Source organism: Physcomitrium patens, chromosome 5, assembly GCF_059467195.1.
Source record: "Physcomitrium patens ecotype Gransden chromosome 5, ASM5946719v1, whole genome shotgun sequence".
In the NCBI taxonomy this organism is placed as follows: Eukaryota; Viridiplantae; Streptophyta; class Bryopsida; order Funariales; family Funariaceae; genus Physcomitrium; species Physcomitrium patens.
This window is the reverse complement of record NC_143414.1, coordinates 7855019-7996340: the sequence shown is the minus strand read 5'-3', so window position 1 is coordinate 7996340 and position 141322 is coordinate 7855019. Positions and strand designations below refer to the sequence as shown.

The window sequence follows — 141322 nt, the reverse complement described above, 5'->3', positions numbered from 1 at the left end:
CTTTTGCCTATCACTCGTTGTGGCATCCCAATTCCTTTCTTCGGTCTCTTCCATAAGAATCCATTTCGAAGTAAAAATCCATATGCTTTTTTTCTTATTTGTTTGAATTTTTCTGTAGACCAATTCCCCTGCATAGACAAGGTATTCAAATAATGACCAATATCCAATAATTCTCCTTCATAAGATTCTTCAAGAAATAGCTTGTCTTCTCTGTTGAGATTTGATATTGAATAGAATTTCAATTCGACGTCATCAATGTCTTCAACCATTTCGTCCTCCCTCTCGTATCTTCCTCAAGATAGCATGTCTGCTACTAAATTGTCCTTCCCAGTAATATGCGTAAATTCTGGATTTAGTGACTTAATATAAGCAATCCATCTCAACATTGCAATATCTGGCGTTGAACAGTTAATAATCATTCCAAGCAATGGCAAGCAGTCTGTTTCAATTACTACTGCGGCCCCAATCAAATAATCCTTATCAGCTTTCATAGCCGAAACGACTCCCCAAAGTTCTCTTTTGACTTGCAAATATGCACGCTGATGAATACTTAAAACTTTAGCCCCAAACAGAACTGCAAATCTATCCCCACTGGAATCATCTTGATCCACAGCCCATCCAATGGCAATTGGACTAGCCTCCACAGTAAGAATCACTGGTCTATTGTACTTATAATCAACCTTCCTCAATATTGGAGGTGACATCAATAATTTCTTCAATCTTTGCATTGCCTGAATATGCCTTTCTTCCCATTTAAATCGGTAATTCTTGCGTAATAGTTCATATAATGGATCCGCTATGTGAGCAAAATGAGGGATCCAGATTCGATAAAATACACATGCATCCAAAAACTTGCGAACCTCTGTTAAAGAATCACAATCCTCTTTCATCCTTCCAATTGCATCAACTTTAGTCGGATCTGGTTTTCTTCCGTAAGATCCACATAAATGACCAACAATTACAACCTCTCGCACTCCAAATACGGACTTCATACCCGATAATGTAAGATGAACTTCTCCAAGCCGAGTTAAAATCTTTTCACAATCTTGTATATGATCAACAACATATCTGCGACACCCCCTCGTATCTAAAGTTTCATCTTTGTCTCCTTCTCTACACCCTTTAATAGGAACATCATCCAGAAAAGGCATAGTCTTTCCCGGAATAAAATCTCTCAATACCTTATTCATCCCATTCATCATATGCGCAACTGAGTTGGTCGCGCCTTAAGGAAGAGTGCACATTCTAACCAATCCAAGTGGTGTCTTCATTGTTGTCATATCTCTACTTTCTTCGGCAAGTTGAAATTGATCATAACCTGAATACAAGTCACCCATTGAATAGATCGCCCTTCCAGCAAACGCCTTAGCAAATTCATCCACAATAGGTCCAATTCCTGTATTCCTGACAGTTACAGCATTCACCGGCTGCATATCTTGAATAAACCGTAGTGACCCATTCTTCTTAGGTACCGTAAACCATCGACTAGAATACGGCGCAAATGAAGGTTCTAATATTTTCATCTTTATCTTTTCTTTTAATAGTTCAACCAATTTAGGTAAATGTACCCTCGATAATGGAATCGGTCTTAGATTCCAAGGTACATGCGGTACAGTGAAGATAACCATAGGTGTTACAATATTTGGATCCACACACCCAATTTCATGAGATTCGAAGGCAAACGATCTACCTTGTTTAGCCAACAACTTTTTGAAGCAAGTAATTTCCTCCGGTAATAAAGAACCATCAGAACCAATCTTCAATTCTTCAAAAGTTTCTTTAGTAAACTGATGTCCAATACTCATTGGATCTCTTAAACTTGCTTCTTTTAATGCTTCTCCCATTTATTCTTTAGAATCTTCTGGTAATGGTCCGGCAACAGGCTTTACCTTCTTATCTGCCGTTTTATATCTCGTCTCTACAGTGACTTCTGGTGCTTGAAAAGATTCAAGTATGGTATAAACCTCTCTTGAATGAATCTCAACAATCTGATCATTATTCCCTAACCCAATAGATGTAATCAATTCCAATGAATCTTCCAGTCCATTTTCTTCATAAACACCCAAAATCCTCTCATCATCTTGCAATGTATCTAACTTGCATAATTGTCCTTCAATATCATATAATATTTTTCTTTCTTTTCTTTTAAAATCATCAACTTTCTTATACATAATATTTCCATTCTCCAATATACCAATAAAACTCGCATCAAAGGCACCTTTATCTCGCGAGAGTACCTCCTCTTTTGTACCTCCATAATCTCGCTTTACAGTGGTACCTCTCCAAAATCCTTAAATCCTTCAACAATCTTTGGCAATGGTTTCTCCCTCAACCTATCTCGATTCCGTTCATGGTTAGGAAGTACTGTTAGAAATTGTACAGATTTCCTCTCATCCTCGCTACGTACCCTTGCATAAGCAGAACCATCGTCAAGTACTTTTGTTTCCATCCGTGTTGCTGTAATATAAGGTTGTCCTAAAATCAACGGATAAGACGTTGTATCCTGAACAAAGAAATGTTGCTCCGTCGCAACATCCCCAATCCGAATTTTGACATCTGGACAAGCTCCATATAATTCGCCCCGTGTGTTATTAGCTGCTCGAATTGCCCATCCATGTTCCATATCAATTGGCCATTTTTGCTTCTTATAAAGAACTTTAGACATAAGATTTATTTCAGAACCATGGTCGACTAAAGCAACAATTGGTTCTTCTATATCTCTTACTTTCACTAATACCTCAATAGTTGCCCTTCTCCAATGCTTTCGAGTATAATGGCTCAAAGTTCCCATTTCCTTGTCACTAGAATCTTCGAAACGTACTCATTAATTATACCCATTCTTTTCATTTGTTGGTTGCTTGTAACCAATATCAACCTTTTCTTCATCTTTATATATTCTTGCATCAATAGCATGACTCATTCCAGTTTCACCCATTAATTGCCTCTTTCGCTCAATGCTGTCAATGATGACATCATGAAACTCCTTTGCAATTTCCAAGACTTCTTTCAATGTGAATTCCACCTTAGCATTTAATATACGTTCTTCCAACACCCCTTTCAAATTTGTTGTCGCTTCAATGTCAGAACACATAAGTGGTGAACCCATCCTCCCTATCTTTCAATGCTATCTTCCCATCTTTCCAGCAAATAATTCCCTGCCGTATCTTATTATTAAATTCATTGCAATCTTTTCTAGTGTGTGAAGCATCATCACACCAAATGCATCTTTGTACGTATCCTTGTTTTGAAACATTCTTCGAATTGTTTATAGAAGTATTCTCTTCAAGTCTTGCCAATTTGATTTGAAGATCTTCCATTCCTCGTATAATTTCTTCTATCTCCATATCTGCTTTCTTTGATAAGGATGTCGAAGGTTGAACTGTAGGCATTGTTGGTGGTGTTGTACGTACTGGAGCTTTGGATGCTTGTACTGTTTTTGGAATATTGCTCCTATCCTTCTTCCTTTCTCTTTTTGTAAGCAACCCTACCGCATCTTCAACGTTCTTCCACTTTGTTGTCAATCCTTCATCTTCTTCTTTGTCTTCAAGAAGAAGTTCTAATTTCCTTTGCAATTCTCCATCAACAGCTTGAAGAAATAAATCAACTTTGTTCGGCTCCAATGTCAATTTTTCTACCTTTGATAATTGAGAGTACTGCCTCTCAAATTCTCTTAGTTGCTCTGTTGCTTGCAAATTCTTATTGGGCCGTTCAATCCATTCCAGAAACAGCTTCTTAGTAACGCGATCAGCATCTTCCAAGAAATATTTGTCTTTCAATGCATGTGAAAAAACCTCCCAAGAATTCCCATAACGATCGGTAATCGATGTAATGTGGTCTCTTATCTCCGATTTCGTAGCAAGTCCATATAGTGCAACCATTTTCTTCTCAGAAACCCGATTTAATTCCATTTCACGAACATAACATCTTAAATACCTTGAAATATTCCTCCCATCAAATTGATCAATTTTATTGACCACTGCTTGCAATGCTTTGGTTGCCAAATCTTCTTTTCAATCATTGCTTTGTTGTTGCTGCATTGATAATGAGAAGGCTTCAAACATATTAGCAAAAGACGGATCCATGTGCATACCTTGTCCTTTAGAAGAATCCCCACCAGAAACTCCTCCCAAAAATCCTTCAAATTTTTTATTTTCGTTTTCCATAAAATAAAGATAAAATCAACCGAAATCCAATACCTTCCACTTCAAACTTTCACGTCGGGTTCACCACTTTTGTCGTATTACGTGCTTTCCTGCTCAAGAACGCGCTGGTGTCGTATTACGTGCTTTCCTGCTCGAGAACGCGCCGGGCGTCTGGCTGTAGAAGGTAGTATGGAGATTTGCCGATAGTCAAGCAGTCTATCAGTTTTTGACTGCTGGAATATAAACGACTGCAACAATGTACCGTAAATCTATACGGATGCTCTTCGACTGCTTGTCGAAGTCTTTTTTTTTTTTTTTTTTTTTTTTCTAGCCGATAGGTCTCTAGACATTACAGAGAACCCCGAACAACCCAAACTGTTAATCTTCAATACCCCTTTGTACTTACGATCTTGTATCCACTGACTGTCTTGTTAGATTAACCCAATAAATTTCATTCACTCCGCATACTCAATCCTATAGACACCTTTTTAATCCTTCAATCATAGACGTAACTCGATTTTACAAAACAGTCAAGAGTATTCAAACCCACTTCATTTAAAAATCCCGATTCACCATTACAACACTGACTTCAGCAGCGATTGCCTCAGTCTTCCCATAACTCTACGAAGAAGAAAAATCCAAATTCTATGTCTTTCCTTCCCCGACTCAAAGCAAGAAGCTCCTCTCTCTAATTCCCTTGATCTTCCAAAAACCTCCAATGAAAAACCGAACTGGTAACCTTGCAAAAGCTTGAAAACTCGCTCCCCCCCTCGATTCTCCCGAAAAAAAAACCTCCCCCCTCAAAACTATATCCCCCCCTAACCTTATCCTCTGAATTTCTTCAATCTTCCGTCTTAGATCCGGAATTGGCTCCCACCTCAAGCTTGGATCCAAAATTGGCTCCCGCTGTCAAGCTTTCTCCTCCGTTTTTACCTTTAAGAAATCCATTTACCGAAAACAACGTTCCCTGAAACGGCACAGAGAACAAGACAGCCTGAAACAGAATCGAACCCCGTAATCGGGACCACATTGAGCCGCCCGACCAATTCAGGTCCTATATTGGGAAAGATGCCCGTAGTAACCTGGATGTTCCCGTAATTGGGTCAAATTGGTCCTCGCGTCAGATTGGCTAAGACCCGTAGTAAGACCTGGATTTCCCGTAATTAGACTGCATTGGGTTGACCAGCCAATTCAGGTCTCATATTGCATAAGAGGACCCGGATTGGATTATCGAAATTGGATCCAATTGGCTCCTCGAACCCATCGTGTGAATTGGTCCTTCTCTTCCTGCTGACTCCCGTTATTGGAATCGAATGGAGCATTTCAGTATGCCCCGGCTGACTGTAACGGAGTGACTGAACCTGACCACTCAGTATTTGTACTGGAATTGGTTGATGCTCCCAATATTCGAGGTAACTGAATATTAATAAAATTCTCCTTTTTTTTTATTTTCACTGTATACTCATGTTACAACACGACATCCACCCCCTCTGAACCTGTGCATCCTCTGGTATGCACCAATTTACCCAATTGCTGTTTGATTCAGAATATATCCCCTACGTCTTTGTCCAGTTCGTCTTCATCACCTTCATTATCCATATCACTTTCATCTTCTTGCTGCGGAATCTCTGTACCTTCATTAAGGTCTTTCATATTCATCTCTGCGTGTCTTCGTTTAAATATTTTTACTCGCTTCCCTGCAATTGGTATTTTCAATTTTGTACCATCTAACTCCCGTAATGAGTAAGTCGCATTATCATGAACAGTTGTTACAACATATGGTCCAAATCAACGTTTTGAAAATTTCTGCAAAGTACTATGTTGATTATCCAGACTATTGTCATAAACAAGTACCCAGTCACCTTCCTCGATTGCTTTTGGTCTCAATCGATGTTGCTTATCGAATCGCGCCTTGTTTTGTAACCTTGCTCTTTTTAACCTTTCCAATGCTATCTGGACATCTTCCGTTCTTTGCTCCAATTGTCAAATCCTAATAGCCAGAAGTTCTTCTCTTGTCAATCCATCTTCCCATGGTAGCATACTCTAAGTAAGTACCTTTTCTTCAATCGGCATAATTGGTTTTTGACCTGTCATAAGTTCTACTGGCATATATCTTGTCACCGAACTATGTGTTGTTCGATCAGCCCATAATGCAAATGAGAAAAGCCGTCGCCACTCTTTAACTTTTCCATTACAAGCTTTAACTAATGCTTTCACAATAGGTGGGTGACCGCATTCGCTTTTTGCATTCCCTTCTGGATTATAAGCAGTAGTTAGTGATAGTTTAACTCCACATCTTTCAAAGAACTTACGAGCTTCTTGTGCATTTAATTCTCCACGATCTGCAGTGATTTTTCCTACGCATCCGTAGTGGCAAATGACATCTTCAAGCAAAAACCTACAAATCCCCTCTGTAGATTTTGTCCTCAATGCTCTTCCTTCTACTAGATTTGATAAATCTTCACGAGCTAAAACCAAATATCTCATCTGCCATAACCCAACCGGCATAATAACCAAATCAACAACCCATTTAAAATGAATAGCCAGAGGATACGTAGGATGAAGACCATCTCGATGTCGGATATTAGAATACGATTGACAGATTTCACATGACTCTACAAATGAGAGTACATCTCGACACATATTTTTCCACCAATATCGTTCCTTGAATTTAGCAAAAGTAGCCCAGATTCTTCTATGCCCTGCCCATAAACTATCATGGAACTCCTTTAATAATTTTAGTTTTTCTTCCCTTTTGCCTATCACTCGTTGTGGCATCCCAATTCCTTTCTTCGGTCTCTTCCATAAGAATCCATTTCGAAGTAAAAATCCATATGCTTTTTTTCTTATTTGTTTGAATTTTTCTGTAGACCAATTCCCCTGCATAGACAAGGTATTCAAATAATGACCAATATCCAATAATTCTCCTTCATAAGATTCTTCAAGAAATATCTTGTCTTCTCTGTTGAGATTTGATATTGAATAGAATTTCAATCCGACATCATCAATGTCTTCAACCATTTCGTCCTCCCTCTCATATCTTGCTCAAGATAGCATGTCTCCTACTAAATTGTCCTTTCCAGTGAGATGCTTAAATTCTGGATTTAGTGACTTAATATAAGCAATCCATCTGAACATTACAATATCTGGTGTTGAACAGTTAATAATCATTCCAAGCAATGGCAAGCAGTCTGTTTCAATTACTACTGCTGCCCCAATCAAATAATCCTTTTCAGCTTTCATAGCCGAAATGACTCCCCAAAGTTCTCTTTTGACTTGCAAATATGCACGCTGACGAATACTTAAAACTTTAGCCCCAAACAGAACTGCAAATCTATCCCCACTGGAATCATCTTGACCCACAGCCCATCCAATGGCAATTGGACTAGCCTCCACAGTAAGAATCACTGGTCTATTGTACTTATAATCAACCTTCCTCAATATTGGAGGTGACATCAATAATTTCTTCAATCTTTGCATTGCCTGAATATGCCTTTCTTCCTATTTAAATCGGTAACTCTTGCGTAACAGTTCATATAATGGATCCGCTATGTGAGCAAAATGAGGGATCCAGATTCGATAAAATACACATGCACCCAAAAACCTGCGAACCTCTGTTAAAGAATCACAATCCTCTTTCATCCTTCCAATTGCATCAACTTTAGTCGGATCTGATTTTCTTCCGTAAGATCCGCATAAATGTCCAACAATTACAACCTCTCGCACTCCAAATACGGACTTCATACCCGATAATGTAAGATGAACTTCTCCAAGCCGAGTTAAAATCTTTTCACAATCTTGTATATGATCAACAACATATCTGCGACACCCCCTCGTATCTAAAGTTTCATCTTTGTCTCCTTCTCTGCACCCTTTTATAGGAACATCATCCAAAAAAGGCATAGTCTTTTCCGGAATAAAATCTCTCAATACCTTATTCATCCCATTCATCATATGTGCAACCGAGTTGGTCGCGCCTTGAGGAAGAATGCACATTCTAACAAATCTAAGTGGTGTCCTCATCGTTGTCATATCTCTACTTCCTTCGCCAAATTGAAATTGATCATAACCTGAATACAAGTCACCCATTGAATAGATCGCCCTTCCAGCAAACGCCTTAGCAAATTCATCCACAATAGGTCCAATTCCTGTATTCCTGACAGTTACAGCATTCACCGGCTGCATATCTTGAATAAACCGTAGTGACCCATTCTTCTTAGGTACCGTAAACCATCGACTAGAATACGGCGCAAATGAAGGTTCTAATATTTTCATCTTTATCTTTTCTTTCAATAGTTCGACCAATTTAGGTAAATGTACCCTCGGTACTGGAATCGGTCTTAGATTCCAAGGTACATGCGGTACAGCGAAGATAACCATAGGTGTTATAATATTTGGATCCACACACCCAATTTCATGAGATTCGAAGGCAAACGATCTACCTTGTTTAGCCAACATCTTTTTGAAGCAAGTAATTTCCTCCGGTAATAAAAAACCATCAGAACCAATCTTCAATTCTTCAAAAGTCTCTTCAGTAAACTGATGTCCAATACTCATTGGATCTCTTAAACTTGCTTCTTTTGATGCTTCTCCCATTTGTTCTTTAGAATCCTCTGGTAATGGTCCGGCAACAGGCTTTACCTTCTTATCTGCCGTTTTATATCTCGTCTCTACTGTGACTTCTGGTGCTTGAAAAGATTCAAGCATGGTATAAACCTCTCTCGAATGAATCTCAACAATCTTATCATTATTCCCTAACCCAATAGATGTAATCAATTCCAATGAATCTTCCAGCCCATTTTCTTCATAAACACCCAAAATCCTCTCATCATCTTGCAATGTACCTATCTTGCGTAACTGTCCTTCAATATCATATAATCTTTTTCTTTCTTTTCTTTTAAAATCATCAACTTTCTTATACATATTATTTCCATTCTCCAATATATCAATAAAACTCGCATCAAAAGCACCTTTATCTCGCGAGAGTACCTCCTCTTTTGTACCTCCATAATCTCGCTTTACAGTGGTACTTCTCCAAAATCCTTAAATCCTTCAACAATCTTTGGCAATGGTTTCTCCCTCAACCTATCTCGATTCCGTTCATGGTTAGGAGGTACTGTTAGAAATTGTACAGCTTTCCTCCCATCTTCGCTCCGTACCCTTGCATAAGCAGAACCATCGTCAAGTACTTTTGTTTCCATCCGTGTTGCCGTGATATAAGGTTGTCCTAAAATCAACGGATAAGACGTTGTATCTTGAACGAAGAAATGTTGCTCCGTCGCAACATCCCCAATCCGAATTTTGACATCTGGACAAGCTCCATATAATTCGCCTCGTGTGTTATTAGCTGCTCGTATTGCCCATCCATGTTCCATATCAATTGGCCATTTTTGCTTCTTATAAAGATCTTTAGACATGAGATTTATTTCAAAACCATGGTCCACCAAGGCAACTATTGGTTCTTCTATATCTCCTACCTTCACCAATACCTCAGTAGTTGCTCTTGCCCAATGCTTTCGAGTATAATGGCTCAAAGTTCCCATTTCCTTGTCACTAGAATCTTCAAAACGTACTCGCTGATTATACCCATTCTTTTCATTTATTGATTGCTTGTAACCAATATCAATCTCTTCTTCATCTCTACATATTCTTGCATCAATAGCTTGACTCATTCCAGTTTTGCTCATTAATTGCCTCTTTCGCTTAATGCTGTCAATGATAACATCATAAAACTCCTTCTTTGCAATTTCCAAGACTTCTTTCAATGTGAATTCCACCTTAGCGTTTAATATACGTTCTTCCAACATCCCTTTCAAATTTGTTGCCGCTTCAATGTCAGAAAGTAGCTTATAAGCAATTGATTTGCCCTTATCTTTTGTCTCCGTTGTTTTTTCTCCCAATGATGCTGAGGTATCCTTTACAGGCAATTCTTGTGAAGCTGCCTCCCGAGCCTTGTCTCCTCGAGTTTGCCTCTTAAAAGAATTTCCTTCTCTAGTATCATCAAAATTTCCTCGTCTCTTTTCTTCCATCAAAGCTTCATGTTGGCTCTTAGCAATATATGCATGAACTGAAAGAGACTCAACAGGATCCTCCCAACCTGTTCTTCCTCGTATTGTAGCTGCAGTTCTCAATAACGCTTCTCGAGGTAATTTCCCTTCTTGCATTGTAGAAATGGCAGAAGCCCAAAACTCACTAGTTTCTGTACTTCTACCAATTTCATCATCTACTCTAGCACCATAACTTGCACTTTCTCGTACTACTGTTTCATGCTCTTTTAAGTAATCTTGAACCAATGCTCTCATTTCTCCCTTGCCAAAATTGGTTTGAAGAAGATCCTCCCTATCTATCAATGCTATCTTCCCATCTTTCCAGCAAATAATTCCCTGCCGTATCTTATTATTAAATTCATTGCAATCTTTTCTAGTGTGTGAAGCATCATCACACCAAATGCATCTTTGTACATATCCTTATTTTGAAACATTCTTCAAATTTTTTATAGAAGTATTCTCTTCAAGTCTTGCCAATTTGATTTGAAGATCTCGTATTCCTCGTATAATTTCTTCCATACCCATATCTGCTTTCTTTGACAAGGATGTCGAAGGTTGAACTGTAGGCATTGTCGGTGGTGTTGTACGTACTGGAGCTTTGGGTGCTTGTACTGTTTTTGGAATATTGCTCCTATCCTTCCTCCTTTCTTTTTTTGTAAGCAACCCTACCGCATCTTCAACGTTCTTCCACTTCGTTGTCAATCCTTCATCTTCTTCTTTGTCTTCAAGAAGGGTTTCTAATTTTTCTTGCAATTCTCCATCAGCAGCTTGAAGAAATAGATCAACTTTGTTCGGCTCCAATGTCAATTTTTCTACCTTCGATAATTGAGAGTACTGCCTCTCAAATTCCTTTAGTAGCTCTGTTGCTTGCAAGTTCTTATTGGGCTGTTCAATCCATCCCAAAAACAGCTTCTTAGTAACGTGATCAGCATCTTCCAAGAAATATTCGTCTTTCAATGCATGTGAAAAATCCTCCCATGAATTCCCACAACGATCCGTAATCGATGTAATGTGGTTTCTTATCTCCGATTTCGTAGCAAGTCCAAATAGTGCAACCATTTTCTTCTCAGAAACCCGATTTAATTCCATTTCACGAACATAACATCTTAAATACCTTGAAATATTCCTCCAATCAAATTGATCAATTTTATTGACCACTGCTTGCAATGCTTTGGTTGCCAAAGCTTCCTTTCGATCATTGCTTTGCTGTTGTTGCATTAACAATGAGAAGGCTTGAAACAAACTAGCAATAGACGGATCCATGTGCATACCTTGTCCTTTAGAAGAATCCCCACCAGAAACTCCTCCCAAAAATCCTTCAAATTTTTTATTTTTGTTTTCCATAAAATAAAGATAAAATCAACCGAAATCCAATACCTTCCACTTCAAGCTTTCACGTCGGGTTCACCACTTATGTCGTATTACGTGCTTTCCTGCTCGAGAACGCGCCGGACGTCTGGCTGTAGAAGGTAGTATGGAGATTTGCCGATAGTCAAGCAGTCTATCAGTTTTTGACTGCTGGAATATAAACGACTGCAACAATGTACCGTAAATCTATACGGATGCTCTTCGACTGCTTGTCGAAGTCTTTTTTTTTTTTTTTTTTTTTTCTAGCCGATAGGTCTCTAGACATTACAGAGAACCCCGAACAACCCAAACTGTTAATCTTCAATACCCCTTTGTACTTACGATCTTGTATCCACTGACTGTCTTGTTAGATTAACCCAATAAATTTCATTCACTCCGCATACTCAATCCTATAGACACCTTTTTAATCCTTCAATCATAGACGTAACTCGATTTTACAAAACAGTTAAGAGTATTCAAACCCACTTCATTTAAAAATCCCGATTCACCATTACAACACTGACTTCAGCAGCGATTGCCTCAGTCTTCCCATAACTCTACGAAGAAGAAAAATCCAAATTCTATGTCTTTCCTTCCCCGACCCAAAGCAAGAAGCTCCTCTCTCTAATTCCCTTGATCTTCCAAAAACCTCCAATGAAAAACCGAACTGGTAACCTTGCAAAAGCTTGAAAACTCGCTCCCCCCCTCGATTCTCCCGAAAAAAAAACCTCCCCCCTCAAAACTATATCCCCCCCTAACCTTATCCTCTGAATTTCTTCAATCTTCCATCTTAGATCCGGAATTGGCTCCCACCTCAAGCTTGGATCCAAAATTGGCTCTCGCTGTCAAGCTTTCTCCTCCGTTTTTACCTTTAAGAAATCCATTTACCGAAAACAATGTTCCCTGAAACGGCACAGAAAACAGGACAGCCTGAAACAGAATCGAACCCCGTAATCGAGACCACACTGAGTCGCCCGACCAATTCAGGTCCTATATTGGGAAAGATGCCCGTAGTAACCTGGATGTTCCCATAATTGGGTCAAATTGGTCCTCGCGTCAGATTGGCTAAGACCCATAGTAAGACATGCATTTCCCGTAATTAGACTGCATTGGGTTGACCGGCCAATTCAGGTCTCATATTGGATAAGAGGACCCGGATTGGATTATCGAAATTAGATCCAATTGGCTCCTCGAACCCGTCGTTTGAATTGGTCCTTCTCTTCCTGCTGACTCCCGTTATTGGAATCGAACGGAGCATTTCAATATGCCCCGGCTGACTGTAACGGAGTGACAGAACCTGACCACTCAGTATTTGTACTGGAATTGGTTGATGCTCCCAATATTCGAGGTAACTGAATATTAATAAAATTCTCCTTTCTTTTTATTTTCACTGTATACTCGTGTTACAACACGACACCGGGCGTCTGGCTGTAGAAGGTAGTATGGAGATTCGCCAATAGTCAAGCAGTCTATCAGTTTTTGACCGTTGGAATATAAATGACTGCAAGAATACCCCGTAAATCTATATGGATGCCTTTTGACTGCTTGTCAAAGTCCTTTTTGTCCCAGCCGGTAGGTCTCTAGATATTACACAGAACCCCGAACAACCCAATCTGTTAACCTCTGATACCGCTTTGTACTTACGATCTTGTATCCACTGACTGTCTTGTTAGATTAAGCCAATAAATTTCATTCACTATGCATACTCAATCCTATAGATACTCTTTTAATTCTTCAATCACAGACGTATCTCGATTTCACAAAACAGTCAAGAGTAGTCAAATCCACTTCATTAAAAAAAATCCCGATTCACCATTACAACACTAACTTCAACAACGATTGCCTCAGTCTTCTCAAAACTCTATGAAGAAGAAAAATCCAATTCTCCGTCTTTTCTTCCCCGACCCGAAGCATGAAGCTCCTCTCCAATCCCCTCGATCTCCAAAAACCTCCAATGAAAAAAAAACTAGTAACCTTCCGAAGAGCTTGAAGCTAGCTCTTCCCTGATCCAAAAAAAAAAAAAAAAACCCCCCCCTGATCTCATTCTTCCCCTAACCTTATCCTCTAAATTTCTTCAATCTTTCGTCTTGGATCCGGAATTGGCTCCCATCGTCAGAGCTTAGATCCGAAATTGGCTCCTGCCGTCAGAGCTTTCGAAACGGTACAGAGAATAGGACAGCCTGAAACAGAATCGAAACCCCGTACTCGGATCCACATTGAGTCGTCCGACCAATTCAGGTCTCATATTGGGTAAGAGGACCCGTAGTAACCTGGATGTTCCTGTAATCAGACTGCATTGGGTTGCCCGACCAATGTAGGTCTCATATTGGGTAAGATGCCCGAAGTAAGACTTAGATTTTCCCGTAATTAGACTGCATTGGGTCGCCTGACCAATTCAGGTCTCATATTGGATAAGAGGACCCGGATTGGATTCTCGAAATTGGATCCAATTGGCTCTTCAAACTAGGCTCACCCGTCGCATGAATTGGTCCTTTCCCTTCCTGCTGACTCCCGTTATTGGAATCGAACGGAGCATTTCAGTATGCCCCTGCTTATTGTAACGGGGTGATTGAACCTGACCACTCAGTATTTGCACTGGAGTTGGTCGTTGCTCCCAATATTCGAGGTAACTGAATATTAATAAAAGTCCCTTTTCTTTATATTTTCACGGTATACTCGTGTTACAACACGACAACGGTCAAATTGAGAATTACAACTTACCAAAGCTCGTTGTCTAGGATTAGGATTTAAAAATTAAAAAAATAAATAAATTTAAATTTTTTTTAAAAAAGAATAATACTAATAAAAAAATAAAATAAAACTAAAAAATTAACAAAAGAATTTATGCTTATAATAGCTTGAAGTTATTAAAAATAGTATTTCTAAGTACTTTGTATTGAAATTAAGCTTTACATTGAAATCCGAAATAGTTTCTATTTAGATGGCTGAAACCCACTAGACTACTTGGATACTTGCAAAACATTGTTTTATCTTCCATAGCCAGATGCTCGATGCATTCTCAAGCAAGATAGCATATAATATGATAGCATATCAGATTATATGTCCCTTATGATCTATTTTTATATAGATCTTAGCTTGATTCAATTGATCATGAAGTTTAGATATAAAAAATAGCAGGTAATTTTTTTTTTAGTGATCTTATTTAGTCTTTGATAATTGACACATATTTGCAATGATTCTTTTTTTTTTCACAAATAAAATTAAAACTCTTGCCAGAGATTTGAAATGACATATGAAATTCTTGGCCAAATTTTCTTCAATATATTCTTTGAATTCAACCAACTCATTTTATAATGAACAATAGATTGGTCCAAATAGCCATTGAAATCTTTCTTAAAGATCAATTGAAAGGTCATAGAGATAATATTCTAGAAGAGTATTTGCATTCTTCTTTTTAAGTACATCTTGAAAAACTTGATATTAGCTAGGAATGCCATTTAAAGTTTTTTTTTTCCAATTGAAACATGTGTGGCATAAATGACAAAAGGTCATCTTTCTTTTATAGAATGCAAGAAAGTTCTTACACCTACAAATGCAAATTTGGTTATATTATACTTATAAATTTTTATTTAATTAATTATACTCTTAATTATATTTTTTAATAATCTAAGACTATAAAAAATACAATCTATTCAAGGATTGTATTTTTTTAACAACAAAAAATTTAAACTAATTAGATTAAAAGGAGATTTAATAATATTAAATACCACAAAATTATTATGACCATTAATTATTACTTCTAAAAGAAATTTTTCATGGATAATGGATGACCATCTATAACTTCTATATGAATAGATTTCTTTTTATTTACTAAAGGTATGTTATAGCTTTTAATAAACTCTTCATCTAAAAAACAAGTTGAAACTTTTGAATCTAATAAGGCAAAGACTTTGTAATATTTAGGTCATAAATTGATATCTATTGTAAAACAAGGAGAAGAATTTGAGGAGAGAATAAGATCTTCATTAGGTGTTGTATAAGGTTCTAGCTACACAATCTCTATTATAGCTAAACAAACTTTTTTTTGACATGTTATATTTTTTGACAACTGTACTTTTCATTTTATAATTGCATCATTTCTTTGGATAATATTAGATACTATACTTTGATTTTCCATAATATAAACATAATTCTAGTTGACAACAATGAATCTTTTTTTGTTTAGTAAGAAATTTGAAACATATTATATCAATTTATATATTCTTTACTTTCAAAGATATGTGTTAAAAAGCTGTTGATATTGTTATTAAATTATAATAACTTTAAAGCCTACTTATGCAATTTTTAGACCAAAATTTAAAAAGTAAATTTTCATACTTTATAGCAAAATCAATTGCTTGATTCAATATTTGAAGGTCAAATAAAGTAAATATTAATTTTTTTACATCATATTGTAATCTATAAAAAAATTGATTAATAAATGCAACATCATTCTACTTGATATCAATTATAAGTTGTTCAAATTGTGAAGCATATAATTTTATAAATTGATTTTTATCACAAAATATAAATCTTATTTATTACAACATGAACTTCATCATATTTTTTATACATAGATCAAAACTTTGCTAAAAAAAACTTTCAAATTATCTAATATTAAGTCATTTTATTTGAAAAAAGATAAAAATCATAATAATGCAAAATCAAAAAGTAGTGTTTTAATAAACTTGACTTGTAATCATAGAATTGAAAAGCTTTAGAGTTGAAATTCAATTGCCAACTATATTTCATTAATAAATTCTTCAAACTTTGATCTTATATCATCAAACTTCTCAAATAAGATAATTCTTGCTTCTCTAGCACTTGAATGGTATTCTACTATAAGAGAAAGGACATGATTTGATGTAGATATTGAAGCAACTCCAATCATCTCTATATCTTCACTTTCTATCATTCTTATTCCTTCTTGATGTGATAAATTGAGTTGATACATTAAAAACATTAATTTCTTCAATTTTTCTTACATTTGTATTATTGCACTTTTTATTTTAAGAAGCTCTATCATAATAATACTTAGAAGAAAAGAGATGTCTAATATTTCTTAAGATATGTAACAAAAAAGACTTGAGAACAAAGAATTCTTAATCAAAAAAAGATGAAGCTTTGATATTGTAAGTGTATTCTTGTCAATCTTTCAAAGATAAGAACTTGATGAAAGTAAATAAATAAGTGAGACTTTCTATCAAAGACAAGAACTTGAGGGAAATAATAAACTTGTGAATTTTTTTTAAAGAAGTATGAAAAATTAGAAATAAGAAAGTATGTACATTAAAAAGAAATTAAAATGGTTTTTTCTAAAAGATAAGAAAATTAGAAACTTCTTAAAACTAGACTAGAATCAAGAAAAGAATTGATAAGAGTGGAAAAAGCTTCATTCTTGCTTTTATATATACTATCCATCTAAGAGCTAAGTGGTAATATTCTATGGAACCTTCAAAACGTTTTGACTTTGTTCAACACATATCTTAACTTATAAGGCAAGTTTTTTGTATGAATACCATACAGTTAGCTTGTTTTTCAAATTATCAACATGTGTGGCATGTGATTAGCTTGTTTTCCATATTTCTAACTTATCAATCAACTAAAAATAAACATGAAGTTAAAGTAGTATCTATAAAGCTTTTAAAAAGATTTTTTAGAAGATATTATAAAATTAATCTATCTTAGTCTACTTCTACCTATTCATATTACTTAAATAATAATTACAATAAGTATATGTCTATGATATGTATTATTCTTAGCTTATTTTAGAAGTGAGTAGATGTCATAGACATACATATTTATTCCAATAATTACCTATATGATCAAGTAGAAGTAAGTAAAAGTAGATTAATTTCATAATATCTTTTAAAAAACCTTCTTAGAAGCTTTTTAGATGCTACTTTGAGTTTATACATATTTATAGTTAATTAATAGGCTAGAAACTTGGTCAACAACTTAGCCACATAATACATATATTAATAACTTGTGGAACAAGCTAGCTATGTGGCAAACATATAGATAACTTGCCTTGCAACTTAAGTCATGTATCTAATAAAGTCAATATATGTTGGAGGTCCTATAAAATATTACCACATAACTCTTAGTTAGATAGTATAAATAAAAACAAGAGTAAAGCCAACTTTACTCTTGTCAATACCTTTCTAGTCCTTAGTCTTATTTCAAGACTTTTTAGTCTTCTTATTTTTTGGAATAGCCATTCTAGTTCAATATATTACTATCTTTGAGTAATTTTTTAGTATTTTTGAATGATATAAGAATATACTTTTTTTTTTTTTTTTTAAGATTCATGTCTTTGATAATTTAATAAGAGTACTGACTCATTGGTCTTGTCATTTTTTAGAAGTAAGTGGATTATTCTATTTTTATTTTTATATTTTAAAAATTATAAATTATAAATCTTTAAACAAATATTTTAATTTTTTAATACTATTTTTTTTCAAAAAGAATGGATTGTCTTTTATTTGATATTACAGATTGAAGATTATTTTATTCTAATTTAATTTTTTAAAATTATTTGAATTGTCTATAAAACAAAAGATTATGGATGCTACTTTCAATAGAAGTGATGATAGATTTGCAACTATTACAAATCTTCATGAGCTTATCAACACTTTGAGACTAAAAATCTTGCATATTTCCAACATGAATCATGGAGGCACTATCTTTACACCTAAAGAAAAAATCAACAATAAAGTTCAAAATTTGTATCAAGAAATTATACAATTAAGAAAAGAAAGCAGATCAATTTCGTAATTGAATCTAAAGAGTGTTGCTACTACAAATATAAAGAAGACAAGGATTAGTATGACAAAAAAGTTTGATGGAATAAGATCAAAATTTCAAGGATTTCTACAATAAGTAAAGTTCTATTTAAAATTGCATTCTTTTTAATATCTTAATAGATTTATTCAAGTTGGATTTATCAAAGTACTATTCTTTTGAAGTGCTCTTTCTTGGTTTGAACCTTTAATGAAAAAAGATTCATGACTATTCTATAATTTGAATTCATTTTTGGAAGTAATTATAGCTGTATTTGGAGAAAGTGATCAATGAAAGGAAGTAAAGACCAAACTTCTATTGCTAAAATAAAGATCACATTCAACCACTACATGTATTACTGAATTCCAAAATCTTATTTGCAACATAAATTGGAATAATAAAGCCTTTATTAATTAGTTTCAATATATATTTAAAGATAATATAAAAGTTTTATTATTGACAATTCCAAGAGCAAATTCATTGGCCGTTGCATGCAACAATCGACTCTTTAAAAGATACCAAGAATAAAAATTTAAATGGAGAAGTATAAAACAAGCCATAGTTACACCTTCTAAATTTTTGGAAGATTAATCATCTAAGCCAAAGCCTAAATAAATTGACACAATATATTTTAAATTTCTTATTGAATAAAAAAAGATTCATTATCATCAAAAAGATTTGTACTTATATTGTAGAGAATTAAAGCACACTGTTCAATATTACCCAAAGAAACAATGCAATCACAAAATGAAGAGCATAGGTGCTAAAAAGAATGTCAGATTAGAAAACAAATTCTCTACCTATAATAGAGATCATGCAACTCAAATCTTATATAATACTTAGTTAAGGTTGTATTTTCTTTTCAAATCTTTTACTTTATTTTACAATAGAAGTTTGTTTAGGACCAAAAAATTACAAAGTCTTAGTCTTGTTAGATTCAAGAGCCTTAGCGTGTTTTATAAATAAAGACTTTATAAAAAATAAGATATATTCTTAGTTAAGAAAACCAAACATGTTCATGTAGAAGTAATAGATGGTCATTTGTTGTCTTTTGGAGATATTACGCATGAAATTGTTCCTTTAGATGTAGTAATTAGTGGTCATAATAGTTTAGTAATATTTAATATAATTAATTTTTTTAATAATCTAATTATTTTAGGATTATTATGGCTAAAAAAATATAATCTTCAAATAGATTGGATTTCTTATAATCTTGATTTTTCTCATAGTTTAGTTCAAGATTTTACTGGGCAAGTAAAAATCTATTAAATCAATACATCCAAATTATTATTGGAAGATAAAGAGCTTTTATACATGTTACCAAAGAAGGGTCAAATTTTTCCTTATACACCACATCTATTGTTAAAAAAAAAAAGATTTTATGTGGCATTCTAAGCCAATGCTAAGATTATCAAGACGTCTTTGAAAAAAAAATACAAATATTTTTATAGAGCATTGTCTATATGATTGTTCTATTAATCTTCAAGAAAGAGTTCAACCACCATTTTGACCAATCTATAGCCTATCACAAAACAAGTTGGCTCCACTCAAGGAATACATTAATGAAAATTTGAGTAAAAACTTCATATGTCATTCTAAATCTCTAATTAGGCTCTTATTTTATTTGTAAAGAAAAAAGATAGTTCTTTATAGATATGTATAGACTATCAAAGATTCAACAAGATTAATATCAGAAATAGATATCTTCTATATTTAATTTTATAATTTTTTGATTAATTTAATTAAGCAAAGATCTATATAAAAATAGATCTATAAAAAGTATTTAATCTGATATGCATTCAAAAAAAGACATAAATAGAAAATTATATTTTAAACTAGATATAGATATTTTAAATATAATTTCATACCTATTAGACTCACAAATGTATCAGTTGCTTTTGAAAAAGTTACCAATTTGGAGATATAGAGACTTGAATCAAGAGACATAATCTTATACTAACTTAGCTTGTATAAGATTGGCCAGCTTATTGCATATTATCTTTTTTAGATTGATGGATTGTGTGAGCTCAAAAGTTGGTTCACATTGTTGGTTAAACTAAAAAAATCTAAAAAAAAATGAGGATTTTGATTATATTTTGTTATAATAAGTTAGTTATAGACATTAATATTAGTGGCTTATTGATGATTAGTAGTGGAAAGAAAAATCAAGGGAGAAGGGAGTGGTGGGAAAGATAAGAAAAAGAGCCAAAAGGAAAAAAAAACAAAAAAACAAAAAAACAAAAAGGCCAAGAAGAAAGAAGGAAGAAGATGAAGAGGGACAAGGAGAAGAAGAAGAAAAAGGAGAAGAAAATAATTAGAAGTAAATTTATTGTGATAGATTTGTCAAATTGTTGGTTCTTAATGATCTAGAACTTAGATTTGGGTGTATGAATAGTCAAACTAGATGTTTAAATATGTTTTAAACACATTGGTGGAGTTAGTTTTGTCAAAAAACGCTTCGAATTGGGGATTTTGGGCATGTCCAGCACTAAAATCGGGTTTAGGACTTAGGGTTAATGTGGGCCCTTGATCTTGATTAGGGTTGGTGGATTCGGATGGTGGAGATGTGGCCGCCACCCTTTGGTCTCTTCCTACTTGGATAAGAGGATGAGGGTGGCCACACTCGCTCTCTCTCTCTCTTTTTTTTTTGGGGGGCGAAGCCATGCCAAATTGCATCCCCACGTACCCTTGTTTCTATAGAGCTGCAATTGCGTAGCTGTAGTGTATTAGTTATCTGGAAATAGAACGTCAAATTTTACCAATAGTTAGATCTTGTCGTTAGCTTCCTCGGGATAGTAGGCACGCTTTGTTTGGAGAGAAAACAAGAAAGTTGTGGTGGTTTTAGTGACAAGGAGGTCAGCTGCCGGCCAGATCTGGAGGTCCGACTTTGGAAGGCGAGTGTTGGCGGACAGTATTGAATTTGGAGCTGAAACTTTTGTGGGAGATGGTTCTTGTTGTCAGCTTTGCAAGGACTATTTGCACGCTTAGATTGAGTAAAGGCCAAGGAAGTTATGGTGGTTGGAGTGAAGAGGAGTCGGCCGTGGTGAAGATGTAGCACTCCGCCAACTCAAGCTACTTTGGAAGGTCATATCTTGGAATTCACTCAAGATTTTCAAGAAAAAATTGTTGGAGGTGATGCGGCTTCAATTCTAGTTTCTGGAATGCTAAAGCATATGCGTTGCACAACTGGAATGGAGCAAGGGCAAGGGTTTTTGTGGCCAGGGGTGCTCTGACTAGGCCGAGAAAGTCAGGCAACTTTGAGGCAAGATTTCTCTTAGCTTAATTGTTTTTTTGCATTGAATTTTGTTGGAAGACAAGCGCTTGTAAATCTACTTTCTAAACTAGCAAATCTTGTTATAAACAAGTTAGTGATGCAACCATTGTAGTGGAATTCGTGCAAGGGGGTCGCTACCATGACTTGGAAGGTGGCGACTTCCAATTTTCTTTAATTTTTAGGATGAATCTTGGATGAATTAGGTCAATTGTACGAATTGTCAGTTGGATGATAAGTTGACTTATGGTTGGATGAATGAATCTTTAGATGAAAATTGGATGAACAAACTTTGAATGAATGAATGTTATAGGATGAATGAGATTTAAGGGATGGATGATTGATGAAGGGAAATTTAGTATGAATGAACTTAGGGTTTCTGGATGAACTTAGGGTTTATGGATGAACTTAGGATTTATGGATGAACTTAGGGTTTATGGATGAACTTAGGATTTATGGATGAACTTAGGATTTATGGATGAACTTAGGATTTATGGATGAACTTAGGGTTTATGGATGAACTTAGGGTTTATGGATGAACTTAGGGTTTATGAATGAACTTAGGGTTTATAAAAATTACGTGTGAGTGAAGTTAATCCACTTGACTACTAAACGCAATTAAGGGTAGAGGAATTTAGCTCACATAAATGGTGCGTTTGCCTGGAGCCGATCTTAGAGACGTTGTCTAACAATTTTTTTTTTTTTTTTTTTTTTTTGAATTGAGATGATTGATTACATGGAGGAAGGAGATAATAGGAGCAAGATGATGGGGTCGTGATTGGAAGGAGCACAGCAGAAGGTATGTGGGTCCTGGGGATATCTATGGTAGTTTGTGTTAGAAACCTTAGCATGTGATCGAGAGGCCGGTGGTATACTAATTGTGCAGGAAGCTGGAATTGCATGAGGTAAGCCATCATACATTGAATGATCTATGTTAACTTAGGATTGTAATTCGTCGTTGTCGTTGCCTTGTTAGTGGGTAATACCTCGGCAGTGAGCTGAATTGAGAACGAGGGGGGTTTTGGCCGCGAAGGCAAAATCACAGTGTCTCGTTTACTGACCGGGTAAGCCCCACAACATAGGTTGTACCATATGCCAAGATTGGACTAGTGGGTTGGTTTGCCTTGGTGAATTCCATGTCATCGCCCGTAAATACTATCTTGGTGGTTTACGTTCCCTACCTACTTGAGGGTAGGCTAGATTATTAATTATTAATTTAAAAATTTCAAAAAAAAAAAAATGGGTTGGTAGGTAATGAGAGAAGGTCAGTGAAGACGTTTAGATGTTTCCGAAAACTAGATCTCAAAAACCTACTTTGAACCAAGGACTTGAACGTATTGGAAGACGTAGGGGCAAGGTCGTGGATAACAAGGAAGCAGCCCCTTCTCGGAATACACTCATTAATAGTAAAAGCAATGAAGAATTTCTTGGAAAAGACATTAGAAGGAATTTAGAAAAGGCTTTAGGAGATGTCGGGGACAGCGAGCTATTGGAGGAGTTGGAAGTGGAAGAGTTAGAGATAGAACACGTAGACCCTGAAGACGGAGTGTTTGGAGACGTGAACCTTAGGGAAATAGGAGAACGGGATAGGACCTTGGACTTTGTACCTGCGGTCGAAGGATTTGTTCACGAGATGGCGACGGAGTGGCTTCCAGCTTTGGATCCCTTAGTTAGGCCACGAGGTTTGCTCGTGGCTATGCCAGCAGGGCTATTAGCGGCCACAGTTCCAGGGAATCTCCCCAAGTTCTATGGCACCAAGGACGAGGATCCAACCCTACACATGGAGAGGTACATAGAGATTTTGACAACATCCCTCATTGGGAACGAGGGGTATTACCTGGTTTGGTTCTCCGAAACCTTACACGGTGAGGCTTACAATTGGTACCGGGACCATGATGAGGGACATTTTACCACGTGGTCCCAGTTGCAAGTAACCTTCTTAAACCACTTTAGGCCGGAGGTTGGACAAAGTACAGCCTTGAGAGCACTGGGAGCGGTACGACAGCAAAGAGACGAGGAAATGGCTAACTACATCAGGAGGTTTGACTTGGTCTGCATGCGTTATGTAGGAGGATTGTTGAATGGCGATACGTTAAAGCAATTCTTCATTGAAGGATTTGCTAATCAATCTACAATCAAGGGAGTATTAGAGAGAAACCCAGCCACTTTGGACGAAGCCAAAACAGCGGCACGCGTTGTAGATTTAATCGAGAGAAGTTATGAAAGGCATTGAAGGAAGGAAGTTGAGTCTATCCCGGGGTTTATTCCAATTAATCCCGTAAGCCAAAGCGGTAGGACCAAGCACATCAAGTACACCTCCGATAGTCGACAATGGTGCCCAATATTACAATGTCATGCCCACGGCCACTAGAGCTCCGGTACCCTTATTGGCGTTACCAGAGCCACAATTGGAGAGGAGAGTGGAGGACTTGGAGAAGAAAATACAGGCCGGACAAGAAGGTTTTGAAGACTCCATGATGAAGCAGATCCAAGTCTTGACTGAGCAGATGGCATTCATAATAAAGAATCAAAATTCAAACACCCCACCTCCTCGGATAGAGTCTGGTAACCATAACTCGAGGGTTTGGTGCACTACTTGTGGCCAAAATAAGCATTCATATCTTCAGTGCCGAGTAAGGCCTCAAGGTAATCCAAATCCTCAACCATACCAGCCAACACAGGGCTATGGAAGAGATAGAGGACCTCAGCAGCGGCAAGGAGGTTATCAAGGTGGTCCTCAAGGATATGGTAGAAGTGGCAAGCCTTAGAAGGAGTACCATGAGCTTTGCAGGAGATGGCATGAGCCAGGTCAGTGCTGGGATGATGGCCAACCATGGCCGTGTGGCAATTGTGGTGGCAATCATCCTACCTATGAATGTAGACAACCTGATAAGGTAATTCAACTACCACCACCAATAACAAATCCTTATGAGAACGCGCGGAATAACATGAGAGATCAGAGACGACCTCATGGTAATGATCAGAGGGGCCTAAAACCTCCTAATCTCTACTACAACTATGAGGATTTCAGACAAAATCATCAACCTCTGGAAGGGTTACAAACCCGCCAAGGTTATATCCCAGTTGCCCAAAATCAATAAGGCGGCTATCGAAACTATGCAAACCAGAAACAAGGTCCATCTTCTAACCAAGATATTAGAGTAGCAGAAGAGGTCTTATTGAAGGGTCCTATGCCATCTCTAGCAAAGACCACAGTGGTGATTGAAGAACATGAAGCACCTTCTAATTTAGTGACCCACGAATTGAAGAAAGACGGAGGCGGTGGCCATGAGAATGCTACTTTGGCTGTGATTACCCGAGGGCAAGCTCATAGGCAATCACCAATCGATGAAGAAGACTCAGATAGTAGTGAGTCTGAAGAGTTTTTGGATTTAGTAGCTCTTGAGGCAGCTGCAAAGGAGGCGGCAAGAATTACAAGGGAGATAGGCATCACGGTAGGTGATGAAAGGTCATCTGAAGGCTCTGATCCAGATAAAGGGTTAGAATCGGGTGAATGGGAGGGTCCAGATATTCCAGAGGAGGAGTTTGGAGGGTTGGGTCGTACGACGCCAACCTCTTACCAGAAGTATGATCTCTGGAGGGACTTGCGGAAGATAAAGGCTGACATCTCAATTGCTCAACTATTGGAGATAACTCCTTTGATGAGGAAGAGTTTCAAAGAAAGATTGCCTAGGGCGAAGAAGAAGAAGAAGACTGAGAAGAGGACAGTGGCTAGGGTACAAGCATCTATTAGGCCAGTGGATGTGAAGGCAGTGGAGATCGAGGTCACTATCATGGACAAGGTGGTTTCGAATGTGCTCATTGATGGAGGTAGTGGGCTTAACATCATGCCACTTCATACCATGGAGAAGTTGGGGTTGAATTTAACCGGACCTTCACCATTTGTATTAAACATGGCAGATCAGAGTCCTGTTAGGCCTTTAGGCCAAATCACGAACTGTAAAATCTCTACAGGAGGGGAAGATTACTTAGTGACCTTCCATGTTATCAGGATGCACACTTCCAAAGAATCTTTTTCACTTCTCTTAGGTCGTCCGTGGTTGAGGATGGCCAATGCCACCATCATGTGGGGTGGTGATAAGCCCTCCATAGTTTATGGTCCATATAAAAACCCCACTAAAGTTAGAATCAAGCCTTTGATAGGACTTGAGGTAGTTGACACCATATCTATTGGAGAAGGCACACCATTAAAATCCGTGGATGGGATGACGTTTGAAGCTAAGGTTCAAATTTGAAGTGTCTTGGTCCAAATCTCTACCATTGGTCAGACAATGGAGAGTATGCCAAGTGGCTCCAGGACAACCCTGATTCTTCATCAGAATTGACAGCAGGATTGAATCTCATTGGAATGGAGTTGGACGATAGTTTGATACCTTTAATTGAGGTAGATGTCCATTTGATTGGAATAGAGGATGTTGAAGGAGTAGAGGTTTTAGAGGAAAGTGAGCATTTGGGAAGATCATTAAAATTTAAGACTGGTTCTTCGGGAATTATGGTTGGAGAAGATGTTTTCAGTTATCCCAATGTGCCTTTGGATTGGTATCGAGATAACAATGAGCAATCTCACGTTGCTAAGGAAGACTGGAAGTTTGAGACAGTGGAGTTTGAAGGAGAAGAACCAAGACAAATGAAGATGGAAAGCCAACTAGAGGATGAAGAGATCAAGGCCTACTATGAGTTGGTAAGAGAGTATTGGGAGGTCTTTGCATGGTCTTACAAGGAGTTAAAGGGGATTCCTCCTGAGATTGTAGAACATCGAATTTCCTTGATCACCAATGCAGTGCCGATCAGGCAAAAGGAGAGGAGAATGAATCCTCAGCTTCAATTGATTGTGAAAGAGGAACTGGAGAAATTACTCCAAGCAGGTTTTATTAAACCTGTTGAGATCACAGATTGGGTCTCTCCCATGGTGCTTGTAAAGAAGAAGAATGGTAAACTTAGGGTGTGTGTGGATTATAGGAAGTTGAATTTTTGCACCCAAAAAGACCACTTTCCCTTGCCATTTATCACTAGCATCTTGGAAGAAGTGGCAGGTCACGATTTATACACATTTATGGATGGATATTCTGGATACAACCAAGTGTCTATTGCACCTGAAGATCGACACAAGACTGCATTTACAACACCTTGGGGGACGTTTATGTGGCATGTGATGCCATTTGGATTATATAACGCCCCTGCCACTTTCCAACGTCTGGTGATGTCTATCTTCTCAGACTTGTTATACAAATCAATGACCGTGTTCATTGATGATTTCAGCACCCAATCTGATGCAGATTCTCACATTCATTTGGTGAAAGAAATCTTAGAGAGGTGGAAGAAAGCTCGAATGGCCCTGAATCCAGAAAAAACCTATCTTGCCTTGACTAGAGGCATTTTGTTGGGATATATGGTTAGTAAGAGGGGTCGTGAGCCCGAGCCAGAAAAGGTGAAGGTAATTCAGAATTTATCACCTCCTACCAGTGTGAAGGAAGTGCAACGTGTATTGGGACACACCGGTTGGTATAAGGAGTTGATTGAAGATTACGCCACTATTACCCTTCCCATCACTAGCCTTGAGAAGAAAGGCACCAAATTTATATGGACTCAGGCTTGTAATGATGCTTTCGAGGTTCTAAAGAAGGAATTGTCTTCTTATCCAATATTGAGGCCCCCGAGGTGGGACTTGCCTTTCCACATCTATTGTGATGCAAGTGCGGTGGCGGTTGGCAGCATTCTGTGCCAACTTGTAGAAGGCCCAAGCAAGGGCAAGGATCATCCAATTGCCTATGCTAGTAGGCAATTAAATCTTGCAGAGAAAAATTATTCCACCACTGAGAGGGAATGTCTAGCCATGGTGTTCTCAGCTAAGAAGTTTAGACATTATTTGTTGAGCAACAAAGTGGTTTTTTATGTGGATCACATGGCCATCAAGTATTTGGTTAACAAACCTGAGTTGAGCAGTCGGCTAGCTAGGTGGGTCTTGTTGCTACAAGAGTTTGATTACACTGTGGAGTACAAACCTGGATCCGTGCACAAACAAGCAGATCACATGTCGAGATTACCTGGAGGAATGGAGACCCACCCGATTGATGATAGATTGATATACGAGAGTCTTTTCTTAGTGACAGCTAAACCAACATGGTATTCTAGGATTATTGAGTTCTTGACTACTCAACAATTGCCAGTGGATTTATCCAAGGACGAGAGGCGGAAGATTCGGATCAATAGTCGTCATTTTGTGGTGTTAGGGAACTGGTTGTATCGACGTGGATTGGATGGAGTGTTAAGACGTTGTGTGATGGAAGATGAGGTTCCTTCCATTTTGTCGGCTTGTCATGACAGTGCGTGTGGCGGACATTTTTCTGGCGAATTGACTAGTCAGAAAATTCTTAGGGCTGGTTATTACTGGCCAACACTCTTCAAGGATGCTCATACCTATGTGAGGTGTTGAGATGCATGTCAGAGATTTGCTAGGAATGACATTCACATGCAGTTGCCGCTTCACATTTCCCTACCATTGGTGCCATTCGAGAAGTGGGGCATCGATTACGTCGAAGAGATTCATCCTCATTCATCTCGAGGAATGGCATATATTGTAGTGGCCACTGAATATCTCACTAAGTGTGCTGAAGCCAAGGCTGTGAGGACAAATGATGCCAAGAATGCTGCAATCTTTCTCTTTGAGAATGTGATTACTAGATTTGGAGTCCCGAAGATCCTTGTGAGTGATCGAGGTACTCATTTCCTCAACAAGGTGATTGAATCCATGACTGAGCGATTTCAGATTGATCACCGGAAGACTACACCCTATCACCCTCAAACCAATGGTCAGACAGAGCGAGTCAACCAAACATTTGGTACTATATTGAAAAAAACTGTTAGAGACTCCAAGCGTGATTGAGATGTGAAACTGCCAACTGCCTTATGGGCATTTAGAACAACATTCAAGGTCACCACGCAGGCTACGCCATTCTCTCTAGTCTATGGACTGGAAGCAGTTTTACCAATTGAGTTTGAGGTTCCATCCCTTCGGATTGCAGTAGATTCCAGATTAACTGACAGGCAATCTTTAAAGACAAGGTTGTACGAGCTCGAGGCGTTGGATGAGAGCAGAAGACGAGGGGCTCAACACATTGATGCCATCCAGAGGTGGCGCAAGGTCGTGTTTGATAAACGGAACAAGACTCGGGTCTTGCAACCTGGTATGCTAGTATTGTTACAAGATGCTCGGAAGATCGACTTTCCAAGCAAGTTTGATGCCGTATGGTTGGGTCCTTATCTTGTCAAGGAGGTGTTTTTAAACAACTCCGTGCAATTGGAGACCTTGAATGGTCAATTGTTTCCCACACGAACATCAGGTAGCAAGTGTAAAGAATATAAGACATGAGGGAGCGCAATTTTGGGCAAGAGCTCCACCTTTCTATCTTATGACAAGGCGATAGTATGAACTGGCATGGTGAAAATACTTTAAAGGACAAAAATTGGCAAGTACAAGCTGGATTCGTCCCCTGATGGTGGCCAATTATGTGAGCCCAAAAGTTGCTTCACATTGTTGGTTACACTAAAAAAATCTAAAAAAAATGAGGATTTTGATTATGTTTTATTATAATAAGTTAGTTATAGATATTAATATTAGTGGCTTATTGATGATTAGTAGTGGAAAGAAAAATCAAGGGAGAAGGGAGTGGTGGGAAAGATAAGAAAAAGAGCCAAAAGGAAAAAAAAACAAAAAAACAAAAAAACAAAAAGGCCAAGAAGAAAGAAGGAAGAAGATGAAGAGGGACAAGGAGAAGAAGAAGAAAAAGGAGAAGAAAATAATTAGAAGTAAATTTATTGTGATAGATTTGTCAAATTGTTGGTTCTTAATGATCTAGAACTTAGATTTGGGTGTATGAATAGTCAAACTAGATGTTTAAATATGTTTTAAACACATTGGTGGAGTTAGTTTTGTCAAAAAACGCTTCGAATTGGGGATTTTGGGCATGTCCAGCACTAAAATCGGGTTTAGGACTTAGGGTTAATGTGGGCCCTTGATCTTGATTAGGGTTGGTGGATTCGGATGGTGGAGATGTGGCCGCCACCCTTTGGTCTCTTCCTACTTGGATAAGAGGATGAGGGTGGCCACACTCGCTCTCTCTCTCTCTTTTTTTTTTTGGGGGCGAAGCCATGCCAAATTGCATCCCCACGTACCCTTGTTTCTATAGAGCTGCAATTGCGTAGCTGTAGTGTATTAGTTATCTGGAAATAGAACGTCAAATTTTACCAATAGTTAGATCTTGTCGTTAGCTTCCTCGGGATAGTAGGCACGCTTTGTTTGGAGAGAAAACAAGAAAGTTGTGGTGGTTTTAGTGACAAGGAGGTCAGCTGCCGGCCAGATCTGGAGGTCCGACTTTGGAAGGCGAGTGTTGGCGGACAGTATTGAATTTGGAGCTGAAACTTTTGTGGGAGATGGTTCTTGTTGTCAGCTTTGCAAGGACTATTTGCACGCTTAGATTGAGTAAAGGCCAAGGAAGTTATGGTGGTTGGAGTGAAGAGGAGTCGGCCGTGGTGAAGATGTAGCACTCCGCCAACTCAAGCTACTTTGGAAGGTCATATCTTGGAATTCACTCAAGATTTTCAAGAAAAAATTGTTGGAGGTGATGCGGCTTCAATTCTAGTTTCTGGAATGCTAAAGCATATGCGTTGCACAACTGGAATGGAGCAAGGGCAAGGGTTTTTGTGGCCAGGGGTGCTCTGACTAGGCCGAGAAAGTCAGGCAACTTTGAGGCAAGATTTCTCTTAGCTTAATTGTTTTTTTGCATTGAATTTTGTTGGAAGACAAGCGCTTGTAAATCTACTTTCTAAACTAGCAAATCTTGTTATAAACAAGTTAGTGATGCAACCATTGTAGTGGAATTCGTGCAAGGGGGTCGCTACCATGACTTGGAAGGTGGCGACTTCCAATTTTCTTTAATTTTTAGGATGAATCTTGGATGAATTAGGTCAATTGTACGAATTGTCAGTTGGATGATAAGTTGACTTATGGTTGGATGAATGAATCTTTAGATGAAAATTGGATGAACAAACTTTGAATGAATGAATGTTATAGGATGAATGAGATTTAAGGGATGGATGATTGATGAAGGGAAATTTAGTATGAATGAACTTAGGGTTTCTGGATGAACTTAGGGTTTATGGATGAACTTAGGATTTATGGATGAACTTAGGATTTATGGATGAACTTAGGGTTTATGGATGAACTTAGGATTTATGGATGAACTTAGGGTTTATGAATGAACTTAGGGTTTATAAAAATTGCATGTGAGTGAAGTTAATCCACTTGACTACTAAACACAATTAAGGGTGGAGGAATTTAGCTCACAGATTGAAATTAATTTCTAAAATCAGTCTTAAATTCCTTCCAATCACAAAATCCACCTTGAGTTCCATAGCTTTGAACTCAATGTTGCCACCAAATCGTTGTTGCATCTCTCAAATAGCTAGCTGCATATATAATTCTTTTAGTGGTATTTGTTCCACATAATTGAAGGTATTGCCACATGTTGAAGAGCTATTGACATACATCTTCTTCTCTTGAAGTTCCAAAGTATGTACTAGGCTTACTCAATTTTAATCTAATATATCTTGAAGTACTTGTCCTTGATGCTTCTCTTTGTCCTTGTGAAGTAGCTATCTAACTTAAAAGGCATTGTATTTGAGCCTCCATCTAGGTTTACGCTGCCATATCTCCCATGTTATAATTTCTCCATTGGATTCCACTATTGTAAGGCCTTCTCACCTCCCAATTGACTTTTTAAGAATTGTTTATGGTAGCTTCAACATGATACCTAGTGTAACCATAACAATTGACTTTAGACTAAATGATAACTATTGATTCACTACCAAAGAATAATCTAACACCTGCTCTAAAATCAATGAAATAATTTTGGTCTATTTTAAGTATCAAAGATCCTTCTAATACATAAAAACAAAAAACATCATCACAAGATAGGATAAATGACATCAGAATAAAATTAAACAAAATTGAATACAATAAAACATAGAAGATAAAATTGAGTAATCAAAATTAAAACAAAACAAAACAAAACAAAAAGATACAAAATATAATTGTATTAAGAGAAAGACTCTGATGCCATACCTGACTAGATGCTCGAAAAGGCCTTGGCCAGTTTTATTTACACTTTGTTCTATTATCCTAGACTTTCTAGAATATTCTTAGATATTGGATCTCATTTAACTAACTGCCTTAAACTCCTTCTAGAAGATTCTATAATAGATTCCTTATAGATAACCATCCTAAATCTTTTCTAGAAGGTTCCATGGTGGATTCTACCTAGACAACCACTCTAAATTCCTTCTAAAATGTTCTATGGTGGATCCTATTTGGTTTTTTAATGTAATCCTAATTCTAAAAACTTCCATAATTTTTCAAACATGATTCTAACTATCTATTCTTATATGCCAATAATATAAATATTTCTTTTTACATCCTATTACAATTCTATTTGTCCATTAATTTGAGGATGAAAAGTCAAAGAGAGCTTTATATCCACCTTTAAAATCTTAAAAAGGATTCTCCAAAATTTTGATATAAATTGAGTCTTCCTATCTAAAATACTATCTTTAAATAATCCATAAAAATGATAGATATTATTAAGAAAAAACTTAGCTATTTTTTCAGTTGTGATAGATTTTTTTTATAGTATAAAATATGCCATCTTAGTAATATGGTTTATTATCACAAATATAGAATCATACAAACCTAAGATTGAAAGTTCTTTGATAAAAATCCATAGAAACAAAAGACTATGGTTGTTTTGAAATAGGTAATGGGTGAAAAAGTCCATAAGATTAATGGCAAGGAGTTTTTTATCTTAAACAAATATTATATAATTGTACAAAGTTTTTGATTGCCTTCTATATTTGAAGCTACAAAAAATCTCTTGATATTAGCTTTAAAGTCTTATTATATCCAAAATATTCTATTGTTAAAAAGTCATTATGAGCTTGAAGAATACGTAATTGTACCTTGTCTTTTGAAATGTATAATCGTCCTATAAAATAAAGTAGATTATTCTTAAATTCAAACTTGGAAGTATCATGAAACTTTGAAGAAATATTTTTGATATCATAAACAAAAAAATAAAAGGATATACTTAATTAAATTTGCTTGAAAAAGGTTGAATCAATAGTCAATGTTGATTTTATTGCTCCAAAGTAAAAATGCTTTAGTTTCAAGAAGATTATTCTTTATTAATCAAAAGTTGTGTCTCTTTATTTTAATACAAGATAAAAACATCTAGAAAGAATGTCTGATAAACTTTTTTATTTTTTAGGTTCATAAATAATCTTCAAATCAAATCTTGATAAAAATATACTCCAATGTCAACTTGAATAGTGTGAAATAGTCACTTTTTTTAACTTGATAAATAATCTTACATCTCTTAATTTTTGTAATACACAACAAATATAAAGTTCATATTTCTCTAAGTTCTCAGAGTGAATTAAGATGTCATCTCAAAAGAACTAGAAAGTCACTCAAAGCTAATATAGTATTAAACTAGAATAGCTATTGTTAAAGACTAGAAGACTAGAAAATCTTGAAACAAGCCTAAAGACTACAAAGGTATTAATAAGAATGAAGAAGACTTCACTCTTGCTTCCATATTTATTCTTAATTAGAAGCTATATGGCAATGTCTTATACGACCTTCAAAATATGTTCACTTTGCAAAACACGTATTTTAACTTGTAAGGCAAGTTTAATATATGTGTGCCACATAATTAGCTTTTTTTGCAAACTATCAATATATGGTAAACTTATTGACCAAGTTTTTAACCTATCAATCAATTATAAACACATATAAAGTCAAAACCACATCTATGAAGCTACTAAGAAGTTTTTTTAGAGATATTATAAAATTATTTTAAATTTATCTACTTCTATCTAATCATATAGATAATTATTAGAATATATATATATATATATATATATATCCATGACACTAGTAGATCTTTAGATATTATAGAAATCCTATCTAACTCTAAATTGTTAACTTTGGAAACCTTCTTATATCAAAAACCAAATATCTTTCAATTGCATTATTAAATTAGCACAAAGTTTTATGCTCACTTAGCACATCCAATCAACCAAGCACTATCAAGTTTTGAATTATAGATGTGACACAAATTATACAAATTAGTCAAGAGTATTAACCCTAATTGTATTGCATAAATTCAAAGTCACCAATACAAACTTTGACTTTGAACAACAATTATAAAGTCATCTCAAATCATATGAAAATAAGCCTTATGATTTTAAATGAACTTAAAGCTAGCTCTTTAATTTTAGTTGCTGATCTTTGAATTTCCTTATACTTTATCCTAGGTAGCCATTTTAATAGCTAGAGGTCTAATTTTGATCCTATTCTACAAATGGTTAATCCTTAGATATCAATCTAACCTATCATAGGAATTTTTTAGTCCAATCTTACTCTTAATTTAATCTTAGTATCAATCATACTAATTATTTATCTCTTTTATCTTATTTTTATAAATTTCTGGCCTTTCTAAGGAAATAAAAGAATTTCTATAACCTTGAAGGTAAATTTACTAACCAACCTTTAATCTATTAGTTATTATGATAAAAAATGAACTAAGAGATTTTTATAAAAGCCTTTTTTAAATATCTTGAATTTTTATTGAACCAAGATGATTAGATATTAATTAGAAATTTATTTTTAATTATTTTTTTATTATATAATTGTATTACAATACAACACCCATACTCTTTGAATACATGCATTCTCTAATATGTGCCAAATGAATCATATGTCATAATTGGTATTACACCATCTCTTTATTTTTTGCATCAAATCTTTTATTATCATTTTCACCATCCATTTCAATATAATTATTTTCTTCAAAAATATTGATATCTTTAGCATGATCCTTCATATTATTTTTCTATCTTATCTTTTAAAAATCTTTACTTACTTCTTAGTAATAGATATCATCTTATTATCTACTATCTTATATTTTGTTTCAACCATAATCTTTGATGCTTGAAAAGATTCAATCATATTATAAACTTCTCTCAAATGAATTTATATAACTTTATCATTATTACTTAATCCAATAGATGCAATCAATTCCAAAAAATCTTCCAATCTATTTTCTTCATAAATAACAATAAACTTTTCATTATCTTTTAATATTCTTAATCTACATAATTCTTTTTCAATAGCACACAATCTTTCTTTCTTTTTTTCAAATCTTCAATCTTCTTATACATAATACTTCCATTCTCAAAAATACTAATAAATCTTGCATCAAAGGCATCTACATCTTGTAAGAGTACCTCTCCTTCTACACCTTTATAATCTTACTTTATATTAGTACTTCCAAAAAATCCTTGAATTCTTCAAGAATCCTTCACAATAGATTTTCTTTCAATTTGTTTTGAATTTTCTCATGATTTGGGGGTACAATCAAAAATTATACTGTCCTTCTTCTATCTTCACCACAAATTTATACATAAGCTAAACCATCATCAACTATATTTTTTTCTATCCTAGTTTCAATAATATATGATTGCCTCAAAATAAAAAATAAGATGTTGCATCTTCAATAAGAAATTTTATTTCATTGCAATATCATCAATTCAAATTTTTATATCTGAACAAGCATTATACAACTCACTCTGTATATTATTAGATGCTTGTATTATCTATCCATGCTCTATATCAATTGACTATCTTTATTTCATATAAAGATCCTTGGATATAAGATTTATTTCTAAACTATGGTCAATTAAAGCAACAATCAGCTCATCTATATCTCCAACCTTCACCAATGTCTCTATAGTTGCTCTAGTCCAATGCTTTTGAATATAATGACTTGAAATCTCTTTATCCTTATTACTTTTATCATCAAAATATATTATTTGATTATGATTCCTCTCTTCACTTGCTGATTGTTTGCAATATTTATCAAATTTATCTTCTTCATCCTCACATATGCATGCATCAATAGCATGATTTAAACTAGCTTCACCTTTTAATTGCTTCTTTTGCTTAGTACTATCAATAATAATATCATGAAATTTCTTCTTAGTAATTTTTAAAATCTCCTTCAATATGAATGCAACTTAAGTATTGAGTACACGTCTTTTAAGTATTCTTTGTAAATCTATTAGTGTTTCAATATAAGAGAGTAGTTTATAAGTTAGAGATTTATATTTTTTACTTATATCTTTTATTTTTTTCTTTGATGTTGAAGCATCTTCCATTGATAGTTCTTATGAAGCCAATTTACAAGTCCTATTTTTTTGAGTTTGTCTTTTGGAAGTACTTTCTTATCTTGTGTCTTCAAAATCTTGCTTCTTCTTTTCTTCTATTTAAGCTTCATGTTGATTTTTAGCAATATAGATATGTATTAGTAAAGCTTTCATAATAAATTTTCAACCTATAGCTCCATAAATTATAGTAACAATCCTCAATAATGTTTTTCATGGCATCTTTATTTTTTATATTATAGAAATAGTAGAGGGCCAAAATCTATTTAATAGAATATTTCTAAAAAAATCTTGTTTGTCATTATCATCCACTATAGTACCATAACTTATAGCTTCCATTGATAAAAATCCATATGCACTCAAATAATCCTTAAGTAATGTTTTTATACCTCTTTCATCAAAGTTGGTTTAAAAAAGATTACTAATATCTTTCAATACAACTCTTCCATTTGTTCAAAAAATAATACCTTGTTGCACCATTTTATTGAATTTACTAAAATATTTTTGATAATAAAAATCATCATCATATCAAATATATCTATGCATATATCCTCGCTTAAAATTAGCCTTTTAAATTATTGTAGAAGTCTTTTCTTCAAGCCTTACAAGTTTGATTTAAAGATCTCACATTCCATATATAATCTCTTCAAATTCCATATCTTCTTTCATTCATGTAGTCATTGGAGGTTGGACAATAAGTATTGCTAATTGTGAAATGAGTATTTAAATTTTAGATACTTATCTAATTCTTTGAATTCTAACTATTTGAATTTCAATCCTATCCTTTTTCTTTTCCTTCTTTACAAGTAATTCTATAGTATTTTCAACTTCTTTCCATTTTTTTGTCAATTCTTCATTTTTTTTCTTATCTTCAAGAAGAATTTTTAACTTTTCTTGTAATTTTCTATTAGCTACTCAAAGAAACAATTCAAACTTATTTAGCTTCATATTTAATTTTTTTATCTTTGATAATGAAGAATATTGCCTCTTAAATTCTTTCAAAAGCTTCATAGCTTGTAAATTCTTATTAGGCCGCTCAATCTATTCTAAAAATAATTTCTTAGTAACTTGATTAGTATCCTCTAAAAAATATTCGTTCTTTAATATATATAATAATTTCTCTCATAAATCTCCAAAATACTCTATAATTGATTTAATATATTTTTTATTTCTAATATTGTAGCAAGTCCAAATATCTCAATCACCTTCTTTTTGGAAATCCAATTCAATTCCATTTTCCATGAATAACATCTCAAATATTTTGAAATATTTCTTCTATCAAATTGATCAATTTTATTAACTAATACTTACAATGTTTTAATTGCCAATGCCTCTTAGCAATTATTACTTTGTTGCAATTGCATAAATAATGTAAATACTTGAAACATATTTAAGATGTTTGGATCAAACTACATGCCTTGTCTACCAATAGAAAATCTACTTGAAGCTCTACTTAAAGATCCACTTGAAGTTCCATTCGAAATTCTATCAAAAATTCCAAATTCAACCTTCTTGCCTTCTTGTACTATCAATTTCAAATAGCCATAAATACAATCTAACATCTTCTACTTCAAACTACCACTTATGTTGTATTATATGTTGTCTTATTTGAAAATGTACTAGGCACCTTGTTGTAGAAGGTGAAGTATTTTATAAGTATTCAAGAAACCTTAATAGGTTTCATCTATATAACAAGAATGCAATTCGAATTTCAATTCAAAAGTACTTAAAGCTAATACAAAGTGTTCAAATATACTCTTCTTAATAACTTCAATCATACATAAACTCCAATTGTCTTATTATTTTTATAATTAGATAATTTTGATTTTTCTTTGCAAACTCTAATCCTAGTTAATGAGCTCCAACAAGTTGTGACTCCTAATTTGACTATCTACTTGGTATAAAAACATTTAAACAAATGCTACTATAAGTCTTTTATATGCATTAAAAAAATTCAGTCTAATCCAACTCACAAATTGTGAAAAAATGTCCAAAAAATTGCACTAGTATCACTTAGTTGCTAACTAAAAATTTTATGTAGATGTTTCAATAGTAATTTTTCCTTCTTTAATTATTAACTTGAGCTCAAAATTTGAATATAACTTGATCTTTAATTCTTCTAATACTATGCCAAATTTCACCTTATTTCAATTAGTAGATCTTTAGATATCATAGAAATCCTATCTAATTCCAAACTACCAACTTTTGATATCTACTTGTATCAAAAACTAAATATCTCTCAATTGCACTATTAAATTAATATAAAATTTTATGTACACTTAGTACACTTAATCAACTAAGTATTATAAAATTTTGAATTATAAATGTAATACCAATTGCACAAACTAGCTAAGAGTGTTAGCTACAATAATATTGTACAAATTCAAAGTCACCAATACAAACATTCACTTTGAACAAAAATTGCAAAGTCATCTCAAATTATATGAAAATAAGCCTTATCCTTTTGAAAGAAGCTTGAATCTAGCTCTCTAGTCTTATTTGTTAATCTCCAAATCTCTTTATATTTTATCTTAAGTAATCATTTTAGTAGCTAGATGTCTGATTTCGACCTTGTCTTACAAACAATTGACCTTTAGATATTAATTTAACCTATCCTAGGGATTTTTTAGCTTGATCCCATCTTCAACTTAATCTTAGTATCAACTAATATTAATAATTTGTCTTTTTTATCTTATTTTCATTAATTTATGGCCTTTCTAAGGTAATAAAAGAGTTTTCACAATCTAGAAGGTAAAACATCACTATGTAGCTTTTAATTAGATAGTATATATGAAGATAAAAGTGAAGCCATCTTCACTCTTGTCAATGCCTTTCTAGTTCTTTATCTTGTTTCAAGACTTTCTAATCTTCTTGTCTTTGATAATAGTTATTCTAATATAATATTATATCATCCTTAAGTGATTATTTGGTCTTTTCAAGTAGTAGAAGAGTATCTTGATCTTTGAATTCTTGAAGATTCATGTCCTTGATAAATATTTTGGTTGAAGAGCTAAAGTAGCAATAATGGATTTTGATGATGGATTGTTGCTAAAATGAGCTTGTTTACTCAAAAATATATTAGAAGTAGGGCCATTATTATATGAAGGCTATAATTATATCTTAGATAGGCTAAAATTGGTATTTTAAGATCTAATAGGTATATCACAACTAATATTAGCAAGGAGCATCCATGAAAATATTTGTGATACAATTTTGATTGCAGTATAGCTAAAAGGTTGGATTGGACTAAAACATTTCAATGGAATTTGCTTATTTTGTTCTTGTGGCCAAAAAAGAATTATTTTAGCTAATGAAGATAATAGCAATGAAATTATTGTATTAGCTATTATTTGATTAGTAAGGAATGTAGAGCCAAGCAAATAAAGATTGTCTCAAAAAAGGCTCTCAATAAAGATAATATCATTACAATGCAGTTTACAACACTTTTGATTTTTTATAAGAATTATTCTTCATGTTTGATTAAATTTATAAGCTAAAAAAGGATTTTTGTATAAAACTTAGATATATAAGAAGATTGTGAGAAAAATTATGTATCCATTTACTAATTAAATTTTGATTAATTTTTAACCATAGATTGGAAGCATTATATTGTCACCAAGATGTACTTTATGAACATAAGGTGAAAGTGATTGAAAATTGATAAATTATATTTTTGAATGACCTAAATAGTATATATTTCTTATATTGATAAACCATTGGTTGTCTTTTATATCTTTAGATTGTATAGATTTTACAAAATAGAATGCTTATATGAAGTATACATGATTTCTTCCACATCTTCTTCCTTCTATGTTGTTTTTGGTTTTTTGGAATTGTATGAAGCTGTGACATGATATGCAGCAACTTTGGATTTGTTTTTAAAACAATCTAATCTCCAATGACCTATCTTTTTAAAATAAAGACATGAAGTTGTAGGCTTGATTTTAGGTTTATTATATTTTTATTTTTTTTAATATTTTTTTGGTAGTGGCTTTGATTGCCATTTTCTTTTGCTTTTGTGATTGATAAAAAGAACTTGTAATTTGGAGGAAGAGCCTTTCATACTTATCTCCCCTTGAAGAAAAATAGAAATTTATTTACAAAGTATTACATTTCATGTTATTTTTAATGTTTGTATAATAATACCATATTGTAATGGCATTGGCCTATAAGGATTTGTATTTCTATTTGTGGTGGAATTGCAAGTCTTATGGAACGGCATTCTCGAAATAAAATTTTGAAATTATGTGGATATTTTATTATTGATTATCATGCCTTTATTATTTGTATAATGAATTTTTTTTATAGATATATTTAAGTGACTATATCACTTATTAAATATATATTTTTAAAAGCCAATCATGCTTTTCTTGCTATTTTTTATGCTCTTATATGAGAAAAAATTGAGTTGTTTACACAATCTTACAACTTCATGTCTTTATTTTAAAAAGATAGGACATTGGAGATTAGATTGTTTTAAAAACAAATCCAAAGTTGCTGCAAATCATGTCACAGCTTCATACAATTCCAAAAAACCAAAAACAACATAGAAGGAAGAAGATGTGGAAGAAATCATGTATACTTCATACAAGCATTCTATTTTGTAAAATCTATACAATCTAAAGATATAAAAGATACTCACATGATCTTTTTTCTTTCATGTGAGTATTTCAATTTGATTTGTTAGTGATGTTGTTGTTATTGAATTTGATTCTAAGATAAAAGATAGATTATTTTTAATTCTTAAAATTAGATTTTAAATCTCTTCTATTACAAAATTTATTTGAATTTTTTGTTTTTAGATTGTATACTGTAATCTATCAAACTTGGGCTATTATTTAGTAGAGATGCTATTTGCAACAATACTCTTAAAAATAAAGGTCTATTGGTACCTCAGTTTCTTTGAAGAATGTCTTCAATAAAGCCTCCTTCTTGTGCTTTTTTGAAACTTGATTTTGTAAGTTCTCAAAGATAAGCCTTAATATCATATTGAAACTTCTATATATTAAGATTAGGATAATATAAGTTTAATTTTAAAAAATAATAATAATTTTTATTATTATGCTTATTTATTTATTTTTAATTTATACTATCAAGGAAGACACAACTTAAAGAACTACCTCTCGTTTACAAAGTATAATTCTTTAACACCTCACATTGATTAGTTGTATTTTTTTTAATAGAAATAAAGTGCATATTTTTTCATCTAAACTATGCAATGGAGGCAAATAAATAGAATTGATATTTCAATTTTATATTTTTTGAGAATTGAAGGTAATCCACTTAAATGCTTGTTCAACAATAAATAATAAATTTGATGCAAATGTCTAGTATTTGAAGTGGTGAGTTTTTTTTCTTTCTTTCTTTCTTTTATTTTTAATTAAATTAAATATATATATATTAGTATTTTTTTCTTTAATATGATCCATATTGATCTATATTCATTTAAAATTTTTTATCATAATTATTTGTACAATTATTGCAGTTTTAACAAATAGTTATTTACAAATGATAAGCCGTGGTAGCATAAAGAGTTGAGAGGTTTGACAAGCACATATTAAGTAGTACTTTGGATAAGATATTCTATATACATAAACTTGGACATGCAATGACATATACACGAACTAATAAGCTCTATAAACTTTTCATTCAAAGCATCGTTACCTTAAATAAAGTAAAAGAATATTAAATTTTAAAAGATAAAACTTTGATATTACAATATGAAATTATTGGTATTTTGCTTAGGCAATAACTAGAAAAGAGTGATGGATCTACTCACTAAGATTGGAGGTATGGAATTGGTACAATCTATATTATAGATTTAAATGGAAAATTACGTGCTTATATAATCTTAATGCTGATCCTATGCATCATCACTATGATGTTATATAATAATATAAATTCTTGCTTGAGAATGCATCAGGTGCCTAATTATGGAAGATAAATAGAAAATTTAACAACAAGATCCTACCAAATCTAATAGGATCTTAAATAAAATTTAAGTAATCTTTAACAATCTTAATCAAATTTTAATTAATTTTTAAAAAAATGGAAAAAATTACAAAAGAAAGATAAAGAAGTTATAAATTAATTTTAAAGAAAAATAATTTTAAAATCCTAAAGAAATTTTAAAAATAAAAACCTTAAATAAATAATAATAATCTTAAAGAAATACTAAAAATATAAAAAATAAAAAATAAAAATTTCTAAAGAATATTAAAAATATAAATTTTAAATAAATCCTAAATAAATCTAAGATAAATCCTAATCAGATCTTAATGTAATCCTAACCAAATCCTAATAAAATTCTAATCAAATCCTAAATCCTAAAAAAATCCTAAACAAACTCTAAATAATTCCAAGAAAAACTTAAATAAATCTTAATTAATTACTATAGTTATTATAAAACCTCAATAAATATTAATTGAACCATTGATCTTAACTAAAAAAAATCATATGTCAATCGACAAGCAATTAATAAGCACATAAGTTTTGAAGAAAATCAATTCACTAATTCAAAAGAAAAATCTTCCAAAACCTCACAAATATTAGCTACCTTCCTTTTCTAACTTAAATATTGATCTTTCAATAGCAATTTTTCCTTGTTGAATTATTAAATTGCTTCAAAATTTTTCTTTCATTAGTTTTTGCTTCAATCAAATTTGCAAACATTAAAAAATCACAAAAACCCTTACTAACCTTAAATTTTAATTATTCAAGACCATAATCCACACAAACTCTTATAAACATCAATTTAATCATTTAATTAATATCAAATTTTTTAAACCCATTCAAGACAAAAAAATTATAAAATAAAAAAAAATTACAAATAAATATGCTATAACACTCACAAAATCATCAAATTTGTGAATTTCTTTTTATTTTTTAAAATCCAAATCCATTGAATACATCTCTCAATTTGAAAAGCCTTCAAAACCTCAATATGTCTTAAAATTACATAAAATTAACTCTCAAAAATCCTTGTATAAGTCTCCTTTCAAATTCCACTCTCCAATCAACCAAAGAACTCTAGAATTGTTATAGGTGAACAGTTTTGTGCCTTGAGATCTAATTTCAATCATGGTCTACAACCAATCTTTGTTAGGTATCAATTTTTGGTATTTTGAGGTAATTTTTGCTAAAATCTATTTTTAATTTCTTCCAAAAGATATTTATATTAATTATTTATCTTATTTACTTTATTTGATTTATTAATACTTCTATAAAGTAAGTAGAAGTTTCTTCTATAAGAAGGCATTATTAGCACTCATTAATTTTTATTACTTCTGTATTTATTATTTTTATTTTTTAAATAATTTTTTAAAATATTTTTATTTAAGCTCTTGTATGATAAAATATTTTCTTTCTTCTTTCATCTAATAGCCGTATTACTAGACAACAACACTCCAATTGTTGCAATGTTGAGACAAGTGAAAAAAATAGGTTGTGTTGCAATTTGGAATAATGCAAAAACAAAAAATATTAATATGAGATTACAAAAGAAGCTTAAGTATGCTAATTATTAGAGAAGATCATGCATATTGTTTACTATAAACATATATACACATATATATCTACATATATCTATAAAAAAAAAAAAAAAAAAAAAAAAAAAAAAAAGCTAGCTCACTAATTAGAATAGTTGAATATTTTCACAAAATCTGATTCTAAGATTAGTTCAAATGATACCTTCAACTTTGGTTATGAAGAATAGAAACTGAAATTGTGAAGAATTAGATGCAACAAAGTCAAGGTCTTTATTTATTTATTTATTTATTTATTTATTTATTTACTATATATATATATTATTAAAATTTACATATGCTTCTAGAATAATATTTTTGATAAAAATAATGTTTGTAAGAATATCCTCAATGAATTATTGTGTTAAATCAAATTAAAGGTTAATGTACTTGAATATAGTGCTTTTATGGCAATGATAATTACAACTTAAATTTACACAACTTTTATCTCTATGTATAATCTATGAGATTAATGTGCAAAATTAGTTGATTAGTATGCTTCTAGATTATTTTTTGTTTAATTGCAGGAGTGCCAGACTAATATGTGATAATTTTATTGTTCCGTCAAATTGAAACACTTGATGTAACCTGTAAGTAATTTTATCTTTCACATGCAAGTTTATCTGAAAATCAGTGCAAATAAATTATAAGTGGTCAAAAAGAAAGTGGAAGTATTGTCCCTAAAAAACATATTTATTTGAATTACGTTTTTATTAGTTGCATTTTCACAAGTCATTACAACATAAGTACAAGTATTTCATATATTTTTAATTTTTTTAATAAATATAATGTTTGTAAATCCATAAAAAGAAATGTATATATATATATATATATATATAATTTAACTTCTATAAGAATATCAATTATGACAAATAAATTATTCTTTGCATCAACTTCTGCAAAGAATATCATTAAATGATTACCAATCGATTATTTTAACAATGCTGTTAAAGAAAGAAAATGAGCTAGATAAATAAACCATGTACAACCATGTGGTTTTTTCAAAGTCCCATCTACTATTGGTACCTTCATTTCATAAGTTTAGATAATGACCTTTCGAAGACAGAATGAAAAGCTAACATGAAACATTAGTGCTAAAATAAATAAATAAAGGATGCTACACATGGAATAGTTGCAGAACCCCTACACTCCACAATGCAACGTAAGCATCGGCCACATCAAATTCCCAAATCCAACAACCTCCACTCAATCACATTCTCCACAGAAAAAAATAACACAAAATAAAATGTTCTTTTGATTGTTCAGAATGTCAAAAAGCACTCCTTTTCTCCTCCTATTCGTATAACATGCATGTAGATTCAACACACAATTCCGGAGGTTCTTTTAAGAATACAAACTGAATCCTAATGAAGCTATAAATAACAAAACCAGAAAGGCAATTGAACTGTGCAGGGTTTTCAACGCTGTCGTCGCAAAGTTTGCAGCACGTTTGTGTGTGGAATCTCGAGTGTATGTGTTTGAGAAGCGTAGCCGCGGCGTCGCATAGAAGAAAGCTAGGACAAGGAAGAAGACCCACCTGAAAGCATGAACATGGAGGGGCAGAGATGGATGACAGTGAAAAGCTCTCAGGTGCAGTATTTACAAGAGGGGGAGAGGGGACTCGGTTACCCCCACGGAGCCTCGTTCATCCCGCTATGTGCCCACCATGCCGCCACGGATTTGCGGAGAATTCTGATTGATCTTGTTATAAAATCTTGCGTCGAGCTTTCGAGGACAAGACGTACTTGTCGCATGACACTTTGTGGTACCCCCCCCCCCCCCCATTCATCGAGGACGGCTTCAAATATAGACGTGCAAGTGTGTGCGTATGCGTAATTGCGAAACTGTTATATTATTATATGACATTGACTTTACTGGCATTGTGATGACATCGGCGCCGTCTCCAGCAACTTAACTTAGCGTGCTACTGTTTTTGATTCAGCTACAACCCGTCTCTGCTGGAGATTTTTTTCCCTGAGGATGCAATATATCAATAGCATTCCAGTATCTGCCAATCATCAGATCAGCTGCTGTCTGTGCAGCGGGGTTGCTCACAAGCATGGCGATGGAGAGGACCCTGCTTCTGCAAGTGACGCTGCTTTGTTCGGTCCTGTTTGCCTCGTGTACGTGGCCGTTTCGAATTCTGAACCTGGGGTTAAGGTGCTGGTTAGGGGATTTGGTTTGTTCGTTTTCTTGCATTCGATCTAGCAGCTGTTGCAATAATCTGCAATTGCCTGAAGTTCAGAATCCAGATTTTTCGTGGCATTGAGTTTTCTGATTAGCTCACTGAAGGAAGGGCTTCTGTCCTGATAGCATTCAGAAATTGCTACCTGACACTAGTGCTGTGATAACATAAGATAATCGAAACTAGACATAGGTTGTGATCACTTCGTGGTATCAGGGCACTATGTATGGATAGACTCCTTTCTCTTAATACCACTAGATCTAAAGGAAATATTCGTTTTGGTAATCGACATTTTGGTTGGGCGATGCAAAGTCCTAGTCTTCGAGTAGGCGCAGTTTTTATCTGAACTTTGGTTTTTACAGAATTTCCAAAAAATTGAGCAGAATGTTGTTGCGATTTCGATTGCTGCAGATGTGGAAGCGCAATACCCAGGATGCGAGAAAGAAAGCACATTACCATCCAATGTTTGCTACTGGTCTCAAGGCACTCTGGTGGGAAAAATCCCCCCCGGACCATGTAAACCTGATTGCGAATTCGTGATTCGCCAGCCCGAATTTTTGAAAGTTATTGGTTCGTCACCGAAGGTGAGGGTGTTGGTTAGGACTCCAGCTCTCGAAGGTGGAGTGTACTATCCTGACAAAGACGAGTTCTACTTCTCCACTGTGAGATTTAACGAGAGCCAATTCAAGCAGCCATCGATAGATGTAAGACTATACTGATTTATTTTACTTTTCCTAACCTTTTCAAAATCTCTTCGTCAGTATTATTAGTTCTGTCATGTGAGATGTATTCGTAGATGAGAAAATTTGGAAGTGCATTTCCCTGAAATTGGGTTTATGCTCAATGGATGGTTTCCTTTCTGTTTCTCTACCAGGTGAAGAAGGTGAACCTAAGGACGCGCCAGATCACATCCATACTTAAAAATAATCCCCCGCTTGGCCCTTTACAAGCACTTCCTTGTGGAATGGCACTCGACAACAATGGCCACTTGATTGTAGCCTTCCAAGGATCAAACATCATCCCGGGCTCTATCAAGAAGTACAATCTGTCATCTACAGCCGAGGATAAGCTTATCAAAAATATGGCAGACAATTGGTTTTCAATGCCTTTCAATAGTCCTAACGATGTCGTTGTGAAGAGTGATGGCTCGATCTGGTTCACCGATCCCAGCTATGCCAGGTTGAGTTCACACCTCTCCCATTTTCCAGATCCTGACTTTGGATGCTGTTCTTATGTGTCTTCTCTCCGCGTTTAAAAGAGCGATCCACAATCTCATGCAATTGAGGTGGATGTGGCTGCAGAGCACAGGGATTGAAGACTACCTCGTCTGTGAAGAACATGGTTTACAAGATTGGATTGGATGGCTTTGTGGACGTGGTCGCCAATGGATTCTCCCAGCCTAATGGACTAGCATTCTCCCCTGATGAAAAGCGTCTCTACGTCACCGATACGGGATATGACACTGGACGACCGGGAGAGTTCGACATCATGCAGCCACACACGGTGATAGTGTTCGATGTCGGTAGAGATGGACTTCTGGGCAACCGGCGGTTATTCGCATCAGTTGGCACTTACATAAATTTCGGGGGCGAACTTGACATCCCTAACGGCATCAAAGTTGACACTAATGGGCGAGTTTACGTGGCCAGTAGAGATGGAGTGCAGATCTTCAGTCGCTCAGGACGACCCCTGGGTCTCATCAAGCTGCTAGGTGCGTCTAACATTGGATTCGGAGGGAAGAAGCTCGACACCCTGTACATGCTTGACGGCAAATCAATCTCCTACATCAAACTCCAGGTAGGGCCTTATTCACAACAATGAAGCTGTGCAACTTTAGACAAGTTGGAATCATGTGTAAGTTACTTCGGCATAGATTCTCTTGGTGAATCAGCTCTCGGTGACTGACTGCCACAACGCCCTACGTGAATCCAATCAGTGCATGTTTACTTTCTTACAACTCAGGCAGTGAATTTACTTGTGCATGTTTTGACGACGTTAACCTATGGATGCAGGCCAAAGGTGCTGGACTCAAGTACGCTACCAAGTCCAGTTTCTAAACCAAGAGATGGGTGTTGCTTCTAGCTTTAGACACAGAGATTCAGCCTACTAACCGAGAGCTTGAATCGTGGAGGAGCTATTACAGTGAAGGAGCTATTTCAGTGGTCGTGCTCCTTCACTAGCTAACACGTTTTAACCAGCTCTGTGAATGCATAAAGTTGGATTCTCATGGCCAATCCACTTTTGTAAGAGCTGAGGTACTATGGATGAAACCCAAATACCATAGATTGAGCTCAATCATCTTAGCTTAGTACACTACCTGCTATGTTTGGCATGGGCAACTCAGCAGCTTGAGAAGATTATGGTAGTGATCAGATGCCTTGAAGATAGTTTGTTCGCCTATGCACGACTCAATTTTTGATTCAGAAACTGCATCTAAAATCCTATCCACTTGCTAAACATTCCATTCAACTCAGTTTTCAAGGTCCCCTAAATTTTACTTGTTGAATAGTATCAAGGCCATTGTCTGGTAAGACTCGCAGTGTAATTGCAACTCCTGATTCCATACAGATCATGGTTCGTTTGACATGTATTCTTCACATCTGTAGCTTCTCTGTCATTGAAAGAGTGCAATAAATGCTCCCTAAGTTTAGTTTCTTGATGGAAATCTTGGGAGTGGAATTTGCACCAAATTTTATTTATGGCTTCAATCTACCTTTTATTGTTGTTATGCAAGTTGAATGTGAATGTAAAAATGATTTGTATAATAACTATGCAAGTTTTTTTTGTATATTACTTGGTTTTATTAGACTTAGTATTGTACCACAGATTGTAGAATCAAACATTTGTAAATTTTTTATATGAAGTATTTTTTATATTTCTATTCAAACTTAACTTGGTGGATATTTTAATATTAGAAGATGTTGTGAGTGTAAATTTCACTCTTCAATCCCAATTACAAAATGGCCTCAATTAAGAGTTGCTTGTAATTGGTGGTGTAAAGTGAAGTAAGCAATTGACAAAAGACCAAAGAGGAACAACCACAATACAAATGAAAGAAATGAAATCAAGTAATCACAACATCCAAAACTAAGTCATAATTTTTTCACTGGATTTTTACCAAGAAAAAAGTAAAAGTAAAAAAAAATTAAAAATTAAAAATTAAAAAGATAATTTTTTTATCTTTCCAATGACATAAAAATCATGTAATTATAAATTACTATGAATAAGTTATGATAGATTAAAAATAGAATATAAATAATAGAAAAATTAAGTGAATAATTTCTATCTCAAGAATAACTTGCTTATGAAATCAAGAGTTCGAGCCTCACTAAGGCTCACAAGTAGTGTATATTGGTTGTCTGAAGAGACTTAAGGCCTTAGTCTTATCTTCCTACATATATCCAAGGTGCTACAATCCATATGAGAATTATGCATCTCTCTTCCCACAAGGACTACACTAGCTACTAGTCCTCCTATTTTCTACTAGTAAAACTACTTTTTTATATTTTTGACTTCACTATGGTGTTCAAAAATATCCAATTAGCATAGAAACCTAGTATAGCCTTCAAATCTTGCTTCATTTCTTCATAATGGCTCTCAAGGTGATAAAACTCAATTTTACCAAAGTCTTAAAATTTTCTTTAAAAATTCATAAAAAATTATCAATAAATTCTAAATAAATCCTATAATATTTCTATAATACTAATATCCATATAATGCTATATTTTTCTATCTTTTTTATTTTTTATAATAATAAAATCAATTTAAATCCACTAAAAATCTTATTTTCTATATAATTAACTAAAAAGTCATGAAGTTCTTTTTCATGCTTCTTCTAACTACTAACTAATCATTGATAGGATTTTATAAGTGATACATATAGATAGGAAGCCAGTGAAGACATTGGTCTCAATAATTAACTCTTAATATTTAACAATAAAAAATAGTAATATTAATTTTTATATATATATATATATATATATATATATATATTACATTCTTCTAAAAAATCTTATATAAAATATCATCTAAATAAAATAAAACCCTAATTGCTAAATAAATCCTAAATCCTAAATCCTAAACTTAGTTTTTAAAATTATAAGTAAAATAGTTAAAGTATAATTAATAAGATATATTCTTTTATTTTTATCTATCTAATTTATCTTAGTGACATAAGAATGAATGATTTATATTGAATTATCTTCTTTTATTCTATTAATATTTATTTTATTATTAATTTATATATATATATATATATATATATATATATAATTCATTCTAAAATACATACTAGTTTATTCTTTTTTTTCTTTGATATTAATTATTAAGATTCAATCTTAATTCTAAATTTTTCGTATATTCTAATATAACTTTATATGTAAATTCTATTGCATATGTTTATATCAACTATTAGGATTTGTTTTTTATTTTTTTGGTTTGTAAATTTTTTTTAAAAAAAAACTTATATTTTTGTGCTTCTCTTCAAAGTAAAATCTAAAATATAAAATTTTGAATAATATTCTTTTTACTCAATTATTTTGATATAGTTTTAATAAGGAACATAGTAGTAAGACATCATCCTTCTATTTATAACATATATCTTTGTAGTATTGATATTCTTTATATATTAAAGTATAATTTATTTTTTATTTTTTTCTCTCAATTACAATTTTCACTCGATATATCTATTACTCCTACCTATAGTGCACTTACTCCTAATTGTTTTTGCTAATATCATCTTCTCATTTTAGATTTTTCACACCAATACCATTCATTGGAACTGAATATTGTATACAAGTATCATCCATTAGATGTTGCATAGTTGCTAAAGACTCTCTACAAAGAAGGCACATATAAGAATTATAGGTAGCAACTTTGTTATAACCTCCACACTTTCTATGCTTTGGATTAATATTTTATCTATTTATTCAAATTTAGAAGAATTTCTATACATTCACATTTTAAAGGATTGTAAATATGTAGAGATTTGTATCACATCAAAGATTTTGTCCAAAATGTCAAAATCTATAATAGCAATTGACCACTTTACATTAATTTGTTGGTGACTAAGCAAATTCTTACATGTTTTTTCAATATTGTTGAAAAAAAATTTATAGGTTTAAATTCATTGTTTCTAGTTGTTTTTGTTTGATGGAATTGGAGACAATAAGAATGGGTTTGCATAGTAACTAAGGTTGATAAAATTTTATCATTACAAGTTCTTGTTTCTCTATATTGATTTTTTTAAAGACATATATATAAGATATGTCAAGGATTTTTAACAATATATTTCTATAGCAATTCATGTTATCAAGAGATTGGAATTTATGATATTACTCAATTATTTTTAGGATATTTTAGTGGTTAAAATCGTGTAATCTAATTGAAAATATAAAATAAAGAAGGAACAATGACCATACTTGATTTAATACAAAACAACACACTTTCAACAATACATGTTCTAAAGTATTTTCTATTTAGTTAAGATATGTGATTTTTGTCTTAAAACTTCTTAAGTGATGGCACATTTCAATTAAGAGATTGTAAGTTATAGTTTCCTATTCACAACAAGAAGATCTCTTGTTAAGCCTTTCATCTGTGTTTTGATTATTGCATGCCTTCTTTCAATACAAGATATTGTAATGTGACCTAAATAAAAAATGTCATTGATTGAAGTTCCTACAAAAAAATCTTTTAAGTTAGTCATGTATTTTTGAAGTATTTCTACACATCTTGCACCAATAATGCTTTAATATTGGTCATATAGTCACATACTTGTTCTTTGTCATATTATAACACAATATTTGTCACATCTTTGTAAACTTGTTGTATTGGCCATTTGTTGTGAAAATGGATTTTACATTCAAGATGACATTTTTTTGCTTATGTCAAATATAATACATTACTTTGATATTTGGAAACACATATAGAATAGCAATCATTAAGATTAGTTTCCAATCCATGAAAATATTCAAGTATTCCTCAAGAAAGTAGTCTTTAAAATACTTTGTCACTTACTCCAAGGCCCACTTAGCTTAGCAATAATTGATTGTAATGTCTCAATATACCATGCAAACCAAGTCCACTCTTTTTAATTCTCTATTTAGATGATTTTCCTTCTTTAAGTGCCTCAAAGGTTGCATAAGTGGCAAGAAATGGAGCTTCTAATAACTTCATATTGCAAGAATGTAGAATCTCCATCTATTACCCTTCAAGCAAAAAATTTAATGACAAATATAACTTTCACTTGCTATATTTGTTATTCCTACCTACATCACACTTACTTCTAATTGTTGTTGCAAGTATCATTGGCTATATTAGGACTTTAGAATGCTTATGTATGAAAATATTGTAGTCATCTTATAATTTTTTTTTAATCAAATCAAGATTCTAATTTTTAAAAGATTGAAAGTTTTTGTTCTTATAAGATCATTTATTTAGTCATGTCATATTCTTTTGGAATTATTTTTATAGATATTATAGATAATGATATTTTTATATATTAAAAAAATAAATATTTTTTTATTACTTCTTATCTATATATATATATATATATATATACATATTTTAATTTATTTATTATTTATTATAATTACTTCTAACACTTAAGTATATGTCAACTTGAAATATTTTTATTATCTTTGTACCTAGTGTAAGGAATTTCTTGCAAAAACATTAATTTTGTTAACTTATAAGAAGTTTGAGAACAATTTATCCTTACTCATTACTATCAATTACATTAAGAGATTATTGTTATCATCTTTTTAAAGCTGTCGATGGTAACTTTGAAAAGAGCAATCTAAAACCTACAAAATCTACTTGTTTGTAGTATGCTTTTTTAATTCAAATTGTCCAAATTCCTTTGACATCTACATTAATTAGGTAATAAAATGTCCAATCATTGTTGAATTTCTAAATTATATATCACAAGAAATAGCCATTTGATGGATAATGATGTTCTAACCATTGGAACCCAACTCTATTGCCCAACAATGCAAACAACCAGCAAACCAACACAACCAGATTCCCACAATCGCTAACTGTCATCTAAACGAAAACAAATGAAATACTGCTCTTTCCTTTACTCCCTTGCTGTCCCATTTCACGAGGGAGGATTGTACACTTCTTCAATCACAATGTGTGAAGAAAAGCGTGCACCCATTTGGTGATGAAATGCCTTAAATAAATTTACAGCTCTCATGTACTCCATGGAATCGTAGCATTGCTCAGGAATGGATGTTTATGAAACTGCATTGCATGATCTCAGGAGAGAAGTAATAGTCTAGAACCACGTAGCTCTGGACTTTCTTCAGAAGCAGAAACCACTTTTACGTATGTCCAACTCCTTCGCGTCCAACCTTGATTTTGCCTCAAATCATGAGGTCTGCGTTCAGGCACTGTAGTCAAGCTATGTCACCCTTTCTAATCTATATCGTTTCCAAAACCGCTTCCTCAATGTCCACCTCCAGCGAAGTTGCACAAGGTCTGCCTTCGATTATCAGTATTGAAGACAAGGCGAAGGCAGCGTACGAGACTATAATGCTCCACATACATTCAACCTCCATGTTGAGAAGTTACAGCCCGGCTCAAATGGCGTGGTAGCTGTGTAAAAGACACTCCTAAGGGCACATGGACTGTCGAAGTATTTCCACCGATCACTCACGGGGAATTGTAACTAAGTACTATCTAGGGTGTCACTTAAAATGGTAAACTTAATTGCCGCCTGGGACGTCACTACAGTACACAGCCATCCGGACTTGATATCGAGTTTACATGCTGCAAAATGCACTTCATCCACGTTCAAGTTACACTCGCATACGGGAATGGCTTCAGGGAAGCACCTTTACCGCCTTAAATGATACGCACAGATGAGGTAACTTTCGTGTGGAGAGTCTGCTTTTTATGACGAGAAGTGCCCTGCATACTCTACAGAAAACGGAGCTGTTTCAACTCACCGAGGCATACAGTGCATGCTCAAGAAAAAAATTAAGTGTAAGGCGTACATTGACGTAAGAACTAACTGAAATACAATTCTTGATTCAATGCATTCTGAAGACACTAAAATATGGATATTATTTAGACACATGCTCAATGAATTTACTGTCAAGAGAGAAATTTTGAGGTTTACACGAGGAATGTTTCTACGGAGATCAGAGCCTAGAGAAGTAAACACAACTTTCATCGCAATTTCGGGACTCAAGTTAGTTAAACTAGTAGTCACATTCTCCCGCTCGCTGTCAACGATAAAAGTCAATATTTTGCTCAAGAAGGTAAAGAAGGTGGGAGATCACATGAATACTGTCAATGACCATCGGAGACGCTGAATGGAACCTTATGATAACATTTAATAGATGGACAGTGCGTCCCCTGCCAAACATCCTAACAAAAACCTCAAGAATCATACCTAAGAACTGGCATTACCTTCTACATCACACATGCTTTAATGTTCACAGAACTCAGAGGATTGTTGAAGCTGCCACACAGATTGGCACTCGGCTTCTGTAAGACAAAATGTGCAGTCCCACGATACCTCGGGATGCCTATTTCATTCATACAGACAAACAAACTTACAACCATGAAAACCTAATCCATCTCCATGGCAACCCCGCTCCTCAGCTCTGAGGGGACAAACTCTTCCCAAGCAATTCATCCTCTACAGAGTAAAGTCTCCAGAACCTTCTTGAGTGCTAAACGGTATCAGACGCAATAGTGCAGTCAGATCTTAACAATATCAGGATGCCAGAATATTTGATTGCTAGTTAATGGTTCACAAAAAGAAAGATGTACCTTGAGAATGCCCTGAAAAATTGTTCAACATAATATGCTATCATAGAAGGAGCTCAGCAATCTGGACGGCATTCAAAGCAGCTCCTTTGCGTATTTGATCTCCGCAGACGAAAATATCCAGGCCATGGTTTCCTTCTTGTGAAACGTCTTGTCTAATGCGCCCGACTGCAACGGCATCTTTCTTGGAAACCTCAAGGGGCGTGGGGAAGTTATTACCAGCGCGGTCGTCGATAACAATTAATCCCTCAGCCTGGGAAAGAATCTCACGAGCCTTCTCTTCGTCCAAAGGTGTCTCGAACTGAAGGTTAATGCTCTCAGCGTGAGCCCTCATCACAGGGACTCTAATGCACGTGGCGGTGACTTTCACGTCATTGTCGCTCCAGATCTTGCGAGTCTCCTTGACGAGCTTCATCTCCTCCTCGTTGTAGCCGTTGCCTGTGACAGGTGAGTTGTGAGAGAATAGGTTGAATGCATACTGTCTATTGAAGATGTTGCAGGTGGGTTCCTTTCCTTCAAGGACTTCCTTGGTCTGAAGTTCTAATTCCGCCATTGCAGCAGCGCCGGCGCCACTTGCGGCCTGGTAGGTGCTCACTACCATCCTTTTCACCTTCGCGTGCCGATGCAGGGGCGTCGCAGCCATGAGACAGATGATGGTCGAGCAATTTGGGTTGGCAATCAGAGCTCCCTTCTTGTTACTCAACTTGATGTGAGACATGGCATCGGCATTCACCTCGGGCACAACCAACGGCACGCCCTCGTCCATTCGAAACGCAGAGCTGTTGTCCACGACAATCGTTCCCTGCGCTGCAGCCAATGGGCCGTACTTCTTGCTAATCGACCCGCCAGCACTGAACAGGGCAATCTCCACGCCCTTAAAGCTCTCCTCCGTAAGCTCCTCAATAACATACTCTTTCCCCTCGAAGGACATCTTCTGACCTGCAGACCGCTTGCTGGCTAACATCTTGATATCCCTGTAAGGAAAATCCCGATCCGTCAACACGTCCAAAAACTCCTGACCTACGGCTCCTGTGACTCCCACAATCGCCACGGTCGGACCGCTCTCAGTATAACCCATCCTCACAGATCCTGACCTCTTCGTGTGAGAAGATGCGGAAACCGAACCAGCGATAAACCTCTTTCCATTCTGCACTGAATGTCGAACTCCAGCGTTGATGAAAGGAGAGAAACACACCTTTCTGCTACCGCTCCTGACAACTCCCACCTCTACACTCCTCACTGCAGCAGATCCCACCACCGCAGTCTGGCTACAATGCATACTCACAGCCATGGCTAACAGGAATGGGCTCACTCAGAGGACCACTCGTCGTCACTGTGTGGAAGCAACGCTGCGCATGAAGGGGGGAAACAAAGGGCCTTCAGAAAGCCTCGCTCGGGACCTTTAGCTCACCTCACACAACTTGGCTGCAGGTGGCATCTAAAACCCTAAACCCTGTCATTGGGACGGATGCATCCCACCTACGTGGATAGCTCGTTCGTTAGCGCTTTCGTCTCCTTGACCCGCCAGCCGTGGCTAAGCTTAGTGGCTCACTACAGAAATATGGACCAATGGTGTCTTGACACTATCTTCCAGTTGTTTGTGGCTAGAGTAGACCCGCACCGTTACAATTTTATCTTTTTTAAAGTTTTTATATTTTTGCATAATTTCCAACAGCTGGGAACTAGAAGATCTGGAGTGAAATCGATTGCCAGGTGTGACAAGCTGCGACGTGATGACGGGCAGAGAGGGAAATAATGAAGGAGCCTTGCAGTCCATTTCCACGTAGAATAGGGGGTTCATTTGATTTCCGGAAGCAGATTGCGCAAACATTGGCCATGGCTATGGCCGTGGAAGCTATCTACAGTGGCACTGCTGTGTGTTGCACAATAGCAGGAAGCTACAATCGAAAATCGTGTACAGTGTCTGCTCAGCAGTGTCCAAGCTCCTCTCTCAAGTATCGTCAGCGTTTCTCTACATCCCTGTTCTCGTGTCCTAAGCAGGTGAGTCGTGTCAAATTTGTAAGTAGGGTTGTGTGCAATTTAAGGCTTAGCGAGAGCGACGAGGGGGCCAGAACGCCGGAGCTGAAGAAGCAATTAGAGGAGGAATTGGTCGCTGCGCAGAGCGGGAAACTCAGCAAAAAGGAGTTGGTGAGATTGATCGATGAAGCTTTGCGAGATAATCGAGACAGAGATGCTGTTGCCTTGGCGTCCAATTTGGCTGCCTTTGGTAAGGCAACTAGTGTGCCCTATCGTCTCTACAGCTTGGAAGAATTAAGATTAAACAAGATTGATGCAACACAGCTATTATCTCCAACCGACCAAACCCTTGGTAATGTGAAGCGGAACCTGCAATATGCTGCCATAGCCGGCGCCGCGGTAACGTGGTGGCAGCTGGGGTTAGACCAATATCAGCTTCTTGCAGCTGCTGTTCTGTTTTTGTTTCTGGGCACTGTAGATCAGATTGCGAATGGCGGAGGAGTAGAAGCCCTTCTTTTGGATTCCATCGGACGGATTTTGAGCCCTAAATACCAGGACCGCGTTGCTCAACATGAATCAGGCCATTTCTTAATCTCGTACTTGGTTGGAATTCTGCCCAAGAGCTACACGCTTTCCAGTTTTGACGCCTTTCGTAAATATGGCGCTCTCAACGTTCAGGCTGGTACTACCTTTGTAGATTACGATTTCCAAGAAGAGGTAACCACCGGAAAACTTTCTTCTACAACACTCAACAAATTCTCATGCGTGGCTTTAGCTGGGGTTGCTACGGAGTACCTTCGTTACGAAATCGCAGAGGGAGGTCTCGCCGACATTCTACAACTAGACGCCGTTTTGAAGGGCTTGACCTTCACGCAGAAGAAGGCAGATTCCCAGGTGAGATGGGCTGTCCTCAACACAGTGTCGATATTGCGAAGACACTTTGACTTGCAGGCCAAGCTCGCGGCGGCTATGCTAGCCGGCAAATCTGTGGGAGAGTGTATCTTGTTGATTGAAAACGAGCTCAGTGGATCCACAGACATCTAGATCAAATTTTCAACTGTTCAGAATTGTAACATGTTTGTTTGTACAATACGATTGCATATTTGCAGCGCTTGGTGCAGAATCATGTAACCTATCTTTGCGAGAACCTTGTTAAATGTACAAAACGAGTGCAGTAATGTCAAATTCTACACCGCAAGCCCTGATGATCTTTCCATGCCCACCTCAAGATGTTTACTTGGAACTGGGATTTTTAGCATACTTTGTTAGTCTCATCCAGTTGTAAATCATGTCAGAAACTGTGACCTCTTTTTACTGGATGGGAGTGAGTTGCAAGTGGTGTTGCCGAGTTTCTTGTCAGTGACACTGGTTACGGAAATATATATATGTATGTGTGTGTTTGTGTGCATGGTTTATTTGAGCATATTTGCAATGCATCCTTGAGGAACTCTCCATCACACGGCGTACCTCCGTCAGTGAAATATCCATGCATCATGTCAAAAAAATTACGGGAGAGGTGACTCAGTCTTCCTTAATAAAGATTATAAAATACGTTAGTCCGTCCTCTTGGCGTGCAGCGGTGGCTCCTGCCTGGAATTGGCCATGTGGGGGAGTAGCTCAAATGGTAGAGCGCCTGATTCGCATTCAGGAGGTAACGGGATCGATGCCCGTCTTCTCCAAAGGGTTCTCCACGACATAGCATTTCTTTTGTAGACACCCAGGTTTTCCTGCCAGCCCAAGAGTAGTGTCTCTTATGTAAAACAGAGATCAGGGAGTCAAACTAATGGGATAAACAGGAGGAGACAAAAGCTATCTATAATTTGAGTTTACAAAACCAAGTTAATGTTGATTGTATCAAAAGATTATGCACAAATGCATGATATTCAAAATAATGTAAGCTCAAAGCACAATCATGTCCATTGAGGTTATAGTATGCATTGGTCCAATCAATTGATGGTTAAGTGAACACTTGGAACCAAGTGTTGTAGCAATGAGCATTGCTCTCACACAAGAGAAGAATAGTGATTGCACACCTAAATTGAATCAGGTCACAACCTTCTCCTTATGAGGTGCAAGGTGGGAGTTGTTAAGGGGAGGGGTGATAATTGTTGGATTTTGTGAGGTGCAAGGTTAATCTCATAAGAACACAAATGCAAATGAGAATACAAATAGAAATGAGGCACAATCCAATGAAGAGGTTGGTGGTGTGGCAAAAAGGATGCATATTTGTTTTATTTTTCACTTTTGAGCCATGTATCTTCATAATTGGATGATTGCAATGACTTAAGCATGGTTGTGGGAGGCAATGTGAAGAAAATTGAACTAAAGTGGCACCACTTATTCAAGACAACGATGATAATTAAGCCGATCATTTTTTTGTTGAGAACTTAAATTTTGCAACTACAAAGGTTTTTTTGAAGAAAAATTTTGAAGAAGCATTTTGAAGAAGAAAATCTTTTAAGGATTTATTTAAAGTATCATAGTGAGATTCTATTTAATACATTTCTTGGTTTAAATTCTTTTGTATCATTCTCATAGATAAATTTACATAGTCATATATTGCATCTTATTTTCCAATTTGTATTTCAAAAGCTATTTTAATGAATTTGAAAAAATAATATTTTCATTTAACATATTTTTATTAATTTACTTATTATTATATTTATTTAATTCAAGTATGTATATTTTATACAAAATTCCAATAATTTCTTTTTATGCAGCATCTCTAATATTTATATCAGACATCTAAGTTTATTTTAATAACATAAAAGATTCTTTTAATGGAGATATTACCAAAAAAGTAATTATGAAGTTTGAAAAAAAATTATATAGACAAATAGAAGGTCAAACTTGTATAATATTTTATTTTACTCTACCTACTATTTTAGCTAACAACAACCAATACAATGCCTAAGCAAGCCATTAAAAAGATATTTACAATAGAGCAAAATAATAAAGATATACAAAAATAAGCAACACATCTAACTATAGTCATATTTGATTTTGAAAAGTGTAATAAAGAACATATAAATCATTATTATTATAAAGATAATTATTAACTACAAAAACAACAAACAAATATATTTTATAAAAAACTACCTAATTTTATTTATAAAATCATATGTCTCATAATTCTAAAAGATTTTTTAGCAAAGTATAGATTAAAGACTATTTTCTAACTTTGATTGTTAGTAAAGTTTGGGTCTTATTATCTTTTGTTGTACACCTTGTTTTATTGTAGGATTACTTTCTAAAAGCATATTAGAATTAAATGCTCATGATATTATAGATAATATTAAAATAAAAAATATATTTAGTTTGTTAAAATTATATTTTCTAAGTTTAATATATTTAAGTTTTTTTTATGGTCTTGCATTTCACTTAAGATATTCTTATGCAAACAACAAAAATTTAAACTTGCTTTATAAGTAAGGGCCAAAAATATTGGATAAATTTGATAGAGCTCCAAAATGGATGTTATTTTATAAGAAAACATCAATATCATGTTGCAACTATCTAACTTTACTAAATTAGTATAAAATTAAGTACCATCTTTAAAAAAACATATAAAGATTAATAACTTTGTTAGGTTGAATACAACTAAAACTTGCTTCATTAGGTATATTAAAAAAAAACATCATATGCCTTAAAAAATATTATATACAAAAAAAGAATTTAAAATAGTTAAATAATAAAGATTTAAAAAAATATATATCGTTTTTAGACAAGTAGAAATGGTTATTAAATTTTTTATTATAATTAACTCAAAGATTAGAAGTAGTTGAATAAATATATGTAATATCTTAAAGTTATTTTATTTGGTTATTAAGAATTAAAAAGGTGTAGTACGACATATAACTTGCATGATTCATAAGAAGATATTGTAATTCTTAAATATGCTTACCCAAAATATTATAATTTATAAAATAATTTGTAATTTATAAAATAAATTACAAATTATAATTTTATAAAATTAATTGTAGATTCTTATTAAAAATTTAAAAATTTAAAAATCCTATTAATAAAATTAAGGGAATAGAAATTAAAACCAAAATGAGATAAATTAAATAATGGATAAATAGTATTTATAATGGTAATTGATAATTTATAAATGTTAAATCTCTATTAATCAAATCTTATTACAAAACAATTATGTAATAAATACATGAAAAATATAGAAATAGTTTTTGTTTAATTATATATATATATATATATATATATATATATATAGATATTTATAAAAAAATTAAATATTAGTAAAAATATTAGTAAATATACAAATTAGAAAATTTTAGTAGATTGTCTAATCATCTTATGTTTAAACAATATGCAAGTTCAAAAACAAATTATAATACATTGAAAGAAATTAATCTTTCTAAGATATTATATTGCAACAATCTATTACAAAAATATAGACCAAATATAATGTGTCTTTTGTGGCAAGCTATACTATTGTATCAAATTCTAGAAAGAATTTTTTTTCTTTTATTTTTTAACTTTTCGTGAAAAAAAGAATCCATTTAAAATAAATAAATAAATTATATAAAAATCTAAATAATATACAATTTAAACTTAAGTAGAAACTTATACTAATACACCTCAAGAAATTATATCGACCAAAGTAGAAAAAAAGTGAGTATATATTTTGTTTCAAAAAAAAAAAAAAAAAAAAAAAAAAAACTTAAATTTCTTTCTTATTAGCTTCTATTTTTAAGTCAAACATATAAAATATAAAAATAGTAACTAAATAAAATAAACTAAAAACTTTCTTATAATTAATTTATTTCTAAAAATATTATTTATCTTTACTTCTTAACATTCTACATGGTTAAAACTTCTTTGTGAATAAGAATAGTGATAAAACAACAAATAATAAGTTATTTTTCTAAATATATTAAAAAATTTATAGCTAATTAATAAATTATATTAGTAGAATAATTATAAAATGATAATCTAATAAAAGATAATTATGAAATATTAAAATTTTCAAAAATATTTTAAAAATTCTTTGAAATTAATTTCTATAATATAAAACTAAAATATAGGATTTTAAAGAAAGTTAAGATAGTATAAAATAGCTTAGACCAACTTGGCTTAGTTTCTTTTAACTTAATACTTTTCAACTTTGCACCAACTTAAGAAATAGCAATAAAGATAAATTATCTAAAATAGTTTTTTATAAATAACTTAATTATAAAATGGTTTAAAATATAGTTGAACATAAGAAAATAATCAATACATTACATGTGATGAGATTTTTAAATTTTACAAATTTATACAATGTATCTCTTATCTAAAATATTAGAATTTATAACAAAATTAATGGTATATCTTCTCATACAACTAATAATTGTGTGAAATTGTTTCTACTCTCTCCTCTCCTCTTTCCCTCTATTTTTTTCTTTTGTCTTAGTTGAAATACATTAGAGATCCTTTAGTATATAAAATTATACACAATGAGCCTAATATCAATAACCCTAGACATAATTCTACTGTATACAACAATTGCAAGAACCACTTGGGACCAATACAATGTTTTACGTTTATATAATTCACTTTATACATCTATATCTATATATACATTAAAAAGGGGAATGTTAGACAGATCTAAGTATTTACTAAATTGATCCACTCATTCTAACCATTATGAAGAAAGAAAAAAATAACTTGTAGATTCATTTTTCCACTATTGGATCTATAGCCAACAAAAACCAACCACATTCATCATGATTATCATATTCTTCATCAAGAGTGGATCTATTTTGTAAAAGCATGGGTCTATGTAACGTTCCCCTTTAAAAAAACATAATTGAAATTTCAAATTTACAAATTCTCACTTCAATATCTCAAAAAATTCAAGCCCAATAATCACACTATCACCAAGTCCATAACTACAAAAAACATAACATGTACATATATATAAATAAAAAGAAACCAAATGCATACACAAGTGAAACACCAATGTCTTGGAACTATTTGAATAGTGTAACTCAAACCAGCAAGAGCAAGGTGGGGGGTGGGGGGTGGGGGGAGGGGAGCGTGTGGCCACCACGGGGATGGGGATGGGGTCTTCGTCTTCTTCTTCGTCTTCTTCTTATCCGAAGCCAGCCAGCCACTCACCTTGACACTGCTCCATTTCTACTCTCCACTGCTCTCCCCACTCCATGCTCCCCCCACCTCGCCTTCTCCGCCACTAGTCTCATTAGCTCTCTCTCTCACTCTGCCTCCATAGCCACTCCTCTGCCTCCTTGCGTCTCTCTCTGTCTCTTTCTCTCTTTCTTACCACGATGGCGACTACGGCGAGTGCCTCCTCCATGGCTGGTGCCGTTGTGGTGCCATCGCTGGCCACCGCGTCCACCTCCTCGCGGCGAGTGTCGTCGAAAATGGGAGTGCGGAAACTGAAGAATTTCGGCGGGTTGAAGTCCGACAGCCAGGTGACCCGTATGGGCATGCCCGTGAGTACCGAGGAAGCTTTTGCCTCTGTGAAGGCGAAGTGCAGTGGCCGCGTGTCTCGGGGTGGAGCTCTGGCTGCTAACTGCGATGTTGCGTCCGAGATTTTCCGCATTGTGCCCATCATGAGCGGGCTTACCCTCGTCGGTATCGCTATTGGCTTCGTGCTGTTGCGTGTGGAGGCGGCCGTCGAGGAGTCGGAGTGAAGGTCTTGTCGGCACTCTCTCTCACGTTCTGAAAACTTATTTGTCGAATTTTCATATCGTTTCAACGGTAGGAATTAGTGGTTTTAGCTCGTTGTTTCTCTTGAACCTTTTCAAGTGTGATGCGGCTGGTAGTAACACTTTGAGCGTAGGTTGTGTAGCTCTGTACAATGCTGTTGCAATTTCCCCCGCAGTTACTACTACGGGTAGCATACGTGAAATTTAATTTGATCTTTCAGTCACGATTATGGTAACTCAATCTCGTGTCTAGCTGTGTGGGCATCCATCACGATTCCTGAACCTGAAGTTGACCATCTTTTCAGGTGCATTAGGGGTTTTCTCTATCTGAATGAAGTATTGCACAATCTAATGTATCGGGTAATGTGCAGACAGTGTTGCTCCTCACCCCTCTAATCTACCTGGTCCCTAGGGAATCCATTGGATTCTTTTCTCTTCATTCTCTCTCTATCCTCTACATGAAAGAATCTGGATTCACCATATGCACGTCTTGAATGAAGTATAATGATCTCGACCTGCGGGAGTGTACACTGATCTCTGGCCTGCAGCCAGCCCATCACTAATCCATGCACTGATTTTCTTACAACAAGTACGCCAGATACCGAAGCATGTCACATCGAAGTGTACTTATGTGTAGATGCTATGAAATGTCCCTCACCTGATCGAAACCTCAATTTTAATCCCCGGACTGAATTGTGTAAGTGAGGTCTCTATTCAATCGTGTGTCCACCTGCACGAGATCAGATCATCTGCATTGGCTGCTGGACCCACATATAATATTATTACCACCCTGCCAAAAACAGCGCTATTGTTCTCGTATCACAGTGTACATGAGCAGGACAGACATGCATGATCATGAAGATGACTGGCACAGTGGACTATAAACCCAGTACTATACCTTGCTTAGCTCACTCACCACCCTCAGTCCAAGCCTCCGCATGGCCGGCGCCGACTGTTAGATCTTAACTACGCACTCCTGTCTTGCAGTTTTCTTATCTTAATTTTATCACACAGACGTTGCACAATATACCACCTTATCCGCAAGTAATCACCATTAATGAAATATCGCTGGATACAAAACGTACATTCAACTGTAATGACACACAAACAACCCAATGTCGAAAACTGCAGGAATACTGTTGTAAAGCATGTGCACATGGGAGATATTCTGGAGTTTATCCATGACAATCGTCACATTTAGTATATTCATCAATACCTCGGCGTGCAATTTTTTCTGTAGGTTACAGCAACATTGTTGTCATGTAGACAACCAGTTGCACAGCGTTGAAAACTTCCATCAAGAAATATAGGTCCCACATTCAAGTAACATACACAAACACACATGGTGGGAATATACTATATATGTATTCAAGTGTTACAAAATAAACAAATTTCAACCAAATATCTTCATTTCAGTATTTCATTTCGCTGCAATAATGTAATGTGTTTTTTTAAGGATACATGGCATGTTTAGGATTGATGTGATGGAAAATTGCTTTGAGTCGGTCTTCATTACACATTAAAATTGCATGGATTTTAGTGGATAAAATTACTGGTAATTACTATCAAGGATTGTTTGATAAACTTTGAACATTTGCAAAGCTGATAATGCATGTGCAATTGGCAAGCCATTGCCTACATTACACAGATAATGCTGTGTGTGTTTTTTAGTTTTTTTTAGTTTTTAGTTTTTTAGTTTTTTTTTTTTTTTTTTCTACAATACATGGCAATAATGCAAAACTATCATTATTAATACACTTTATCTCATGGTAATAATACAAAACTATGAAATATATATATATATATATATATATATATATATATAATTTCTTATTTAAATTCAACTTTACCAATCTATCTAGATTTTTAAAATAAATTTCAATACCTGTATAGTTTTTTTATAATTACTTTTATTGTCATTTACATTTTTTTCTTTTTTATTTATTATTTATTAACTTGATGCAATTGTTAAAGGAGAATGTTAGTTTAATTTGTTATTTTAAGAGTGGATTTAGTAAAAATTTAATCATAATGGTATGGAACAATCTTTATTTTCTTTCAAATGTATAATTACATTTTATTTTTTATTTTTTATATCTTTGATCAATAATTAATTTACAAACTTCTCCAATTTCTATTTTCATGTCTCAATCAATTTTTTTACCACTAATGTGCATTATAATTTTAAATTTAATGTAGTGATTCAAATCTTGATGTGATTAACAAAACTGAAGCATGAATAAATTGTAAATCAGTTCATTTTAAAAGTTACTCCATGTTCTTAGTATTCTTAGTTGTGCTTCTTGGTATAAGAAGTTAAGTAGTTTGTTGTACCTTTATACTCCATTAATGCATTGGATACACAATATTTTGTATATATGTATATCTATATATATATATATATATATATATATAAAGTATGAGTCCTCTATTCATCCCAAAAATATCTAATTAAAAGAGATTTAAATCAACTACAAAAGATATTCTTTATTCAGGTTTTTTCTTAATTTGATTTAAAAGAAAGAAGGAAGAAGAGAGATAAAAGAGCAATAATATGGTCTACTCTACTAAACTTATGATAATCAAAGAATTAATAAAATAAATAGATAATTATTTATAAATATTAATAAATAGTTAATGCATGATACAATCCTTGGAGAAAGAGATATGTTTAATAAATATAGAAAATATTATTAAAATAGAATAAAACTTAGAAGAGTATTTAGAAATAGTTAAATTTAAATTAAAGTAATAGAGTATAAAATTTTAGTACAATATGTTTGTAAGGAACTTGGACACTTTAGTACATCCAAATCCTATTTCTTATTAAAGTTTAAATATTGGTGGACTAATATACATATGGAGTTCAGTCATTTTTATCTACTACAAGAAAAAAATGATAACCTTTGTATAATTTTAAATAATTATGCCTATGTTACAACACTTGTTTGTAAAAACCCCTAGATGTAAATAAAATCTAAATTATAGAGATTTAATATTCTATACAAAAACAAATTTAATAAACATGTGCTTAAAATAATTGCTTATTCTTTAGTTTTATAAAATATAGATTAGTAGTGATATCCAACAATCATGACAAAAAAAGGGCTTAATACATTGAAGTTAAAAAATTTAGAATATATTCTATATATTTGAGAATTAAGTTTACATCAAAAATAATATCAAAGATTAAAATAATTAGAAAAAAAACTAATAAAAATTATTAAGAATAATCTTAAAATATATAATATTTGGCAATGCACCATAGAAATCAAAACTTGAAGTTGTTATGTTCTGCAATGGAATACTATTAGAGCAAATAAACATCCATAATAAATTTATTTTATATTTTGTAATGTATAATCAAAAGCTTGTAATTTTAGCCATGAAAAAAAAAAAAAAAAAAATCCAAGAAAGAATAAAATAGATGATTCAAATATACAATAAGATATGTGCTAAAAATATTAAAAACAATTCTATTAAATTTTCCCTCTGCAATTAGACAATCTAGTTATTGCTTGATATTTCAAAGTGTGCACTTAGCCATCATTTAAAGAAAATAAATACCTGTACTAACTTCAAAGGTGATATAAGATGATTATGTGTGTTTTTAGTATATTTTATAATATCTTTCAAATAATTTTTCAATAGATTATTGTGAAGGTAATTGTTTTTTAAGGAAAGTTATTTTTAAAATTTAGAAAAACATGATATTTCTAATGCCACCTAATTCTTTTTATTGAAATATAATTTATTTTTATTATAATTTTATATATATATATATATATATATATATATATATATTAGAAATATAATAAAAAAACCAAAGAAATTTGTCAAGAAGGTAGCAAAACTTGTGCTAGAATCCATCAATTATCTATAATGTTTTAACAAGACATTGGCTTAATAGGATGGCACACACAACCTTTAACACTACTTTTAGATCACGTCCTAACAATTTATTTTTTGTTTGAGGTATAGAAGAGAAAAATGATGCTAACAACTCTGGTCATTGACATCAAAAGACTGTCATTAAAGCTTAGCATCATATGGTATGTTTTGCTAGTAATATGAGTATATATATATATATATATATATATATATATAATTCGTGTTAAGATTCATTCTTAATATCAATATGAAATTACATGACATTTCTTATTTTATGTGCAACTACAAGTATACATGCATGTAACATAAATATGAAAGAGGATAGTATTTCTTACAGTATGATATTTGATACTATTAACGTTTTATTTATGAATTTTAAACACATTTTAAGAACTGTATTAATTAATAATAGGGTAAAGTCCAAAATCAAAAATTGCATGATGTTTTCAATTCTATAAGTCCACAAAATTTTGACTTTATTTCAACAGATATATTAAGATTGCATTGAGTTAGCAGCATTGAAATTCAGGTTATATAACTTGCATACTCCCTGGAAATATATACATATATATATATATATATATATATATTTTTTTTTTATTGCTATAACTTTAAATTTGACTTTTCCCTATTTATTAATGAGTGAAAAAGAAATATTTATGTTTTCTATTTGTTGAAATGTACTGTTTACAACTGGTTCTGTTTTTACAAATATACAAAGATAGTAGTAGTAACAATGACGATAAACTTAGTAACTAAACTATTAACATCGAAATTAAACCAAAATAAAATTCTTTGACCAAACCAAATCAGTTTTAAATTCTAAATATTAAATTAAATGTACATATAAATTGATATTAATATAGAGGTGGAAACTCTGCAGAATAATGCTTTTACAATTTTAGAACAAAACATAAATCTTCTTACTAGACACCTAAATATTCCTAAATATTTTACTCAATATTAATATTTGAGAAGATTTGTGTGCAAAACCCGACATTTTAAATATAAAATAAGATTACACATACAAGAATGATATGCCTGTGAAAATAAGTTACACACATAAAAATTACAACCACAAAAAATATGTTCCATTAAGAGTTCAATTACAGAAATCTAAAGACGGTCATTTATTTATTTTCATTACCACGCAATTCCTAGACTGTTAGTAGATTGTACAATTTGTTTGGTCTTCCATTCAAATACTTCTATCTGCAAAAACATAGAAGTTGTACGAACTTCCTTACATTAATTAGATATTCGTCCGAAAAATACAAAAGTAACATACGCCAACTGTGCAGAACTGCTCGAAAAGTGTGGTCAAGATCTCAAGTAATACACAAAACTCACATTAGGGTCTACAATACGTGATGTTGAAGCACCAGTTTTGTTCAAGTGAAGGGTGCTATATTTGTTAGAGACTAAGCAGCATTCTTTGTGAATATACCTTCAAAAACACAATGGTGATTGCCATTGGACCTTGGGATAAGGAATGCCTAATAAACTCAGGTATAGGAAACGAAATAAGACAAGATATAATGAAGAAAAAAAGAGTAAGGGTTTACAAGTGAGAAACATGCTCTCTACCATGTTCATATACAGAAGGAAGACCTAGAAGGCAAGATCTTGTTCCGCAAGGATGTTATCAGGCTCGACGCAATAAATCTTCTAACCAATGGCATACTTTAAGGGCCGGACAAAAATTGTAAGGAGAAAAAAGACTTCCTGAAAGTAATCACAAGCCACATAAAATAAAGAGAGTCATCCTATTGATATTCATAAATAGCTGAGTTCTGCGAGAGACTAATACCGGTACATCACTGAAAGTTGTCAACATGATGATTACCTACACTCTGGACACAATGGGTGCTGGGGACTCATTGTCCATGGCAGAAGCATCGAAACGGAGACTATGCTGCAAATCTTCACGTCAAAGTGACATATAGACGCTTCTTTTTTCTTTTCCAACCTATTGCAGGTAACCTGAAGCTACCAAAACCGACATCGTGCGGAGGCTCTATTGAATGGTTGTGCTCCACAGAGCGTCATCACCTTCCCCGCACCTTTGATGTACATCCTTGAGTCTTTCTACAGACTTGCAGATCCCGCTGCATGTCCAATCGAAGGAGGCAACACAGACATTCCCTGCTTGAGCCTTCCACTCACAATCCGGGGGTGTTCCACAGCACATGCTTCGGTCATCGATGTGGTCTACATCCAAGCCAATTATCCAGGCACCGAGAGATACATCTTCGTTGGCATACTTGTGCAGAAGAGGCCGGTTGACGTCAATGTAGGTTGCTAAGTCCTTGGAAATAGCATAAATCTGGCCAGTGGCGTGCCGAAAGTACTTGTTTCCTTCCTCGCCAAATTTCCAGTATTCAGGTTCGTGATACTTCACACCTTTCTGCGCCAGAACAGGCCCTGATTTCATGCATCCAATGTATACCCGAGGCTTCGTGCGATGTCTGGCCAATGTGGTAGCAAGCATCCCAACGTTCACGTGCACATCATCATCGACCTTCACGTAAAAATCTGCGTCCCATTTCCTCACTGCTGTTGAGAAGTAAATCTTGGTCTTCATCGAAAGCTCGTGGTATCCCTCGACGTGGTCAAGCCGCAAAAAATCGTTGTGCTGACTATCTTCTGCCTCAATTGCTCGGTCAAGAATGCCGCCAGGGGTCGCACTGTGTCCAATCACAAACCGCATCACAATTCCCTTTTCTACCTCAAGCCTCCTAAGATCATCCCCCTGAGGCATCCACGTTTCTCGTACGGAGTCTCGCCTCTTCCTACTACTGAATGCAGTATTAATTCCAATTACCACGAAAGCTTTCTTCCGCCCTTCGATACGCTCCCCAGCTGATTGACGTATAGACTCAGACTGAGAATGTTTCACTATCGTCGCTGTAGCCTTCTGTTCTCGAGCAGATGCGAGCTCTGTTTCTAGAGAAGCGACAGTCTTGTCCAGTGTTTGAATCACTTGATGAGTTCGAGATACTTCGTCCATCAACTCTACTTGAGAGCCATCCCCGTTGCCTGACCTAGGTTTAGGGTCACAATCTGTTCTTATCACATCGCTAAATTCAGGGTTTGCCCACATCCTATTAGTAAATAACAAGCCGACACAGAAACTCGCAACGCAGAGGACCAAAACACCTCTCCATGTTATATTGCTACTACTGCCCCCACTTACATTCCCCCTCATCCGCATCGTTGCCTCCCGTATAGGCTACGGCACAAGAGTAAATAATAAATAATTATAATAAAGAAAATAAAAGACGAAAATCACTCTTGAATACCCCAGCTACCCTTCTGAACCTGTCTTCTTGATCATATCACTCTGATCTAACCCTAGCTTTCACAACCCTCCCAGCAGAACTTGGATCTGACCTCCACTTCTTCTAGTGGACTCCTGCATGACGAGTTCCAATGAGAGAACTAAGGTTAAACTTCGGAGCGTAGATAGAGGATTTGCAAAAGACAGAAAGAAAAAGACCAAATGAACTTACAAATGCCATGATCACCTCCCTAAGTAAGCTCAAGATCACAGAAACGAGGGCTTCAGATAAGCTTGTTACCAGATCTGGGCGTCAACAAGGCTGGACGGGGAAGCCAACCCACTTTCTGGAAGAAATAAATACGCACTCCGACAGCCCCAAGAAAAGAAACAACCCCCGAGCTCCAATAAACCATGCAATGTCAGATCTCCGCGCAGACGGAGCTCAGCACCGACGAAGGGAATCTTCGCCAATACATTCAGATGCAAAAGAAAGCTGCTCAACTTTGAGCCACGCCGCTTGCCATAAGCCCCCACACTTTTACAGCGAGGAGGGGAGAAGAGAAGGGGAGAAAGAAGGCAAAATTATAATTATTATTTTTTTAAAAAATAAAACATTAAAACATTAAAAGACTACTAAAAAAAATTCAGCTACTCCAATTAACGTCCAACTTCAGTGGCGACACACAACGCAGAGATCACATCAACTGAAACACAGCAGAGAATCCTTCGCAGTGTGCAAACAAGCACATGGCGCTCAGAGGCTCCAGAAATCAGTAGACCCAGCACCAATCCAGCAAGATTCTCCCCTAAAAAACAGAGACAAATGAAACTGCCTAACTCTTCTTCCTGTTCACAGTCCACTATCCGGACACCCCGCACGGGCAGGCAGCGAAACTGCTGCACTGAGGATTCACGACCCGCATGAGAGAAAGTCAAAACATCGTTGACAGAGTACTGGAGCTATAAGAACTAAAATCCCAGACCAACGCACTGCTTTCTCCTCTCTCTCTCTCTCTCTCTTTCGCTCCTCCCCTATCCAACCCTCAATCAATCACCTCCCCCTCACTTATCGCAGCCAATCAGTCCGGTCACTGAGCCATTACCACCTGACGACACCGGAAAAAAAAAAAAAAAAAAAAAAAAAAAACTACCGCAAGGGAGACATGGGGAGAAAACTGGGTGGGGGACGCGACACAAAACGCTTAAACGCACAGCATACTCAATGCTAGCAACACTTCTCCTCCTCCTCCTACAACCTCAAAGCTCTCTCTCTCGCTCGCTCTCTCTGATGGTGATGCAATAAACCCCAGTGCGATGCGATGAGATGCGATGCGAAGGCTCGACTTCCGATACGAACCCCCCCCCCCCCCCCACGCTCCCTATGCTTCCGGCTTTTCACGGCGCTTGCCACATGTTATTATGACTGTTGAGGAGGATTCTTTCCACGCGGCCCCTTTCTCCCTCCCCCCTTCGGCACCTTCTTCTTCCTAAAGCACTGACTTACTTACTTCCTCACTAAAGCCCCACTCCCTTTCTTCCCTGCCTTGTTTTCCTCCTCCTTCGCCGTCGTCTCCGCCTGGCTTCTGCCCCGTTGCCTGAACTCTTCCTCCCTCCCTCACTCCACCGAGTGCGTCCTTCACTAGGGCTGAATGGTCTGCAAGCAAGCATGCAAGCGCGGTGTGACGGCGTGAAGTGAGAATCTTGGAAACATGCGATTTCGATGGGTGCAAAGTCTGTTCTGTAAATGAACAACAACGTGAACAACAACGCCGCTTCTCTGTGGTGTGTGTGTGTGTGTGTGTGTGTGTGTGTTGTGTTGGGTTCCTTGCAAAATGGGCTTAAAAGAAATGGGCTTAAGTGATGAGAGTCCCATCCACCCCCCTCTTCATGTTGCTTATATACCCCCCACCACCACCTCCACCTCCTCCTTGATGTTGCCCTTTAGTACTTACTTACTGTATGTGTTGTGTTGTCTTCTGTACATGGAACCAAAAAGGAAGACTGGGTTTTAGCGAGAGAGAGAGAGAATGACCATGACAGTGACCATGACTATGACCACTACTGCTACATTACCAACGGGGGGGGGGGACAATTGGCTTTCACCTTTACACCCACACATACTCATGCATAGTAGTAGTAGTAGCAGTTGACCATGGATGTGTTGTGTTTTATTTTTATACTTTATTATTTTTTCCCACTCATGGTCAATGTGTCTTGAGTATGACATATGAAGTTTGTATATACTATCCACACACAAAAAAAAAAAAAAAAAAAAAAAAAAAAACACACGTGTTTCTAATGCATGCAATTAATTGGAGGAAGATAATGAGGGGGGGGTGGGTTGCACTCATTGATATTTCTGTTTTTTATTTTTTATTTTTAATAATGGTGATTCATGGGTCAACCACAATGCTATTTGTCCTACAAGAGCCCCAAGCATTACCCCAAAAAGTTGTTCACATTTATTTTAAACTTTTGACCTGTTTTGGACATTGATCCACTTTTCAAAGAATTCCAGATTAATTTTTTTGAAGGTAATTTTGCCTGTTACTTACAAAAAGAAAAAGTAATGATGTGTACAAAAGTGAATTACCTGAAATACTGCTGTACCATCCACATTTATTAGTTTTAGAACCACTTTTGGAGAGAAATTCACTAAGATTATTTCTATTTCCTGTTTATACTATCATTAATCCAGTCACATCAATGTGCATGTGAGTGTATGTGTATATATATATATATATATATAAAAACACGGAGAGTGCGAGAGAGAGAGATGTATAGGCCCATGTATTATATACCCAATTGAGAAAGCAACTCTGGGTCTAACACAAGCTAGACAAAGAGCAATGTGTATGAAAATTGTGTTACAGTCCACTAATCATCCTAATCTGGGTCTAGGCTACCTAATCCAGGAAATGGATATTTATGCACCGTGGTCATTGCAAATTTTCTTTTGTAGTAGCCACTGGCCACCGGGTTCATGCGCCAGTAACATCTGGATACTTCTACAATAGTTGAGTAAAATGTACAGCAACATCTTACTGTAAATGGCAGGCAGTTCACTGTGAGGAACAAGAGCTGCATCAAGCTGATAACGGCCATGTTTTGTCCAGATAATTCACCAGATGGTCAGCTGGAGCAGAAAGAAGGTCAACTTGAATCTGGGTAGTGCAGGCTTGATCACAAATTAACCAGGATTGCATAAGATATGCTGAAACATGAACTGTTTGTCGAGGTCTCCCCTAACGCAATAGTTTTCGAAAAATCCCCGAGTTGAAGTGGGCAACTTCATTTATTCTATGGGAGACTCCAACTGCTCGAAGTTCATGACTCTGAACATTATACGTCGAACGTCAGGTCGTCCATACACGGTGTAGGCGAGTCCATGAATGGCCTGAGATACACCAGTTGTAGAAAAGTTCCTAAGCTTCCTAGATTTGACATACAGTTCTCGTCGCTCGTCAGAGTAGACAATATGATGATGCAGTTTGAGATTGCGAAGATAGAGGCCACATAGACGATTCAGAAGCAATCTGCGATGTCTTTCTTCAATCCAAGCACCCGGCGCATCTAAATGTTTCATGAGAATTTTCTCCGCCATTATTACATCCTGTGGCATCAATGACAAAGATCAGCAAAGCAAACCTAGAAAACTCGATTAGTAGGTATGGATGTATAATGAAAAGGTATACCGCAAAAGTTTCAGCTTTCATATCCAAAACCATTTTAGGGGTGGTGGATTGAGCGAAACGTTTTCCAAGAAGCCACCGTAAAGGTGGTTTTTTCTTTTTTTTCTCTTTTTTCTTTTATTTCATTTCACAAAACAAACGACAGCAAGCATGGTAGTACAGTATACTTCAAATCTTCAGCTCAACTTCACCATGAAATTTGAGCAGAGTAGCAACTGATAGAACAGATGGCACGAAAAAGCTGTGGTACCTGCACTTTTGATCCCAAATACTCTAATCGCTCATTACAAAATCGAGGGTGCTCCGCCTTGTGAGCTGACGGATGCAGAAAACATAGCTGTTCAACCACCGGAAAATCACACATCCAAATTAGCATCTAATTCAAAGCATATGACTATTTTTTCATTCAAACAATGAACACCTGAATTAGAAGCACGTTCGACATGCGCCCCTTAAAACCCTGTGGTGACAAGCATACCTGAAGCCCAAGCTGTAATTCAATGTTGCGTGCAGATTCCAGTACAGGATTGTCATCCCTCACAGGCTGTGGATAACCCAGTGTTCGCTCCACAACTGGCAAACTTTCTAGCTCCCACAGATTTTGGCGAAATCGATGCATTCCTGGAGGAACGCATGATCGGAAAAGTCTTGGCTCTGCGAACAAGGCTTCTTCAGGAGGCTGCATGAAAACAGAAAGTCGCCTTAGAAAAAGAAAGATATCATAAAATCAACGCAAGGCTTTTGGCAGTTTATAAAGAGCATATGCGAGAGAAAGCTAATAGTAGGCGCTAGACCAAGAAAATGGATAAGAAAAATTTCCTGGAAAATATGTTTCCACCTAAAAGCATGGAGTGGACGACAAGTCACTCTTCACAAGAGAAGGCAGTTTTCTTGGTTGCAAGCGGTGACGGTCAATCTTAAACGACATGAAATGTACAAACCCTTCTATCCCTAAGCAGTTCCGTGACACGACAAACTTCCACACTTCCGGTCTTTTGTATGTCATGCTACTGGAATCCTTTAGTTACGACAAGGTTTCCAAACTTGTTCCTGATCTGACAGCCACTACCGCTCGAAAAAAATATACACAAATAAAATAAGTAACCGTTTGTTTCTACTTAAACAACACTAGATGAAATTGAAAAATTCTGCACCACTGATTTGTCATCCAAATTTTCTGTCTTGGTATTTTTTAGGAACGAATTACTTCACTTTCTCAAACTGAAATACCAAAAAATCGAGCCACCGTAGGGTACATAATTTTAATACAAAACGCAATTTATTCACTGCATGTGAAATTCTTCGCATTTCACGTGAAATATTATAGATAGAATACCTGATAATAAGCAATATCTTGCCAAGAAAGTCTCTCTCCATCAAGCTCAGGCGATAAGTGATCCACATCTTCACAGACCCTAGGCCGAGGTTGAAATTGTGGGGCGTCCACATCGAAACCAAAAGCCTCAAAGAGAACACGATAGACCTCGGGCATACCCAGCGTCAGGTAGATAGCTGCAACTATCGCATGAAATACTGATCTGAACCACGTCAAAGATTAGATGTTGGTGAAATATTACGCAAGACGTCCGTCACAACCACAACAGTATAGCACAAATATTGAAAAAGATAAACTATGGTTCGCTAACCGAGCTGTCCATAACAATTGCTGCAAACAAAATACAGGGGGCTAATGATTGACTTATGAAGTTTAGTGATGCTTACTAATCTCACAGCCAGAGAGTGCACTTCCAATTTGATATACTCAATCCGACTTTGCAAACTGTAAGCTATGGGCACTGAGAAAGTCACAGAACTTGCAAATTTCACTTTTGATTTTGAGTTCAAGCATAGAAACTACTGCAATAAATCATTATGTACGAAACAACTCACTTGCAAGGCTTCAATTTGTCGCTCCACTTAATTTCGCCCCAATCGCCATCTGGATAAATTAGGCGGTCCATTGATGCATTCTTCAGCCAATCCGGCAAAACTTTCTTGTTCGTGAGCCCGAAAACACGCTCTCTCAAACTTCCAACCAACTCTCTAGGAAACATCTGAAGCACTAGCTCTGCCATGGCAAGTTCCAGCACATATTCCCCAAGAAATGCCAGTCGCGAATGGGCTTTCCGGACATAAGGTGCCTTCCTTGCCCTCACGCTGTCAGGGTGCTGAAATGCAAGATAAAGCAGAGTATCCAACTGAGCTGCAGGAGAACCCTCTTCGGGCGTAAATGACGCCAGTCCTAATGCATCCTTCGCTTCCAATAAGAATTCCTCCATCCAAGCCTCATCATGCTGATTCAACGGCGCTGAAGGCAGGCACGCACTGAGTAGAGGAAAATTCGTCAACGTCAACTGCGGGCTACTCAACAGCTTCTCCGCCAGCCGCGTATCATCGAGAGGCGGTCTCAGCAAAACCCTCTCCTTCTTAGGTTTCGGGAACGGGATTTTCTTCCGCTTCTCTCCAGGTTGCCGCGGCCTACGGTTCGGAGTCCACTGCCACTCCTGAGGTGTGTTTGGGTCCCCTTTCCAATTCTTCGCTGGGACCCCAACAGCACAAGTAACCAGCCTCGCACCGCGCCCTTTCCTAATTTGCAGCTCTGCTTCATCCACCCCACTTCTTAACAAAAACCCTCGCAAACAATTCTGAGAGAAAGAGAGGGGCGTCCGAGGGCATTTGAAAACGGAATACAGAGGAATCATGCTGTGTTGCAACGCTCCAGCAGGCGCCATTGCAACAACAACAACAACAAAACAGATCCTCAAATCCCCAAATCGAATTTCTCAATGCTTTCACAACAACATCTATATCGCTCACTCTTCTTTCCAAATTCCCAAAAGTATCCTGTCCCACAACACCTGCGCGCGCATACAACCCAGTAGTTTAGTCTTATTGATGTGTTCTTCTACTGGAATGAGGAGACGGATGGATGGATAAGGTTTAGGATTTAGGGGTTAGGGTTTCTCGTATGTAAATACCGGCTACATTCTAGAGTCCAGTGCCATAGGCACCCATAGAATTATCAAGGATTCCGAACGGCAGCTTTTGGGGTTATTAGCGAAAAGCATCGTGAAAGGTCTCTTGATGTGTTGCCACTACCATTGTAAAGGTAGAAAGTGCAGTGTTTGAGAGAATGTGATAGCACACTGTGGAGTAAAATTTGCAAACAAATGGTACAAGTCCAAGGTTGCAATATTCGGCGTGAAATTGAGCTGAAATCAGTTTGTGCAAAGCAATTAATGCGAATTGAATGGTCGAGAGTCACGTAGTACCGCATGTTGATTAACAAGAGTACTAAAAGAACCAAGAATTTTCATAAGATTGTTTTCTGTTTCCCCTATGAGAGCCATCGTCCTTGAGCTCTCACTTCAATGGACGGGCTTCGATTAAATTTAACTGTAATTTTTGCTGCGCATCACTTGAGAGGGCTTCTATTCTGTGCACTCTACAGCTTTCCGGGTTCGGCTACTTGAGGCTCAAATCCCTGTTCTTGAAATTCTCGCAGAGCTTCTTGCTGCATCCGCGACCAAAGTTTTTGAGCTTCTCTTTCGAATTTCTCCTTCTGGAGTTCCGACACTCTATCATCGCCAGCTCTCTGCCTGTCGGATTTCGTTCCTATAGTTGTTCCAGAAGCCCCACCTTTCTCTATGAACTCCTTCACAGCTTCTTTATCATCAGGATAGGGGAACACCCTGCGTTCATACAAGTTGGCCATCTCTCTTTCTTCCTGTACATGACACGGATTGACAAATCACTACCGACACGCAGCATCGTGGCTCACGGAAAACAGCACACTAAATCACAAAACAATCAAAACTACAACAATGGCGAAGTCACATCTGATCAACTACTGAGCTTGCCATATGAGCTATTCAACGACAAGAGATATCGCCAAATTGAGGATTATAAGCATGCAATTTCACTGAAATGTGCGAAAAAGCCTGTCGTCAATCCAGGGAGAAAACGACAACCTAATTTGGAAGAAAATTGCTCAACCAAGTGAACTCATTCCAATAAGGCACACAAGCTTCCATGTGCTCAAGACACCCCACCCACTCTAGTCACTAGCACAAAACTCACCAACTCAATCACAGGCCAAGCAACCACAAAAACGCAGCCCGACGATTCCAAAATTCATCAAATTCCAAAATTCATCAAATTCCAAACCTCAATAAAAAAAAAACCAATGTGTAACGAAATGAGAGAAACAGCAATCCTACCTTGGTTCGGGGCTTCAAAGTCCACCAACCAAGCGGAGCCGTTTCATCCCACCACCAAGCAAACCCCATCAGCGCGTATGTCCCCAACATGGCCTTGCCCACCTGCTTCCAAGCATCGTAAGACATGCTTTCTTCTTTCCTCTTTCCTTGAAATTCTCACACTTTCGTCGCATCACATCGCATCACAACACAACACCATCTCTGCACAACCTGCCGAAACCCTCCGATGCATCACTGCTTTGTGTCCCTCCCTCCCTCACAATTCCATCCTTTCCTTGCGTCCTCAAATGAGAATTGCACCTCAAACTAACCCTACGAATCCGTGGAAGTGCTCCAAATGCTCGATCTGCACGAATGGTCGTTAAACCCTGAATTACCCATTTGTGGGGTTTATAATCATGGGACATCTATTATTTCTATTTTTTAATACTTTTGTTGGGATGTTCATAAGTTTTTCTTCCTTCAAAATTTTATCTGTGTTATGAAAAAAAAATTGGAAGTCAATTGTTCATTTTTTTTTTTTTTTTTTTTTTTTTTTTTTTTGCTGCTAATGCCATCACAATATTGTGGCAAATATGATGCAGTGGCAATTTAATGTATGTTGTGTAGAATTATATCCAATCAAGATTCATTCTTTATGAAACTTTGATATATTATGAGTTCTTAGCTTATGAACATTGCTATCTATCTTGCTGACAACTATGTATAATACTGCATTCCATGTCCAAGGTCTGTAAATGACATTATGAAACATTATGAAACAAATAAAAATAAGAAGTCAATCCTTCTAGTACTATTTTTTTTAGTTCTTATATGGTGAGCCTCTAAATTTAACAAAAATTCTAAAGTTTAAACAAATTTTCGTTTTGTTTTTTTTTTTATTGTTTTTATTGTTTTTATTGTTTTTTTATTATTATAAATATTAACCCCTATTATTATTCCAAAATCGTTTATAGTTTCCTAAAAGCTATATGTTCTTTAAAAGAGTATTTAAGTTATTTCATTCTTGTTGAATTGCTAAGAATATAATTATTATTTATTAAATTAAAGTTAATTATAAAATATTAAGATCCTTTGAAGATTTGAAAATTTTAAAGACATATCAATTTGTCATCTATAGTCACAGCAACCTTTTACAATTTGTAAATTTCTAACTACACTTTCCAACAAAATGTTATTTGACAATCTATACTAACGTGAACATAACCAAAACAATTCACATTATTCTTTACCAAGATGAAATAAATCTCAAGCATGAGTTTAAAGTCTACTTACTCTCTTAACATTGTAGCCATTTTTTGGATTTTTTTTTATACTATACTTGGCTGTTCAAATCATGTATTAAATATAAAAACCATAATAGCTTATTATATTTGATGTATTGAATACACCAATCATAATTCATCTATATATATATATATATATTTATAATTTTTATTGGTTATAATATTCAAATTGATATATTTGGTTTAGACATCTAGTACTATAGTACATAAACCTATTATAAATTCTAACTTCAAATTCAAAATGAAGTACTAAATAAAATTTTGATTACTTTAAAAAATACTTCAATAATCTATTTTTAATTTATTTTAGATTTACTATACAAATAGGAGATTGTTAAATTGACCCAAGCATTTACTAAATTGACACACTAATCTTAACCATCATAATCAAATTCTTCAATTTCGGATTTGCATTGGTAAAAAATCAATAAAAAAAAATGGTTGGATCCTCAACCAATAATGATGGGTGAGTCAATTTAGTATATGCATGGGTCAATTCAACAATTCTGTCTATATCTCTCAATATATATAACATAAAAATACATTTGCAAGTACGGATATTCATAAAACTAGTTAATCACTTGAATTAAAATTACTTATATATATATATATATATATATAATTAAAATAATGATTCTTTTGTTTGCATGTGTTTTGCATTCCTTGAAATCCAATCCAAGATATCATCCCTTCACTTATTTATTACATCATATGTAAATTTCCTTAATAGTTAATTTTCATCTTCCAATATTCCACATTTTGGCTGGAGTGAATTGATACTTGGTCACGTTGTTTGAACTTATCCAATGCAACCAAATAAACAGAATTGATGAAAGCCTGTTCTTAAGAAAAACAGATTCAACGAGGAGCAAATAAAATCATGGAAGGGTGGGAATGAAGTGAGATGTAGAATTAGGGCTTGGTGTTTTCAGGGCAGCGGGGAGGACTGACTTCGCAGAGGAGGAGACATGGGTCGCGGGGAAGGGGTTTAGGGTTTACGCCTAGAGGACGGCCCTTGAGCCAATTCAATTCCAAGCTTCTCTTGCGATGGCGATGGCGTTGGCGGCCTTGTTGGCCAGGCTGCGCAGCCAAGGCGCTGCTAAGGTGCCGCGCCATTCCCTGCTTCCCGATCTCGTTCGCCGTGCTCTGCTGCCGACGGGGATTTCTCAGGAACAAACTTATGCTACCAGAAGTATGCCTTCAAAGTCGCGAGGAGCATGGGAGGTCAGTTGCGGTCATTACTTGTTTGTCTGTTGAATACTACGGGGTTGGAGTGATAGTGAAGAGGATTGTTTGAGAGGGATTGGGAGGAATAGGGAAGGATCGTTCAGTGCGGATGGTGCTCTGGGGAGTGGATTTGTGTGATGTTGTTAATTTGAGAGGTGGGATTGAGATGTTGCGCAGAAGTGTGGAAAGAGAGGTGATATGGACAATGAGGACTACGGGTATGCATGGGATGATCATGAAATGGGGTTTGGCAGGGAAGCTGAAATTCCACATTACGGCAAGAAGCAACAGAAGGAAGAGAAGAAAAAAAAAACGGGCAAGAAATCTTTCAAGCTGCGGACGGAAAAATGCTTGAGGCCTTTCAGCTTAGATGTTTTTCTGTCTGGGAAGTACATCCACGCTAGCGTCATGCATCGTGTTACCAGCAAAGTGGTTGCGGTTTGCAGCACTAACGCTAAGGAGTTCCGAAACAATTTGAAATCATACAAGGACTTTACTGCTTGTAAAGTTGTTGGAGAGACTCTAGCTCAGAGGGCTAAAGAAGCAGATGTGTTCACGGTCGTGTATGAGCCCAGGAAAGGGGAAAAATTTGAGGGGCGATTGGCAGCCGTAGTGCACACCATAGAAGACAGTGGCATCAATGTGGACATGGATTAAGGTTTAGGCCGTGACAGGTACACATGATCCGTCGTACTTGGCTCTGAACGCTTTGCCATCTGTATCCTTACTGTGAGGTCTAATTGTCTTGTGCAGTCCATCCAGTTCAGTTATCCTCTCAAATCACCAGAAAGTTACAATCCAACACTCTAGCTCACCTATTCTTGTCGTGGCAATATGTAGATTGTTGTCAATTGCCCAGGACTCTGCTGCGTTCTCAATAGAAGACTGGGTTTTCATGCTTAAATTTAAGTTATTCGAAGAAATTCGCAGTCATTGAGCGGTAACCGGAAGAAAAACCGAGAGGTTAACGAGAGAGGTGGCTTGAACTTAGCGTTCTCTTCCACGACTCACAAGTCCTGCGCAGGGTGCTTTTCCCATTGAATCTGTACCAGTGAAACTTAACAGCGAAGTTGCAGCGCTTGTGATTTCATGCCCATCTTCTGATGAGATTGGTTGACAACGACATCACGATTGGGCTAGAGTAGAAGAGAGGATAGAGAGCGAGTTTGTGCATATTGAGGATAGGTGTAAGGATTGAATGAGGCAGTTCAGATGTGATATGCCTGGCACTTGAAGCAGCAGTTCATTCATTATTTTTGTTCCTAAAGCACTTTAATTTCTACTCCGTGCACAAAGCTTGATGAAAAGCTTGAAATTTTTGTGAAGCTGAATTGTTGCTTGGATTGGCTTTTACTGTCTGTTACTCTATGATACTTGTTCAAAGAAGTAACTTCATCGCACACGATGCTCCCGTAATCCACCCTGTACACTATCTCACACATCCTTGAGTGTGTCTCGTGATCGTAAGCACAGGAGCTGGTGCAGATAATATAGGTGAATGGCAACCATTGCAGTCTGACTTAGTCTCTGTCGTAGGATGGAATAAGGTCGCTGCTTCACACAGTTCTCCCCCGATCCAAAAATGTGCAGATTTTGAGGGCTGAAATGCAAATTTCTGCCTTAGATTCATGCTCTTTTTTGGTATGATAGTTCGTTGGTGACGCAATTGGTTTCTTTAAATGTATTCTTGGACCACCGTAAGAGCTGCTTCTTGATCTCTGTCAATGGCTGCAGGTATTTAATGAGCTTTAGTATTATGCTGAGCGTGGATGTACTGGTGGAAACCAGCCTTTTGTCCAAAGACTCAACCTCTTCGAGTTTCCAATTCATGCACATCAGAGCTGCATCTGCTAGGTTTGGACACGAGAACCCTTCCGCATAAACACCAGGAATGATTGCTCTACAGGTGGGATAGTCTTTATACAACATGAATCCTTGCGGCTCCGGCACTAAAAATCATTTGAATGTGCACCAGTACCATATTCACGATGGATCAAGCAGGTCAAGTGGAACTTGAGTCTATCTTTTCCTGCATCAAGGTACTTCGTTTGCAACATTGAAGAGAATTAACCACCTTCGTCTTTGGTGATAGGAAAAACAAGCTGCGAACATACACTTTCATTCAATATTTTTCTTGTCGCCATTCATTTCAAATATAACGGAGAGGACCTTTTCTAGAGTAGGACTGCTAGCGTGGTAACTCGTGGCTTCAGTATTAGCTTAGCATGTGTTCAACAACTTGAAAGAAAAACTTACCTTAATACTGACAGTGAAACAACAGAAGCTGTAACACGTAATGAGAATCTACTGAGCTGTTCCTGCTGTCTCCACACTCCTTCGTCGTCTCTCCCAAATCTGCAACTGCTTCACCTAGAGGCAGCCAGCTAATTTGCATAAATGTCCTCAGCTTAGAAGATGCTGAGGGTACTTCTGAAGGTGTTGCAAAGCGAGTGGAGTTGGGAAGAAGTGACGGAGTTCTGATGCGGAACAAGGTGGGTAATTTGTCATGGAACTTCCCGGACATGGCTATGGACGCCACGCCATGCTCTTAACGACGGACTCAATCCAAGCGTTTACAGAATGGTCAACTTCATGGGTGAGTATTTTAGCACTCCAGCTGGCTGCTTAGTAAAGTGCCGTGTCTTTTTTAGTTTTTACCTTCGCTGGGGTTCCCGAAGTCTTCGTGCAGTAAGAGATGAGCTGCCAAGATTCAGGAACAAGGAGTTTCCCTCGAGGATGCGTTGACAGGTGAGTCTGAATGGGCTGCTTGACAGATGCTGCCTGAAACCGGGAGAGACATGTTGGGTGTTGAAATTGTAGGTGACCAAACTGAGAGCACCCAAACATCAGATTCTTTCTACGGTAGATAACACCTTTCCAGCTTTTGAAACCCCTGCTTTCATTTCTGCATCTGATTTTTTGCGAACTTCTGGCAAAATTGTTACACATCGAGTGTGATTCCCTGGTGGTGCCTGCGTATCAAGTTAATTGATGTGGAGGTTCTGATTCTGTTCACGCCCCTGACCTGTGTCACATAACTGCCGCGTTATGTTGGCACACATTTGCGACACCCTGGATTGACGTATAAAGTAGGTTGGATCTTCAAAGAATTTTAGGAACAGATAAGAAATCATCTTCTCAATCTCCCTCCAAAGCGTGCCATATTCCAGTACGGGATATTCCTGTTTTTTTATGCCTTTATGATCAAAGTCGCTGGAGACAAGGTTTCCAATACATCCCACCCGCATCCATGAAAACTCCCACCTAACAAATCGCTCTCAATCTAATTTTGATACCTGCGAGGGCATTCAATGCTATTTTTCGCTCGAAGTGCTACAGAGCGTGATTGAACAGACTAGCAATGCATTGGAGAAGAATAACTTCGGTATCTCGAACTGAGAGCACCGACTTGTTTGGTATACTGCGGTGAACATGCGGATGCTAAAGATGATCTTAATAACCTTACGTGAAGGGACTGCAGGAATAATAAAAATATGGTACATTCAACATATCCCAGGTGAAATCCTAGTGAAGCTTTCAACAATTACTGCGCTGTTGCGCCCTCTGCTATCAATGCATAGAAGTAAGATAACAAATGTGGAAGTCAATAAAGATTTACAAGGCTACCGCAAGGAGTATTCGGGAGGTACACTGCTAAATTATCAATGAGTGTTTTAGTCAAACGGTACAATTGAAAGAAGGACAATTGGATGCATTGAGTAGACAGAGCCGCTAAAGCACAGCTTCCATTTACAATTGCATAATCGAAACAAATGCTAAGCCTCACATTTACAATACAGTCTAGAATGTAATCCCTGTCTAAAGCTAATTCTGCAGCAGGCAGACCACCGTGCTTGACGAATCGCCAAAATAGTACCTCAATCCAAATCTTAATCTCCTAGAAAATGAGGCAGCTGCTAAATCTCCTCGAGCTCAGCTTCTAGGGCTTCCAGGGAAACAGGGCCCTTCAGTGGCATGTACTCTCCCAAATAGCCGTCCAGGTGCTCCGAAAGTGCGTACCGATCAATGCTCTCGTGGTGATAGGACTTGCACACGAAGTAAACAACAGTTTGCACCAATATACCGATCAGAGTCACAGCCGTCCACAGCAGCAAGAGCACCAATCCGAAGAAGACTCTGCCAAAAAGGCTGTGCACATGGTGATGCGACCTCACCGTCACGTTGTACATGAATAGGACGACGAAGGTGCACACCGTATAAATGAGGAACACGCAGCATCCCACCCATCTCTTGCCTTTGATGAGCTCGGTGCTCTTCTTCAGCGCGTTAATGCCATAGCTGTCCTCTAAAACGGACACAACACTAGCCAGATGCCACACCACGTTGAAGTAGAACAGAAAAGTGTAGAAGACGATTAGCACTGGGATGCCGAGAAACAACACGTTCATGCCAGTAGCGCTTTGTAATGCTAGGAGGAGGAAGATGACGACGAACAATGCGACGTAGTACAAAAAAATTAGAATATGAGCCCAGACGAAGGTGAAAAACAGCCGCTTCCAAACCTTGGGAACCACGCTGATCACCTTCACATAGGATAAACCTTTGCCTGTGTAGATGCTGGCCACACTGTAAACAATCGCGGCAGTTGAGAGAAGAGAGAAAGCAAGGATGAATATTACGTAGATTACTGTAATCACGCCGAGGCCGAAAAGTTCAGAGTCTAGACTGCTTTGGGTTTGAGCCCTTGCGGCTGAACCCATCTGTTCCGTGCCGAGCTTTTCCGAGTCCCAGTGAATCTTTCTCCATAATGGATGGGTAATCAGGTCGTGACAGAAAATAACGGCCCCCAAAGGTAGCACCAGGGTCAGGGATAAGGAGAGGAAGAGACGTAAGTGCACTTGCAAAATGTTGTACGCTTCCTTGCAGATTCCTACCACCCCTAAACTTCGCATTTCATCTGGTTCGCTGTCCATCATGAGAGACTACAACGCACTCTTGAGCTCCTTTCACAATCCAAAGGAGGTGATAACTAACCCAAATCCTTTTCAAACACTAGATAATATTCAGTATCTCACCCTGCACCAACCTCAACATACGATACTCTGTCATAAGGGTTTCCCAAGTGAGGCCGCCGTAACGTTCCAACCAAGAGCGATACCAAGTGTCCAGTTATTCTGAGCATTAACCTTTGATTGTGAATCCGCAATGCTTCCCGCAGCACCTGTCTAAGATCCAACGAGAAGCACAAGGCTCAGTGAAGTTATCATTAAGCTTTGGAACATACAGAACTCCGACTATCACAGGGATCTGAAAATGGGAAAATATTGCCAGCAATCTAGCAGCCTCTAGAACCCATTTCCAGATAAACAACGACGAACCTCACAAACGATCACTAAAAAGCCAACGACTCAGACCAAGTAGGATTGGTTGACGAAGAAGGACGGACCGTCATTCACTTCGCAGTTTCCTCGAACTCCACAACCTCAGACATCTTTCGAAAACGGACTTAAACGACCAACCGCAAAGCGAAACTAGGGCAAAGTCAACAGACCCGACAAGGAACCCCAACACAAGCTTCCACCATCAACGCACCGCCACATCAACACACCAAAAAATCCCACCCAACTTCCTACGCACCAGCAATTCTTCACATGGAAAACCTCCCGGAACCTAGACCTGAAGCCACAAAACTTAGTACGCAAGCAAACCTACCTCCCAAGTTCAGCTGAAACGCAACGACAAACGTGGAACGCTCGGATCCGTCACGTCGTGGGGAAGACTTGACGACGACCAGCACGAGGGGTCGGTACGAAAAAATAATGCGACCTTGCAATGCGGGAAGGACAAAAAAAAATCGCCGCACAGGTGAAGACAGCTATGAGTCCTCGGAGGGTAATGGGGGCCAGAGGGAAGCTAGGGCCAGCTCAAGGTTGGTGGATTGGCGATGGCACAAGGTGCCGTGACTGAGAGCACCTCTCGCTCTCTCCACGCGATGAGTCAACATCCGCGACGTATTGCACTTAGTCGAGCGGATAAAGTATGCGGCGCTGGAATATCGCAGCAGAATGTGGTGAATAGACTCATCGTCCAGATCATTGGTGCCAGCCGATGAGATCCCGATGTGGGTCCCACATCGAAGGTTCTCACCAAGCGGCCGGCCTCCGTCACGGGATCCGTGCTTGGCCCTGGTCCATGATTCCATCTATCATCCATTTCGATTGTTGTCCCTTTAGGGCCTTTAATGAACGCTGTTTCGCAGTTCATCCCCATTCTGACACCACCCTCTCCGTGTTGTTGCCTTTTTCCAGCTTCACCGATCAGGTTCCGTGGCGATGCGAGCCAGGCACGCGAATACAATGTCGATGCCGAACTACAAGGTCGTGATAATCTGGATGGGTTTCCTACCGCACGCATCGATCTCTTGACGTTAAGTTTGATAAGAATGGGCAGTTGGGTGGCGTTGCTCACTTGCTCTACCCATTCAAACACCACGTATCTTTGGTGTGGGACGCTTGTTGCTGAGTCGGCAAGTGTGAAGCAACACGCTTCATTGATCAGTTTTGGCCATTCCAGCTTGATTTGAATAGTCAGCTTGAAGAACGATAAAGTCTCCCGATAGAAGTATCCGCAGTGCCAGATAAAGAACTTTTACTCATCAGTTTCGGCAGCTGGAATGAGGGTCTTACACTGGAACTGGCTCACGGCTGAACTCTTCATGCATCGAATCTGACGCCGATGCCATCGAGATGCTATAATACTATGCTCATCTTTCTGCGTGCTCTTGGTCGTACCTCGCTTAAGAGATACATCACAAAAAACCTCCCCGTCTTCTGAGAAAACGTTACACTCGAGCATTTTCCTCTGGTTACAATCGCAGTTGATCTACAGAAAGACTCGCAGATATCTTCAATGAGGGGAAATCCAGCGCAGACTGAGCATTTGGTTCCACCATGGATCCCTTCTTGTTCACATCGCCTCGACTTCGAAGATTGCTGAATACTTCACTGAGCATTTAAACTAGGGAACATCAGATTCCAAGCTTCATCAGTTTCAGTCTGTTGAGGTCGACGAGGAAGGCCTTTCTGGGCACAGGCTTATTGTGGAAAGCCTCCGGAGCACAAGATGAATAATCTCCCTCGCACAAGATTTCCTATAAAGCTGTCATGAGGTGCTTTGATCTGTGAAATCAGATTCACCGACTGCAAATTCTGTGAATAAGAACAATATTGTGGTTGAGTTTAAAAAAAAAAAAAAAAAAAAAAAAAAAATCCTAAATAGCTATTGTAGTTTAAACAGAAAAAAATCCGCAAGAATGAATTTTCATACAATAAATATAAAAGATTACAAAACCTATGTGATTGGTAATTATACATTTCTGTTTTAATATATTATATTACATTTCTTCATATTAAATTTGATATGAATAATTTTAATATATATTAAAATTAAATTTGATAGATATTTTTCATTTAAAAAATATTATAAGCTTAAAATAAATTCCTTGTAAAGAAACATGAAAATTAAATTTCTAGACAAAATTGTAAATTATTCATTATACTGTTTAATCTACATACAAACAATTAACAATTGATGAAATCTATATGAATTTTTTTATGACTTAATAACATAATTCAAATGCAATATGAAACCTATTGGGAAATTTTACTAAACAAAATGAGAAAAAATAGAATTTTCATTTACGTAATTTTTCTTTTAAATGTTTCAGAATAATCATAATAAAAAATTGAAATAAATTATAAATTATTTGAGGTTATTCTTGCATATTAATAATTCAAATCTATTTGAAAGTATATTATTGTACTTGTTAAGATTGCACTAAAATGATTCTAAAAAATAATTTAGGTCGAGTATAATAGAAGCTTGATGTATTCTTGATAAAAAGAATATATAGTCAACAGATTTTTATATTTAAATTTATAATTTTGATGAAATTTGTGGAAGCATCTCTAAAATTATGGTTAGTGATTGAAGTTGACAACAGCTATTTACGAGTGTAGAAAATATAGTATAATCTATGAATCTTTACTTTTACAATTTCTTATTAGTATTGTATTGATGAATTAAAAAACATTCAGTAAATATAGATATTTTCAACATGATTAATGCATGCAATAGGGTTTTATAGGAAGTGAAACAAAATTATCTCATAAATATAATTATGATTCATAGTTATACTTTTTAAAAATAAAAAATTTTATTTTTTTTTAAAATAATATGTACATGGTAAATAATAGATGTATATGATATATTTCTTTTTCTATTTTGTAACTCTTGAATAGTTTTAGAGTAATTTTTTGAAATATGTTTGAATTACACTGTATTACTAATTTTTTCTTTTACATATATATATGACATTAGAGTTTGTCAACAAAATTTCAATCAATAAGCAATTATTAATAATCTTCATTGATAAAAATTTATCTAATTTATGATTAGTTAAGTTTTTTGAAATATTATTATTAATAATTTTTTTAAGTGTTTTATAATTAATATATAAAAAAGTAAAAAAATTAAATCATTAGATGTAATTCTATCAAATTAGTATAAAAATACTAACTACATATTTTAATTATTCTATTATAATATAATAATACTAAAGAGAAATATAAGAACATTCTATGATAATTATTTTATAGTCTTAATCAAACCTAAAAACCAATCATTATATAATTTGGAAAATTATATCGTTATTAAGTTATTTTTTTAAAATATAATTTGAAATTTTTAAGATTTAAGAATAAAAAATATTATCATGATAAACTATTGTTATTTAAAATTTTGCTACTTTGTTTAAATATAAAATAAAATAAATTAAAATTAACTATATTATAGGTGAAATATTAATTAAAAAGTTCTATTGCAATTGGAAATTTATCTTAAGTTGTCTCTCCAATTGTTTTAAAGGAATTATTAGTTTATATTATAAAAATATAAATTTTATAATTTAATTACAAAATATGATGGTGTTTTTATTTTTAAAAAATTGAATATTTAAAAAAATTATTTAATTTAGAAAATACTATTATATTCTTAAATTTAAAAGTTTTTAAAACCAAAATTAATTTTACAATCACATCTTCGTATAATTTAAATTTAAATAAAAAATATATTTTAAATTATATATATATATATATATATATATATATATGTAATTGGATCTAAGTATAAACATGTCATTTTTACAATTCAAATAGATAGTGAATCAATTCTTGATAATTAAAATATATAAAGATTCCAAAAAAAAATACTTTAAAACATAATAGACTAATTAACATAAACATGTTAAAAACCAAAGTCTTTGTTACAAAAGGTGGATAAAATTTGATTTTTAGAAGATAAAAAAGTAAAAATTAAGTTGTTGCATGTTTTAATAGAGTTAATTAAGTTTATTATCGTAAAAGATTTTATTGTGATTTGCTAATATAAGTAGCAAATATCTTCTAAAGAAGTTGAAGATGGTGAATTTAATGACAAGGTTTTTAAAGATTCTAGAATAAAAAGAAAATAAAGAAATCTTTAGGATAGTAGTAAGTGATGCCAAAATCTTACTTCAAGTCCAAAATCAAAATGTTTTAAGAGTCTCTAAACTAAAATTGAAGAAGAAATATCTAAAATTAATACAACTTTTATAAAAATAGACAAGGATAATGACTTTAGAAATTCTAGTATTGAATAATATGAGAATGGATCATAGTAAAATAGGAATTTCTATTGAATATTAATACTTAACAATATTACTATCAAGAACAATAATCTACTATTAAAAATAAATGATTTATTAAATTAGTTAAGTCAAAGTAAGTTCATCAATTGAATCTACATTAAAATAATGTATTATGAAATTTAGATTTATGCAAAAAGAAAGATAAAAGATTTAACATGTAGGATAAGAAATACATTATAGAAATTTGTGGTCATGCTATTTAGATTATACAATGCTTTGACTTCCTTTATTATTATAAATTATTTCATTTGCTAAGAAAATGATGAATTTATTGAAATTTATATTTATAATAATTTTGGTCTTTTTAAAAAAATGAGAAAGACCATAGAAAATATTTATGTGTAATTCTTAATAAGTTGCAAGATTAATTGTATACAACCTTGGAAAAAAATATCTTCTTTGTAATAAGACTTGATTTTTTTAAATACATTAGTAATAATGAGGGTATTAAATTCAAGGTAATAAAAACTTGCATCTATTAATGAATAGAAAGCCCTATTAATATAAAACTATTGGATACTTTCTAGAGCTTATATAATATTAAAATAAATTATTATGAACATTTTTAAAGATTGCAAGTTTATTGATAAACCTCCTCACTAAATAAAATAAGGTTGTTAATTAGAACGACAAGAGTGTGCAGACTTTCTAAAACTTGAAGAAAATTCTAACATCATTAAGAGTTTTTGATGTACATTTAATTTGACCTTCCATTTGTAGTGCAAATGTAAACAAGTAGTTTTGAAATATATATATATATATATATATATATATATATTTCATACAAGATAGAAGATAGAAGATTTGCTTCCTTTCGAAACAAAAAGGTCAATAGAAGTCAATTGAGATAGTTAACTCATAAAAAACTAATTATATTAAACAATTCATTACCAAAAAACATAAAAGTATTATCTTGGCAAGAGATTTACTAAGGTGTATATGAATAACATCGCTCCAATAGTTTTTGTCAAAGATAGAAGCTCTTCAAAAAGAATTCTAATATTATATCATAATTGTTTTCATAAATGAAAAATTAATAGGAAACTAACATATTAAATAAGTGCAAGAACTTTGAAGCTAAGATAACAAACTATCCACCAATAAATCTCTAAATTTGAACTTAATATAAAGTAAATGGAATAATACATTATATAAAGCATTTGAACCACTTATAATTGTAAAAAGTATATGTGTCTTTATAATTTAAAACTTGGCTATTAAAATTTCTACACTTGACATTGCAATAATTGAGATCAATAGCATTACATCAAATCATTGAATGTTAAAATTTCTACACTTAACATTTCAGTAATTGAGATCGATAGCATTACATCAAATCATTGAATGTCAAGCATATTTAATCATCACTTGCTTTACCTTCCTTACGCCCATGACTTGTACGTTAACATATTTGTCTCTATTCTATGGGATGAAATAGATAGGTAGTCCCATATGTCTACCACATAAATGCATAAAAATCATGAGGCACATTAAGAATCCTGACACATGAGGCCAACCCACTGTTCTAATTTCTACCCAAAACTCGCTCCATACCATCAGAGGGATTTGTGTCAAGAATACAGTATAATTTTGAGCTTGGGGCATACCCATGACGTAAAAATATGAAAGGTTGGAGTGTACAGGTTTGAAAGGTTTGCTAAATCCATCAGGTAAAGAATCGAATTGAAGCCAGAACAGAGAGACCTTAAGTTTCAGTTCTAGCCTAGCTCCCTCAGACAGCACTAGTAACACGCAGGATTGTGCATTAGCCCTGACAATCCAAGGAGTGCGACCACGCAATATCAGCGCGGTTTCACCAATGAAGGTACTTAGTCAAGTCATGCGACACGATAAGATCTCATTTACCTACGACACTCGAGTTCAATCAACATGGATTGACACACCTTCAAAGGCTCTGTAGGTACCATGATGATCTTGCAACCCGTTGGGCTTGCTGCCAAGTGTAAAATTGAATACATCAAGCCAAGAAGGACTGCACTTGAAATCAGTCTTAGCTATCAGTGTTGCAACCTTAACAAATGCACTACTTGTGGGTGGTTTTCACTGGGTTTGATTGAGTTTCCTTCATCCGTTCATACTCTTGACGGAGATCCTCCAGTCTCTTGGAGACCTAGTACATTACATTCGGTCAAGGACAATCCAGAAACGTCAATAGGCACACTAATTTTAAACTACAGCAATGGACGAAAGAAAAGTAGTGATTCTTGGTGTATGCAAGTTTGAAACGCTTTAATGCAAACATTCAACTTTCTTCTTAAAAGAATGGTACATGAGTGAAAGACCTCAAATGAATCAATCAAAAAGACCGCGGATAAGCCAACCTTAATATTGTAGGCTAATGGCAAGAGAACATCTGGCAGCAAAGCCTCTTCAGGGAAATTGCGAAGCGCATGCACTAGCTTCTCAAAAGGCAACTTGATCTGCAAATGACCCGCAAGACAATAATGTGAGCAGCTGCATACATCAAGGTATGGAGGAGTACTCGTCAAAGCAGAAAGATGCTTAATAATCAAGTTTCACATCTATGAGCATGAGTTTCCAGAGTTAATGCGAAGAACCAAATCAATCTTTGCTAGTTTTCTGTTTTTAGTTTCCATTTTAGATGCTCCTGAGTCGAAAAAAACTTATTAATAAGAGACGTGCATCTGACATAACGTTTTCATTAGGGGGTTCACAGCGTAATGAAAACGAATATCCACAAAGCTGAAAGCTTACCAGATCATCCTGGCAATAACGCAGGAGAGCAAGCCCAAGTCTAAAGACAATCTTCACTCCCTGCATTCAATTCACATCATAAGATGGGGTGCCTTAGAGTACGATCATAACAGATAGGCGAGCTCAACAAAACCATAGCATTTCCTATGCCTAGGATCATTGGCTTGCAAACGCAACAAATACACGCAAATGATACTGCAGTGAACTACTCAAGAGATATCAACAGAACACTAAAAAGTAGGGCTAATTGAAAACTACTAAAGCTTTCCTGAATAAAAGTCGAACTGCAAACTTCATGAGAGCTTGTCACATGTACGCAGCTATAAAAACAAGAGAGGAGGAATTGAGAAAAAACCTCGAACAGGAATACATCCCAAATCCGCAAGGCCAGCGAGAAGGGGAAGGAGTAAGAAAAGACTGTGATGAACCATTGACTAGCGTACATGCTCGGATTAATCATCTCTTTTTCAAAATGCGCTCCTACCTTTGGCACAAGCTCTTTGACCAACCTCTCAAATTGAAAGAGGTACTGCTGAACCAACGGCAGACCAACCTGTGAAAGGGGGAAATATGTTAGATACAAGAGACTAGGTCCCTATACATATGATCGTCATTTCAATTTTGGAGCTCGAACAAAATTACAGTGCGAATACCAAAGGAATGATTATTTATATGACAGATGGACCTACCAGGTAAAGGCCTTCCATAGGTGCGTGGACAGCACCTTTCAGTAGAGCAACTAATAGCCAAAAGGCATCTTCCTCACTCATGTAAAGCAACAACAAGCCTGCTAAGAATCCCATCCCCTGACAAATTCACACAAATAACGAAATATTTAAAAGAGCAACGAGTGTTTGACTTCACATGCATAATCTATAATATCTCTACGCATACACCATAACATCTAACCATGCAATCAATCAACAGAAAATCAATACATACGACATTCCTAAATTGCCCGAAGAATTCCTTAAATAAGATTATCCGGCTAAGACTCATATAATTCAATCCTCAAATGTTCAGAGTATTCTATACTTAACACAGAAATCAAAAGAGTGTTCAAAATAACGAAATCAATCGAACATTAAAGCAGAGTGAGAAAGTGAGATTCGAACTTCTACGGAATAAATAAGCTATATTTGTCTACACTACCGTCAGATTCTATGATGCGAGACATTGAAAAAACAGATGTTTTGCAATTTTGGATTTATACCTGCACATAGCCAACATCTCGGTCATAAACTGAGTATGCCTTGAGGACATTGTACAGAGCCCGTTGACCCGGCCCATGTCTTTGCTGGAAGAAAACATGCGATGGGAAAGTTCTCGAGATGTCTCTTATTATATCCAGTTCTGCAGCAGAAGTTTCATAAAGCACCAATTGCTGCAAATCCAAGAGATACTTGTGAACACAAGCCGTGTCATCCATGACGTTGTTTTCAAAGATTCCTCCGTACCCCATTGTAAACTTCAGGACACAAATGCAAAAGACGGATATAGGAAGTCTATAGTTCTAGCATTTCATATAAATTGACATGAAAATGTAAGACAAGAACATTGAGCGTTAAGATACACTCAGCTACAGAAATAGGGTTTCAGGGAGCACCTCGTAAACCCCTTGATTCATGAGCAGCAAATCCCGACTGCCGGAAATCAGCTGCCAGACAAGACCTCTCAGACAATCGGGGATGCCCTTGCGCACTCGTCGTTTGACAACCTGTGGTTTCCTTCTCACGTAGTGCTTCCAGTCTGTGCCCCCAACTCCAATCATCTTGCGCCATTTGCGCAACCGCCGTTCCTCCCTGATGATGAGAAGTACGGTGTATTTCAAGGAAGAATCACTCTAATAACTTCTGACAATCCCGTGCATAAACTTTACTACTGAGCATTAGCGACTTCAGCAAGTCCTAAGACATGTAACAAACCTTTCCCGCTCGCTCTGGGACCGACCCTTGGTGGGAGCAGATGCAGGAGATGTTGGTGACGACTTCACGAAACCATATCTGTCAACAGGGCGCAAAGGCGGAACAGGACCGGGCTTGAATTCCAGTTCATCGGCCTCAGATTGGCGCCTATTTTCACCCTCTGTGGTGGAAATATTCATCGTCATCCCGACTCCCTTCTGATTAACCAGAGGAGCTCACCATAATCGTACTGCCAGTACATAGCATTCACAGCATTAATCTCAACCCCACTCTTATTCAGTATTTAAAGCAAAGTAGCGACCCACTCTCTAACCACTTTACGATACTCAAGTTCAACTACTAGAGCGTCGCTACAGATAACAATTCCAGGCCAAAAATGTGGACTACAAATGCTCTGCCTTCAACAAAATCGTAAGATCAAATACCGAGTAAGGGACCGATTAATCGTTTTCCGTGATCATGACATGGACCATGCAAGTCATGTAGTGGATGACCGGGCGTAATCACAAGTGTTGGAATGTACTACGAATGATCCAAGTTTCCAATCATGTCAACTGACTCAATCGCAAGAGCCGCTTGAAGCGAATAAAAACTGTTTCCCACATCTTCTATGCATCATGATGCAACACATAGCTTTGGTCGCAAGCGCAGTCCCATCCTTGCCCCAACTTCGCGATCTGCTCCAAAGACCAGGTGCAAGAGTAGGTTGAATACACATCAAAGAAGATGATCCTAGGGTTTCTCACTTGGAAGACCGAACACATGCAAATAAACAGCTCTGCTTACCGCAACACCAGGTTCCAAGGCTCTCCCGTCCGGATTCACAAAACCCTCACGAGGGTCCAGACCTATCATAAAAAGAGACAATATCCGAATGCATGCACGTGTAGAACAAAATCAAAGTCGCCCCCCGCTTTTATCTCAAATTACGAATTCCACCACAAAGAAATGCTACGTTCAAAACCAACAGCATGTTCGAAGGGCATCCTATTGCCAGTCGATTTTACTTCCATGAGAACAGGATCGAATAAACCAACCGACTTACAACACGCGTATTCCCATGAGTTCGCGCTTAAATAAAAACTATAGATCCTGCACAGACAATGGCTACGATCTCCGGTGGTTGCGATTCTCACCCCAACCCCTCGTAGCTAATAAACTCGACCACGACCACATTCGCCTCGCCACAACTCAACATCACGCAATCTAGTCCCACACATCCTCCAACGACCATCACAGATTTAACCAAGAGGCACAAACCTCCCAAAAATTCGATCAGAAACGCACCCGCCACACCGCAAGAAAAAACCTCCCCAATCTATCTCTCTCGAGGCGAGCCTACATCTCACACCCCGAAAACCTCACGCGACGCGAGCAGGTAAGTGGGAGATAGGCCAGCAAGTCCACATCCCATGCACACGGGATCGTCAAAACCAGCTGCAGAGAAGGCGGCAGCAACAGGGCAGCCAGTCAAGAATCCGTGAGACAGCAATAGCAAAAAGTTTGCCCAGATTCCTCCCAATTTGCTATCTATCACGCACGACTGATTTACCGAGGATCCACCAGTGGATTCCACGCCGCGGCGATGGAGAGACGGCGGGAAGCCAGGGGTGATGCGAGTTAGTTTTTCCCCTTCTATCCCTCCATCACCGCCCCCTTCCCTTGCTTGTACAAGCATCCACGCCCTTTCTGCAGCGTGTGCAACTCTGTGATTGTGCTTTCGCTAATTCTACGGCTTCTGCGTATGTTAACTTTGCGCGCATTAACATCGTGGCCTAAAGTATTTTGGCACGGGCTCGTTTTTTCAGGAATTTTGTTTGAACGGAAGCGGGCTTTAATTAAATGAAGGCTTCTGGAAATAGACACTGCAATCAGCAGTAATCTAGGGAGTCATGACTATTGTGCCCTTGTGCTGCGGAGCAAACATTGCATCGGTTTCCGCCTGCGAGCGTCGGGGCTCTCGAGCGCAACTTGCACTTGACATTGATTTTGTTCATTGTGAATAAGGTTGGGATTCCTTTAGTTCTATTAGTTGTGGCTGGAGCCGCGTTGCACAAGGAACTTGCTTTGGCGACTTTGTGTGTTCTTAACTAACCTGCATTAATCACTCCTAAAAAGGTCAACTGTGAGTTGAGTAATCCTCATTTAAACATCAACTCCGAAAAGATGGTTCATCGCAGCGTAAAAGGCTAGGGGGGGAAAAGAAAAAAGAAACACTTCGTCGCAAACTTCGCATCATTCTGCAAGTCTTAAATTGAACAGTCAGCTATACTACTGATACCGCAAGGTCACACCCCGTTGAGCGTTGTAGGTTTCGTAAACTGGAATGGCCTTGAGAAAAATGATGTTACTGAAATGAGCTCAAGTAAACAACAAACAAGGGCATTCTGTGGGTTGTAGTGATCTTGTCATTCATTCGACTCGGAAGTGGGCATAGTGGCGATTGAGCAGTTTAGCTATAAGTACACCAACGCCAAGGTTCTGACACTGCAGGCAGATAAGGGTAAGAGACCTCGCTCATTTGTGGTAGAATGCCACAAGTTTAATCAACTAAGCACAGCACGTCCCTTGAAATTTGTTAACGTATAGTCATTTGTACACGTTACACATGTTTCTGTCAGGCTTGTTCGAACGTATGAACGAGCCAATACTTCATATAAAATCAAGAAATGACTCCTAATGCAAAATTTATCGAGAGCTTCACTCGAGACTGGACAAGTCAAGGACATCGGCCAGCAAATGCAGTTTCTGCACTTGGCTTCCTATATTTGCTTTATTCACTAACCTCACTTCAAAAGGGTATAATGATTACCCTCTTCTATCAATCAGTCCTCTCTTCCTAAAAGCAATGCCATTTTGCATAACCTGCCATCACAAAGATCATCTTTTTCTGCTATCTAGAGTTTATACTTCTAGGTTTCAAGACATGATTCAAGTGTCTGACCTACAGAATTGAAATTACTTAACATTCACGAAATATTAGTCCTAACGCAGAATATGAGGAATCCATATTCATACAAATTCAATATATGGGAATTTTTCCTCCGGTCCACTGTAGTGTAGAAACTAGATTCACCAGCTTCCTCGATGATATGATACTCACCTTGGCTTGAGCAGCCCTCATTATACGGGGGACAAGGAACATATCTGCGGAATTCCCTTCCCCAGAGCTTTGATCTATATTAACGCATCTCCGTCGCTTTGCCTTCTTTTAGCATCATGAGCCACATTAAGATCTCTGTAAATTCAAACATCACTAAAATCGTAAGGACTTAATTTGACTACAATCACAGATGTAATATAAAGACTTGAAGATAAAGACATGCAGCAGACCAATTAGCACAACATGCAAGTGGATGTACTGGAGACACCATACAGAGGTTCATCCACGGCATTTGTCATTGAAACATCACTAGGCGGTCGTTTGCCTCTCTTGATCTTGCGCTCGCGTTTGCTCTTTGCCCTGTCATTTACAATGGATTCAGTATAATATATCTAACAGAAATCTAAGGAGAGGTATAAAAGACGTTGAACATAATCCTAACATTTGATCAAGCTGCATTACATAACATGGATGCTATTTACAAGCTAAGTTAGCAAATATGCACGAAGTGAAGTCACATACTCATCTTGTAAGCTTGGATTTCTACAATATTTAAGCTTGCGGTCGATGTGCCTCACTTCTGCTTCTACGGGCTGTTTAGTCCCCTTGACCTGTGAATTGCAATGATACGATACAGAAAAGCTATTATTATCTGTGGTACAAGATAGAAACCAGCACAGAAAAATCTACGGTGACGCAGAACATGGACTTGAAAAGCTATTGCTGATGTATAAAATTAGGCATGTTGTCCAAGTTGGATTCTCCCAAACTATGTAAGTTTAAGCTACATTCAAAGGCAAGCTATGTGAACAAAATCACTCCATTCTACAAGTTGACTCGACAGTTACTCCATCATACCAGAAACTGAATAGCATCAAGCTTAGCAATCAATTCAGCGTATGATTGCTGCAGACTTTTATGTTCTGGGAGAGCTTGAAGATATCTGGGCCCAAAAATATGTTAGATTGAAAAATGAGATGTGCCAGCAAAAGGAAGACTCTAACAATTATGCCATGACGTGCAACATAGTTCCAGGATGGCAGGTATCAAATTAGCAAACAGACGAGCTTGATAGTGATAGTCTCCAACAAATATCGATCGTTATCTTTCAGTGTAAGAATGACCTCAAACAATCGTCAACTACCCATACTCAAGTCACAGAAAGAAAGGGTACCCGTCTAAATCCACCTTAGGCTCTTGATTGGCAATCCGAAGCGCAGCCAACGCTAACTACAGAGGCAATGGGAACAAATGAGTCAGAACTGCTAATCACGATGCGTAGGCTATTAGCACTTGAAGTCCTGCTTAAATGAAAAATACTACTGTACCACCATTGTTCTTGTCCACGCTCTCAATTCGCTCGAACATACTTCACGCTTACAGAAAGTACGAGATTTGTTTAACCGGATTTCCTGAAGAAACGAATAGGAACATAGCGGCAAACCTGGCCAGGAGGATACAGTAGAGGTGCATCTGTAAGCATCATATTGTCCACAACACGTCCAGCTACTGCTCGTAACTCCTGTTCAGAGTGCAATCGGTAAGTTTCTAATTTTGATTGAAAGAATGTTAATTTCGTCAATCTTGTTTCCACTAGAATTCAATTTCCAAGAAGAGAAACCTGAAACAGGAATCTCACCTGCAATGCTTCCAAGCCAGCGGAACCCATTCGTTGCACGAAAGGCTGCAGATCATTTGACCAATAAAAAGACGTCAATTGCATGTAATACACGAGTGTTAGTGGAGCTTAATCCATGGAACGTCATGCTAAAAATGTTGCTGGGTGCAGAGAAATCCTATGTTTGATACTGGCAGTACTGAATCTGTCTAACCCATCCCTTGCAAAATCATGCAGAGAAGGTATTCTCAAAAATTGGACAGCATTCCAGCACCATGGTGGCATTCAGGCACTAAACAACAACAAACTGAAGCACAACAACCTCTAAGTTTTAGTACCTTCCGAAGTCCAGAATAAAAGTAGCTGATGCTGGACAAATGCACGATGTATACTCCAAACAAAACATCTTACCTCCATATCATAGATGAAGCCCTCCATAGAACGATAAGGAGTATAAACAATGAGCTCAAACTCTAGACCCTGAATAAAAATGAACCAGATACGAAAATAATCATAGCGAAGTTCAGAGTCAATCCTACTCGAACTTAAATAAAAGCGCGAGAGAGATTTGAGCCACAGAGCAACAAAAATAATCCACAGAGCTAACGGTTAACTTTCATCACATTTCAACAAAACATATCAACAAATTGTCCCTCCAAATGAATCCACGTCAATCTATTGGCGGTAAGAAACAGACCGCCACTTCAGACCAAAATAAGCTAGGTGAATAACAGTACAATACGCAGATATGTATGAGGTACATGTGAGGCACATACTTGTAATACAATCATCTCATTCTTGAGAACCACTTGAGGATCTTGCTGGATACCCTTTCCCAATTCTTCGGCAGAAACATGGGACTCCTCTACTTTACATGCCAGATATATACATGTGAGCCTGCCACTCACAAATGAGTTCCTATTCTTTTCAGAATCGATACGATGTTTCAATAAATTTGAAGGTAAACTAATTCTATCTACAACAATTGAAAGTATACGTGACTTGCTTAAACATAAGGATGGCTTTTCGGAAGTCTGGGAATCATTGGAATTGACAAGGTTAGTTTCTAAGTTTCAGATAATATGGCAGAACCATACATAATATTTTTGGGGTCGTGCTCCATGACAGACCATTGTTGGTAAAATCTCTTAAAATACATTATAGCTGTTGCCTGCATGAAGAGTTTGGACATTGAAAACCAACGAGAAAACGAAAACCTTCAAAAATACCGAAAATGAGCTGGTGATTCAGAGCTGGAAAAATGACGTAATTCCTCGACGGTTACAAAATTTACATGTGCACATCGTGAACAAATGAAAACACAAATAATTTCTGATTATCTTTCATGAATAAGAATTCAGAAAAATGATTCAAGGAGATATGCACAAGTTCTCTTCATACTTTGCAGTAATCTCATATCCCTTGAGACTGGTTCTTATGATTATCCAAACCTGAATTTTGTAAGGAAGTCTAAAAGCTGCACAAACTTGCTGAATTTTATTCTCGTAGAATCTTCGAACAAGGAGCTCCTCTTCAACTGATAAATGCTCTGGTAAGGGCCCTTTCCTTCCTGACGAAATTGGAAATTCTTGTAAGAGAGTGAACACAAGCAATCAGGAATAGGAAAATGACCACGTAAGACATATCGTGGGATTAGATCTTGCGCGCTTCACCCACACAATGACACGCTAGAGTGGAAGATACCAAGGTCTTGTACGTGCATTACACACAAATAACTAATACCAGATTAAGAGTACTATTTGTAATTCAGATCAGCACCTTAATTTATAAATTCATGAGTAAGAGAGAAATACCGACCATTTTCTCCATCTCCACCAGCACCAGGGTAGGTCAGGCTCCCATCCGGTTGTACTTCCACTCTAGTTGCGCCATACTGCCATAATCACATCGTGGTCCACGGTATGCTCAATGCTAGTTAATTGTAAAACTTGGACTAAAATCCTTTCTGGACTAGGGCTTACACTAAAAAGCAGCAGTGAAGGTACTTATGACACTTGCAGTACAGCCTTTGAATAACAGAACAGCGTCGACTGAGGAAGACAACGACGACAAGAAAGAGCAATGCAGATGTAGTGCCGTTTACCTTGTGCAGAGCGTCCACCGCCCTTTGATTCGCGGCTTGATACTTTCTGGTCTGTAGACATATACAAACGATTGCCTAAGCATACAGAACTGCGACGACCAGAGCTATCCATGTCCAATTAACAATAAAACCACACTTCGTCTAAAGTTCGTAATTGTCATCCAATCAATTGTGCGGTTGCTCCCCAAACAGGCAACACATGGTCTCCGATGCCTCCCAAGCTCATAACCAGAATGTAAGCTGCTTTAGCCATAGATAGAGCTGGTTAACGCAAATCACTGGAACCAGTAATACTCTAAGGCACTGATATGAAATATTAATTACTGCCAAAACCCTGCTTGTTTGAATTACTCGACAATTAGACATCTGCACTAAAAGATATCAAATCCACTAGGACCCCGCACAGAATGCAAAAGAAACATGCTGATTCCGACTTCCCATTGCTCCCGCTCAAAATCTTAGCTGAGGAAAAGCACGAAAATGCAACCACCACTTAACCAATTCGTTAAGTTTATTCGTGCATTACCCTTTCATCATCACTTCCGAGATAGAATCAAGGAACAAAAGACCTCATAGCAAGCAGCTCATAAGTCACAATGCGAAGATGATAATACCAGATCATGGGGATTAAGGATCCACCGCTTCCGATGCGTGGACGTCGTGAAGTCAGCCATCAGACCTAAGCCTTCGGCTTCTCCTCCTACTCCACTAATCGTCCCTGCTCCCCTTAGCTCACAAAAACCTACAAACCAAACCCTTCTACAAACAATCTGCAATCACGGCGTTCATCCGATTCTTCACGCCCCAAGCTCAAACCACAGCCATATTCAATCGAAAAAGCCACCTCAAACATGTGCAAAAGACGCAGTAGGGATGATACCGACCATCCGTGCTGGAAGTGTGGGAATTCAAACGTGATTAGAAAGGCTGCAACTAATTATGATGCCGTTGCTGGTATGCGGGGCAGAGAAGTCCTCGACATCGCCATAGCTGGTGAAGACTCGAGTGCTGAGGAGGACGACATGGATGGATGATTGTAGGTCTTGGTTATGATGAACCTGAACTAGAGAATGAATGAAACATAGATGGATGATTATAGGTCTTGATTATGATGAACCTGAACTAGAGGATGAATGAAACATGGATGGTTATAGGTCTTGGTTATGATGAACCGACTAGCGTAACGAAAAATGCCTCCTCCGTTTTCATTCGTTCCCTTGGATGAATTTGCACGTAAATAGTGTTTTTAGTTATTTCTTAGGCTTGGACACAACTTAATTTTGTTACGGATGTTTCTTGAATCAATCATATTTTACTTAAAAGCATTGAACCATACATACATGTAGTACAAGTCCAATGGCACAACAAAGTTGTTATTGAAATACGTAAATTACTAGCCTCATATCCACTATCACAATTTTATAAACTAATGAATCTAGGCAAATTTAATACTTATTCCTCAGATGATATAGTTCTAAAATGGCTATTACTATATACTTATCTTACACAAAGATGTTATTGCAATACAAGACCTAGGCCAAATATACTATGCTTTACTTGCAAATCTTACCATAGCCTCTCTCCAAACAACATATTCTTAAATACTAAAGTATAATTTATTAAATTCATCTATATGAGTGACAAATTTCCAATTAAACTAATTTAAAGAAAATTTAACAAACATTAATATTGAATTGATGGCAATAAAAATAAAGGCTAGGTAATTGCATTTGTCATGGTAATCGTTGTGCATATATACACACATTCTATTTATTTAAATACTTTATAAAATAAAAAATAAAAAATATATATTAACACAAAAAAATCAAATATTAAAATAATACTTACTGACATTGATACCATGGTAATTAAGTACCTCACATATATTATTCTTTATAAAATGAAAACTAAAAATAAAGAACCATTACCTTAATAATCCATAGATTTGCACATGGTTTCTTATTATTCTTTCATCTTTTTTCTACTATCTTTATATTATTTTTTTAGAAAATAACCTTTTCAAAAAAGAAAGAATTATCTTTGCCTTCTAATCTTTGGCTTTTGGTCATAGATTTAGGAATAGAGAAACACTTGCACTTTATTTAGAGAGGATATTTACAAACCTTTGTTCTTTTACTACCTCTATATATATTAGCTACGAAAAAGGTCTTATAGAAGATTTTTAGAAATTGCAAGGCTTGTGGCCTAAATATTAAGTTGCAGGTTGCTTTCAATGCAATACTAGATTACTAATTTTTCTTATGCTACAAATATTTATAATGAATTTAAGATGTTTACTTATAACAATAAGTTTTGAATATTCATATTATTCTATATAATTTCAATATATATATTTTGACTATGATGTGATTTGTTTGCTATATAATAATCTATCAATTTTAAATCAAATATATGGATAAATTCATAAAATTATATTAGAAAGTTGTTTACTTAAAAATATTTGTTTCTAAAAAATAAATCATACTATGCTAAGAAATATTACAAGAACAACAATAAGATACATGTTTTGTTATTGAAAAAAATTCAAATTCTAAAATAAGAATATACATATTCTAAATAGAAATTAATACTTTTGTGGGAGCATGAAATAATGATATTATTAAATCAATATAAATCAATAATTAAATATACAACAAATATCAATGTTAAGAGTGCTAGATACATTTTTACACCCAATTGTTGTTGACACTGATCTCAAATTATGAAAATCTAAATCTACAAATCAAAAAGTGTTTTGAATATAGTTATTAATGGCTCTAGATCCATTACTTGTTATTAACAAAATTTAAATTTGACTAGTGGATATGACCATTTATGTGAAACTTTGTAGTAACATTTTTATGTTAAAGCAAAAATTGTTATTAGGACATGACATATACATATCACACACTCAATTGATTAGCAAAGCTAGCCAATCCAAGCTAATCATGCCAAAATCTTAATATAAATTGGCATATCTTGGAATAATTCCTCTTAATTTCTATCACACCAATGGCAATACCATCCATTACAAAAAAAAGAAGAAGAATACATCTCATTTACAAGGACCATGAAACAAAAAAATGAAAACTTGTCTTGAAAAAAGAATTAGGTCTTCAAAGAATATACAATATAATTGTTTCATTCCACCTTAGCTGGAATTTTTTACATTCGTAATGTGAATCAGAATCTTTAATTTCTAAGCTGTCCAAGTTTTGACCTAATCTGTCTCAGACTAGTTTGGCAACATAGAGGCTTGTCTGAAGTGATCTTATAACATTATCCTCAAAGGATTGTATACAGATACTTCATACCATTCAATGAAACACAAAAAGGTAGCAAATACCATACCTAGTGTTAGTGCAAAAAAGAAATGTTTCGTATGTAAGAAAATATCAAAATTCCTAGCTAAGATCAAATTTTGTACATCTTACCATCACTAGATAGTGCTTAATTCCACCACTTGCTTACTCGTTCACTAATAAAATATCACGCCTAAAAGTCTTTCATGGGTGCAATACAGTTATGGATGTTTTAACCTTGTGCTTGATTTCATGGCACACTGCAACTTTTCCTTCAAAAAGCTCGCTCTCTTGTACATAGGAAGCTGAACACATGTACCAGAGTGCACAAGAACAGGAATTGAGTTATTAGAGAACCAATCAAACAATTCAAAAGATTAATATCCTGAGTAGACAACATAAATACTTTGCCCCACTAGTAACAACTGTGTTGTGAAAACACATTATCAATATATTTGAGTGTGATGAATGAACAGGTGCAGTATATGATAAGTTTTGTAATAAGATTTATCATTGTTACCTCCTATATTAGATTTATTGTTTGTTTGAATGTTTTTTTTTTTTCTTTTTTTTTTTTTTTTTTTTGATATGTCTGTTTTTTTCCCACTTGTAGGTCAATAATTGATGATTATTAGAATTGCGTTTTAATGTAAAATTTCAAAAGTGTTACATTTTGGGATCTTTGGTTAAAACTTATTTATTTCCTTTTCAAAATACTATAATTATTGATCCAATGGCGTAACTTATAGTAGCATTCTCATAGGAAATATGTATTTAAATTCACACTACAAAAAAGTTACTTCAAAAATTGCAGTACTTCAGTTGAGCAAATGTCTTAGTGCTTCTGAAAATGTAGATAACCTGGACAATTTCATACGTTGCGTTCTATTTGGGAAAGAATGATATAACACTGGAATTAAATAGAAACTCAAACTGTACCTTCAAGGTGTTGTTACAAGTAGAGGCAGTCGGCAAACAGTTCACATCCTGACCAAAGATCTTGGCCCATGCTGACGTCTCACTAACTACCTGAACATATAGATTTTAGTTAGGGGAGGCTAGTAATAAACATCAAAATATTTTTTTTAGTTGGTGCCTTCAATTTTAAGAATAATCACTTCCATAAAATGTTAGGTCATAGAATCTTCAAGGTACACATTAACAATACAAAAGCAAAAACCAAAGATGCCATTCCAGAAGTCCGTATGTGTGGGAACATGGTATTCAAATAAATATACCCTCTCTATTGTAAAGGCAGGCTGCAAATACTCGAAGCCAAAAAGAGGTGGCCTCGAACAGCCGGTTACAAATTTTAAAAGTGCAGATCTTTCCTCCTCTTCAAACTCTCGGACTACCTGTGCAATGCGATTGCGGAATCATCATGTAAGGCACTGACAGTAAATGACGTCAAATCAGGAGTAAGAATATACATGGAAAAATGTAACCTGAGGGACCAAAAGTTTTTAGAATGTATAAACTGATCAACTAGATACCTCCCAGAATATTTTAATGGTTAGACTGGACTTCGAATAGCCATTGGCATAGCAGGTATGTATGCGCAAGTCATCCACGTCAAAATCATGGTCCCCTCCTGACACCAGCTGTGCTAGCCCTCACGATACAGACCACGACCGTCAGTACTCAGACTTAGGGAAGCCTTCACATTGATAAACAAGCAAAACAAGTCATTCGAGGATCACATTCCGCTGCGATAACACCCGTCTCTTTGGTTGCATCCAAAGAGTAGTACAGAAGAATAGTGCACAATGCAGGAGTATAAAATATCACTTCATCAAGAAACTCGAACATCTGAGGGAGTATTCGCACCATGCCGCCCTATGCATTACTGCGAACACTAAATTTTGTATAATGAGAGACATGTAAAGGATCGCGTAATCTCACCCGATTGAATTCCTTAGCATTGAAAAGTCCAAGCCACTCAGGATCGATAAGGTCTGCCATGCCTCTTACAAATGCAGCTGTCACAGGTTTCATCTGCAATGATGAAACAATTATCAACCAGACCACCGAATAAAACTAACCATGGAATCCATGAAAGGTGGAGGCAATAGTATATAAACTTCAAATACTTTAGTGTCACATCCAACTACGGAAACCAAGAAATGGATCATTGATGCAGAAATCAAAGGTAAGGCTTACCTGCCGGTTAAGTTTGTGGTTAACCACGGAATTCACATACTGCAGTTTGTTTTCATTTGTCACAGGTATATCAGCTCCACCAGGCTGCAACTCCACGATCCAATGCTCGTCAAACAGATCCTCTTTTACAGTAAAGTTGAGTTTCAGGTCCTGAGCATCTTCGCTAGCTTTCTGTGTGCAATTGAGAAATGTAGCCATTAAAGAAAGCTAGTTTTATCTCTTTTCAAATAGCATTGAAACCTAACAGTTATATAGCAATAAACACCCTTCTAATGAGCTGGAGCATCACTTGACAATATAATCCACCCGGCGAAGAAGTCGCACCATGTCACGAACAATAAGACAGTTTGCAGAACTTGTAACTGTCTTTCTGAAGTATTCCGGAAATTCAGTAAAACAATACAAGGCGCCTGGCCGAAAGTCAGTATGTTTAGACTCTAGTAGGTACAGATTTAGCATGTGAACAAGTAGTTTTACATTATGAAAACAGAAACTTACCTTGAGATAAACAAGCTTTCGGTGAAGCTCTGAGTCTTCACTTGAAAGATCATCAAGGAAGCTACATCGACCTAAAACTTTTGAAATAAAGAGTGGTGAGAGGGAATGCTCTAACAGAATTCCCTCATACAGTGCTTTCCCAACAATTTGCCCTAGAAATTTCAGTTTTCGTAATTCAGAATCAAGATTTCCGGCAGCAGCGCGAGGTAAAAGCAAGCCATCTGTCGCTGTTTGAACAAAAAGACCATATCTGCATGCAACAAAATAACTGGTTATTCGATTCATGTCTGTCCATTAGGATGGAGCTCAAGTTGAAATGTACCGCATTTGAATGTGACTCTAATTAACAGTGTGGAGCTACACAAGTCAATTTCACTTAAAGTTGAATTCTTACTCAGGATCAAAGGCTGTATTGGCGAGATCAGTGAGGAGCTCTTTCAATGAACCACCATGGTCAAGATCTGCCGCCGCAAGTACACTCTCGTTCTCAAAAGAAACATTAATGCAGGATTTCAATCTGGGCCCCAATGGGTTCAGTTGAGCAAGTCCATCCTCAAAAAGATTGTCCCTTTTAACAACTATTGAGATTGTTCCTGGAACTGGACTTACGGTACCTCCTTCCATCCCCTTCAGTAGCTTATCGGTTCGCACAAACTCACGGAATATGTGCACTCTGTAGCACAAAGAAATATATTGAACCAACAGAAGAATTCCACACATGGTGCATTAAAATGGATACTAAACTTACGAGCTGGAGTAAATCTACTACTACTGTGGGCAACGAAACCCCACACACTAGAGACAAAAGGGGTATTGCAAAAATATGCTATTTCAATTTACATAGAATTAAAGACACATTTAGACTCCGCAATGACATGAATTAGGCATAAAAAGAAACTTACCTCTCTTCAAATGAGAGTACGTGAGGAATTGTTCTCAGGATAGCCCCTAAGGCTGCCATCTGTGAAGACTTACAGCCGTTCCCCTCTGAGGCACCTGCTGCAGCACGAGAAGGGAGCTGTGTCGCAACAGCTGGAGCAATCCAAAGATATGGAGGACAAAAGCTACGCCGGCAATCCCTTTCGTATAAAGGTTTTACACATTTGATTGCAACATCCATAAGAAGAAAATTACTTCGCTTACAAGTTGACAACAACTCATGGTACACTAAAGTATTGAGCATGCCTGATATAACCTTTTGTTGCGCGAGTGTGAACGGTTCCTGCAAAACGGTCATATAAGACAATTATAAAAATGGCCAATGACCTAAGATATTATTTCCAACATATACTAGCTTGAAAGCAGAATCATGTGTTCCCGATTCCAGAAAAAATTCAAATATGCACAGTAGCGGGACTAATTCACTGTTAACGCCACAATGGATCAGCTGAATAATCCCCTACCTGACGCTCATAAAAGTCTTCATCATCTAAAACAAACAAAAAATGTGAGTAAGCTTCACAAAACAACAGCAACACAGGTAGCACTTCCTCGGGCACACATTCGGAACCGCTCTTCACATTGTCCATATCTGTGATCTGAGGTGCCACATTACCTTCAGTCTTCATATCTCTGCAATTCAAACGTAGCTTTGTCAACGAACAGAGTATGTCAAGTACCAGTTATAGGTAAAAGAATATTAAAGTTCGAAGTTTGTAGATGTCATTTTAAGAGCATCAAATTCTATATAGACTTGGTGCGCTGGTAACAAGCTCAACTCTGTCACCCCTCGTTCGAATTTCATCATTGCGTTTGAACGCAGTACTATTCAAATCTCCTTGATCAACACCACATATTATAAAAGAGCGCTAATTTTATCATCAGTTATTAGTGCCTGGGAACTGAAATCTAGCCACAAGTCTGCAATAAAACCATACACAGATCCAGCAAACTAATCAAGACAGAAAGAGCGCTCGACATGTGTAGTTCCAAGTCCTTACCTAATTGATTTCGACATACCGAGAGACTCATTTGATCCACTAGCCCTACTTGGACTATTAGAGATCGTTCTCATATCTCGAATTTCAGCAGCCCATCTTCGAGCCAGCTCCGGGTCAATGCGAGTACCACTCCTATAGGATCCAACGTCAGCTGATCTGCTTGTTTCTGTGCGTTCGTTCACAGCCCTTCTTTCTAGGGCAGCATCATGTCTTGTTAATTTGTTTCTCAATCCTAAAACAGCAGCCCAAACTCCAACCCCCGTTCGAATAAGAATCGCCTTTTCTGCTTGAATTGCTTGGGTTTCCAATTGATGCTTAGCATTACCCTGCTCTTGAAGATTCAACTTCAACAAGTGAGCCAAGCCAGGTGAGGCATGGAGCCAACTCCAAAGAAGGGGAACAATCGAAGGAGTGAAGGCAATAAGGTTGACAATGGGTAAAGCTCCTCCGAAGGGATTCAGGACCGCAAAAACTTGCAGCAGAATGGAATATATTTTTGCTACATCTGATAGAGTGAAAAGCTTCTCCTTGGCACCCTTGATTGATCCTTTTGCAACAGATATGAACACCATAGGAGTGGACTGGTTAAAAGTTGCTTTCTCCACGAGTTCCACAAGATGCCATTGCTGATGTAAGGGGCTTAGGCTTTCCACAAGCAACTGAATAATGATCCCCTCACAAGATTTTGAAATCACATCCCTGAAATCGTTGAAACCGATTCAATATGCATAGTCTTTTACGTTAACAATAGAGTACTGACTAGAATTAGCACGTAGTGCTCATAAAAAGAATTCCTGATGACACGTGAGCAACAGTCACTCGCGCACTTGGACAACTCTTGATAGCTGTATCTTGAAAAGGGGGAACTTACAAATTTACATTCATATAACTAAGAACTTTCTTCACTAAAACATGCAGTACTCCTTACAGCTTCAGAAGCGACTTACCCAATCACAACATTTTTAGTGTTTTCAACATCCTTGTCGCCTTCCTCCTCACTTACACTCTTCTCAGCTTCCCTCCTTTTCCTTATAGTTTCGATCCACATATTCAAGTCCTCTAAAAGGCAACATAAGGCTTGAACGTATTTTTGGCATGGTGAACTCTTCATAAATCGAGGGTTGTGTTTCAGAGTATGGGAAGCAAGACACACAACATTGGACAGAGCCCATGCTGAAAGAGGAACATCTACTAACTCGCAATCAACTCTTCCTTGGAATGATGGAAGGCAGGGTAAAACAGAGGTAGCTGTTACAATTTGAGGTGGATCCCTGATAGGCACCTGCATTAAGGAGAATTTTAACAGAGTCAGTGACGTGCTCTCGGACATGCCTGCGATCGGTGTTCAGAAGGCATTGACTTAAGAGGTGATAATAGCTACAACTTATGAACCTATCAAACGCCAGGCATAATAAACCAGAACATAAACCCCATTGAGGCAACTAAAAGACTAAATTAGCTGGCACGACCGACAAAAAGTGTTGATACAGCATCATCGTAACCTCAGACTTCAAGTAACTAGGAAACAAATAGCCGAAGGCTGCTGCGAAGTTTCTTAGTTAATAACAATCGTGTAAAATATTGACTGACACAATTCCAAGTAATGTCAAATTTTAGACACAATGAAACACCCACCTCGAAGAACCGCAGGCATGGAGACAAAACTAAAGGGTCTTGCAAAGCTGGCAATAGCGGCTGAGGAAGACGCTGCGTGAGAAAAGGAATGGTGAGAATGTGCACAGAGAATAGTGCAGCTGCTCTTTCTGCTGCGAATGTGTAGTCCTTGTAATTTTTCGAGTTCTCAGCACCTTTTCCGTCCTTTCTACACTCGGCGGACAGTACAAGCAGGGGTCTCAACAAGGCAGTGATAATAAGCTTGTCTTCCTTCCCACAAGGACTAACTTCTTGATTCTTAATCCCTGGAACCAGGAAATTTTCTAATATATATGACCGAACAGCTAAGAAAAAACCGGCACTTTCACTTGCAAGCCACTCCAGCAGACTCAGTACCACAAGGTCTGCTTTCCGCTTCCTAACCACTTGCTCTGGACCACCCAAACACTTCCATGTGCTACTGTCCGTTAATGAAACCATCACTTGTATTGCTAATCTTGCTAAGTTGGAGTCGGCTTGAGCTAAATGGTTTGTTTTCGTCCCTTTCTGATCTGCATAACTCTCCTTTTGCAAAGCAGCACAAGCAAGCCTCAGAAGTTCTCTTGCTTGATACATCCATTTCGACATTTCTTCCGGAGACCCAACAGATAAATTGCAATAGTTGAATCGCATATCTGAGAGCATAGCATCCTCACAACAGTTCAGGAATGAGCAGGATTGGCTTTAACAGTCATTATTGTACTTCCACCCTACCTATGCTGGCCTTACCAAGTGAAGTACGAAAACAAACAGAGTCCAAACACGAGCAAACATTGTGCAACTACTAGTCCATATTTTTCTTGTTCGTGTATAAACTGAAGGTTATAATGAAAAGGATCCCTAAGGGAAACATAGCAAAATGCTCATCATCTGAACTCACTTGTGTATAATCTGATACAGAACATAGTCGAAAGAACGACCTGGATTGTGAATGCTTTGTAAGAGTAGTCGAAAACATGTTGTAAGTCGGCCAGCATCTTCAGCGATCTGACGCAGATTGAAAGGACTTGACGGCTTCAGTATCATGAAGAGGGGACGCAGGATTTGATTAGAGATAACGTTAGCGGAAACTGGGGATTCATCCTCAGAATGTCGTGATAGAAATTTCTCATCCCATTCAACGCGAGCTTGGGCAGCAACTTTTCTTGCAACAGTGCGACCCCTCCAAATTCTCTACAATCGAATTAAGAAAAATTACCTGTAGTGTCTAAAAGAGGAACTTAAATATTCTCAACATAAAGTATAGACCTCATTCATGCAGCTTCGGGGCAAACGGTACCTGAACAACCAAGGCCGAGACATCACCCCGTTGGACAAGAGAACCGATTGCTCTCTCCTGTGTCACTCGATCCAGCAACTCCTGCTGATTTTGCTCCTTTGCACTACAACCTCTAAGAGCCGCCTGATTCAATCGAAGATAAGTAAAAGAATATCAAGACAACATTCAGCTGATGCAATCCCATCGTCTGTCAGAAAATCCAAAATGCCTTCAATTTGAACAACTTCGCATTAAAATTAATAATATTCTCAACGGTGTTACAGCAACCAAGAGCAGGACATAAATGCCAGAGAAAAATTCTAATTGCATGCTGACACAGAGTTCTGTTCATTATCAACAAAGTCATAGTTCATATAGTTGGAAAACGCTGAAAAATAGAGTTTCTCACAATCTCATAGAAGTTAAGAATCTTCACAATTCAGTGGCTTATCAAGCGGGTATCATATAAACCATAGTCTTGCAGCAAAGAAAACTTCCAATCTTCCAAGTTTGTTTTCGTCGACTCGATAAGCCACACTGTAGGAACTACTAAATTCAGAGCTAAATTTTCAAGGTGCAATTTTAAGAAGAGCACTAACCAAAGCGTTTACCTGCAGATCTCTTGAAACATTCTGCATCGTTCCCTAAATCAGGCCCTCGCATTCACGCGCCTAACGACCACACAGGAACTCAAAGTGAACATATCCCACCGCGTCTTGGCAACTAGCCACCACAGTCAACGTAGAGCAAAGAGGATCCAACGGATGGTAACTTCTGAAAGTCTAAAACTTCTGCCTAAATGCAAAAACGGGGGCAACAACTGTCTCGTCCGCCAGAATCAACAGATTCCAACAGCAAGCGACGTGGCTGAAAGCTCCCTTTCGCCTTCAATGACAGTAGTACCTTCTGAACGTCACCACTACGGATTCAAATCAGCAAACACTTCATCTGCTCCCACGACCAACAGAGTATTACGAATACAAAGAGAACAGATTCCCTGGATAGCGTAAAATTCATCACGAGCTCCACTGGCCTTCTACAAAACCAAAGCAGCAACCTCAACGCCGCACTCCTCAAGCCACTGCATGCGCTCAAGCGCCCGAATGCAGAATGGCGCGGAAATCCAAAAGAGCCTACGGTGGATCGATATTTCACAGCTGTAGGAATAAATTAGTGATCAAGGCCCCAACGAGGGCCACCTCCATACTTCAGAACAGACAAGCTCCTACATAATCCGAACAACCCGGGGCTGAATCGGTATCAATGTGATGAATCTGCAGAAGAAGAAATAAAAAATTAAAAAGAAATAATTAAAGAAGACAGGCTTACGGTGCTTGAGAAGGGACGAGAACCAGGAAAAGAGGCTTCCGGTAGCGGAGGAAGTCGAGAACCAGAGGGCCAGGGCGACGGAATCGTGCCCCCTGTGTAGGCATGGTGACTTCCGACAGCAAAGCGACCACCATAACAGCAAATAACCAAAATATGCCTGCGGAACAACGGGTGTCTGCATCCGATGCCCAGACCAGGCTCTCTCTTGGATGAAAAACGTGCTCTACCACATTCATCCTTCGATGTACTTTCATTCATCCGTTGTTTTTTCTTCCCTTCATTCATCCGTTATGTTTTCCTTCCTTCATAAATATACACACTTGAATACAACAAATTTATTCATTTTTACTGCATGGTTTTGAACCGTCTAGAAACGTGCAGTGGTTTAGCATTATGTTTGTGAGGAGATATCAGCAGTGTCCCCCATAACCATGGGTATACACCCGGGAACATGCCCGGACAAACCCTCCAAGCAAAGCTCTCAGAGGGTTTGGTAAAACCCTGTTCGTTTCGCCCGAGAGAGTTTAGGGTTTAAGGGCTTGTCCAACAAGCGGAGCCGTTTCTCCTTTTGATCACAGTCCTGACCGCCTCTCTGTTACTTGTCGAGGATCGGAAACTATTAGCAGTTCTAGGTTAACGTAGCCGGTCGCAGCGGAATTCTTTCTTCAGTATTCGGCGTAGGGACTTCGGCATCATTTGAGTATTCTTAGAGCGCTCTGTTGGTGTTGTAATGGCGAAGGAAATTGTGAAGAAGGGGATGAAGGTGCGAGTCTCTGATTTGCTAGTCATTATCATTTGATGACTCAGTTTATTCCTTTAATTCATGTCAGTGCCAGAAGATGCATTCTCTGCATTGCGAAGGAGTTGCTAATTCTATTTGCTCAGGGTTGTGTGAGCTTTAGAATCGCTGTTTATACACTCAGAATTTGGCAGCTAAGTTTTAGTGGTTGCTCTTGAATTCTGCATCCTTTGACTAGAAGCCAATTTTCTCCGGGTGCACATTAGTTTCTGTCAATGTCATTGAAGTGAGAAAGAGACATTTTATCCTTGACTACGTCTATGTTAAATAAAAATTGGTTTTATGTCTTGATTTGTTTTTAGTTTTAGTTTTAGTTTTAGCTTATTATTTTTTTGCATAATTATCCTTCTTTTTCCGTTTTCTAATTTTTGAAACCTGCGGGCCCTTTGCTTAGAATCCGATGCCTACGGTTCAGGATTCATATATTGCCGTAGGCTGTAGTCCTGGTTGACGTAATTTTGTACGTGGGGGGGGGCGAGAGTTAATCATGCAATGTTTTTTCTTGGGAACGAGCAACGTAACATTGCTCCTGTCGATGTTGCAGAGTGCTCCCCCTGGTAAGTCCAAGCCGGTCGACAGTAAGGACTCGGCGGTGAAGAAGGAACCTTTTCGAAAAATGGTATTTTCCTATGATTGCTCTGAATCCAGTTTTACGATACAACTGCAATTCGCCTCCGTTTGTTGTTGACATTACTACGTCAGTATCTACTTTCCATCAAATATCTGGACAGTTTTATTGGATGGAGTTATGTTGCGATTGAGTCGTCTGTATTGATGCTAGCACACGTGCAGTGTTCGCTTATACAATTTCACGTTTTCCCTTTAGTGCACATAGAACTATCTCAATTTCATTCCACGTCTTCTTTTATATCTTCTGTAGTTATTCTGGTTACTAATCTCCGTTGTTATCCAGTCAGAACAAGAGGCTCGAAAGGCGAAACAGGAACTCACAGAGACTCGCAAGAGGAAACGTAAGCCTCACTATGAGATAGAGAAGGTAACGCACCGGACATTCTTAAGTTTATTCTCACAATTGTGAAGGTTGAATGGGTAGATATTCGTGTTTTTGTGCTCTTTAATTACCGTGTTGTCCTGATCAAGGTGTGCTGTTTTGTTGAGATGGCTGTGGGGTGCGAACGTATCTGCTATGCGTACATTGTGCGTTCTGTCAGCCAAGTGTTCTATGGTTGTTAGTAGAAATTTCATTGCTATGGACGTTTAGATGTAGTGATGTCTTGAAATGATTTACTTGGACAGGAAGTTATTTCGTTATGGGAGAAAACGCGAGTCAGGGATGTTGAGAAGGACGAGAGGAGCAAGTAAGATTTAACTCATTTGAGATTGTTTTAGCTATTCATTATATTTTGTTACGAATAGAAATACTTGGGTTTGTTTACAGTGGGCTACTTTGTTTTCTCATCTCAGTGACTTGTGTCGCTTGAGTTCCTAATACTGTCAAGTGTCACATATTGCCCCAAAGATTGCAATTCTCGCCGATGACATCTTTATTATATACTGAATTCATGAGATTATGCCGTTGGTTTCAGGTTGGTATCTCAAGTTTTGCTGAAGATGAAAGGAAAAATGCCAGAGATGGCTCTCAATCACATTGTATCTCGTGCGTTGCAAGTATGTTAATATTGGCTTGTGCCTTGCATTCTAGGGGCTAGAACTGCTATTGATACATGTTATATTCTCATTATTCCATTTCAGCCTGCTGTTTCGTGGAGTAAGATTTTGCAAGCAAGTCTTACTTTGTACTGGTTCTTCGATGCAGAATTGTGTGAAATATTGCACTCCAACTGAAAGGGCTGCAGTGTTTGAAGAACTCCGACCCCATTGCTTAGCTCTTATGAAGGATAAATATGCGCACCACATTGTGATCAAAATGTTGGATAGCGGTAAGTTCGTGCCCTTTCGCCAGTACGAGCCTGCTTCTCTATGTCGCGGGTTGAGAAGTTTCAAGCTCATATTACCCCACGGATGGTGGTTCCTTTTGATATTGCAAGAATCGTAGTCAATTCGCAACATCATGATCTAAAATCCTTATTTTCGTTTGGTTTGTAACCAGCCTCGTTGAACTTTCAATCTCCAGCCAGCGCACAGTTTTATCTTGTTCTACTGATATACTGATAGAATTTCCTCACTAATGTTTCTTCGGTATCAGCTGACAAGGCTCAACTGCAGCAAATGTTGTCATTGCTTCACGGCAATGTTGTGGCTCTTCTCCGACATCCACATGCCTCACCTGGTTTGTTAATTCAATACTGAAACTAATTCTATTCTGTTTTGATATGGATATATTTATTTGTAGAAGTCGGGATATTTCCTGTGAGTGCAGCTTTGAGTTGTCTCTTGTAGAGTACGACTTCAAATGAATCATGGAACTGAATGGACATAAATCCATGCAAATTGTCTGATTGATGATTAATTTGGTACGTTATTCTGTTGCATGGTACAGTGGTGGAGCACGCCTACACTTTAGCTAATGCCGCACAGAAGTTGGAATTGCTTTCAGAGTTCTACTCCCCTGAGTTCCGGCTCTTTAAAGGATTAAATGCTCCTGGCAAGGGCAGGTGAGAATTCGTCGAAATGAACGAATTTTTGAACAGCTATACGTCCAGATTGAGCTCCAACTGAATCTAACATTTTGTTCATTGCTGTGGTCATAGGCTGGCTGAGTTTTTCGCGGCTGAACCTGCTGCAAAGAAGAGATCTGTACTGGAGCACATGACATTAGCCTTGCAGCCTATTCTAGAGAAAGGAATTGTGGACCATAGCATCATTCATCGAGCTATTGTGGAATACCTGAGTGTGTCGAAGAAGGTAGTATGCACTTCTCATTTAGGTGCAGGAGGATGTAGCATTTTGAGGTGACCTCCTTTTGCATCATGTTTTTGCTCCTTCCTGGTGTACTGATTTGGAACCCAACGGCGTTGCAATGATTGTGGGTTACAGAGCATGATTGCCGAAACAGTGCAACAACTGTCAGGTGGCCTTCTGGTTCGCATGGTGCATACACGAGACGGTGCAAAGATTGGCGTAACCTGTGTAATGCACGGTAATAATAAGGTCAGTTTTCGCTCTCACAGCGTATGATAAATTGAATTCTTGCATTGTGTTTATGTTCTTGGCATTGTAGGTCTACTTCTTCGCCGACAAAGGCAGCGCTAATATATTGTCTGAAAGTCGCTGTCAACGATACCCCGAGTTGGTAGTACTTGATTTATAGTGTCAAATGACATAACGTACATTTCATTCTTTATGTACACTACAGCTTGTATAGTCACAAGGGATTGCACATGGATTTTCGCTTTTCATGTGTGCAAACTGCTTGCTCTCCCTTTTCGGTATTCTGTGTCTTTTTCTCCCTGTAACATTGTGTCAAACTTTGATTTACAGGAGAGGAAGAAGATTATTAAAGGCATGAAAGGTCATGTTGCGAAGATTGCTCGTGATGACCATGGGTATATGGTAAGTCTCATCGTTTTTCATGTTTGCAATCACAAATTTTCACATGTGTCTTACGCCCTCTTATTGTCTCTTACAATTTCTAATTGTTTGCGCAGGTATTAATAGCAATTCTTGATGTTGTCGACGATACAAAACTTGTCACGAAGGTTTGAGTTTGCTTGTACCTTGATTACTGTACGTTCTACTACTTGATTTTTTATGTAGTTTCCATTGATTCGCTTGGCCAATCAAATTTCTGATCGTACAGAATTCTTTCGCAGATTATTATTAAAGAACTCATGAAAGAGTTGAAGGAACTGGCGTCACACAAGGTATGTACTGAATTGGAACTGATTTCCCGATTCAAAGAATGTTATTTCTGTTCGTATGTTTCTGCTGAGCTTGGAATTACTTCCGACTTTGTTACATCCTTTTTTGTGAAGGATATTTATCGTCCTTGTACGATGTACATATGAAAATTTCGATCTTGGCTTGCGTTTCCGTCTCAAAACATGGGTCAGGCATGTTGAATGTTTTCGAAGTACACATTTGTAGTCGTATGTTCTTAAAGAAGTGGATTTTGTTTTCCAGTTTGGACGACTTGTCTTGCTGCATCTTCTGGCTCCTCGAGTTCGCCGCTATTTCCCTGCAGATGTTTTGGCTCTTTTGGAGCATCCTGCACCCACATCTGTTGAAGGTAAGCTATCTTAACCTGATATGGTGCTAAACGACACTGGTGTTCTTTAACTGCCATTTTTGTAAACATATTTCGCATCCTTAAATGTAGGTTGAAGTGGCACAGAACGTTGTTCCTGTATATTTTCGCTTACCTCTTTTGAAATCTGTGTACGATTCGTTTATATACAGATGAGGACGTCGTAGAAGAGAACGCAGTAATAGCGGATGCTAGTACTGTAAGCAATGGCTCTGTAAAGGGCGGCTCGAAAAAAAGCGCCGCAAAGAAAGGTATAGACTGAGTATCATGGTGGGGATCAGATCTAAGTTGTGACTGCGAATTTCATTAGTTACCTTTACACTGTCAACATGACTTTTTATATCTTATGTTTTTATTCCACAGCTCGGGGGGAAGGAGGACCCGAGCCTATGGACGAAGACGAAGACGAGGAAGATGGAGATGGGGCTTCTGCTGTCAGCAAGAAGGATCCTGGAGTGCGTCGATCTGAATTGCTATCGAAGAGTGGACTAGCCAAGGTCTGTTCCACTTTGCGTTGCACATTTGTGTATGGTATCGGTAGATTTAGTGTGAAGGTCTGTATACGATTTTTTTCAGTTCATGGAAAAATTTCAAGAATTCCTATCTGTTACCGAGTATCTATCTGGCACAGTCTGGACTCTCTACTATGATAGTCCTTTTCTTTGGAAATGTGTTCATAGATTTCAACATGAATATCACGATATGTTTTGGTTTGATTCTCACATTTGACATTCTTTTTTCGTTCAGGACTTGGCTGAAATTTGTAGAGTTAATGCTAAGGAAATGCTGTTGTCTCAATGGGGTACTGAAATCATTTATGAGGTACGGCCGTTCATGCTCTCTTTCCCGTTACTGATACTCTTGGACTTACTCTTATTCCATTCCAATATTGTTTGGCCTTATACTAAGGGTACCTTTATACGGGCCATGAAAACCTTGCTTGCAGGTTGCAATGGGAGGAGTAAACGGGGAATTATGGAAAACAATGCCGGGCGCAATAATGTCATTGCATAAAGAAATTGCCGATCTAGCTACTATTGAAAACCAGGATGAGGAGGATGCGCATGTTATGGAGCAATATTTTTCTAGCCCGACTCTACGAAGGTTGATATTGAATTCAACACCTCCACCAGAAGGGGTTGATGGTCAATCATTCGCTACAGTATTTTGGTCTGTTGCTTTGAAAAAGAAATGCAAGCGCTGGGCTCAGGGTCACAGGTAATTCTATTTCCTCTTTTCATTTACTTTCTTTCTCCTTTGGTGTGCGTGCTACTTACTCGGAGTTGCAAATTGCCGTCCCTGAAAAAGTATGCTAAGAACTTGATTTTATCGCCTCCTGCAGTCAAAAGGTGGTGTCAGCTTATAGAGAATGCTCCGATTTAGCTGCGAGAGAGGCGGCGAAAGCCGAGATTCAAGGTCTTGTTGCTGCGGGTCTCCTGAAACCCGTAGCCCCTTCGCAGCAAAACGGGAAAAAAAGATGAGAACTCTGATCTATTTACCACTCCCCATATCGTAGAATAATTCTGGTTGAAATAGAAGATATAGGAAGGATTTTGGATACGACACTCGTCTAAATCGCTTTATGTCCAGTTTTGATGAGTGCACAAATTTTGAGGGTTGAGCTCAAGCACATCCAGAATCTGACGAGAACTGATTTGAACACAAGTTGTAATTTTATAAGCTAATCCATCTACATTTTTATGTTCCCCAGTGAGTGATGTTGGCTTTAAATTGTCTGGTAATTGCTACCTGTAGAATCTATCACAACCTACATATTTTGAGACCTGAGCCGAGTCACTTGCACATACTTCTTCTGTATGAAGTTCTATAGTAAAGTACACAATAGTTTTGAAATATACTTTTGAAATTTCTAAGGCTTTGAAATAGTCTTGGACTATTTTAAACCTAAACACGATGATGTTTTTTTTTTTAATAAGAAGCCATGTTGCAATTAAGTTCCATCAAACTTGCCTACTCCATCAAATCTAGAGAGTTTCTACTAACTACGAATAAATATAAGGAGTGATAATGGTAATAAATTTACATCTTTCTTGACAGTTAGTTTGTCTAAATATGTATTCGGGATTACATCTTTTTTTAAATGCCAGAAATGTGCTGTACATGTGTATATACTTTACTAATAATACAAAAAATCCTACCCCTACATTTAAAACCTGCACTCTTTATGCCACATTTTTCCAACACATGTATTATTTCATTCCATCAAAGTTCATATCAAGGTAACAAGAGAATAAAATTTGAAAGTATTGCTTTCTATGAATAAAAGTTTTGACAGTATATGAACACTTCACCCATGTTCAAAGGTCATGGCTTAGACCTTAATATTGCACCAACAAAGCAGTGCTAAAGTAAAAATAATAATAACAGCATAGGAATTACTAATATTTTATAAAACATGGGTTCCTATTTTACTTTATTCTCTATATATATTCATGCCAAGTGTCTGCATTACAAAGACATAATCAGACTGCCAACCGAACATGAGCACCAAACTATCAAATTGAAATGTTTCCACCCCATCTTTGATTAAACAACATCAAATGGCTTCAAAGCAGAAGGCTCTAAGTCCCCTTATAATCCATAACCACCTATATTAAGATTTATACCACCTAATCCCTCAACCTTGTTTACAAACAGATTTCCAATTCGTGAAATATTTTCTTAATTATTTTCCAACAATCATTATAGTTCAATAATATTAAGAATAATAATAATAATCATAACCCCAGTATGAGATCCAGCACGCGCACACATATACACACACACACACATATATATATATATATATATATACACACACACACATGTACACACAATCCCAATCCAAATTATTGATTCAGTATGGAATCTCAACAGAACGGAAAGATGAAAGGAGCCATAGGAAAAAAAAATAGTAGCAGCGCGTGCGATGCTTTACCGTCGCACGGAATACCGCGCTACCTACCCCACCCAGTGGACGTAGCGGCCCCAGCAAAGACCCATGGTCAATTCTGGGGCCCTACCTCTCAATTTTCCTACCTAGCTGCCTACCTACCTTCCTGTCTACCTCCATGCATTCTCACCTTCACGTCGGGTCGCAATGTAACCGAGCAGCGTATTAGCGGTTCCTTTGGCAGCTCGGGTATGACCACGGGCGCCGACTCTTTCCCCGCGAGGCTGTTTCCAGCTCCCGGACTGGATCGATCCTGAGGGCGGAGTCTCTATTCCTCATCACCAATATCTGCATGTGAGATGCGTACCTGGCAAGGGATGAAAAGGGCTCAATGGCATTAGGGCGATGCCGTTCATTGTAGGATGGGGGGCTGTTCGTTGCTCTTAATTTGTCCGATAAATGTGGAGGTTAGTAGGCATTATTTTTAGTAAAACGTGGCCGCTGTCTGTTTCTTCTGCTGGCTGTTTTTCCGTCTCGTGCCACTCGACGTCCTTTGTCCAGTGGGGATCGAATTCCTCCTCATGCTTCTACCACTTCTGGCTCTTTTTCGATTCCGCTGGTCGTCCACTTGCTGTCCGTTATGGTGCGGTGTTTTTTTCTTTTCTTTTCTTATTCACACGTTTTTGAATTCTGGATGTATGCGACTGGAATGCCTCCTATTGAAATGGAATTGGATATTGCATTTTCGGGTTTTTGATGATGAGTTACATTTGCGCGACAGTGGAGGGTATTCTTTTATAAAAATCTTGTCAGTTTTGTCACAAGTAGTTCATTTTGCAGGGGTGCTCGCGATGGTGCCAGCTGGCGTGGAAGCAACCATTTAAGAGAGAATGAAAATGTTCGTGAAACTTAATAAAAAATAAATAAATTAATTAATGAACAGAAAATGGTGTATTTTTGAGGTGGCTGGAAAACCTTTTGGAACTAGTTGAAAAAAGCTGAAACTAGACGAGATTGTTTATATTATTTTACATCACGTGTAGTCATTAAGAGTCTTTAATTGCACGGATCTACATTGTTAACAAAGTTGAAAAGAGAGTCAACTTTTTCTCGTAACACTTTTTGTGATATTCAACTAATCTTTCTCTCCTTTTTCCAAAAATGAAATTGGAGGTAGCAATTGACACACTAATAATGTAAAGATTACAAGACAAAATAGTATCTCGTGAACCTACTCCACAACTATTTTCTGAGTCATGTGTACCATATTAGTTTTTGATACTGTTTTGTCCGTGTCACAATCATTCCTTTGAAATTTGAATAACTTTACACACGTGTTAAATAGTTACAAATAGTATTTCTGATCAAATTTGAATTGCACGATTTAAAATAATAGTGAACATACATTTATTTTGGTAAAACTCAACACATATGTTAGTAGTTTTCTTAAAGTATTTCATATAATTGGAGTACAAAATTTGTATAATTCAACTTGCATAACTTAATATAAAATTTTCTGAACTGGTCTATTTAAACTATCATCAGAATAAAAAACAATAAATACAGACCCAATATGGCACATAATTTAACAATTTGGAAACTGTTGTTTCAAAAAATAGAATAGAATAAAATAAACAAACACATACATGAAAAAGTTAGGCCACTAGTTGTTATGAATGCTAATTATGAAATTTCTTAATTCTAATCTATATTGAAAAGCATTATTGATATACCTTCTACACCCCCTATACAATACTCTCAAACCAATGGTGGAGGCACTGAATGGAAAGGAAAGAAAAAGTAAAATGAAAGAAAAAGGAAAGGAAATCTAGGACAAGCGTGGGCTCGTGGTTGACAAAGACGCGGTGTTGTGCGCTGTCGAAAGGGACCAGGTCGGGGCCGGTGTGAGGAGGAGGGTGGGGATGGGGTCCGATGGGGCGGCCGGAATGGGGACCGGGAAGCGCGCGCGCGCTTCGTTTCAAGGTCATCGCCATATTTTCATAGTGGTGGCGGAAGGATCGGACGGGACAGGTCGTCAGCGTCACCACTCCCTCCTCACCACTTGACTCGTAAAGATGGCTCTACCATGGTTGTTGTTGCATCTGCTTATCCCACCCCCTCCCTAACCCCGTTTCATTTACACGTCTCCGCCCTGCCCGCGCTGTTGACCTGCGGCACCGCTGCTGCCATTTCGCTAGCGTCGAGAGGTTGTGTTGCGGAATTGTCCATGCGTTGACGCGGTGTGGGTTAGGAAGTCGTATAGCTCGCAGGTAGAAGAGGAGCGAGTGAGAGAGAAACTGATCAGTGGAGCTACAGCGAGAAGTGAACATTCTCGCCGGAGTTTTGATGCAGGTTAGAATGTACCGTGGGATTGTGTGTTTTGCTTGAGTTGCAGTGTAATCAGGCGGATTGGCGGTTGGTGTTGTAAGTGAGATTGATGCATATGTGAGTTGAGGAGATGGGGGACAAACAAGAGAACACCCCCATGGGGATTTCGCTTAAAGAAGCGGAGCGCGGCGCCGCGAAGTCGGGGAACGGGGCGAATGTAGAAGCTGTGTTGGAGCATGCGAAGAAGGAGATCTCTGCGCCGAGTTTGAAGACTCTATGGAACGATGCGGCCGAATTCTCCCCCAGGGGTGAGATGCCGAGGGATGTTTACGAGCGCGCGCAGACCAGAATGGCCGAGGAGCTCGGGCTGCGCTATGTCGTGGACGGGCATGTAGTCGGTCACGCGCTCATGCGAGCGGCCGAGGGCGGCCAGCTGCACGTCGTGAGGCGCCTGCGCAAGGGCCAAGCCGAGCTCAGATGCTCAGTTCTGAACCCTCGTTTCCTAGCTTTCGCGATGCTCAAGGCCACTGAAATCGGTCACTATGAAGTTATGCAAGAGCTTCTGCGCTTGACGAATTCGGCGATTTTAGCCATGGTCGGGCACGAGATTGCTATGAAAGCGAAAGACGACGGCTACCCGTATGTGCAAGCGCGTCTGACGCGAGACTGGCAACGAACCGTTAGCGGTTTCAAATCTCTACTCCCCCCTGCGACCTACACGGTGCAGTACGAGAATCTCGAGCTCTGTGGCACAAAATCCGACCAGGATTTCGTTCATGAGGCCGTGAGGTCATGCTACCAGATGTATTGCGTGTGGCGTTTGGCGGTCATCGCTGGCGCCAATGGACACGGCGGTGTGTTTCGGGAGCTATTGATGAAAAGGGAGGAGTTCAATACGCGCGCGGGTGAGACGAGGAAAGCCTTGATGGGATATGAACACCCCAAGGCGGTGGAGATCGGCAAGATTCGCAGCCGGATAGATGAAGACTTCATGCGTTTTACCAAGAAGATGACGGCGAAGCTCAGCCGCGATATGCTCCTGTATGAGGTTTACCGATGTGAGCAGGGGAGAAGTTTGGAGGAATCAAACAAGGGTGGTAATGCGTGGCGGTGCTCTAGCAAAGCTCAGTTTGGTCTCTGGGAGGTCTTCATGGACGTTCCCGTCTTACTAATGGAGCCTGAGGGGTCGTACCAAGATGGTGACAAGAAACAGCTGATGCGAAACTATAAATACATCAAGCCCATCGTCCCTCAGATCATGAAGCTGAACGTGCAGTTCAAGATCATCATAGACATTCTACCGAATTACATCGAATTGTCGGTCGGGATTAACCATGTGCGCGTGACAGTGGAAAATCAATGCTGGGAAGAGCCGCAGACGGGACATTTCCCCACGCGAGTATCCTTATCTGTCACCCCGATTGAACAAACCCTGACATCGGTCACTATGACGGGTTCGTCGACCAACACTTCTTACAAAGTAGGAGTAGCGGAGAATGTACGAATCGGAGTGAACGCTACTCTTAAAGCGGCTCCCACGGCTGGAATTTCTTTCCAAGCCGGGAAATCCACGATTTCCAAGGTGGACGGGAAGCCATGGAGGATGGAACAGCTGCCTGTGTACAACGAACGAGGGGGAAGCTACACATGGGCGTTGACGAACCTCCACGGCGCAGCATTCGACCGCCTGAGTCCCATGCTGCAAGAAACGAAGAAATCTATCTGGCAATTCGGGAAGAGAGTACCGATTAATCCTTTGATGGTGCTCCCCTTCGGCACCAACGGCGGGGTGAACTTTACGGGGACTGAGTTCGACGACACGATCTCATGGCGATTTTCGAAAGACCTCGAAAACAAGACAGTGGCATTTAACGTAGAGGGGCAAGTCCATACCACTCACATCACACAGGATACCTTCTGGGAGACTCGTGTGGTGCCGTTCGAGGTGAAGCTGGAGCAGAAGCTGGAGGCGTGCGGAGACCCCATGGGCGCCGATAAGAAGAAGAAGAAGAAGAAGAAATAGATGATTGGCTCCTCTCTCAGCTTCTCCGAAATCTTCGATGTGCAAAGCAAACTTTCTTCTGCTACTGAAATTCGTCTTGGTCGCTTTTCAGTTCACTTAGAATCGAGACGGCAATTCTAGTTTTGGTCGTAGATGTCCATTGCAGGTGGTATTTTCCGCCACAATCATCAAAAGGATTTTTTTTCGAAGGTTAAATGTCCTTTCTTATGAGGGTTTTTTCTTGCCGTGTCTTCAGTACCACCAAATTTAGGTTCACGAGGATTATGTAAAGTAAGGTCACAACGGTTAATTAGCTCTAGGTTCACAGTTGTGCTGGATTACAATTGTATCGTATCTCCGACCTGTGGGCGAATCGGATGATTTATTCGCGAATATGTAGCAACGTTTTGAAGGTGGATGACACGTTCTTTATGCAACTGGAAGTTAAATTCAGAACCTTAGTGATTGTCTCATTTGGTTACGCACATGAAAGAGAGTTGAAGGCTTTTATGCGATTATGAAATTATTCAGAGCTATTGTCTCATTGTGCTCAAGAACCCACTTTCTTCAGATGGTCGAAGATTACAAGTATCTCCTTGATTTCTTGCACACTGGTGATTATCCAACGGGTTGTTAGAATCCATGTCTGGATCTATTCACGGAGCTTTTATCTATTTGAGATCAATCTATGAACAATGAGTGACATGTGAAGTGTGAGTCGAAAGAATAGCTCAAGCACGCTCCAGTACAGTAAAAACCTCTCTGCTGGTGTTGCCATCCGTAGTTTTGAAATTGTGCATAGATGAACCCAATTAATCTTCTTGACCTGTACCCCGACTTGCAGATAAACCTGAATCGTCCTGACATTCCTTGCAGCATCTAGTCCTCCAGAGTCTGCGAAGAACGGTGCAGGAATCAGCCACTATGGTTTGTTCAAGAGCACCTATCCTTTCATTTATCGTTGGCCCCGGATTCATTGGCTTCAAAAGCAGAGTCGAACCAATAGCGTCTTCTAGACACGCAACGGATTGTCCCACATATAGTATCAACCTTAACTTACCTTCCGTTTGTTCCACAACACTGTGGTGTGAGTATGTATAGTAACAACTATAAATTGGATTCAGTTCTAAATGATTGAATGACGCACTATCGAAACATCAAAATTCTCCTTGGTTGCAACTCTCATTCAGCTGAGTCACTCTCATGAAACCAGTGTAGTCATGGTGACGTGCACTCTATTGCTGACATGATCTATACAGGCTTCATATCTAAAAATGCACTGCGAGGGGCTCAGCTGACATCAGCTCTTAATACGTACAGTTAAAATCTCTTTAATATGACATATTACCATTGACACAAAGTAAGTGTCATGGTATTAGTAATATGTCAATCAAGGGTTAAGTGCTGCATTATCAAGGAAATGAGAAACAATATATTCATACTTAAAGCTTTTATTTTATTTGATGTCATTGATAATCATTATCGTTAGAATGCAAACCAACACAAGCTAAAATTCAATATTTCTCCAAATAAGCAATTATTATTTTTAAAATATTTCCAACACGAATAATGGAATTTTGGGTGATTTTTATGGAGTCAATTCTTACCTTGTTTGTAATATTCTTCAACATTTTTCTTGATCCATTCTCCATCTAATGATTCAGATGAGTGAGACTAAATTAGATTCTCAACATGCGGTGATCCCAACAGTTGTGAATCACGCTTTCTCCCCAATTCAGATCAAAGTATGTGCAACCACCAAGCCCTGGACATTATCTAAATGCCTGTCCTGTGCAACACACTTCGATTTGTCTAGTCTATTTGCTAGATTCTATTCTTTTTGTCTGTCTCTCTTCGGAGTTTCCGTCGGTAACAACCACTTCCGAGCTGAGTCACGAACTAAGATAATCACCTTTCCTACCATCTCATGGACTAACAACCTCGAGATCCGCTGTACCCAATTCATGGCAGTCGAGGAGGAGGAGGTCAGGGAGCTGCAAGTGGGTCCCTAGAGACTACAGGCATACATCTCTTCAAGTTGCGTGCCTGGAAAGATAAAAATAGATGGAAGATTTGGAAGATGGAATGCACTGTGAGAAGCCATTGTCTTGTAAGTCATTTGCAGACAATTGGCATGTGGTTTTACGAAGCCCTAAGATAGGTAGTCGTGGCACATAGTTCATTTTTTTTTTCTTGCTTTTTTCATCACATGTTGGCGGATTCTTCGAAAATCACGATAGTTATCGTGTTCCGGTACTTGAGCTACCCTTTAAATGAAAATTTGAAAGGCCCATCGAGATTTGAAGCTGTGTTGCAACTTAACACATACGTATTTTCTTTTAAGTAAACTACCAGTACATCCTGCATTTGATCACGTAGTTCTCAAAACCAAGAAAGATATGAACTAGCGTACTATCAATAACCGCAAACCTATCCCTCACATATACGTGAAAAACATCACAAGGGTATGCGAATAGAAGTCGAGACTGCATGTGCTAATATCATGCGAAATAATCACATTTCTCACTATGCTGGCGGAACAATGGTGATCCTCAATTATCATAGTTTCAATACCTATCTTGAGTACTGAAACCCCACAATGATTGGATGATTAATAGTCTATGGAAGTTGCATTCAGCTTCGTAACTGATTTCTACGTTCTGCTTGCAAAGTAGTAAACGTGACCTTAATGGGAGATAGAAAGCTCAACAAGCTCTCAATCGAAAGGTATCGAACACGCTGATCAAATTCAGAAGAATTGACTGCCAACAAAATCTCTAGGAGTCTTTAGAAGAGTTCTTTTTCTTGATTGACTGCCGTTGCTGTGAGGTATTTTTTGACGATCTTTGGGTATATGAAGTTCCCTAAGACCACAAACAAATTAACAAGAAATCATAATGATTTTCGCAAAACTTACTTTATAAAACTTAAAATACCCAATGCTAACGCATCTGACTAGAAAAAGACCACCTTTTGATAATGATAAGAAACTGCAATCACAATAGAAGTTGAAAAGTACAAGGGTACTCACTTGAAGCCAATCATTAGTAAGAGCACCGCTGCTGGAGCGGGTACCCGTCTCAACTCTCTTGTAGCTTCTTTTTCGCTTCTGTAAAAGAAGTATAGAATTTTCATATGTCTGTCTGAGCAGTGCTATGCTTCACCAACTGCTTCGTAACAAATTTCATCACTGTTCTAACTTGACCATCCAATGTTATTCAGATGAGGTTAAGAGTGTAGTTATCTGATACTGTTTTAGTCCATAAAGTGACAACTTGTCTTAAGAATGAAACTAGTACCTTGAGGAAATTCTGAGCTTGAGAATAGGCCCACATGCCGAGGAGTCCCAAAATACCCAAACCTAAACTACAAAGAAATATGGTTTCTCCTTTCACAAAGCCACCATTTTCCAATACATCAATAGAGCCGTTGTGGAAGACGTTCTTGTAAAGTCCGCCATCAATCTCGTAAACAACATATCCCACCAAGTCGTAGATTCCTGCCTGCAGAATCACTTAATGTTACCACCCAGACAACAAACTTCAACGAACTCAAAACGAAGCAGAAAAAACTGCAACTCGCATGAGGTCCTTCAGACATTTAGTTTCCAGACAACTTATTAAAAATGTACTTCAAAGTCCAGATAAAGCAACACACGATTAGAATTGAGATGCAAAAGACGATAACAAAACGAGGAAAAAGGAGATAATTCTTAAACACACCCTCTAAATGGCTGATGCTACCATGTTAACCATAGGTATTCATTCACACATGCACCCTTGACCAACCCGATAGACAGTTTGCAAGAAGCATAAACACCTCTCCCCTAACCATATACGTGCACTTTTACTCAAGAAAGCTGTATTACTTGCAAGAGCTTGTTGCTGCTGAACGAGTAGCTGTAAGATCCCTTGCTACCAGTAGTGACGATGGTAGTGCCCTCCTGTATTCACCTCCCATACATAGACATGCCACGTTCAGAATATTTTCTACAAATCTATGCACGTGACACCTTTCAGGATATATTTCCTATAAGTCAAGCTCAGCGCACAGTCATCTTATGTCGTGAACGACTACCATAAGTCACAACGAACTGAATGATCAGATTGCCTCGCCGAAATATGTTCTAAAAAACGTACAAGAAAACCTTCCATCCAGGGTCCCAGGACACAACGGAGAGACAAACCTGGACTGTGAAGTTCTGAACAATGAGGCGATGGTCATGCGGAAGGTGAATACTGGCACGAGTATATATCACCTTCAAAGGAGCTTGTCCTGCAATTTCAATTGTAAAATTAATCATGTATGTCATGTGGAACAAAAATTGAAGCGCACATTCAGAGCGAGTTCCCTTTCAACTCATTGCTTACAGGAGAAATGCTATCTAAAATAAACATAGTGGGCTCTTGCAAAACTTCAAATCCTTGATTGATAAGGTAAATGAATACCTGCTCTTCTGGATAAAAGAAAAGCTTACCATCATTGATGACATCAATATCAACCTGAGTACGCTCTCCTGGTTTAACCACTGTGAAAACCAAGGCACGATATCAAAACAATAACGAAAACTAGTGAGCTACAAGGTTTATTTGTATTCAAGCCAGAAGATGAATGTGTGATGAGAGTGACATGTTAGAGAAAATTGGGAGAGAACATCAACTTACCTTTCAAAGGATTTTTCGGAAAATACGAAGATGTCTGTACCCCTGGGGAAGCTTTCACGTTAGCCTCCACAAATTTCTCCGAGGGTTTGCTGCCCCCAACTGGTACTACTGCAACAAAAAAAAAAAAAAAATCATTATTATGATCATAGGACGTTTTCAATACGGTAACTTCAAATCCATTTTGAGCAAGTATGTCCAATGACGAACTAAAATGAGCTACAAAGAGGGGACAAAAAGACAACACCTTAATGACACGTATGTTCGCTGGCATATGTACACTGATAAAAAATAAGTAAAGGTAACGTCGTCCTAATGGAACCCATCCTGGCATCAACAATATTTCTCAAACGTGACTATCAAAAGAATAGTTCAAATCCTGAAACACCACAAGTAAAAGAAAAATTCGACAACACGAGACTCACAGTCAAGGCATAGAAACCCAACCCTCAATCACGACACGGCTGATTCCAGCGAACAAGCTCTATCACAACACTACAATGCAAACAGTGAATGAGCATCAAAACCTCGAAATCCTGATGGGTACCCCGCTCTTACCAATGGCACAAACACTGGAATCATGTAAAGCATCCATCCACCATCGAGACCCCAACTTCACAGATCAATCACAACAGCGAAGAGCAAAACGTAACCTCGGACAGAGAAACCTCCAGGATTAGAGACAAGCCAGGAATCTAATATATCTATGGATGAATTAAAAGACCGTGATCACGTACAAAAGGCTTGCAGCAAGAGCAGGCAAGAGAGCAACAGGATCATGGCGGTGCTCAGGAAGAGTAGTCCTGATCTCGCAGACGCTGCGGCGACGGAACTGTCCTGACGGGAATGCGCCTCCCCTCCTCCTCCTCCGGAGGAGCCATGCCAGCTCGGCGACCAGGTGGCATAGACATGACAGCATGGCATTAATTGATTGGTGGAAATCCGTGCTAGAAGGTCTAGCTGGCAGGGGGGGGTGTCCCTGAGGACTACATTTCAGCATTCTCTGCAACGACAACACACGGCGCGGGCAGATTTGGATTTTTGTATCTCTAGTCCGGCAGTCTCTTCCGGGCTGATACTAATTTTTTGTGAATACGTTCGCTCTGACCGTACTTACTGACCGTGCTTCGCCGCTTCAGTTTTGAAAACGTTGGATGTGCTTTCTGGTAATAAAGCATAGTTTTTATTTCAAAAATTCGAAAAATAATATGGTATATCATTTTTCAAAAATACATTTTTTATATAATTTAATATTAAAAACAATCCTTATAATTTTGATATTTTTTTTGGTTATTGCCCTAGCTTCTATTTAGTTTATGCCAAAGTAATCTAGCTATGATTGTTGTTGTTTAGGTGAAAACAAAAACTACACAAAGTAAAAATAGTTTGGAAAGGCATCAAAATTTGACAAACCTCAAGATTGCCTAAGTAGCCATTGTTGATTTGATGACAAAGTAAAGATTCACCACTTAATTGGGAGAAATTAGAAAAGAACTCAATGGCTTAGTTTAGGATTAATACATGAATTAGGATATCCTTGTTTTAATTTTCTTGTCTCCATGTTCAAGCAAGGATGTTGTGGACTTAGTCTTCTTGTTTTCAAAAGTAGACTATAACAATGAAATTTGACATGATACTATAGCCACCTCAACAAGTGTGGCATATTTAATATTACTTCATGCAAGCCTTGCTCATCTTTGCATTCATAGCAAGTTCTATAGATCTTAACTTTGTAGATACATTAATATCATCAACTTTCTCTACTTTCTAAATATACATAGAATATATTGAATTAAATTCAATTACATTTTTAAGAATTAATTTTAAAAATTTCGAAGTATTTTTGAACCAATTCAAAATAATATATAAAGCTTATAATATCAGTTCTATAAAAAATAAGATAAGAAAAATAATACAATACTTTATTAGAATTACTAATAATAAGTTCTATAATCTAGATGCTATCATCCAAGATCATTGAGTATAATTTTACCAAAAATAAACCATGCATTGAATAAATTGACAACTTGCACAAAAATAAAAGAAATATATCTTGAAATAATCTAGTTTCTTCTTCCACTTTCAAATCCAATTTTTTTAGATTCTCTACATGATATTTTCTATATAGGATTTATACAATATACTCTAATACGTTGATTTGTATCAATCCTACTTCTACAAAATATATTATAGAATTAGAAAGAGAGTCTAATGCCATCAAATAACACCCTCATTAAATGATCCAAAAGATGAAAAATATGCTAATAAAGGTTAAATAATTCTACGTTATCAACCAATTAGCTCCAATATTGTCCAAAATAATATTACAAGCTAACATATTTTATATAATTTGTAAAGGCATAGGACATACCAACATCTAGTATCAAAATCCGAAGCTCAACAAATAATATATGTGATGCAAGTGTTATGGTCATACTTATGATGTGTACGACAAACATTGAGAATATATCTACAACAACAAATCAATTGCTAATATCTACCTTGTTCAAAAATATATTACATTAAGATTCAATCAATACCTTAAAGATCTACCATTACAATCTCAAGAAAGATCCTACATACCACCAAATGTCAAGGACATACACTAGGAAGTTGTAGAAGATTTTAGAAGGTTCTAGAGAAGCTTTGTAGTTTCAAGAAGCTACTTGAGAAGTTTTCAAGCTCGCAGAAGTTGCTTGAGAAGCTTCTTAACTCATAGAAGCTACTTGAAAAGCTTCCTAGTTTGTAGAAGGTACTTGAGAAGCTTCCTAGCTTGTAGTATATATAGGAGCTAAGACTGAGGAGATCTTTAGTCTCGACAACACACCTCTTGGAGCTCTAGCTCGCATCTCTAGTGTTATTCTTATACTCATCTGATTAATCTAGTTCTTGCTAATTCTTCTTGAGCTTCTTGTTTAGATTTCCAGTGAGTATTCTAAATTCGTGACAGTTTGTCGAGACTACACTCATCTTTCATATTAGAGCTAGTTCCTTCTTGTTAGAGTGTGGATTATCCCTCTGCTTGAAGGTGCTGGCATTTTAGAGGTTGCAGATTACCCTCCTTTAAACTGATATTTCTTCTATTATAATATTAGAGTCTTATCTTTCTTGGAGAGAGTGGATTACCCCTCTTCTTGAAGGTTTTAAGGCATTTTAGAGGTTGCGGAGTACCCTCTTCTAAACCAATACTACCTTCTTGTAGAGTCATTTCTTTCCTTCTCTTAGAATGGTCGAAGGTCAAGATATTAGTATCGCTGAAAGTTTGGAGTCTAAGTTGGATGCCATTATGAATGCTCTTGCTACATTATCATAGAGAATTGTAAAGATTGAAGGAATCATAGCAAGACTTCATAATGATGAAGCATCTGGAATGGCACAATCGAGGATTCACCACCTCAAGCTTCAACACCAAGAGGAGTAGCTTTGCCTCTAGTTCAACAAGGACTATTGGTCTTAAAATGAAAAGAGCTCCAAATTAGCCTTCCAGACAAGTTTGATGGTATGTATTCTAAGTTTCGAGGTTTTATCAATCAAATTAGATTGATAATAGCTTTACAGCCCAAAAGCTATCCGACGAAGGAGTCATGTTATCATATTGTAACACAAATATATGGTGAAAGGTGATAATGTGGATCTTATTATAGAAGAGCCAAGTTAAAAGAAAAAGTAGAAAAATATGGATAAAAGATAAGAAGGTAATAAAACTTCTAGTAGTAATGCTGCCCTTTTAAAAAAAATAGCTTCTACTTACTTTATAGGACCAAAAGTAAGGCAAAATAAGGTAGATTGGAAAAATAAATGATATAGACATCTTTAGGAGGAAGTTCAAAGTAAATTCTAGTAAAAATTACTTAGAAAAACTAGATGTTGATACCCGAAGAGGGCTGGTTATGAACTAGGGTCGAAATCAGACCTTAATGTACAAAACCGAGTCTCGACGATGACTCCAGGACTCTTTGGTAGATCAGAGAATAGGGTTTGATAGAAGTTTGGATAAGGTTTCTATAAGCATTGGTTTTGGGTGATTTGGATCTATATTGACTTTGTAAGAGCTTTACAAAGTTAAGGTTTGTTTCGGATGACTTGTATTTTGTGAAATAAAATAGGGTTTATATTTTGGATGATTTCAAGAGTTTTGTTATAGATCTACGGGTGAAATTTTGTAGATTAATGGTTATAGTTGTGTTTAATATATGTTGTGAATTTGAGCTTGATCTAACGATTGAATTAATGGTTACTGAGGTTAGTGAGTTAAGGTCTCAGAAAGTAGAATTTTAGATTCAATGAGGATTTTAAAGATTTCTTGCAATCTATTAGTTGAATTGGAGTGAAACTTATGCGAGAGGATATAAGACTTGTTTTTCTATGTGTATGACAATTTTGAAATCAATCGAACAATGCAAAAGAGAGATATTGGCTTTGGAAGATTGGCATCAAGGTTGGAGAAGGAGGCCGACCAATACCTGAGCACGTTTTTGAGGTTATTATCTATTTGGTAATTTCGATCCTTTTCAAAAATTTTATGATTGTTTTTAACTTAGTTTTTAAGAAGTGTGCAAAATTTGAGTTAAGATCGACGGTTTATTCATTAGTTATTGAGGTTTAAATCTGTTATAGGAATTACTAGGATTTGATTAGGGATTGGTTTAGGGTTTAGGATTTGATTAGGGTTTTATTTAGGATTTGGGATTTGGTTTAAGATTTAGGGTTTGGTTAGGATTTAGGATTTGGTTACGATTTGATTTAGGATTTGGTTTAGGGTTTAGGATTTAGTTAGGATTTGGTTAGGGTTTGATTTAGGATTTAGGATTTTATTTAGGATTTGGTTTAGGGTTTGGTTAGGGTTTGATTTAGGATTTGGTTTAGGATTTAGGATTTGATTTAGGATTTAGGATTTTAGTAGGATTTAAGATTTAATTAGTTTTGGCCTAAAGTTTGAATGAAGTCCAATTGGATTTTAACTAGAATTAAATTAAGATTGAATTGAGATGTATTTGAGTGATATTTGTGATTATTCTAATATTTCTTTAAGATTTCTTATTGTTTGTTTGAAATTTCTTTGAGGTTTTTTTGAATTTGATTAAAACTTGCTTAGTATTATTATGGTCTAATTAGAGCATTGTTAGTATTCTATTAGAATTAGGATTTTGTTGTTACAAATTTCATTCTTTCTTCCACAGCCAGGTGCTCGGAGCATTCTCAAGCAAAACTTCACGTATTACGACAACATGTTGGACTAGTTGGAACTTTCCTCACGGAGCAAGCTCTATCATGGTTTGTTCCTTTGTTCGACTAAAGATCGTCAATTTTGAACAACTTCAAAATATTTTTGGAGGCGTTTGCGGAAGCATTTGACAAACATGACAAGGCACAATGGACTACAATAAATATCCGATCGCTACAACAAGAAGCACGCTTTGTGTTAGTCTACGCATCAAATTTTAGATAATTAGCATGCGACATCAATTGGGATGAGGAAGCATTGATAAATCAATTTTATTGAGGCTTGATAGATGATGTGAAGGATTTGTTATTATCTCTTCTCAATCCGCAAACGCTCAATGAAGCCATTAGCCAAGCTGTGAAGTGCAATAATCGCATATTTCAACGTCGCCAAGTTCAATGCTCAAAATAACATACGGCTCGCCACACTCCAACTATGTCAGCAAGCAGCCTGAATTCACATTCAGAGGTGGAAGACATGCAAATTGACGCGATACATGTCAAATCCCTAACTCTAGAAGAAAAAAAACAGCATATGGAAGAAAGACTATGCTTGTATTGTGGTGAAGAAGGCCACAGAGCTGGAAACTGCCCCAAGAAGCAAAATTGATGTATTGTCAAGACGAGAGGCGCATTTGTTTAGAAAAACGAGGATGCCCAATCACAAGAGGGACCGTGCGGCTGGACAATTCAATACCACAACAACAATTAGGTTCCTCTCTTTCCACTCAACTTGCCCATTGCTTTACCATTCCTTTATTTTTTGGCCCTTAGAAACTAAAAACCTTAGCGTTATCAGATTCAAGAGCACCTACTTACTTTTTAGATGAAGAATTTGCTAAGCATTTCGAGATTCTTCTCGTACAAAAATATAAATCCGTTCACGTAGAAGTAATAGATAGACGACCTTTATTGTCCGATAGTATCACTAATGAATCAAAACCTATAAAGGTGACATTTAAAGACTATAGTAGTTATATTATTTTCAATATTATTAGAAACTCGTCAAACCCTATTATTCTTGGTCTTTTTTGGTTAGAAATGCATAATCTATCTATAGATTCGAGGTTACGAAGGATGACATTTTCTATAGAACATTTCGAGAGTAAGCATATTAGAAGATCTCAAATCAAAAAATCCTTATTTATTGGAGCAAGAGCATTTGTAACATCGTCCAAGGAAGGCACACTGTTTATCATTTATGCGACTCCAACTAGCAGAGAGAAGAATTCGAGAGCAAATATACCAGAGCAACATAAAGATTTTGAAGACGTGTTTTAAAAGAAGAATGCCGACATGCTACCAAAGCATCGACCATATGATTGTACTATAGACTTGTAGGAAAGAGCACAACCACCTTTTGGCCCAATCTATAATTTGTCATAGATGGAGTTAGCAGAGTTGTGGAAGTACATTGATGAGAATCTAGCTAAAAACTTCATTCATCATTTGAAGTCGCCAGCTGAGGCACCAATCTTATTTGTGAAGAAGAAAGATGTCTTGCTGTGAATGTGCGTGGATTATCGAGGTCTCAACAAGGTGACAAAGAAGAATCATTATCAATTATCCTTGATATCAGGTCTTCTAGAGCAACTTAGGCGTGCAAGAATCTTTACAAAGATTGATCTAAGGGGAGTTTACAACCTCGTGTGAATCAAGGAAGGAGATGAATGGAAGACAGCTTTCTGTACAAGGTATGGCCATTTTGAATATAATGTCATGCCTTTCGGTCTTACCAATGCTTCAGCGGTCTTTCAATACATGATGAATGATATCTTTCGAGAGCACCTTGACGATTTTTTTGTCATCAGTTTAGATGATATTTTGATATTTTCCAAGAAAATATTTTGATATTCTTCGATATCCAAACTGAGAGGGAATTTTTGGGATTCATTGCAACTACGGAAGGCTTGAAGATGGATCTTAAGAAGGTGGAAGCAATCGTATCATGGGAAGTTCCAAAGACGATTAGAGATGTACAATGCTTTCTTGACTTTGCTAACTTCTATCGAATCTTCATTAAGAATTATTCTCAAGTTATTGCTCTGTTCACTTAGTTGACATGTAAAGACAAGCTCGAATGGAGACCTCTAGCAAAAAAAACATTTGAAGATCTTAAAACGGCATTTATTATGGCTCCAATCTTAGTACATCCAAACTTTGCAAAGGCCATCTATTTTGGAGGCTGATGCTTCAGATTTTGCTATGGAAGCTGTACTTTTGGAGATAGGCACAGACAAAAAGCTTTATCCGGTTGTATTCTACTCTCGAAAGTTTTCTGCTGCCGAGATCAATTATTAGATCCATGATTAAGAACTTCTTGCGATAGTGGATTCTTTCCAAGAGTGGCATCACTTTCTCAAAGGAGCTGCGCATCCGGTGACTGTATTCATGGATCACAAGAATTTGGAGTATTTCATGTCGGCTCGGATTTTGAATCGTCATCAAGCTTGATGAAATATGTTGCTATCTAGGTTTGACTTTGTTATTACTTATCAGCCTTAGAAGCAACAAGGACTATCCAATGCATTATCAAGGAAATCGTATCTAGCGCCAAAGGCTGGAGAAGTAGCATTTGATCAACACTGTACAATATTGTTGAAATAGGAACAATTCAAGCTTTACTCTGATATAGTGCCAATTGATGCTGACATCCTCAATTAAGTACTTATTGCGACTATTGGAGATTCTATAACCCTTGATATCACGCAATATATCAATAATGACAAGTTCAAGGTGAAAGGAGATCTTTTATACTTTGAAGAGCGGTTGTATATTCCAAAGGGACCAGCACGACTCCGAGTTCTCCAATCTCGACATGACTTTTCAAATGCGGGATATTTTGGATTCAATAAGGCCTTGGAACTTATTTCTCGAGATTTTTGGTGGCCCCAAATGTGGAAGGATGTCAAGGATTTTGTCCTCTCTTGTGACATTTGTTCAAGATCCAAGAACCCTCAACATCGTCCTTATGGTCTTCTTTAGCCATTGCCTATTCCACTTTGGCCATAGTCTTTAGTTTCCATGGACTTTATTACGGACTTGTTGCAATCGAATTCATTTGATAATATCTTTGTTGTAGTAGATTAGCTTACAAAGATGGCACACTTTGTTCCTTGCAAAAAAACATTGTCAAGCAAAGACACCGCAAGGCTCTTCCTTGATAGTGTATATCGATATCATGGTTTATCAGATGATATTCTGTTGGATCAAGGAACCCAATTCATATCAAAGTTCTAGAGATCTCTCTTTGAGATATTGAAGATGGATATCAAGCTTTCTTTGGCTTTTCATCCTCAAACTGACGACCAAACGGAACGAGTGAATCAAATTTTGGAGTAGTATTTACGATGTAGCATCAATTATTAGCAAGATGATTGGACAACATATCTATCATTAATTGAGTTTGCATATAACAACACCCTTCATGTGTTGACTCAACAAACACCATTCTTTTTCAACTATGGGTATCATCCAAAGCTTGATTTGTTGAGACAATCAACCAATAACAACCCGACAGTTGAAGGATTTGTGAAACAACTATCGGAGCTTCAAACTACGTTGAAGTTTTAATTACAAACCGCTGTCATATTACGTGCTTTCCTGCTCGAGAACGCGCCGGGCGTCTAGCTGTAGAAGGTAGTATGGAGATTTGCCGATAGTCAAGCAGTCTATCAGTTTTTGACTGCTGGAATATAAACGACTGCAACAATGTACCGTAAATCTATACGGATGCTCTTCGACTGCTTGTCGAAGTCTTTTTTTTTTTTTTTTTTTTTTTTTTTTTCCAGCCGATAGGTCTCTAGACGTTACAGAGAACCCCGAACAACCCAAACTATTAATCTTCAATACCCCTTTGTACTTACGATCTTGTATCCACTGACTGTCTTGTTAGATTAACCCAATAAATTTCATTCACTCCGCATACTCAATCCTATAGACACCCCTTTAATCCTTCAATCACAGACGTAACTCGATTTTACAAAACAGTCAAGAGTATTCAAACCCACTTCATTTAAAAATCCCGATTCACCATTACAACACTGACTTCAGCAGCGATTGCCTCAGTCTTCCCAAAACTCTACGAAGAAGAAAAATCCAAATTCTATGTCTTTCCTTCCTCGACCCAAAGCATGAAGCTCCTCTCTCTAATTCCCTTGATCTTCCAAAAACCTCCAATGAAAAACCGAATTGGTAACCTTGCAAAAGCTTGAAAACTCGCTCCCCCCCCCGGTTCCCCCCGAAAAAAAAACCTCCCCCCTCAAAACTATATCCCCCCCTAACCTTATCCTCTGAATTTCTTCAATCTTCCGTCTTAGATCCGGAATTGGCTCCCACCTCAAGCTTGGATCTGAAATTGGCTCTCGCCGTCAAGCTTTCTCCTCCGTTTTTACCTTTAAGAAATCCATTTACCAAAAACAACGTTCCCTGAAACGGCACAGAGAACAAGACAGCCTGAAACAGAATCGAACCCCGTAATCGGGACCACATTGAGTCGCCCGACCAATTCAGGTCCTATATTGGGAAAGATGCCCGTAGTAACCTGGATGTTCCCGTAATTGGATCAAATTGGTCCTCGCGTCAGATTGACTAAGACCCGTAGTAAGACTTGGATTTCTCGTAATTAGACTGCATTGGGTTGACCGGCCAATTCAGGTCTCATATTGGATAAGAGGACCCGGATTGGATTATCGAAATTGGATCCAATTGGCTCCTCAAACCCGTCGTGTGAATTGGTCCTTCTCTTCCTGCTGACTCCCGTTATTGGAATCGAACGGAGCATTTCAGTATGCCCCGGCTGACTGTAATGGAGTGACTGAACCTGACCACTCAGTATTTGTACTGGAGTTGGTTGATGCTCCCAATATTCGAGGTAACTGAATATTAATAAAATTCCCCTTTCTTTTTATTTTCACTGTATACTCGTGTTACAACACGACATCCACCCCCTCTGAACCTGTGCATCCTCCGGTATGCACCAATTTATCCAATTGCTGTTTGATTCAGAATATATCCCCTACGTCTTTGTCCAGTTCGTCTTCGTCACTTTTATTATCCATATCACTTTCATCTTCTTGCTGCGGAATCTCTGTACCTTCATTAAGGTCTTCCATATTCATCTCTGCATGTCTTCGTTTAAATATTTTTACTCGCTTCCCTGCAATTGGTATTTTCAATTTTGTACCATCTAACTCCCGTAATGAGTAAGTCGCATTATCATGAACAGTTGTTATAACATATGGTCCAAACCAACGTTTTGAAAATTTCCGCAAAGTACTATGTTGATTA

General features: G+C 36.9%; 15 protein-coding genes and 1 non-coding gene across 33 annotated transcripts; 7 read left to right on the top strand and 9 right to left on the bottom strand.

The window, feature by feature from the left end:
- Positions 1 to 45418: 45418 nt before the first annotated feature.
- LOC112282284 (uncharacterized) lies at positions 45419 to 48102 on the top strand. The gene is made up of 5 exons (XM_024519716.3): positions 45419 to 45534; positions 46008 to 46300; positions 46471 to 46775; positions 46898 to 47393; positions 47609 to 48102. The coding sequence occupies exons 1-5, from the start codon at positions 45471 to 45473 to the stop codon at positions 47651 to 47653; spliced, it is 1203 nt and encodes a 400-aa protein (XP_024375484.1). The 5' UTR covers positions 45419 to 45470; the 3' UTR covers positions 47654 to 48102.
- Positions 48103 to 54093: 5991 nt separating this feature from the next.
- On the bottom strand, positions 54094 to 55847 carry LOC112282327 (uncharacterized). Its single transcript, XM_024519780.3, has one exon. The coding sequence runs from the start codon at positions 55669 to 55671 to the stop codon at positions 54424 to 54426; it is 1248 nt and encodes a 415-aa protein (XP_024375548.1). The 5' UTR covers positions 55672 to 55847; the 3' UTR covers positions 54094 to 54423.
- Positions 55848 to 55980: 133 nt separating this feature from the next.
- Positions 55981 to 57483, top strand: LOC112282326 (uncharacterized). The gene has a single exon (XM_024519779.3). The coding sequence runs from the start codon at positions 56136 to 56138 to the stop codon at positions 57399 to 57401; it is 1266 nt and encodes a 421-aa protein (XP_024375547.1). The 5' UTR covers positions 55981 to 56135; the 3' UTR covers positions 57402 to 57483.
- Positions 57484 to 57963: 480 nt separating this feature from the next.
- Positions 57964 to 58036, top strand: TRNAA-CGC (transfer RNA alanine (anticodon CGC)). The gene has a single exon. It is a non-coding gene; the product is annotated as a tRNA-Ala (tRNA).
- A 4417-nt stretch (positions 58037 to 62453) lies between these two features.
- LOC112282100 (uncharacterized) lies at positions 62454 to 63269 on the top strand. Its single transcript, XM_024519318.3, has one exon. The coding sequence runs from the start codon at positions 62645 to 62647 to the stop codon at positions 63011 to 63013; it is 369 nt and encodes a 122-aa protein (XP_024375086.1). The 5' UTR covers positions 62454 to 62644; the 3' UTR covers positions 63014 to 63269.
- A 5397-nt stretch (positions 63270 to 68666) lies between these two features.
- On the bottom strand, positions 68667 to 71509 carry LOC112282351 (beta-1,6-galactosyltransferase GALT31A). The gene is made up of 2 exons (XM_024519850.3): positions 70501 to 71509; positions 68667 to 70334 (listed from the first exon to the last, which is right to left on the bottom strand). The coding sequence occupies exon 2, from the start codon at positions 70131 to 70133 to the stop codon at positions 68937 to 68939; it is 1197 nt and encodes a 398-aa protein (XP_024375618.1). The 5' UTR covers positions 70134 to 70334; positions 70501 to 71509; the 3' UTR covers positions 68667 to 68936.
- Positions 71510 to 72975: 1466 nt separating this feature from the next.
- On the bottom strand, positions 72976 to 76758 carry LOC112282350 (ribonuclease III domain-containing protein RNC1, chloroplastic). The gene is made up of 5 exons (XM_024519849.3): positions 75785 to 76758; positions 75231 to 75432; positions 74373 to 74573; positions 74145 to 74231; positions 72976 to 73815 (listed from the first exon to the last, which is right to left on the bottom strand). Exons 1-5 carry the CDS (start codon positions 76624 to 76626, stop codon positions 73498 to 73500), a joined length of 1650 nt encoding a protein of 549 aa, XP_024375617.1. The 5' UTR covers positions 76627 to 76758; the 3' UTR covers positions 72976 to 73497.
- A 387-nt stretch (positions 76759 to 77145) lies between these two features.
- Positions 77146 to 78458, bottom strand: LOC112282355 (uncharacterized). The gene is made up of 2 exons (XM_024519861.3): positions 78115 to 78458; positions 77146 to 77621 (listed from the first exon to the last, which is right to left on the bottom strand). The coding sequence occupies exons 1-2, from the start codon at positions 78238 to 78240 to the stop codon at positions 77340 to 77342; spliced, it is 408 nt and encodes a 135-aa protein (XP_024375629.1). The 5' UTR covers positions 78241 to 78458; the 3' UTR covers positions 77146 to 77339.
- Positions 78459 to 80311: 1853 nt separating this feature from the next.
- LOC112282354 (uncharacterized) lies at positions 80312 to 81952 on the top strand. Of its 2 annotated transcripts, XM_024519860.3 has the most exons (3): positions 80312 to 80624; positions 80805 to 81301; positions 81468 to 81952. In XM_024519860.3, the coding sequence occupies exons 1-2, from the start codon at positions 80448 to 80450 to the stop codon at positions 81282 to 81284; spliced, it is 657 nt and encodes a 218-aa protein (XP_024375628.1). In that variant the 5' UTR covers positions 80312 to 80447; the 3' UTR covers positions 81285 to 81301; positions 81468 to 81952. The 2 variants fall into 2 exon arrangements, with proteins under 2 accessions (XP_024375628.1, XP_090106533.1); XM_090250407.1 differs by having other exon boundaries at positions 80805 to 81952.
- Positions 81953 to 84263: 2311 nt separating this feature from the next.
- LOC112282352 (uncharacterized) lies at positions 84264 to 86616 on the bottom strand. Of its 6 annotated transcripts, none has more exons than XM_024519851.3 (2): positions 86301 to 86616; positions 84264 to 85813 (listed from the first exon to the last, which is right to left on the bottom strand). In XM_024519851.3, exon 2 carries the CDS (start codon positions 85562 to 85564, stop codon positions 84545 to 84547), a length of 1020 nt encoding a protein of 339 aa, XP_024375619.1. In that variant the 5' UTR covers positions 85565 to 85813; positions 86301 to 86616; the 3' UTR covers positions 84264 to 84544. The 6 variants fall into 6 exon arrangements, with proteins under 6 accessions (XP_024375619.1, XP_024375620.1, XP_024375621.1 ...); XM_024519852.3 differs by having other exon boundaries at positions 84264 to 85809; positions 86301 to 86601; XM_024519853.3 differs by having other exon boundaries at positions 86035 to 86364.
- A 5302-nt stretch (positions 86617 to 91918) lies between these two features.
- On the bottom strand, positions 91919 to 96422 carry LOC112282445 (uncharacterized). Of its 3 annotated transcripts, none has more exons than XM_090250403.1 (10): positions 96282 to 96422; positions 95420 to 95671; positions 94995 to 95223; positions 94676 to 94871; positions 94283 to 94453; positions 93759 to 93875; positions 93425 to 93622; positions 93070 to 93129; positions 92676 to 92774; positions 91919 to 92464 (listed from the first exon to the last, which is right to left on the bottom strand). In XM_090250403.1, the coding sequence occupies exons 3-10, from the start codon at positions 95177 to 95179 to the stop codon at positions 92378 to 92380; spliced, it is 1113 nt and encodes a 370-aa protein (XP_090106529.1). In that variant the 5' UTR covers positions 95180 to 95223; positions 95420 to 95671; positions 96282 to 96422; the 3' UTR covers positions 91919 to 92377. The 3 variants fall into 3 exon arrangements, with proteins under 3 accessions (XP_090106529.1, XP_090106528.1, XP_024375794.1); XM_090250402.1 differs by having other exon boundaries at positions 96255 to 96396; XM_024520026.3 differs by lacking the exon at positions 96282 to 96422 and adding an exon at positions 95781 to 96148.
- A 1136-nt stretch (positions 96423 to 97558) lies between these two features.
- On the bottom strand, positions 97559 to 102829 carry LOC112282446 (cyclin-H1-1). 2 transcript variants are annotated; one of them, XR_002969900.3, is made up of 15 exons: positions 102434 to 102814; positions 101820 to 101870; positions 101534 to 101609; positions 101167 to 101285; positions 100813 to 100886; positions 100492 to 100612; positions 100127 to 100195; positions 99737 to 99781; positions 99542 to 99619; positions 99272 to 99327; positions 98956 to 99040; positions 98620 to 98708; positions 98371 to 98457; positions 98098 to 98232; positions 97559 to 97859 (listed from the first exon to the last, which is right to left on the bottom strand). XR_002969900.3 is itself a non-coding variant. In XM_024520029.3 (14 exons), the coding sequence occupies exons 1-14, from the start codon at positions 102491 to 102493 to the stop codon at positions 98172 to 98174; spliced, it is 1071 nt and encodes a 356-aa protein (XP_024375797.1). In that variant the 5' UTR covers positions 102494 to 102829; the 3' UTR covers positions 97559 to 98171. The 2 variants fall into 2 exon arrangements, 1 of the variants encoding a protein (XP_024375797.1); XM_024520029.3 differs by having other exon boundaries at positions 97559 to 98232; positions 102434 to 102829.
- Positions 102830 to 104892: 2063 nt separating this feature from the next.
- LOC112282015 (E3 ubiquitin-protein ligase UPL7) lies at positions 104893 to 114098 on the bottom strand. Of its 7 annotated transcripts, XM_090250401.1 has the most exons (17): positions 113960 to 114094; positions 113242 to 113763; positions 112652 to 112774; positions 112253 to 112545; positions 111355 to 112007; positions 110667 to 111001; positions 109720 to 110418; positions 109183 to 109351; positions 108682 to 109001; positions 108174 to 108452; positions 107780 to 108029; positions 107282 to 107452; positions 107024 to 107116; positions 106615 to 106722; positions 106360 to 106476; positions 106061 to 106150; positions 104893 to 105426 (listed from the first exon to the last, which is right to left on the bottom strand). In XM_090250401.1, exons 4-17 carry the CDS (start codon positions 112347 to 112349, stop codon positions 105343 to 105345), a joined length of 3465 nt encoding a protein of 1154 aa, XP_090106527.1. In that variant the 5' UTR covers positions 112350 to 112545; positions 112652 to 112774; positions 113242 to 113763; positions 113960 to 114094; the 3' UTR covers positions 104893 to 105342. The 7 variants fall into 7 exon arrangements, 6 of the variants coding, with proteins under 6 accessions (XP_090106527.1, XP_090106525.1, XP_090106524.1 ...); XR_016502922.1 differs by lacking the exon at positions 113960 to 114094 and having other exon boundaries at positions 106615 to 106778; positions 112293 to 112545; positions 113242 to 113731; XM_090250399.1 differs by lacking the exon at positions 113242 to 113763 and having other exon boundaries at positions 112253 to 112359; positions 113960 to 114098.
- A 216-nt stretch (positions 114099 to 114314) lies between these two features.
- Positions 114315 to 120632, top strand: LOC112282024 (pumilio homolog 24). Its single transcript, XM_024519140.2, has 19 exons — positions 114315 to 114722; positions 115303 to 115377; positions 115672 to 115755; positions 116016 to 116077; positions 116306 to 116387; positions 116536 to 116659; positions 116926 to 117009; positions 117220 to 117334; positions 117431 to 117584; positions 117717 to 117830; positions 118161 to 118232; positions 118328 to 118378; positions 118493 to 118543; positions 118803 to 118908; positions 119079 to 119177; positions 119290 to 119423; positions 119674 to 119748; positions 119873 to 120144; positions 120269 to 120632. Exons 1-19 carry the CDS (start codon positions 114690 to 114692, stop codon positions 120405 to 120407), a joined length of 1926 nt encoding a protein of 641 aa, XP_024374908.1. The 5' UTR covers positions 114315 to 114689; the 3' UTR covers positions 120408 to 120632.
- Positions 120633 to 123753: 3121 nt separating this feature from the next.
- LOC112282460 (uncharacterized) lies at positions 123754 to 126610 on the top strand. The gene has a single exon (XM_024520047.3). It carries the CDS (start codon positions 124278 to 124280, stop codon positions 126168 to 126170), a length of 1893 nt encoding a protein of 630 aa, XP_024375815.1. The 5' UTR covers positions 123754 to 124277; the 3' UTR covers positions 126171 to 126610.
- Positions 126611 to 128456: 1846 nt separating this feature from the next.
- LOC112282788 (translocon-associated protein subunit alpha) lies at positions 128457 to 131647 on the bottom strand. 3 transcript variants are annotated; one of them, XM_073534039.2, is made up of 8 exons: positions 131548 to 131647; positions 130814 to 130921; positions 130627 to 130677; positions 130336 to 130424; positions 130018 to 130092; positions 129449 to 129652; positions 129181 to 129258; positions 128457 to 129013 (listed from the first exon to the last, which is right to left on the bottom strand). In XM_073534039.2, exons 1-8 carry the CDS (start codon positions 131588 to 131590, stop codon positions 128927 to 128929), a joined length of 735 nt encoding a protein of 244 aa, XP_073390140.1. In that variant the 5' UTR covers positions 131591 to 131647; the 3' UTR covers positions 128457 to 128926. The 3 variants fall into 3 exon arrangements, with proteins under 3 accessions (XP_073390140.1, XP_073390139.1, XP_024376631.2); XM_073534038.2 differs by having other exon boundaries at positions 128457 to 129258; XM_024520863.3 differs by having other exon boundaries at positions 128457 to 129258; positions 131369 to 131643.
- Between the last annotated feature and the right edge of the window lie 9675 nt (positions 131648 to 141322).

Excerpts from the sequence above, each read along its gene's own strand:
- LOC112282284 (XM_024519716.3), top strand. The coding sequence starts at position 45,471 with ATGGCGATGGAGAGGACCCTGCTTCTGCAAGTGACGCTGCTTTGTTCG. Across the intron at positions 45,535-46,007 it reads TTCGGTCCTGTTTGCCTCGT|ATGTGGAAGCGCAATACCCA; the intron begins GTACGTGGCCGT and ends CGATTGCTGCAG. Across the intron at positions 46,301-46,470 it reads TCAAGCAGCCATCGATAGAT|GTGAAGAAGGTGAACCTAAG; the intron begins GTAAGACTATAC and ends TTTCTCTACCAG.
- LOC112282327 (XM_024519780.3), bottom strand. The coding sequence starts at position 55,671 with ATGGCTGTGAGTATGCATTGTAGCCAGACTGCGGTGGTGGGATCTGCT.
- LOC112282326 (XM_024519779.3), top strand. The coding sequence starts at position 56,136 with ATGAAGGAGCCTTGCAGTCCATTTCCACGTAGAATAGGGGGTTCATTT.
- LOC112282100 (XM_024519318.3), top strand. The coding sequence starts at position 62,645 with ATGGCGACTACGGCGAGTGCCTCCTCCATGGCTGGTGCCGTTGTGGTG.
- LOC112282351 (XM_024519850.3), bottom strand. The coding sequence starts at position 70,133 with ATGCGGATGAGGGGGAATGTAAGTGGGGGCAGTAGTAGCAATATAACA.
- LOC112282350 (XM_024519849.3), bottom strand. The coding sequence starts at position 76,626 with ATGGCGCCTGCTGGAGCGTTGCAACACAGCATGATTCCTCTGTATTCC. Across the intron at positions 75,433-75,784 it reads GACAAATTGAAGCCTTGCAA|ATCAGTATTTCATGCGATAG; the intron begins GTGAGTTGTTTC and ends GACGTGGTTCAG. Across the intron at positions 74,574-75,230 it reads AAGATATTGCTTATTATCAG|CCTCCTGAAGAAGCCTTGTT; the intron begins GTATTCTATCTA and ends GTTTTCATGCAG.
- LOC112282355 (XM_024519861.3), bottom strand. The coding sequence starts at position 78,240 with ATGTCTTACGATGCTTGGAAGCAGGTGGGCAAGGCCATGTTGGGGACA. Across the intron at positions 77,622-78,114 it reads CTTTGAAGCCCCGAACCAAG|GAAGAAAGAGAGATGGCCAA; the intron begins GTAGGATTGCTG and ends TGTCATGTACAG.
- LOC112282354 (XM_024519860.3), top strand. The coding sequence starts at position 80,448 with ATGGCGATGGCGTTGGCGGCCTTGTTGGCCAGGCTGCGCAGCCAAGGC. Across the intron at positions 80,625-80,804 it reads AGTCGCGAGGAGCATGGGAG|AAGTGTGGAAAGAGAGGTGA; the intron begins GTCAGTTGCGGT and ends GATGTTGCGCAG.
- LOC112282352 (XM_024519851.3), bottom strand. The coding sequence starts at position 85,564 with ATGATGGACAGCGAACCAGATGAAATGCGAAGTTTAGGGGTGGTAGGA.
- LOC112282445 (XM_090250403.1), bottom strand. The coding sequence starts at position 95,179 with ATGACGATGAATATTTCCACCACAGAGGGTGAAAATAGGCGCCAATCT. Across the intron at positions 92,775-93,069 it reads GTTATTGCCAGGATGATCTG|ATCAAGTTGCCTTTTGAGAA; the intron begins GTAAGCTTTCAG and ends GGTCATTTGCAG. Across the intron at positions 92,465-92,675 it reads CATTAGCCTACAATATTAAG|GTCTCCAAGAGACTGGAGGA; the intron begins GTTGGCTTATCC and ends GTAATGTACTAG.
- LOC112282446 (XM_024520029.3), bottom strand. The coding sequence starts at position 102,493 with ATGGCTGACTTCACGACGTCCACGCATCGGAAGCGGTGGATCCTTAAT. Across the intron at positions 100,196-100,491 it reads ATGAGATGATTGTATTACAA|GGTCTAGAGTTTGAGCTCAT; the intron begins GTATGTGCCTCA and ends ATTTTTATTCAG. Across the intron at positions 99,041-99,271 it reads CCTAAGGTGGATTTAGACGG|ATATCTTCAAGCTCTCCCAG; the intron begins GTACCCTTTCTT and ends TTTTGGGCCCAG.
- LOC112282015 (XM_090250396.1), bottom strand. The coding sequence starts at position 113,268 with ATGCAGAATGTTTCAAGAGATCTGCAG. Across the intron at positions 112,546-112,651 it reads TCTCGGCCTTGGTTGTTCAG|AGAATTTGGAGGGGTCGCAC; the intron begins GTACCGTTTGCC and ends ATTCGATTGTAG. Across the intron at positions 108,453-108,681 it reads GTACTCTCATTTGAAGAGAG|AGTGCACATATTCCGTGAGT; the intron begins GTAAGTTTCTTT and ends TTTGTGCTACAG.
- LOC112282024 (XM_024519140.2), top strand. The coding sequence starts at position 114,690 with ATGGCGAAGGAAATTGTGAAGAAGGGGATGAAG. Across the intron at positions 116,660-116,925 it reads GATCAAAATGTTGGATAGCG|CTGACAAGGCTCAACTGCAG; the intron begins GTAAGTTCGTGC and ends CTTCGGTATCAG. Across the intron at positions 119,178-119,289 it reads AAAAAGCGCCGCAAAGAAAG|CTCGGGGGGAAGGAGGACCC; the intron begins GTATAGACTGAG and ends TTTATTCCACAG.
- LOC112282460 (XM_024520047.3), top strand. The coding sequence starts at position 124,278 with ATGGGGGACAAACAAGAGAACACCCCCATGGGGATTTCGCTTAAAGAA.
- LOC112282788 (XM_073534038.2), bottom strand. The coding sequence starts at position 131,590 with ATGATCCTGTTGCTCTCTTGCCTGCTCTTGCTGCAAGCCTTTT. Across the intron at positions 130,425-130,626 it reads TATTGATGTCATCAATGATG|GACAAGCTCCTTTGAAGGTG; the intron begins GTAAGCTTTTCT and ends TTGAAATTGCAG. Across the intron at positions 129,259-129,448 it reads AAGCTCAGAATTTCCTCAAG|AAGCGAAAAAGAAGCTACAA; the intron begins GTACTAGTTTCA and ends CTTCTTTTACAG.